This window comes from Oryx dammah, unplaced genomic scaffold (assembly GCF_014754425.2).
Source record: "Oryx dammah isolate SB20612 unplaced genomic scaffold, SCBI_Odam_1.1 HiC_scaffold_8, whole genome shotgun sequence".
Classification (NCBI taxonomy): domain Eukaryota; kingdom Metazoa; phylum Chordata; class Mammalia; order Artiodactyla; family Bovidae; genus Oryx; species Oryx dammah.
Window position 1 is genome coordinate 13,967,587 of NW_024070192.1, and position 109,356 is coordinate 14,076,942.

Here is a 109,356-nt window from a genome sequence, read left to right on the forward strand (position 1 = left end):
CCTCTCTTCTCTTCACAGCTATTTGTAAGGCCTCCCCAGACAGCCATTTTACTTTTTTGCATTCCTTTTCCATGGGGATGGTCTTAATCCCTGTCTCCTGTACAATGTCACGAACCTCATTCCATAGTTCATCAGGCACTCTATCTATCAGATCTAGAGCCTTAAATCTATTTCTCACTTCCACTGTATAATCATAAGGGATTTGATTTAGGTCATACCTGAATGGTCTAGCGGTTTTCCCTACTTTCTTCAATTTAAGTCTGAATCTGGCAATAAGGAGTTCATGATCTGAGCCACAGTCAGCTCCTCGTCTTGTTTTTGTTGACTGTAGAGAGCTTCTCCATCTTTGGCTGCAAAGAATATAATCAATCTGATTTCGGTGTTGACCATCTGGTGATGTCCATGTGTAGAGTCTTCTCTTGTGTTGTTGGAAGAGGGTGTTTGCTATGACCAGTGCATTTTCTTGGCAAAACTCTATTAGTCTTTGCCTTGCTTCATGCCCCATTCCAAGGCCAAATTTGCCTGTTACTCCAGGTGTTTCTTGGCTTCCTACTTTTGCATTCCAGTCCCCTATAATGAAAAGGACATCTTCTTTGGGTGTTAGTTCTAAAAGGTCTTGTAGGTCTTCATAAAACCGTTCAGCTTCAGTTTCTTCAGCATTACTGGTTGGGGCATAGACTTGGATTACTGTGATATTGAATGGTTTGTCTTGGAGATGAACAGAGATCATTCTGTCGTTTTTGAGAGTGCATCCAAGTACTGCATTTCGGACTCTTTTGTTGACCATGATGGCTACTCCATTTCTTCTGAGGGATTCCTGCCCACAGTAGTAGATGTAATGGTCATCTGAGTAAATTCACCCATTCCAGTCCATTTTAGTTCGCTGATTCCTAGAACGTCGACGTTCACCCTTGCCATCTCTGGTTTGACCACTTCCAATTTTCCTTGATTCATGGACCTGACATTCCAAGTTCCTATGCAATATTGCTCTTTACAGCATTGGATCTAGCTTCTATCACCAGTCACATCCACAACTGGGTATTGTTTTTGCTTTGGCTCCATCCCTTCATTCTTTCTGGAGTTATTTCTCCTCTGATCTCCAGTAGCATATTGGGCACCTAATGACCTGGGATGTTCCTCTTTTGGTATCCTATCATTTTGCCTTTTCCTACTGTTCATGGGGTTCTTGAGGCAAGAATACTGAAGTGGCTTGCCATTCCCTTCTCCAGTGGACCACATTCTGTCTCCACTATGACCCGCCCATCTTGGGTTGCCCGTAGGCATAGCTTAGTTTCATTGAGTTAGACAAGGCTGTGGTCCTAGTGTGATAAGATTGACTAGTTTTCTGTGAGTATGGTTTCAGTGTGTCTGCCCTCTGATGCCCTCTTGCAACACCTACCATCTTACTTGGGTTTCTCTTACCTTGGCGTGGGATATCGCTTCACGGCTGCTCCAGCAAAGCACAGTTGCTGCTCCTTACCTTGGAGGAGGGGTATCTCCTTACCGCCATTCCTGACCTTCAACGTGGGATGGCTCCTCTAGGCCCTCCTGTGCCTGCGCAGCCACCACTCCTCGGGTTGCTCCTCCCGGCTGCCGGCCCTGGCCTCGGGCGTGAGTGGCTCCTCCCAGCTGCCGCCCCTGGCCTCGGGCTCGGGGTGGCTCCTCAGTGTCACCGCCCCTGGCCTCGGACGCAGGGTAGCTCCTCTCGGCCGCTGCCCCTGACCTCGGACGCAGGGTAGCTCCTCTCGGCCGCCGCCTCTGACCTCGGACGCGGGGTAGCTCCTTGCAGCCGTTCCTGCGCCGTCGCAGCCTGGCACTCTGGGCCGCTGTCCCTGACCTTGGACGTGGGGTAGCTCCTCTCGGCCGTGCTTACTCGCAGCCGCCTGCACTTAGTGAGCCGGCTCGCAGCCGCCTGCGCTTGGTGAGTCTGGCCCTAGAAGAGCATTTTCTTACTACCACTCTGTGCTGACTCACATGGTGTTGGGGTAAATTCTGTAGGAGCCCAGAAAGTGAGGTGTCTGAACCATCGGGAAACCTTCCCAGGCATCTTGCATGAGGGGTTAGCTGACCAGAGAGGGAGGGAACAGCATTCCAAGCAGAGGGAATGGCATATGCGAAGGTAAGAGGCAACAGAATAAACAAGGCTCAAAGGAGAGTAACCAGCAAGGCTCGGGACAAGCATTTCAGAGCGTTTCCAAAAAACTGGAATTTTCCTTGGGAAATGTAGTCTAACTTAAGCAAGGGAAAGAGTCTCAGGTGAGAGCCCTGAAGACTTTCAGGAGCAACTTGCAGCAAGTGTCTTAACTTGGTGAGTTGTCTCTGGCCCATCTCCCTCCCTCTCCAGGCCTGTTCTGTTGCAAAAGGCCAGTACTACCCGTATGTGTGCGGCTCACATAATAGAACCCAGGAACATGAGGGGCTTAACGTAAGATAGGGGCTTGTGCTAAGTTGTGTCCGACTCTTTGTGACCCATGGACTGTAGCCCACCAGGCTTCTCTGTCTGTGGGATTTCCTAGGCAAGAATACTGGAGTGGGTTGCCATTTCCTTCTCCAGGGGATATTCCCGACCCAGGGATCAAACCTGCATCTCCTGCTCTGGCAGGCAGATCCTTTACCACTCAAGCCACCTGGGAAACCTGTGAACTAGAATAATGTGGGTGGCATACATGGGGGAGCTTAACAGTTGGCACGTGGCCACTCAGGTGTAGTCTTGCTGGGCCCGATGTTCACCTTTAAGAGGAGCCCAAGCCCCTTCCTTTCAGCTCTCAGCAGCGGAGGGTTTTCCATGTAGATTTTCATCTAGCTGTGACCCCTCCCTCTTCCTCTACCTGTGGTTCTGGAGTCTCAGCCTGGAGAGGCGCCAGGCTGCTGCCAGACTCTGGAGCTGGAATGGTGTTTGCAGGGGAACCAGAGGAAAGGAAAAATCCTGTTGCCGACTCTCCCCCTCCGGCTTCCTAGTGATTTATCACTATGGACACTGAGCTCTTTTCCTCTTTGCTGGCTGGGAGGGCTGGGGGAGGGCACACATTGTTGGTGCCCTGGCTACGCAGATCAACAGTTCCTTCCTCTTTCCTGTTGCAGAAACGTCACAGTCACCACCGTTGTCCAGGAACAGCAGCTCACACCTGAAGAGCTTGGTCTTGGGGAAAAACAATCCCATTTGATTCCCCAGGGGTTGTGGGGGGAAACAACGCTGGTGTGAGAACAATGCAACCTCCAGGGCTGAACTGGGGCCCTGTCTTTCCCCTTCCTTCAGCTTTCCTCGCCGCACTTTAAAAATGGATTTACAGGCAGATGCAGGTAGTCTGCATTGTGTTAGGTGGCAGTAAACGCAAAGCGCCTTTGTGGAGGCTGAGCCTTCTTTGAGGGCACACGGAAGGCAGATGTGGATACAGGGAGATGCAGATGCAGGCCAGAGGGTACTCAGAGGAGACTTCCACCTGGGTCACCATCTATCACGTCCACTTTCCCATGAGTTTCAGGCGCTGTCCGCTGGAGGCCTGGTGAGAGGCCTGGTGGAGCTGGCTTTGCTGGGGTCGGTCCAGGACTCAGGACATTCCTTAAAAGCTTGTGCCTGGGGGATTTCCCTGGTAGTCCAGTAGTTAAGATTCTGCTCTTCCACTGCAGGAAGCAAAGGTTTGACCCCTGGTTGGGGAAAATCCCACATGCCACATAGTGTGGCGGCCAAAAAAAAAAAAAGTTGGTACCCTGAGTCTTTCATCACACATACTGGGCTAGGTCCTGGTATAAGGACACAGGGCATGTGGTGGACGGGGACCCCAGAGACCATGAAGGAAGCTCCCTAGCCAGGAAGTCCTGAGACAGTGCCTGGTCCACTTGGGCTGCCTGGGCAGGTTGTGGCCAGCTCAGGGACCTTGTTTGTAAGTTCCCCTAAGGGATGTCTCTCTTGGCCTCAACCTATGGGGGGAAGAGAAGTCTAAGGACACCTCACATTTATCCATTTCACTGTTCAAGAGGTCCATCAGGAATAACCATCTACATGAAACTGGTCTTGAAATTATCCAGGAAGGAAACACTTCCTTTAGGAGAAGCTCATGCATTTCAGCTAGGACAATTTTCAAAACCCCTTTGCCTCCAGGAACATCCACATCTTTCCTAGGTCTCAAAATATTCCTGTTCTCTTTCCACCTAGAAGGTTCTTTTATTGGGGAGAGGATTTCCAAGGTTCTTCCAGATTCTAAGTAGCAACCTGAACATTCATGTTTTGTTTTTGTCAGGGGAGCTGCCTGAACCCCCAGACCCCAGGGGAGCCCAGCCTTTAGGAGAAAGCAGATGGTGACAGGGGTAGCCCTGCCAAATACCTTCAGAGCCACTCAGCTCACCTCTTTCTCTTGGTGTAAGAGAACGAGCGTCTGTAAGGAGGACATTCTACTTGTCTCTGATTCTCCCTGTACGTTTGTGGACTGGGAGAAACTGAGGACCCTCGTGCAATGCTCAGCTACCTCCTCACTGCCCTGGAAGGGTCTCACTCCCCGCAAGACCTCAGAAGAACTGGAGGGGCCACCCCATGCAGTAAACTCCCCAACAACACCTTCGTCAGGGGGCATACAACCAGCACTGGAATCCTTCCAGGACAGGGAACCAGTCCATTTTTAAAAAATAGCGATTAAAATATATATTTATTAATTAATTTATTTTTGGCTGCACTGGGTCCTTCTTGCTGCATGTGGGCTTTCTCTAGCTGCAGCTAGCAGGAGCTACTCTCTAGCTGCAGTGTGTGGGCTTCTCACTGCAGTGGCTTCCCTTACTGTGGGGCCTGGGCTCTAGGCATGTGGGCTCAGTAGTTGTGGTGCAAGGGCTTAGTTGCCCTGCAGCATGTGGGATCTTCTCAAATCAGGGACCAAACCCCCGTGTTCCCCACACTGGCAGGCAGACTTTTTTTTTTAATTTTTATGTTGTTTTGGGCTGTGCTGGGTCTTCATTGCTGCACAGGTTATTCTCTAGTTGCAGTGCACGGCTTCTCATCGCCGTGGCGTCTCTTGTTGTGGAGCGTGGTCTCTAGAGCACGTGGGGTTCAGTAGTTGTGGCTTGAGGTCTCAGTAGTTGCCATTCACGGGCTCTGGAGCACATGCTCAATAGTTGTGAGGCATGGGCTTATTTGCTTTGCCGCATGTGGAACCTTCCTGGACCAGGAATTGAACCTGTGTCTCCTGCCCTGGCAGGCAGATTCTTTACCACTGAGCCATCAGAGAAGCCTGGCAGGCAGGTTCTTAAGCACTGGGCGACCAGGGAAGTCCTTTAATAGTGATCTTTATTGAGCTAACATTAGATTCTTGTGCATTTATAATACATAATACAGAGAGCCCTGAAATATATTTTAAGCAGGTTTCCGCAGTGGTACCATCTTCATGTTGCAGTATAATGTTACAGGACCCTGACATTGATACAACCCACCTATAGCATTTAATCTTCGAGTTTTACTGTTCCTCATTGTGTTTCAGTGTGTGTAAAGTTCTTAACAGCTTTATTACCATGTAGGTTCAGGTATCCATCGATGTAGGCAGTACACAGTTCCCAAGCCACAAGCATCCTCCTGTTGCCCTTCTTTAGGTACACCCATTCCCTCCCCTGTCCCCACTCCAACCTCTGGAAACTGCCCATTTGGCCTCCATCGCTAAACTTCTGTTATTTCAAAAATGTTACGCAAATAGGATCATATTTAGGGGACTGGCTCTTTTTCACTCAGCCTATTTATTGTCCTGGAGATTCATCCAAATTGTTGCCTGTATCAATAATTTGTTCCTTTTCATTGCTGAGGAATATTCCATGGTGTGCATGTAACCAACATTTATTCACTGAAGGATATCTGGATGGACCCCAGTTTTTCCAGAAAGCTGAAATGACAAATAGAGCTGCTGTGAACATTCACACAAAAAGTGTGTGTGTGTGTGATCCTACATTTAAATTTTTTCTGGGCAGCTTTTCCATTTTTAAAAATATACAGCTCTAATTAAAGAAGATCCTTGAGGTCTGTGAGGGATCTATTTGAGACCAATGTGTGTTCTCACATTCTCAGAGTTGGAAATGTTTATACAGGCTGCTGGCTTGGTCTTAAATCACATGAGCCTCATGTCTGTCTGGGAGCACAGTTTCCTGTGCATAGTCTCATCCTCCAACTTGGCTGCCTTTTTTATTGGGATGTATCTGTTTTAATTTTGTTTAATCAGGTAATGAAGCTGTAAAGAAACAGGAAACATTAAGACAGTTGTATAAAACACATTGAAGGATGGCATCCTAAAATAACCTGGGTGAATAAATATCTCATATTCCGTGCATTTCAACTTTTGTAGGCTTTGACCCCTTCGGTCTTTGTTCTAAGCCAAAGATTTCCCTATGGTGGTGCATTTCAAGAAGCCCTGAAATGTTTTTCTTCCAGAGGCATCAGGTGTAGAGTTCAGGGCTTAGGTCTGGAGTCAGGCAGCCGGCGTTCCAATGGACTTAAACCACCCATGGGATTGTGAGCAAGTGTACTAACCTCTTTAAGACTCTCCTTTCTCTCCTGTGCAGTGAGGATTAAATGAGACAGTCCATGAGGAGTACTGAGTGCTCAGTACATTTTAGTAGAATGCCCCTCTCCCAATATCTTGAGAACAATGCTTCAAAAGCCTTCACTGAAGGTTGTCTGAAGGGGGCTGTGAGGGAAAATTACGTCTCACTGCCCAGAGAAAAACTTCCCGCCAGTCTCCTGTACCTAGATTCTCCCTCAAAGCCAAGCCGCCAACGCCCCCACCGAGTCAGCCAGTTGGCCTCCCTCTGTCGCCCTCGCCCCCAGATGGGCCCTTTCTTCCTCAGGTAGCTGTTGAGATTTCTCTGCGTTTCTTCGGTGACTGTGGTCATTCTGCCACCCCGGCGGGCACCGCAGCCCCCTGAGATGACGACTGAGCGCTTGGGCTGCTTTCTGCTTTCCTTCTTGTCTTTCCTGTCTCTTCCTGTCCCGTCTGCTGTTCGGTTGGTCAGACGGATCCGCTTGGGTTTCCACAGCAGGGACACAGATGACTTCTCACAGCATCTGGCAGGTGGTGCCTGAGCTCCGTGAACAACTTCATGGGTCTTCTCAGCATCCAACCGGAGTGGTGATCCCGGCCCCACTTATGAGCAATGGAGGCCACTTAGTGACCTTCGGGATGAGGACAACTGTCTTCTTTCCTTTGTCTTCAACCCTGGCAGTCAGCAGGAACACTGCTCTGACTCTGCTCTGACGCATGGCGTTGGCTTTGACAAATATTTGGCTCTGAAGATGAAATGAAGAAATGCGCAGTAGCCGGTTTTCCCCGAACAGAATAGGTCTGCTCACGTGGCTGCTGGAGTTGGATGCAGAGGAGACTCCGCAGCCCTCTGGAAATGTCTCCCCCTTTCTCAGCTAACTTTCCCTCACCTGCTGTGTCACAAACATCTAACTAAAATAGATCTCCCTATAATTTCTACTGTAAGGTTAAAAAATAAAAGGCCCATTCCTCTTTCGCATACAACCAATGCAATTGAGAAATGCAAATCAAAACTACAATGAGATATCACCCCACACCTGTCAGAATGGCCATCAGCAAAAAAATCCACAAATAATAAATCCTGGAGAAGGTGTGGAGAAAGGGGAACCCTCCTACACTGTTGGTGGGAATGTAAATTGGCTCAGCCACTTTGGAGAACAGTATGGAGGTGCCTTAAAAAACTAAAAAGAGTTACTTTATGATCGAGCAATCCCACTCTGAAGCATATATCAAAGAAAAACATGGGTCAGAAGAATACATTCATCCCAACGTTCATTGCAGCATTGTTTACAATGGCCAAGACATGGAAGCCACCTAAGTGTCCATCAGCAGAGGAATGGATAAAGAAGATGTGATCACACACACACACACACACACGTATATACAATAGAATATTACTTGGCCATTAAAAAGAATGAAATAATGCTATTTGCAGCAACTTGGATGGACTTGGAGATTATCATACTAAGTAAAGTTAGCCAGACAGAGAAGGACAAAGATCATATGATGGTACTTCTATGTGAATTCTAAAAAAATGATACAAATGAACTTACTTACAAAATAAAAACAGACTCACAGACTTAAGAGAATTGAACTTATGGTTATGGCAGGGGAAGAGTGAGGGGAAGGATAGATTAGGAGTTTGGTTTTGACATGTGAACACTGGTATATTTAAAATAGATAATCAACAAGGACCTACTATAAAAAAATAAATAAAAATTTAAAATGAATAAATAAGTAATTCAATATTTAAAGATAATCATCAGATCTTCCCAAATCTTCCTTCTTGGTCTTAACATTTCCACTTCCTTCAAATGCTCCTCTTATGATGTGGTTTTTGAAGGTCCCTTGCCTGTGGCATTTTTATCACCCCTCCATATGCTTTGGGGTGTCATCCCCTGAACTGGGCGTGTGTGACAAAATACAGTGGGGCAGTCTTCTCCCCTCTTCTGAACTCTTTACTTTCATTAATGCCATCAACCAGGATGGCAGCCACGCTCCTTTCAAACTCATCAGTCTTTCCACTACATGTCCTGCTGTTAAGCAACATGTCCTGCTGTTAAGCAACATGTCTCGTCATCATCCTGTATTTGCAAGGTCAGCTTTGAGGAACTTTAGCTTTTTATTGTGCATCATCACTTGGCCCATTGCACCCTCCTAGTGACAACTTTTTACTACTAATCCTGTCATTTGGCCTCTTATGTATCTATCTCTCTCAGTGCTGTGTCATTCAGGGATCCAGTCAGCATGTTCTTAGAGCCGTGTGACACTCCACTATGGTATGTCTTTTTTTTTCTTTTTAATGTTGTCTCGGATCAGTGATGCACCACTTCTGTGAACCTTTACTTGGTTAGTTACTTATTTATTTTTATTTTTTGGCCATGCCATTGTGGCATGTGGGGATCCTAGTTCCCTGACCAGGGATGGAACCCTGTACCCTCTGCATTGGAAGCACAGAGTCTTAACCGCTGGACCGCCAAGGAGGTTCCTACAGATATCATTCGAATTGACCTTGATCAAAGCTCTTTGGATCTAATTGCCCCACACATGATAGCTGCCACACTCTTCTCCATGAGGACCCCAGGACACACCTGGTCAGACATCTTGCTGAAATCCACAAGCGCTATACCTGCAGGATTTACTCATTCAACAATCTGGTAACTCTAGATTGTTAGTAACTCTAACAACAGAAGAAACCAGATTAATGTGTCCTGACCTACTTTTAGAAGATATTTGCTGATTTTTGGTCATTTCTACTTCCTCCCTGGTAACTGAAACTGCTCTCTGCCAGCCTGTAAGAGTTCTGCTCTGATCTGTACTATCTATTGGGTGCTCGAACCCCATTTCAGTCGCTTTACTGAGCACCTCTCCTCCTGTCCCCTTTTCCTTCATGACTCTGGCCTCATCTCGCCCTTAATACATGACCTAACTCCTCCTGGGCGTGACCCTCACCAGCCAAGCTGTTGGGTCTGGCCTAGACTCCCTGTTCTCCACCCTTCCCTAAATTTATTTCAGCCACAGAGGTCTGGGCCCCCTCTGTATATGTATGTGTGTTTGTGTGTTTCTTTGATGAAGGCTTTATTGATGTTCTGCACACAGTAAGAGCCATAACTCATTAGGAAAGATTTTAGGAAATGCTTAGATACAACATAAAGTTTTTACATCCCGAATAAGTAACCTGCTGGACTGACTTGTTTATGACTGCACTGGGTCTTCATCGCTGCGTGCGGGCTTTTCTCTAGTTGTGGTCTGTGGGCTTCTCACTGTGATGGCTTCTCTTGTTTCTGAGCATGGGCTATAGATTTCAGGCTTCAGTAGTTGTGGTACATGGGCTCAGTTGCCCCATGGCATGTGGCATCTTCCCGGACCAGGAATCAAATCCGTGTCCCCTGCACTAAGCGGCAGATTCTTAACCACTGGACCACCAGGGAAGTCCCTGCTGGAGTTTTGCACAGGCCCCTGTGATCTGTGGGTTTAGGATTCCTTACCTCCACCCCACCTCCTTTATTAAAACTCAGTACATTTTCTGGGTTTTAGGCTAAATATGAGAGGGGGACAAGTTTGTCCCCCCCCCCCCGCCCTGCCCACACACCTCCATCAGTTGGAGGTCCAGCCCAGGAATAGCACCAACCTGCTTGGCCCAAAAGGCTGGGGAGGTGAAGCCTCTTAGGCAAGAACCATTGTTTCCTTTCAAAGCAGGGGATGGAGGGGTCTGCTGAGAACCAAGATGAGAGGGCCCTCACAACTCCTGATCTCTGCTTCCTCTGCGGCTGCCCTAGACAGATTTCCTGTTAAAATCGAGCTGACACATAGATGATTACGATAAGAAATGGAAAGGCGCTTCTGCTGACCCCATGAAAGCCGATTGGGCTGGCTACCCACACACAGGCTAGACTGAGAACCACTCCAGTAGGCAGTGTTTTAAGTGCTTTAAAGTGTTTTTCTTTCTTAAACTCCTAGAGTCTATGTGCAGAGGTGAGCAAGTCATAGAGAGATGATATGAACAGCAGCCATCAGCCAACATTCCTGTCTCCTGCCTTCTGTTTCTGCTACTTCTCCTCAATTCCTAATATTAATATTAAAATTTTAGGAGAAGGGTGGGGACTTTCCTCGTGGTCCAGTGGTTAAGAATTCGCCTTCCATTGCTGGGGATGAGGGTTCCACTCCTGGTTGGGGAACTAAGAACCCACAAAGCGTGGACCCATGCACCACAACTAGAGAGCCCGTGTGATGCAAGAAAAAAGCCTGCGTACTGCAACCAAAGACCCAGCACAGCCAAAAAAATAAATAAGATAAATAAAATGTTAGGAGAAGGATGGATTTCTAAAGCCCAGAGCTTTAAGAGAACAGGTTGGAAAAATGATGGCCGCTTTGCTCTTGACCAGGGCTTTCCTGGTCTCAGATGGTAAAGAATCTGCCTGCCATGCAGGAGACCCGGGTTTGATCCAGGGTCAGAAAGAGCCCCTGGCAACCCACTCCAGTGTTCTTGACTGGAGGACTGCATGAACAGAGGAGCCTGGGGGCTACTGTCCATGAGATCACAAAGTCAGACACAACTGAACTGAAGCGACTTAGTATGCACACAACTATCCAGTCTAAGGAAGTCACTCCCCATCCACCACCCCTCTGACTTTCCTCTATCACTGTGCCAGTTTCTGTTTCTTTATAACAATCAACACAGTTTGTGGCTATGAATTCACTTTCTTGGGTATTTGAGTTTCATGCCTCTCCAATTAGACTATAAACTCCACCAAGGCAGGAACTAAAGTATATCCAGGGATAGGGCAGCCTCCTCTCCAAACCCCTGGCATGCAGAGCCAGGCCTTTGTCTTTCCTGGAGCTTGGCCTGGTGTCTGCTTGGACTGAGAGACGCCACCTTTTCTTCTAGGGCATCATCGATACTTCATCCTGATGGGGCCTGGCCTCGAGCAGAGCGTTCCTGACCCTCCCTCTGGTCTGCAGCTGGCTTAGTGCCTTATTTCCCGCTCTGTGTCCCTCTGTGCTCGTGATCATTTGTGTCTGACCCTTTGAAATCCTTTGGACTGTAGTCCACCCGGCTCCTCTGTCCATGGGATTTCCCAGGCAAGAATACTGCAGTGGGTTGCCATTTCCTTCTCCAAGGGATCTTTCCTGCCCAGGGATCAAACCTTTGTCTCCTGCATTGCAGGCAGATTCCTTACCCATTGAGCCATCGAGGAAGCCTGTGTTTCCCCCTGATGTCCATTCAAATACCCGAAAAAGCAAAAATTGAGAATGGATGGGGTTAGCCCCTGGAAGTTCTGGCTTTTCTACTCATGACTCCAGGTTAGCAGAAGCATTCCTGACATGGACTGCTACCCAGAAGAGGTCCTGAGTGAGGGCTGTCAGTTAACATACAGGATGCCTAGTTTCATATGAGTTTCTAATCAACAACGAATAATCATTGGGAATGTCCCATGCAAAATGTGAGACACACCAAAAAATGACTTGTTGCTTCTGTGAAATTAAAATGTAACTGGAGTGACTTCCTTGCTGGTCCAGTGGCTAAGACTCCTCACTCCCAATGCAAGAGGTCTGGGTTCAATCCCTGGTCAGGGAACTAGATCCCACATCCGACAACTGAGAGTCAGTTTAGTTCAGTGCTCAGTTGTCTGACTCTTTGTAACCTCATGGACTGTAACACGCCAGGCTTCCCTATCCATCACCAACTCCCGAAGCATGCTCAAACTCACGTCCATCGAGTCGCTGATGCCATCCAACCATCTCATCCTCTGTGGTCCCCTTCTCCTCCTGCCTTCAATCTTTCCCAGCATCAGGGTCTTTTCCAATGAGTCAGTTCTTTGCATCAGGTGGCTAAAGTATTTGAGTTTCAGCTTCAATATCAGTCCTTCCAATGAATATTCAGGACTGATTTCCTTTAGGATAGACTGATTTCCTTTAGGATGGATTGATTTCCTTTAGGATCTAAAATTTCCTTTAGATCCTTTTGGATCTCCTTGCAGTCCAAGGGACTCTCAAGAGTCTTCTCCAGCACCACAGTTCAAAAGCATCAATTCTTTGCTGCTTAGCTTTCCTTATAGTCCAACTCTCACATCCAGACATGACTACTGGAAAAACCATAGCTTTGACTAAATGGACCTTTGTTGGCAAATTAATGTCTCTGCTTTTGAATATGCTATCTAGGTTGGTCATAACTTTTTTTCCAAGGAGCAAGCGTCTTTTGATATCTTTGCTGCCGTCATCATCTGCAGTAATTTTGGAGCCCCCCAAAATAAAGTCAGCCACTGTTTCCACTGTTTCCCCATCTATTTCCCATGAAGTGATGGGACCAGATGCCATGATCTTCGTTTTCTGAATGTTGAGCTTTAAGCCAGCTTTTTCACTCTTCTCTTTCACTTTTATCAAGAGGCTCTTTAGTTCTTCTTCACTTTCTGCCATAAGGGTGGTGTCATCTGCATATCTGAGGTTATTGGTATTTTTCCTGGCAATCTTGATTCCAGCTTGTGCTTCATCCAGCCCAGCGTTTCTCATGATGTACTCTGCATATAAGTTAAATAAGCAGGGTGACAATATACAGCCTTGATGTACTCCTTTTCCAATTTGGAACCAGTCTGTTGTTCCATGTCCAGTTCTAACTGTTGCTTCCTGACCTGCATACAGATTTCTCAAGAGGCAGGTCAGGTGGTCTGGTATTGCCATCTCTTTCAGAATTTTCCACAGTTTGTTGTGATCCACACATCCAAAGGCTTTGGCATAGTCAATAAAGCAGAAATAGATGTTTTTCTGGAACTTTCTTGCTTTTTCGATGATCCAACAGATGTTGGCAGTTTGATCTCTGGTTCCTCTGCCTTTTCTAAAACCAGCTTGAACATCTGGAAGTTCATGGTTCTTGTACTGTTGGAGCCTGGCTTGGAGAATTTTGAGCATTACATTAGTAGCCTGTGAGAGGAGTGCAATTGTGCGGTAGTTTGAACACTCTTTGGCATTGCCTTTCTTTGGGATTGGAATGAAAACTGCCCTTTTCCAGTCCTGTGGCCACTGCTGAGTTTTCCAAATTTGCTGGCATATTGAGTGCAGCACTTTCACAGCATCATCTTTTAGGATTTGAAATAGTTCAACTGGAATTCCATCACCTCCACTAGCTTTGTTTGTAATAATGTTTCCTAAGGCCCACTTGACTTCACATTCCAGGATGTCTGGCTCTAGGTGAGTGATCACACGATCATGGTTATGTGGGTCATGAAGATCTTTTTTGTATAGTTCTGTGTATTCTTGCCACCCCTTCTTAATATCTTCTGCTTCTGTTAGGTCCATACCATTTCTGTCCTTTATCAAGCCCATCTTTGCATCAAATGTTCCCTTGGTATCTCTAATAGAGATCTCTTGAAGAGATCTCTAGTCTTTCCTATTTTATTGTTTTCCTCTATTTCTTTGCATTGATCATTGAGGAAGGCTTTCTTATCTCTTCTTGCTATTCTTTGGAACTCTGCATTCAAATGAGTATATCTTTCCTTTTCTCCTTTCACTTCTCTTCTATTCACAGCTATTTGTAAGGCCTCCTCAGACAGCCATTCTGCTTTTTTACATTTCTTTTTCTTGGGGATGTTCTTGACCTCCATCTCCTGTCCAGTGTCATGAACCTCCATCTCCTGTACAATGTCTGTAGTTCTTCAGGCACTGTGTCTATCAGATCTAATCCCTTGAATTTATTTCTCACTTCTGCTGTATAATCGTAAGGGATTTGATTTAGGTCATACATGAATGGTCTAGTGGTTTTCCCTACTTTCTTCAATTGAAGTCTAAATTTGGCAATAAGGAGTTCATGATCTGAGACACAGTCAGCTCCTGGTCTTGTTTTTGCTGACTGTATAAAGCTTCTCCATTTCAATCTGATTTTTGGTATTGACCATCTGGTGATATCCACATGTAGAGTCGTCTCTTGTCTTGTTGGAAGAGGGTGTTTGCTATGATGAGTGTGTTTTCTTGGCAAAACTCTGCTAGCCTTTTGCCCTGCTTCATTCTGTACTCCAAGGCCAATTTTGCCTGTTACTCCAGGTGTTTCTTGGCTTCCTACTTTTGCATTCCAGTCCCCTATAATGAAAAGGACATCTTTTTTGGGTGTTAGTTCTAAAAGGTCTTGTAGGTCTTCATAGAACCGTTCAACTTCAGCTTCTTCAGCATTACTGGTTGGGGCATAGACTTGGATTACTGTGATATTGAATGGTTTGCCTTGGAAACGAACAGAGATCATTCTGTCGCTTTTGAGATTGCATCCAAGTACTGCATTTCGGACTCTTTTGTTGTCTGTGTGTCTCCAGTGTGAGTGGGCATACTATTTCCATTTTATAGGAGCAGAAAGTGAACCTCAAAACCCTAACCCTACTGAGCTGCAGAGAAAGGACTGGAAACCCAGGCTTCTGATCTGTGTATTAGTACATGTCCGTGAGGTGACTTTCAAATCTGGCCAACGCGGGATTAGGCCCACTCGTTAACTGGCCAAGGTTAATTAATCAGACCTCCGGTCACAGGCCAGTCACAGGTCACGGCTGGGGGAAATGACTGATATCTTGTTTCCTATCACTGTAGTCATGAAACAGATGGGGGGTTGGTTCTGCTGGGTGGCCCTCTGACATCCTTGTTGCCTGTCTCTTCCTCCCACACCCACCTCAGCTTCTCAGAAAAACCACTTCCTGAATTTATCCCGCCAAGCAGCTTTTTCAGGTGGCTAGTAAATTGCAGTGATTTGGATTTGTGACATCCCTGGTGTTTGAAGGCAGAAGCACAGCATGTAGACAGCACCCTGTCCTCCTGAGAAGAGGGAGAAGGGAGCAGTGCTGTGGGAGCAACAGGTTCCTGGGTGAGCTCTTCCTGCTTGGTGGGCACTCCTGGGGTCTCCATCCTTGGCAATGTGGGAGTCAGTTTGTTGATTATTTACCAAGGAGTTAAGATAGTTATATGAAAATTATTATTATTTTTTTATGATTAAGGAATCCACTAAGAGCCAGAGGAAGGAATGGGAAGATATATGGGGGCCACACACATATAGAAAGTCAGCTGATTGCCTATTTTTAAAAAGATGAAGTAGAGAAAAATTCCTTTACACCTTCTGGTTAATTAATTAGACTGCACTGGGTTTTAGTTGCTGCAGTCAGGATCTTCGTTTTGGTGCACGGATTCTCTAGTTGTGGTGCACCAGCTTCAGGAGCTGTGGCACTCAGGCTTAGCTGCTCTGTAGCATGTCGTATTTTATTTCCCTGACCAGGGATGGAACCCTTGTCCTCTGAATTGCAAGGCGGATTCTTGAGCTCTGGACCGCCAGGGACGTCCCTCCTTTTATACATGTTTAACTTTGATTAAGACATTCAAATTTTACAAATGAAAACTAAGGGGGCATGATTATCTTTTCAAGGAAAAAAATAAATGATGGAGAATATATGCTTCAGTTCTTATCTCACAGCCAAGGCACAAGAGAAAAGGAAGAGATTTCCATGGAAACTAGAAGGAGTGGTTCCCCTGGAAAGAGAGTGAGAGGGAGACAGACAGACAAACCCATGGAGAAGGGCGAGGGAGGCTCTCGCAAGAGGACCCGCAAGTCCTGTGAAGAACCAGCCCCATGTCGTCTTGACTCTGGGCCTTAGCCCAGGTCACCCTGCTGTGCTGCCTGGGTTGGGGTAGAGGATGGGTACAGGAGTTGTTTTATTTTGTTATTATCTTTTTAAAAATATTTATTTACATGCAGAATCTTTAGTTGTGGGCAAACAGGCTGTTAATTGCATCATGTGGGATCTAGTTCCCTGACCAGGGAACAAACCTGGGCCCCCTGCAATGGAAGCATGAAATCTTAGCCACTGGACTTCTAGGAAAGTCCCTACAACAGCCATTTCAAATGATTTCCAACACCCTGATACATTCGCATGATTTAAAAACTAAAAGGGGCACAGTTTATAATGAAAAATATACTGAAAACTATAAAACTGCTAAGAGAAAGTAAAGAAGACAAATAAATGGAGAGATATGCCATGTTCATGGGTCAGATACTCAGTATTGTTAGGTCATCAGTTCTTCCCAAATTGATTTCCATGAATTTCAATGAAATTCCAATAAAATTTTTGGAAGGCTTCTTTTTGGGGTTGAAATTGAGAAGTTGATTTTAAAGCTATATGGAAGGATGAAGGGTTTAGAATAGTCCAAATAACCTTGAAAAGGAAGAGAAATGTTTGAGGAGTAACACTACCTGACTTCAGGATGTATTTTAAAGCTACAGAAATCAAAACTGGATGGTACTGCATAAAGGTAAACACATAGATCAGTGGAATAGAATACAGACTCCAGAATATATGTGCTCACATATGGACAACTAATTTTCAGCAGAAGTTCAAGGAGAATTAACTGGACAAAAGAGAGTCTTTTCAACAAACAATGCCAGAACAATTGGACATCTATATGCAAAAAAAAAAAAAGAGAAAACTTTGATCCACATCTTGTATCATGTACAAAAGTTAACTCAAAATAGATAATAAATTGAAATTTAAAAACATAGGGGAAAGATTGTGAGACTTTGGTAGGGAAAGATATTTTAGACATCACACCAAAAGGAAATCTGATCCATTTAGATGTCGTACATTAGATGTGATCCACAAAAGGAAAAATGGATAAATTTGGCTTCAGTCTTAAAAATTTAAAGCTTCTGCTTATCAAAAGATACCATTAAGAAGATAAAAGACAGGATGAGATGGTTGAATGGCATCACCGACTCAACGGACACGAGTTTGAGCAAGCTCCGGGAGTTGGTGATGGACAGGGAAGCCTGGCATGCTGCAGTCCGTGGGATCAGACACAACTGAGGGACTGAATTGAAGAAGATAAAAAAAAAAACATGCCACAAGCTAGGAGAAAATATTTGCAAATCACATAACTGATAAAAGACTTGTATCCAGAATATATAAAGAATTCTAAAAGCACAACACTAAGAAAACAAACAACCTAAGTAATAATAGAGCAAAGATTTTAATAGACCCATTAAATAATAAATAAGCACATACAAATATGTTCAATATCATTAGTCATTAGGAAAATGCAAGTTAAAACCATAATAAGAAAGCGCGATGCTCCCCAGGTGGGTCAGTGGTAAAGAATCCGCCTGCCAGTGCAGGAGACTTGGGTTTAATCCCTGGGTCAGGAAGATCCCCTGGAAGAGGAAATGTCAACCCACTCCAGTATTCTTCCCTGGAATATTCCATGGACAGAGGAGCCTGGCGGGCGATAGTCCATGGGTTCACAAAGAGTTGGACATGACTGAGCATGCGTGTACACATGCTCCCTATTAGAATGGCTAAATTTGGAAAGATTGACCTGCCACTGTTAGTGAGGATATGAAGCAAGCAGGACTCTCCTACGCTCCTGATGGGAATGTAAAATGGTGTCATCAGCGTGGTAAACAGTTTGGCAGTGTCTACCATAAGGCCCAGGCATTCCACTTCTAGGTATTTACTCAAGTGAAATGAAAGGATGTGTCCAGACAAAGGCTTGTTTATAGCAGCTCTATCTGTATTAGGTCAAAATTGGAAACAACCCACATGTCCATAAGTGGGTGAATAAACAAACTGGTATTTTCATGCAATGAAATGTTACTCAGCAATAATAAAAAGAAAAGGTGAAGTATTGATTATGCTGATTGAAAAAAGATAGACTCTCCTCCCCCAAAAAACAATAAAAAAGTACATATTATATGAGTCCATTTATATACATATTAGAGTTAGCTCTTTGTCTATGATGGGAGTTGCAAATATTTTTTCCAGTTTGTAGTTTTTCTCTTGATTGAACCTCTTTTGAGGGGATGGTGGGCAAAGCAGAACTTTAATTCATGGAGTATAATTTGCCAACGTTTTTTTGGATTTTAAATCATAGTTAAACCAGTCTTTGCCCAAGGCATGAGGAATTCTTTTATGTTTTCTTCTAGAATTTTTAAGTTTCATTTGTACCTTCAGATTGGTCTATTTGGAATTTATTCTGGTGCATTGTGTACATTGTAGGATATAGTTTTTCTACTTTTTTAAAAAACTAACACATTTTTGAAATAAAGCTTTATTTTCTCTTGGTGTGTTCTAAAAGTACTAGCATTGTATATCAAACAATGACTAATTTTTGAACGTTTACTTTGGAACTTAGGGCCATGGGGTGGGACGTTTACCACTCTTGCTTGAATGTCACTTTGAGAAGCAGAAGTTGCTTACTCTGCAGTAGGTAAAAGTCACCTTTGACACCAACATTTATTTTATTACTCATGACGTTTCCTTTCTTTTCCAGCCAAATTAAAGTTTGGCAGATGGGTGGGGGTAATTTCCAATAGGTTGCCAAAGAAGACGGTTTATAGCGGGGAGTGGAAAATACAAAACAACAACAACCAAGAAAAAAAAAGAAAAAAAAAATCCTTTCTGCACGCATTGTCCTCTGACAGCTCTTATCAAAACTTCCAGATTTACATGTGACAGTATTCAAGAGCACCTTTTCAGAAAGTAGCACTGTGATCCCCAAGGCAATGATACTCTCTTTCCGACCATAGAGTTAACTTGTCCTCTTTCAGTCAATCATCCATTTCACTAGTGTTTTTTGATCATTTACTAGGCTCCAGGCACTGTGCCTGCCACCCTGGAGCCAGCAGTCTGCTTGGGGAGGAGGGGTACACGGTAGAACGTGTCTGAGAAAGGAAGGTGAGGGGGGCCCAGAGGAAGGGCAGCCCAGTGTGGGGAAGACAGGGGGGATGCTGAAGGATTGATGCCTCGACTGAGTTATGATGAATGGGTAGGAATTCGTCAGAAAAGGAGAGGGGAAAGGGTGCCAGAGCACTGGCAAAGTCACAGACATGTGATGTGTTCTGGGAACTATAAATTTCAGCAACCAGAGGTCAGGGCAAGGAAGGAAGAAGTGAGAGACCAGGCTGGAGAGGTAGGCAAGGGCTGGGCCGTGAAGGATGGGAAACGGACTTTCTCTGGAGGGCAGTGGGGGGAGGGCGTTACAGGGTCTTCCTGACAAACCTGCAATTCTCTAAAAAAAAGAGTCAGTCCTCTTCCACTCCATGCCCGTGTCAGGAAAGGCAGGAGGTCCAGACATGGGCTGTGTGAGAAGAGACCCCTTGGAGGGGCCAGAGGAAAAGCAGAGAGATATGCTGAGTGTGCGGGGAGAGAAGCCCTTTGTGGGAAGGCTGGAGAAATGGAGGGAGGAACCTCTCAGGCTGCCATGAGAAGGGGGCCCCCAGACCCAGTGGAGACACAAAGAGGGTCAGGAGCGCTGAGGCAAATGTCACTCATGCCTCCCCCAACCCCAAACAAACCAAACAAAGCAGCTGCGCTCAGTGGCCCCTCAGGAAGGCCAGTCATTTCCTGAGGAGATATGAGGCCGCCCAGGCATTGTTCCTGGTTTCCAGCATGGCCGCCATTACCTGACCAGCGCCTCGGCCAGTGTGTCCGCAGCGCCTGGAGAGGCTCCCAGTCGTGGTCTCTGCTTTTCACAGGGCGGGTCTCTCAACTGCGACTCCAGAGACGTGTCTTCTGCGCCCCCGGGGCATGGCCCCAACGCAGAACTAACCGCCAAAGTCTCCGCTCCTGTCAGGATGCAGCTGAGGTGGACCCCGTGGGGCACTATGTGGCCCGGAGCCCTGCTGACACTTCTGCTCTGTGAGTTCCCACTCTTGCTCAACATCACGTAAGCTTCTTGAGAAGGGAAGCTCATGCAATCAACGTATTTCTCCTGTCTTTTCCAGGTTCAAGCCTCAAAGGTCAAGAAAACTGTAAGTCGTGAGATTCCCATCTTGCTTCATTACCTCTTTCTGTGACTCTTTCTGCTTGTCAGGATTGGTGGGTGAAGAGAGGGGTGATTAGAAAGTGAGTGATTCCACAATTTTTGTTGTTGTTGTTGTTCTACCATAAATTTCTTTCTCTTTTTATTTTTAAGATTTGTTTATTTATTTTCGGTTTCGGCTGTGGTGGGTCTTATCGCTGCACTTGGGGTTTTTTCAGCTGCGGCGAGCAGAGATTACTCTCTAGCTGTGGTGCGTGGCGGGCTTCTCATTGTGGTGGCCTCTCTTGTTGTAGCCCACAGGCTGTTATTCCTCAGCACGTGGGATCTTCCCCGATCAGGAATCGCACTGCTGTCCCTCGCATTGCAAGGTGGATTCTTAACCACTGGACCACCAGGGAAGCCCTCTACCATAGCATATCTATTTTTCATATCCCCAATTGTTTTTATTAAAAAATGCTGCTGCTGCTGCTAAGTCGCTTCAGTCGTGTCCGACTCTGTGCCACCTCACAGACGGCAGCCCACCAGGCTCCCCCATCCCTGGGATTCTCTAGGCAAGAATACTGGAGTGGGTTGCCATTTCCTTCTCCAATGCCATTGCCTTCTCCAATTAAAAAATGAGCTACAATCAACTTGTTAGATTCATGAAGTCAGAACAGAGTTTAAATTGTCATTATGACTTCTCTCTTAAATGATCTAAAACAGATTAGATATCATCTCCCATCTATCCATGAGGCTATGATATCTAACATACCTGCAAATTATCTGCAAAATACCTGTAATATTTTGTTCTGGGGCACGGCAAGCGGGTTTTTGCCTGACTTTGAAATCTGGCCCGTCATCCACTTTAGAGCTGATTTTGAATCATTAAGATAAGCAGGTTTTGTTGTGCTTCATCTGGGACCGAGTGAAGTAAGGGACTGGGCGGGGTCCGGGGACTGAATAGAGGGAGAGCTCACAGAATGAGATGCCCTGGTCAGAGGTCACTTCAGTCGGCAGAAGCAGGGTGACTGGGTTGCTGCTTGGAGATGCCTTAAGTGCGTGGTGCTGGTTGTTGAGCCCCAGCTTGGAGCAGTCACTCGCGTGGGGAGGGCTCATGAGGCCGATCTGGCAGGTCTCCTGTGATAGCCCAAGTGCTTCGAAGGATGTTTGATCTCCACGGCAACCCACAGAATCAGGATGTCCATTAGCTTCATAATCAGACTAATTGACCGACGAAATCTCTGTCCCTCAGAGGAACTTGTCCAAAAAGAGCTGGTTAGAACATCGGCAATAGAACCTCCCCTTCTCAAAACCCGATTGTCTGGAGTCTGGAGCCACAGGCTTGACTCAAATCTTTAAAGCTGCTGTTGCTCTATCTCTTGGAGCCTTTTTTTTTTTTTTTTGAGGCACCTCTGTACAGTTATTTGTTTGTTTTAAAATTTTGCTTATTTTTGGCTGTGCTGAGTCTTCGTTGCTGTTTGGGGCTTTGTCTAGTTGCAGTGAGCAGGGGTTACTCTCCAGTTGCCGTGCCTGGACTTCTCATTGTGGTGGCTTCTTTGTTGCAAGAGCACAGTCTTTAGGAATTGTGGGTTCTGGAGTGAGCAGGCTCCGGTAGTTGTGGTTATGGGCGTAGTTGCCACAGTCCTCCCAGACCAGGGATCAAACCCATGTCCCCTGCATTGATAGGTGGACTCTCAACCACTGGACCTCTTTGAGCCTTTTTCTCAGTCTGTAGAATGAATGTGATGAGTCAGTATGAGATGAGATTAAAGAGGTGACTCACCTGCCCAACATGTAGTGGTTAGTCAAATAATGGTTTATCATGGTTCTAGCTCAGGGTTTCCCCAGTGGCTCATCAGCAAAGAATCCGCCTGCAAGGCAGGAGATTCGGGTTCGACCCATGGGTCTGGAAGATCCCCTGGAGAAGGAAATGGCAACCCACTCAAGTATTCTTGCCTGGAAAATCCCATGGACCGAGGAGCCTGGTGGACTACAGTTCTTGGGGTCTCAATGACTCAGTAACAACAATGATCCTAGTTCACCATCACCCTCATAGCTCCTCCTGTCTCTACCCACTGCAGCCTTGTGCCTCTGCTTTGGTCCAGACCACACCCTACCTCTGTGACTTCTTCAGCTCTCCGTTCTTCATCCCTGGGGAGCCCTGTGTCTTCTGCCCCCTGGGGCATGTACCAAGGTCACAGGATAAAAATCTCTGGGATGACCAAGCCCCATACCAAAATGTCATGTGCATTTTGGAAAAGAATTTCCAGACACGAGGCAGAATGAGATGAGAAGAAAGTTTTTTAGAGTGGGAGACGCTGTTAGAACAGCAGGCTGTCTCAAGGGAGAGACATTTCTGACAACCATTTCTCAGGCTAGTAGCCTGTTTTTATAGCCCCAGGACAGACAATTCCTACTGGAATGGTGGCATTGAGGTGATTGGTTAGGGTGCTATGTGTGTGTGTTAGTAGCTCAGTCGAGTCTGATTCTTTGAGATCCTATGGACTGCAGCACGCCAGGCCTCCCTGTCCACCACCAACTCCTGGAGTTTACCCAAACTCATGTCCATTGAGTCAGTCATGCCATCCAACCATCTCATCCTCTGTGGTCCCCTTCTCCTCCTGCCTTCAATCTTTCCCAGCATCAGGGTCTTTTCAAATGAGTCAGCTCTGCATCAGATAGGGTGGGTATTTTACCCAGTATTGGGTCAGGGAACTGGCCGGTTTAGATCTAGAGGCTCAAGGCAACAATTGCAGTGGGGCTTGGTCAGTCCCAGAGACTTTTATCCTGTGACCTTGGTACAGGGCTCCCACAGTCCCCGCCTCAGGGGGAAGTCAGTCACTCTTTGCCCACGTTTCCTGGAGAAAGGTCTTTGTAACTTTGGGGAAGACCTCAGGCTCTCCGACTGCCTCCTCAGGCCTCCATCCTATTTTACATAAGGTGCCTGTGCAGGGTCACCGCTGGGTGATGGCAGAGCCAGGTGGGGGGCCTGGGACTCAGGTCTACCATTCCTTAGACCACCCAGGACCATGTGCGTGACCTGCCACCCTGCTCCAGGATTGAGGTGCTTGGTCAGCCCTGGCCCTTCCTCTCCTTTCACCTCAGGCCCCCACCCAACCCTAGCTGGCCAGTCTCAGGAGATGACCTCAGCTCCCTCTTCACCTAGAACACAAGGCTGTCTGGAGGGCACTCCCTCCACTTCCCGCCCTGCCCCGGCTTCAGGCTTATCTGCCTCCCCACCCGTCCTCCCAGCTTCCCTCCTGGCTTCAGAGGCCATGTCTACCCTGCAGCTGGGTAGGGCCAGCTGGTCCACCTGGGCTCTGAGCCCATCCCTGGCATCACCCCCTCCCCCAGAATCTCACGCTGTCACCGACTGATCCCCCTACCCCACTTTTAGTAGCTACCCCCGGCTTTGTGGCTCTTTCAGTCTACAAGTGTGATTAGTAACACTTTATTTTAGGAAAAAGAAAAATCACAAACAAACCCCCCCGTTTATCTTCTGTCCCCCTATCTATCTACTTCCTTCCTCAGTCAAACCTCTGAAGCCTTGTTTCTTTAATTTAATTATTTATTTCTTTATTTTGGGGCTGCTTGGTATTCGGAATCTTAGTTCCCTGACCGGGCAATTGAACCCATGCCCTCTGCAGTGGAAGCATGGAGTGTTAACCACTGAACCATCAGGGAAATCCTCTGAAGCCAGGATTCTAATCACTTCTCTGCTTCCTCACCTCTCAGTCGACCCTACCAGGCAGGTCTGGCTTTGGCCCCTACACCTCCTGAATCCTCACTAAGAGGAGATGCCAAATATCATGAACACGTCCAGATCTTAGCCTTCAGGACCCCAGTGTTTGCACAAAGCATCTCTCTTTGGCCTTGTAAATCCTCTTCCCTGGTGTTCTCCTACCTTTCTGGTGCAGAGACTTGGACTTTTTCCCCAGGGAGACTTGGACTTTCCCAGAGTCTGATCCTCGCTGAAGCTCATCTCCTCCTCCCTCCCCCAACACACACCTCCACATGCCCACCCTCCAGTTCCATTCCAGCTCTGGCTGCTCCACTGATGGTCAGGCTTCCTCCGGGGCCACGGCTGACATTTCCTCCTAGTCATCCCCCAGGGCCCTCAAACCAGCTGCAGCACCAGGACTTTGTCCCGCCCTTATCTTTGTCTGGCTTTGTCTCCTTTAGTCGGCTGTACCTCTATCCTCCCCCCCAGGGACCTAATCCAGGAACCTTACCTTCCACCCTTTACTTCAATCCCCATGGCCAATCAAACAGGTCAAATACATATAACAAATATTATTATTATTTTATACTTTTTTGGCTGCACCGCATGGCATGTAGGATCTTAGTTCCTTCACCAGGGATGGAACCCATGCCCTTGCAGTACGTTCATGATGTTGTACAAATATCACCACTGTCTAGCTCCAGAACATTTTCTTCACCCTCAAAAAAGCAAAGTCCTTCTGCATCCAGTAAACATTTCTCAAGCCTATCCCTGCCCCTCAGCCCACTGTGTCTGCCCGAGCTGAGGCCACATCAGCTTTCACCTGAACCTTCATGCACGTAGTTATAGCCTCCCCTTCCAGCCCACAGTGATCTTTCTAAAGTTCCTGTCATCCTCTTACCCTCCACCCCTCCCAAGACCCTGGGGACAGCGCCCAACGGGTCAGCATGGTGGACAAAGCCCTCTGTTCTGGCCCCTCCTACCTGTCCCCACACTCTGGTTCCTATAACCACCTGTGCCTGGAATTCATTGATTTCTCCTGCCCCTGTGCTCTGGTACATGCTGTTCTCCTGCCCCGACTCCCCCACCCATCCCTTCTGTCCTGGTCCAAGGCTCAGTTCCGGGGTCACTTCCTTCAGACTTGCCTTGGCCTCTCCTGGGCACCCCTTCCTCCTGGCCTTACACCACTTAGTCCAGCTGTCTGGGTCCCCAGCAGCCTGCACGTCTAGGACAACAGGGCTGCTTTCTCGTTCACCTTGTGATCCCAGCACCTGGCACCAGGTGCTCAGGAAATGTTTTCCTGAAAGAAACTTGAACTGAACTTGGAGGTGCCTGAGATTCAGGGGAGCTGGGTCAGCACACTCCAGGCTGAGCTTCATGGGTCACCAGGTCCTTCGTGTTTCGTGGCTCCCTGTATTTTCCTGATAGTGGTGGATGGTCCCTCCTTCTCTACCACCCACCCCCAGCCACCCACTTCTTTCTGAGTCATTTCCAGGTGGAGGGCTGAGGAGCTGACTGTCGTGATGCCTCATCTTCCCCAGAGCATCAGTATCCGCTGACTACTGGCCTGAGGTGGCGGGAAGCAGGGCCCTTTGTTTTAGGCTGTGGGGCCTTGGCGCTGTGGTCCCCCGGTGTCTCATCTGAGCTGTGGTGATTCTCTTGATTTGGATCTTCTCCATCTGCCTTCATCTCTCCAGGTTAAAAAAAAATCTGTCCTCTTTGAGCTTCCCTGGTGGGTCAGATGGTAAAGAATCTGCCTGCAATGCCGGAAACCCTGGTCAATCCTGGGGTCGGGAAGATTCCCCTGGAGAAGGAAGTGGCAACCTCTTCAAGTATTCTTGCCTGGGAAATCCCATGGACAGAGCAGCCTGGAGGGCTACAGTCCACGGGGTTGCAAAGAGTTGGACACGACTGAGCAACTAGCAATTCACTTCTCAACCGTGTCCTTTTCATTACAGTTCTGAACCTTTGGTGTCCTCTCTCCAGAAAGACACACACTTGCATATAATTGGAGGTGGTTCATGGGTCCCCTAACACCTCTCTGTGAACCTCAGGGAGGCCTGGGTTGTAGCAATCACTCTGTTTTATAAATAATGAGCCCTACACACAGTAATCTAGTTTGGCTGCTCCTGGAAAGTTTATTCACAAAGAGGATATTATTTTCCATATTATCTTAATGATCGCGTCCCTGGAGGCTCAGCTGTAAAGAATCCGCCTGCCAATGCAGAAGATACAGGAGATTCAGGTTCGATCCCTGGGTCAAGAAGGTCCCCTGGAGAGGGAAATGGCAACCCACTCCAGTATTCTTGCCTAGGAAATCCCATGGACAGGGGAGACTGGTGGGCTGCCGTCCAAAGAGTTGCAAAGACTTGGACACGACTGAGAGACTGCGCACACGTGTCTTAAGAATCAGGTTTTTCTGAGATTTTTGAAGGTTGTGTGGTGTATTTGTTATCTATCACTCCTTAACAAATCATCCCCAAACTCAGTGGTTTAAGATAATGTATCATCTCACGCAGTTTCTGAGGGGCAGGAGTCTGGGAATGGCTTAGTTGGGTGGTGCTGACTCAGGGTTTGTCTGGAAGTTGCAGGTAAAATATTGGTCAGGGTTATGGTTTACCCGAGGGCTTGTTGGATGCTGTGGATTCTACCTTTAAGCCCACTCATGAGGCCATTCCTCACCATGTGGGTCTCTGCAGAGGGAGGCTCATGACGTGGCAGCTGGCTTTGCGCAGAGTGGGTGATCCCAGAAGAGGAGGGGGTACCCAAGAGGAAAAATGCAATTACAAACTAATCTCAAAAGTGACCTACTAGCACTTCTGCAATATCGTTGTTCCTGAGACCAACCCTGGTCTGATGTGGGAGGAGACCACTGGCTGGTGTTTTCGACAGTAGAAGGCAGGGCTCGCTGGGGGGCCCTCTTGAAGACTGGAAACTGGAAGGGTGTTGGTGAAGGTGGTGGTCATGGTGATAAAACCGAGGCTGCTGGTCTGTTGCATCAAGTCAAGGAGCTGGGAGAGCTGGGATTCGTATCTTGATACATTTTATAAATGCTTCCCCTTCTTCTGTCCTGCCTTCCCTTCTTCTTCCTTGTCTGCTCCCACTGGCTGGCTGTGGAAGTGTGAGATCCCTACCAGCGAATCAGCTGAGTTAATTTATTAAGCAGATGTGTGTTAGATTTGCTTAGAAAAAAACAAGGTGGCGGAAGCGCCTTATGTTAGTGAACATCCTCCTCTCGAAAAACCAGTTATCCGATGCTTTAGCTGAGTTTGCTGTTAACTGGTTAGACAGTGGTAGAGTGCCCTAGGGCTGGTCAGTAGGAGACTCTGGCAGGGCTGGCGCTGAGGCTGGAAGACCTGGAGTGGGTAAGAGTGTTGAAGTGTAGACTGCGAGCCCCAGGTGGGCAGAAACTGCCAGTCCCACCCTTCTCTGAGCCCCCAGCATTGGGTCCAGTGCCTGGCACAGAGACGGCTCCTCCAGGATCTGCTGAATGCGTGATGCTAAGGAAGTGGGAAGGAGATGTCAATCAGGGGCCAGGCACTGGGCAAAGTGGACCTGCCCCTTCAGTGCTCTCAGCCACATTGGTTTGGTCATTATTGTTTGAGATTAAAATACCAGGGAAGGCAAGTATTAGTGTTCCTTCTTTATAGGAGGAGAGGAGGTATCCTGGAAGGGTTAGATAACTCCCAGTGACACCCAGCTAATGGCTGTGGGACCAGGGGTTTGGACCAGGTGTGTCTGACTCTGCTTTCTTCCTGGTTCCAGTTCTGTGTCCCAGTGTATCAGGCATGGGTGTGCATTTCATTCAGATGATGACAGTAAAGTAGCCCAAACCAGAGGGGTAACTAACACCAGGAGTCTGGAGAAGTTGTTGTAAGTCACCTTAGAAATTAAAAAATATATTTTAAAAAATTATTTATTTGGCTATGCTGGGTCTTCATTGCTGTGAGGGGTTTTCTCTAGTTGTGGTGAATGGGGGCTACTCTTCAGTTGCAGTGGCTTCTCTCGTTGAAACGCACGGGCTCTAGGGCACACAGGCTCGGTAGTTGTAGCTCCTGGGCTCTAAAGCTGAGGCTTGGTAGTTGTGGCCCATGAGTTTAGTTGCTTCATCAAATGTGGGATCTTCCAGGATCCAGATCAGGTATTGAACCTATGTTTCCTGCTTTGTTAGGGGGACTCTTTACCTCTGAGCCACGAGGGAAACCCTGTTTTGTTTTGTTTTGTTTTTCCCCTGAAAAAAATTTGCTACAAATATGACTTCAAGAAAGAGCTTTAGAGAGTGCAAGACTCAACAGCTGGCTTTATACCTGTAACTGACAGAATCTAGCTGACATTTCGAAAGCGCTTTGTGCCAGGAACTGTGCTCCAAGGACTTAAACTGTTTCTCTTTTACACTTACTATTATTATGCCCATTGTGACTTCCCTGGTGGCTCAGTGGTAAAGAATCCGCCTGCCAAGTAGGAGACTCAGGCTCAATCCCCGGGTCAGAAAGAGCCCCTGGAGAAGGAAACAGCAACCCACTCCAGTATTCTTGTCTGGGAAACCCTATGGACAGAAGAGCCTGTCAGGCTACAGTCCATGGGATTGCAAGAGTTGGATATGACTTTAGCCACTAAACAAAAATGTCCATTGTATGGATAAGCAAACTGAGGCTCAGAGAAGCTCAGTAACTTATCTAAAGACACACAGATTGTGCGCAGAGATGGGATTTGGTCCAGGAAGTCTGACTCTGCACTCATCCCCTGCTCTCTACTATCTCCTGATAGAATCACTGTACTAAACATCATCACTTAAAATGAAGGAGAAGGTACTGAAGGAGTAGGGAGACTTATCTGTCCTTACCTGGGAAGGGAATGTATTAATTGATGGGAAAATAACATGGTTAAAAGAAACTTCTGTTCTGAGAGCTCACCCAATAAGCTCCTCAGACCAGGACCTGCAAGACAAAAAAGGGAGTTCTGAAGATTAATGGTGTAAGAAATGCATCTAAACAATCACTTTGTTTCATCTCGTGACTAATCAGATACAAGATGCTCAGAAATAAAGGCACAAGGACGGACTGTTCTATTCAGTTAAAACCTGGGACATGTTGAAGTTAAATTTTAAGTTGTTCAAAAAAGATTTGATGTTATGAAAAGAGAGAGAAAGAAAGACAATTTTTTTGTTTTTTTGCCAGTATCTCTGGCTAGCTACCTGGCTATACCTTTTGCTGTCTGTAAAATGATTTGGGACCACTTATAAAAATTATGTATATTACTGTTCAATAGGATAAAATAAGAAAAGCAGAGTGAGAAGAAAATTTAGGCAGTCAAATAAAACCATGACTCTTTTAGCACAGAAAAATGCATCCCAAAGGTTGTTAGAGGTAAAATTGGGGGCTTGTACTTCTTAGCAGTCAAAGTGAAAGAGGGAAGCAAGATCCGTGAGAAAATGTGGTTTCAAGTTCTCACTCATCTGGTGAGGCTTCTGACTTCATCAGTTAGAAAACATGAGCTGAGACTGTGCTGATTTGGTGAGGCTAGGGTTGGGGGATGGAGGGGACGGCGGTGTTGGGGGGATGGGGGGGAGGGGTTGGGGCGGAGGGTGGGGGAAGGTGGCGGAGGGTGGCGGAGCATTTCCTGGACGTCGCCACGTGATTTCAGAACAGTGGTAGCCATCACTTATCCCACAATTACTGTGTGCCAGGCACTGCACTGGGTGCTTTCTACTCTTCTGTCTTACAACAACCTACTATGTACGTATTAACCTCATTTTAGAGATGAGGAAGTTGAATTCAGAGAGGTTAATCACCCAAGGTCACATAGTAAGTGTGACCCGAGCCGTGAGCGTTCCTCTGCCCCAGTCCTAGGCTCTCTCCAGGGCCACGATGCGGCGGCTCACTGGCTGCACACATCTCCTGGACATGCTTCAGTTGTCACACTCTGAAGCCTGCCACCTTGTCACGGTGGGAATATGAGCCACTTAGTACCAGCTGCCCTCTGCTTGACCCACCGCGCATAGTCATCACCCGCTTGGGACCCCTGGACACTCTATTGTGCAGGAGGTGATGATACCCATCTGATGATGATGGTGATGTTGTTCCTGAGATAACAGATGGGTGGTTCTGCTCTCCTTCCCCTCGGCCCTTAGCCTTCACCATCAACAGCATCCACATGCAGATCCTGCCGCAAAACATGGTGCAAAACGGGGAGAACCTGACCCTGCAGTGCCTCGTGGATGTCAGCACCACCTCGCCGGTCCAGCCTCTGCACCAGGTGCTGTTCTACAAGGATGATGTGCTGCTTCACAACGTCTCCTCCAGGACAAACAGAGAGAGTTATTTGGTTCCCCACGTCCGGGTCTGCGACTCAGGGAGATACAAATGCACCGTGAAACTGAACAACAAGGAGAAAGCGACGCCAGAGTATGAGGTGTGGGTGAAAGGTGAGAGCCTGCAAAAGAACACGGTTTGGGAGGGTGAATCATGAACACGTGCTAAAGAAGAGGGACTGAATGAGTCACGACACGCTGGACCTCCCTGCCGATCCACCACCCTTCTCACTGGTGTGCTTGACGTTTTCCCAACCTCGACATGCGGGCAGTAGACACACTCCTGATACACCAGGCTTTTCCTAACCTCCTTGCCTTTGCACGGGCTTCCCCTGTGGCTCAGCTGGTAAAGAATCCACCTGCAATGCAGGAGACCGGGGTTCAATCCCTGGGTTGGGAAGATCCGCTGGAGAAGGGAATGGCTACCCACTCCAGTATTCTGGCCTAGAGAATTCCATGGGCTGTATAGTCCATGGGGTCACAAAGAGTGAGCAACTTCCACTTCACTTCACTTGCCTTTGCACATGCTATCTGCTCTCCCTAGAACTCCCTCTTCATCTCCACTTATGAATTCTCTCTCCTTGAACACTCAACTCAGTGATCGCTTCTCTGACATTTTTCCCAAACAAAATTGATCTCCCCCAGGGTGCTGGTCCTTATAGCTCTTGTCCCTCTCTGCATTCAGTGGTATTTGTATAAAGGTCAGGACTCTTGGTGTTGACACTGGATTCTTCAGTTGCTCCGCTTAGTTTCGGTCTGGACAAGTCCCTTACCTTCTCTACACTTTAAAATTCTCATCAGTGAAATGAAGATAATAATACTACCTCAGGAAGTTACTGAGAGGATTAAAAGATTCTGTGTTGGTAAAGATAGTGCAATTTCCAGCACATAATGAGTCTCAAATAAGCTACAATTACTATTTCACTCAATAATGCAACCTTCTCACACATCTGGTTGCTCTCCAGACTGTGAGATCCTGAGGAAAGAGGTGATGTTTAGTCTTTTTTTTTTTTAATATCTCAAAAAAATCTAGCTCATAATAGGCACTCAATAAATGATTGTGGAATAAACCCAGTTGAAAAGAGCAAGTAGAAATAGAGATGGAGAAACAAGAAAAATGTATCATTGGGGGAAATTTGGGTCACACAGTTCCATCCATCCATTTTTTCATTGGTTTGCTCTCTCAAGAAGCATGTCTCAAGGTTGCAGATCAGGAAGGAAAAAAAAAAGGTGCTAGACATGAAAATGCATCAGGCATATCCTAGCTCTGGATGCAATTATAGTCCTGGAAGGAAGAGATATATTTAACAAATCACTGCAGTCCAACAGTCATTTGATCTGACTGCCTTGGGAGCACAGCAGTGAGAAGAAACAATTCGGCCTAGAGGAGTTAGGGACGGCCTCCCAGAAAATGGACACCGGGTTCAGATACAAAAGATCACGTAGGAATTATCTTGATGGCCAAATGGTGCCAAGGACAGAGAAAAGGGATATAGCATAAGAGTGAAAGTGCAGAGGCTGAGAAAGAAGTTGCTCTCCCAGCAGAGTGCCCCTGGATCTGTAGGCAAGTTTTCATTTCCTGTCTCTAAAGTCAAGATCACTGGGTATCTCTGCATACCCTTGAATGTTGTTTGTTTTGAGGATTAAATGGGGAGCAGAGGAAGTGATCCAGTGCTGGATGAATGAATGGCCCACCATGTACTAGGTGCTTGGCCAGACCATCCTTAGAAAGAAATAATCCTTTCAGCAAGCAGGAAACAGGAAGAACCAGTGGGCAAGTGTTTGGGGGGCATCTTCCTCTCAGAAGTATACGACCTCTGACCACCTTCCCGTCAGGGTTTGAGGCTTACACGGGAGGACATGACTGTGTCACCCTCCAGGCCGGTTCATCCTCTGGGCATCCTGGGCATCCCGTGGACCATCGCGGCATGGCTGGCCGGACATCCCTCTGTATCACCAGGGGCCACAGCCACAGGGAAGCAGAGCAGCACTTCAGCGTCTCCACTGGGGACAGGGGAGGAGCCAACGGGTCCCCAGGTTCACAGTAGTGATGAGGAAAGAGTGGCAGGCCAAGACTTTGGGAAACAGATGTTGAAAAGAAATGTGCCAGAAACTTGGGATTTTTTAACGGACACAGTTTGTGAATTCAGCCCCGTTCTTCCTGGACAGCTGCTGCCATAACTGTCATTTCTGCATCATTGAGCTCACTTCTGTGATCAGAACAGTCATTCATACCATTGTTACTTCCAGTAATAAGAACTTATTCAGGCCCTCACAAGACAAGATAAACGGTTCTGAGCATGTCACATGCATTTCATTTTATTCCTGCAACGGCACCGAGAGATCAGCCTGGTTCTTCCTGTGTACCAGTGTCGATGTTGGAGCTCAGAGAGGTTGGTTGGTCTGGTCATATCAAACACAGAGCCAGAGTCAGAACCTAGATCTATCTGACTCTGCGGTTGGCCTCTCTAACTCTTTTTTAGGATAGGAGGTCTTTGAGGCAGAGAAAAGACAATCCATTCATTCATTAACTGTTTATCAAGTGCCCATTCTGATGAAGACCCAACCATGAGTACAACATGGTCCCATCCCTTGATCCCTTCTCCTGGGGAATCTTGTGTAGGGGCAGGGGAGCACCTTCACCAGAAGTGACAGCAGAGGTGGAGCACATGCAAATCTCCTCCCCAAGAGGACAGCTCTCCATTTCTCCCTTATTTTTAAAAAAAAAATTTATTTTTATTAATTTTTTTTTAAACACCAAAAGCATTTTGTATTTGTGGTATAGCCGATTAACAAGGTTGTGATAGTTTTAGGTGAACAGCGAAGGGATTCAGACATACATATACACGTATCCATTGTTTATCTCTGACCTGGGCGGGTCAAGGAAAAAGATTCATGAGTGATGCGGGCAGGTGGCACATTCAGGAAGAGGCAGATTTAGGATACGAGCACGTCTGTCTGACCCCAAGATGGAGTCCATAGCCCTTGGACCCAGGGGCCTGGACAGGACAGCTCATCTCAGCCAGACTCTCCCAGCTCCCTCTAATCTGACCCCAGCTCACCACCTGCTGTATTTTCCCCTCCAGCCCTTCCTCTGCTCTAGACAGCCCTCCTGAAAAGCCACTCATATCCCTTAGCACAAGCAGATCCCAAGGCCCTGAAATGCCTGTCCTTGGCCCCCATCTCACTTCATCTGTCCAAGTAACCTCCTTCCTCCAAGAATCCTCTCAGGTGCTTTTCCTTTCTAGGATCTTCTTGACTCCTCAGGCAAAGAGGGACTCCTCCTTTCCCGACTGCTCCCTCGGTTACTGTCTCTGTGAGGCACTCTAATTCCTAGTTATTATCAGCTTTGCTTTTTAAACTGAGGCCACACCTGCTTCCTCTCCCTGCACCACCCCCTGCCTCTGGCTGTAAAGTCACACAGACCTGGGGGTGAGTCTCAGTTGCTCTGGGGCTTGAAGGCTGTGAGCTTCTGGGTGAGCCTTGAACCTCTCGGAGTGTCACCTTCTTCATCTGTAAAATGGACATAATTTTCTCTTTCCTGCCCTCCCCAGAGATTTACTATGAGAATTACAAAATGGAGTCATGGATAGAAAGTTAATCCTAGCTTGTTGTTGGTGTTCAATATATTGTAACAACCACCACAGTAATACTGATGAATACTGGAGCCTTTGTTTTGTTCTTAACTATGTTGGTTGAGATGACTTGACTTCCCAGTGGATTATAAACTTTGAAAGCATCAACCACATCTTAGACATCAGTTCAGTTCAGTCGCTCAGTCGTGTCCGACTCTTTGCGACCCCGTGAATCACAGCACGCCAGGCCTCCCTGTCCATCACCAACTCCCGGAGTTCACTCAGACTCACGTCCATCAAGTCAGTGACGCCATCCAGTCATCTCATCCTCTGTCGTCCCCTTCTCCTCCTGGCCCCAATCCCTCCTAGCATCAGAGTCTTTTCCAATGAGTCAACTCTTCGCATGAGGTTGCCAAAGTACTGGAACTTCACCTTTAGCATCAGTCCTTCCAAAGAAATCCCAGGGCTGATCTCCTTCAGAATGGACTGATTGGATCTCCTTGCAGTCCAAGGGATGCTCAAGAGTCTTTTCCAGCACTACAGTCCAAAAGCATCAATTCTTCGGCGCTCAGCCTTCTTCACAGTCCAACTCTCACATCCATACATGACCACTGGAAAAACCATAGCCTTGACTAGACGGACCTTTGTTGGCAAAGTAATGTCTCTGCTTTTGAATATGCTATCTAGGTTGGTCATAACTTTTCTTCCAAGGAGTAAGCGTCTTTTAATTTCATGGCTGCAGTCCGCCATCTGCAGTGATTTTGGAGTCCCTCGAAAATAAAATCTGACGCTGTTTCCACTGTTTCCCCATCTATTTCCCATGAAATGATGGGACCAGATGCCATGGTCTTCATTTTCTGAATGTTGAGCTTTAAGCCAACTTTTTCACTCTCCTCTTTCACTTTCATCAAGAGGCTTTTTAGTTCCTCTTCACTTTCTGCCATAAGGGTGGTGTCATCTGCATACCTGAGGTTATTGATATTTCTCCCGGCAATCTTGATTCCAGCTTGTGCTTCTTCCAGCCCAGCATTTCTCATGATGTACTCTCCATATAAGTTAAATAAGCAGGGTGACAATATACAGCCTTGATGTACTCCTTTTCTGATTTGGAATCAGTCTGTTGTTCCATGTCCAGTTCTAACCGTTGCTTCCTGACCTGCATATAAGGTTTCTCAAGAGGCAGGTCAGGTGGTCTGGTATTCCCATCTCTTTCAGAATTTTCCACAGTTTATTGTGATCCACATAGTCAAAGGCTTTGGCATAGTCAATAAAGCAGAAATAGATGTTTTTCTGGAACTCTCTTGCTTTTTCCATGATCCAGCAGATGTTGGCAATTTGGTCTCTGGTTCCTCTGCCTTTTCTAAGACCAGCTTGAAAATCTGGTAGTTCACAGTTCACATATTGCTGAAGACTGGCTTGGAGAATTTTGAGCATTACTTTACTGGTGTGTGAGATGAGTGCAATTGTGTGGTAGTTTGAGCATTCTTTGGCATTGCCTTTCTTTGGGATTGGAATGAACACTGACCTTTTCCAGTCCTGTGGCCACTGCTGAGTTTTCCAAATTTGCTAGCATATTGAGTGCAGCACTTTCACAGCATCATCTTTCAGGATTTGAAATAGCTCCACTGGAATTCCATGACCTCCACTAGCTTTGTTCGTAATGATGCTTTCCAAGGCCCACTTGACTACACATTCCAGGATGTCTGGGTCTAGATGAGTGATCACATCATCATGATTATCTGGGTCGTGAAGACCTTTTTTGTGCAGTTCTTCTGTGTATTCTTGCTACTTCTTCTTAATATCTTCTGCTTCTGTTAGGTCCATACCATTTCTGTCCTTTATCGGGCCCATCTTTGCATGAAATGTTCGCTTGGTACCTCTAATTTTCTTGAAGAGAAAGTCTTTCCCATTCTGTTGTTTTCCTCTATTTCTTTGCATCAATCTCTGAAGAAGGCTTTCTTATCTCTTCTTGCTATTCTTTGGAACTCTGCATTCAGATGCTTATATCTTTCCTTTTCTCCTTTGCTTTTTGCCTCTCTTCTTTTCACAGCTATTTGTAAGGCCTCCCCACTCAGCCATTTTACTTTTTTGCATTCCTTTTCCATGGGGATGGTCTTAATCCCTGTCTCCTGTACAATGTCACGAACCTCATTCCGTAGTTCATCAGGCACTCCATCTATCAGATCTAGTCCCTTAAATCTATTTCTCACTTCCACTGTATAATCATAAGGGATTTGATTTAGGTTATACCTGAATGGTCTAGTGGTTTTCCCTACTTTCTTCAATTTAAGTCTGAATCTGGCAATAAGGAGTGCATGATCTGAGCCACAGTCAGCTCCTGGTCTTGTTTTTGTTGACTGTGTAGAGCTTCTCCATATTTGGCTGCAAAGAATATAATCAATCTGATTTCGGTGTTGACCATCTGGTGATGTCCATGTGTAGAGTCTTCTCTTGTGTTGTTGGAAGAGGGTGTTTGCTATGACCAGTGCATTTTCTTGGCAAAGCTCTATTAGTCTTTGCCCTGCTTCAGTCCGTATTCCAAGGCCAAATTTGCCTGTTACTCCAGGTGTTTCTTGACTTCCTACTTTTGCATTCCAGTCCCCTATAATGAAAAGGACATCTTTTTTGAGTGTTAGTTCTAAAAGGTCTTGTAGGTCTTCATAGAACCGTTCAACTTGAGCTTTTTCAGCGTTACTGGTTGAGGCATAGACTTGGATCACTGTGATATTGAATGGTTTGCCTTGGAGACAAACAGATCATTCTGTCGTTTTTGAGATTGCATCCAAGTACTGCATTTTGGACTCTTTTGTTGACCATGATGGCTACTCCATTTCTTCTAAGGGATTCCTGCCTGCAGTAGTAGATATAATGGTCATCTGAGTTAAATTCACCCATTCCAGTCCATTTTAGTTTGCTGATTTCTAGAATGTCGACATTCACCCTTGCCATCTCTTGTTTGACCACTTCCAATTTGCCTTGTTTCATGGACCTGACATTCCAGGTTCCTATGCAATATTGCTCTTTACAGCATCGGACCTTGCTTCTATCACCAGTCACATCCACAGCTGGGTATTGTTTTTGCTTTGGCTCCATCTCTTCATTCTTTCTGGAGTTATTTCTCCTCTGATCTCCAGTAGCATATTGGGCACCTACTGACCTGGGGAGTTCCTCTTTCAGTATCCCATCATTTTGCCTTTTCATACTGTTCATGGGGTTCTCAAGGCAAGAATACTGAAGTGGCTTGCCATTCCCTTCTCCAGTGGACCACATTCTGTCATGCCTCTCCACCATGACCCACCCTTCTTGGGTGGCCCCATGGGCATGGCTTAGTTTCATTGAGTTAGACAAGGCTATGGTCCTAGTGTGATTAGATTGACTAGTTTTCTGTGATTATGGTTTTAGTGTGTCTGCCCTCTGATGCCCTCTTGCAACACCTACCGTCTTACTTGGGTTTCTCTTACCTTGGACGTGGGGTAGCTCTTCACGGCTGCTCCAGCAAAGCACAGCCGCTGCTCCTTACCTTGGACAAGGGGTATCTCCTCACTGCCGCCCCTCCTGACCTTGAACATGGAATAGCTCCTCTAGGCCCTCCTGCACCAGCACAGCCACCGCTCCTTAGACTATCTTAGACATAGTCTACATATTTTTCCAAAGTACCTGGTATGGTGCTCAGCACATACATACTCAATAATAACCTGGTAGGTAACACTGAGGTTCTGGGAACAAAAGAACCATCAGATGGGTCAACCCCAGTGACTGGGCTGACGGGTGGCTTGGCTGCTGGAGCAAACATACTAATGAACTTTCTCTTCCCCCAAAGGAGTGTCTGATCCCAGGGTGATGCTGGACAAGAAGGAGGTGATAGAAGGTGGAGTCGTGGTAGTCAACTGTTCTGTCCCAGAGGAAAAGGCTCCTGTACATTTCACAATAGAAAAATTCGAACTAAATATAAGGAGCGCCAAGAAAAAAAGAGAAAAAACCTCTCAGAACCAGAATTTTGTGACGCTGGAATTCACAGTTGAGGAGCAAGACCGTGCCATATTTTTCCAATGTCAAGCGAAGATCTTTTCCGGGTCCAACGTGGAGTCCTCCAGACCCATGAGGAGTGAACTGGTCACTGTGCGGGGTCAGAGTCCTACTCTCCTTTCTATCATTCTTCCTGGTTTGCTGATTTGGTCTGGGGAGAAAGCCCAGAATTGGAAAGGGGCTCAGGCCTTTGCTGCTCAGGACTGTTCTTTGTTTATTATTATTATTTTGTATTGCAGTATAGGTGATTAACAAGTGTTGCGATAGTTTCAGGTGAACAGCGAAGGGACTCAGCCATACATATACATGTATCCATTCTCCCCCAAACTCCCTTCTGGTCCACAAAACACTGAGCAGAGTTCCATGTGCTATATGGTAGGTCCTTGTTGGTTATCCATTTTAAATATAGCAGTGTGTACATATCCATCCCCAACTCCCTAACGATCCCTTCCCCTCATCCTTCCCTACCCCTCCTGCAACATTCTCTAAGTCTGTGAGTCTGTTCCTGTTTTGTAAGTAAGTTCATTTGTGTTTCTTTTTAGAATCCACATACAGGAGTCATCATACCATGTTTCTCCTTCTCTGTCAAGACTGTTCTTAATCACTTTATATTTTTCAAACTTTTTGTCTGTGACACAATTTAACTATATACACTTATATATTTCCAAACAATTCTTAACCTTCATACATGATGTAGTTTGTTATTTTTCTTTCTATTCTATTTCCATTTCTTAAAGCACTGGCTGAGACTCACTGAAACGATATCTTGTGTGACCTGCAGCTTGGGAACTGTGACTTTAAACCATGAGGATCAGACATCAGGAAGTGGGGTCTGGAGGGGATCCAGAGGAAAGGAGGGGCAGGTCCTCAACTTTTGCCTCCTGCATTTGACAAGGGATTTCCCCCTTCTACCCATCCTTCCATCACTGAGACGGTGGACAAATAGGAAACAGATGAGATGGTCTGAGAAGTGCTCTCAGGAGAGAAAGGCTACAGCAGAGGGGAGCCAGGGTCTGAGTGTCCAGGACAGAGAGCTCAGAGCTCCAGGTCAGGCACCCAGCAGCTCCCAGTGACCTGAGAGGGGAGCATGGGTGAAGCAGGAAGAAGGCAGGGGAAGGAACAGTTTACCGCAGAAAGCCTCAAGTATATTCAGGATTGGAGCCCTACAGCTTGTTAAGTGACCCTCAGGAGACTTCCCTGGTGGTCCAGTGTTGGGAATCTGCTCGTCCAATGCAGGGGACATGGGTTCGATCCCTGGTCAGGGAACTAAGATCCTGCATGCCATGTGGTGTGGCCAAAAAAATAATAGAACAACAATTAAGAAAAAAAAATGAACCTCAGCTTTTGGCATCTTCACTTTTGCCCATTGTGTGTACATAATGCTATATTGTATGTGTATATATTTCCTGTATAGTATTATGTGTGTATATGTATATATATATAGTATTATGTATATACAAAAATTTTTTTATTGTAGTTCATGGTGTGGGTTAAATTTTCAGAAAATGCGGTACTATATAAAGTGACAATTCTTCACAGTAAGTATCAACACTTAGAGAAAGTCCCTTATATGGTCTTCTAGACTTATTCTGCTCATTCATCATGTGCACACACAGTTTTGACTTGTTTATCTCTGTTTTTAACCAAAAAAAAGAGAGAGAGACTTGTCAAACATTCTATTTTATAACTTTTTCTTAACAAATACAGTATAGATGTTCTTTTGTCCATATCAGGAAATACAGATCTTTATCATTTTAGTGACAACTCAGAATCCTGTTGTAAGGATATGCTCATTTCATTTTAGTTTTTTTTAATTAATTTATTTTCTGAAAGTGAAAGAAGGTTTTATTCAGGGAGGGAACACACTCCATAGACAGAGTGTGGGCCATCTCAGAAGGTGACAGTCACCTGCCTCATTTTATGTTGATGGACATTTAGGCATTTTTTTCCCCACTTGTTTGCTCTTAAGACAATCTTGCAGCAAACACTCTTGTAACTTCCATAGTTTCGTGAGTATCTTATCATTTTTATGTGTCAACTTCTTTTTTTATTGAATTATTTATTTATTTATGTTTGGCTGTGCTGGGTCTTTGTTTCTCCAGTTTCAGGGTGTAGGGACTGCTCTAGTTCTGATGTGCAGGCTTCTCATTGTGGTGGCTTCTCTTGGTGAAGAGCATGCGCTCTAGGGCACAGGCTTTGGTAATTGTGGCACACGGCTTCATTACTCTGTGGCCTGTGGAATCTTCCTGGACCAGGGATTGAACCCTTGTCCCCTGCTTTGGCAAGCAGATCCTTAACCACTGGACCACCAGGGAAGTCCCTGTGTCAAATTCTTGATTCAAATGTTTTGTGTATTTTCGGTGTTGAAAAATGTGCTCCTCCAAAAGGATAAACATTTCCATTAAAAGTGTTCATTTCCCCACATCCTGGCTTCCCTGGTGGCTCAGAGGTTAAAGCATCTGCCTCTAATGCGGGAGACCTGGGTTCAATCCCTAGATCAGGAAGATCCTCTGGAGAAGGAAATGGCAACCCACTCCAGTATTCTTGCCTGGAGAATCCCATGGATGGAGGAGCCTGGTGGGCTACAGTCCACGGGGTCGCAAAGAGTCAAACATGACTGAGCAACTTAACTTTCAACTAACTCTCATCAACACAGTATATTATTGATGTTTTCTCTATTGATGTTTTATCTGTTACTGACTGCCTTGTGAGCAGCTTGCAGGATCTCAGTCCTCAGTCAGGGATTGAACCTGGGCCACAGTAGTGAAAGCACTGAATGTAACCACTAGACTGCCAGGGAGCTCCCAATATTTTTGTTATTTTTGACAGTCTATTATAATTGAAGCACAATGGCATATCACTACTGTGATTTGTATTTCTTTGGTCTTTAGTGAGGTTGAGTATGCTTTTTACATTTGTAAATGTATGCTTTTACATCCCTTCATCCTGTCTATTCACATACACTTTGCCCATACTTGCCTACTGCTTCCGATTGGTTTGTTTGAGCCCTTTATAGATTAAAGGAATGAGCTCTTTGTCAGGTGCTATGCAAAAATTTACCCAGTTTGTCACTTGTCTTTATTTTTTACTTCCATGAAAAAGCTTTCAATCTTTAGTTAAAATCAAAGTTATGCATCTTTTTTCCTTATAGTATCAATTTATGCATTTTTTTAATGGTCTCCAGTTTTGTGATTCATACCTAAAGTTCCTCCATGCTCCAAGATTATTAAAGCAAAAAATGCATCTCTATTTTCTTTTACTGTTTCTGTGGTTTAATTTTTTTTCCTCTTGTGCATTTAGATCTCTGATACATTGAGTTTGGGTGTCAGGAAATAACGTTTAGTTATTATCAAGCTACCCCAGAGGGTATTATTGAATGTCCTAAAAGATACCATCTCTTTTTTTGATTCTTACTCAGGAAAACAAATTCCTTTTTTTTGTGTGTGTGTGATAGTTTTTTTATTGTGAATTTAAATGACTTTACAGTAAAAAAAAAAAAAAAAAGCTAACGAATATTAAAGTAGTAGGTCACTTTACATTTACTTTTGGCGTTTTTTTAATGTCCTTATCTTTATTTTATGTGGCTGTAATTGGTGTATATACCCCCTTACGCTCTGCTGGGGTGTTTTGGTGGAAGCAAAGGCCTGGCTCTACTTCCCTCACCATGTCCGAACCCTAATGTCTGACCCATATTTTATTAAAACAGTGTTTTCCAAACTGCTTGAGTCATGAGATCAATTTAGTTAGTCACAACCAGCATTTTTAAAAAAGAAATATAAAAGACTAGAAAACACTTTGCAGGGGGATATGTCATTATTTAAAAATTCATTTCCATGAAGCTGAACTTTGGAAAGCAAGGGAATATCTAAGCTGAAATGCCAGAGGTCCATGAAATGGTATGAGAGTTACCTAGAAAATCCTTGGTGGGCAGGAGAGGGGTCTGATTCTCACTGCTGTGATTATTTCTGAAGTCATTTGAAAAATGTTTTTCAGATGAGATGTAGGTTTGACCTTTGGGAAGCTCAAAGTTAGAGAAATGAAATTAAGAAGAAAGCTGAAGATGCAAGAGTGAGTGAGAGGGAGGGAGCACCAGAGCAGCCTAGGTGAAGGTTTTTGAGAGGAAAGGTTGAATTTTTTTTTTTAATTAATAAGGAAAAACTGGTTGGCATCCAAAAGCACAGAAAAGGGGAAGGAAATGCCTTTTCTCCTCACCCAGATTTGAACCTGAGTCCAACCAGCCTGTCCTCTTCTCGTAGAATCGTTCTCTAATCCCAAATTCCACATCATCCCGGAGGGAAAGATCACAGAAGGAGATGACCTCCAGGTCAAGTGCACTGTTCAGGTGACGCACCAGGCCCAGTCATTCCCGGAAATCATCATCCAGAAGGACAGGGAGATTGTCGCACACAACAGCCTCAGCAGTGAGGCTGTGTACTCCGTGATGGCCACGACAGAGCACAACGGCAACTACACGTGCAAAGTGGAAGCCAGTCGCATATCCAAAGTCAGCAGCGTCGTGGTCAACATCACAGGTAGGGTTGCTGGAGGGTGTCGGCACGTGGCGGGCTCAGGAGGTGTCTGTGCTGGAATCCGGACTGAGCAGTGAGAGCTGGTTCTGCTCCCGCCGGTGTGAATGGATGTGCTCAGGCAGGGCCGAGGTGCTCATGGGGAGAAAGTCAGTGCAGAGCGCGTCAGCAGTCTGCTGTGGTACTTGAGGGTACAGGTTGGGCCATCAGATCCCAGCTGGGCCACTCAGTACATCTGTGACCTTGAGTGAGTGATTGACCGTCTCCTTGCCACAGTTCTGACAGTGGAGTGATGATAGTACTGCAGGACTGTTATAAGGACTAAATGCCATTGCCTTTCCTACAGAGCCGCGTATAGAGTAAGCACTCAGCAAATGTTAGCTGATGTTTCTGTTATTATGTCACATTTTTCTTCCCTTTGTGCCAAGTACTATGCTAGATCTCTACATCCCTGTGGAGGTCCTAAGACAGGGTCAGGAGCAAGAAAGTATTCAGTATTCAGTTCAGTCACTCAGTTGTGTCCGATTCTTTGCAACCCCATGAATTGCAGCACGCCAGGCCTCCCTGTCCATCACCATCTCCCGGAGTTCACTCAGACTCACGTCCATCGAGTCAGTGATGCCATCCAGCCATCTCATCCTTTGTCGTCCCCTTCTCCTCCTGCCCCCAATCCCTCCCAGCATCAGAGTCTTTTCCAATGAGTCAACTCTTCGCATGAGGTGGCCAAAGTACTGGAGTTTCAGCTTCAGCATCATTCCTTCTAAAGTACACCCAGGGGTAGACTCAAAAATAATAGTCGCAGTTCCTCTTTGTTGAATACTCTTTGCCTGGTTTACATACATTTTCATTTCAAGCTCATAATTATGCCATAAAGTAGGTATTATGATGCTGGCTTTATGGATGTAGAAACTGGAGCTGAGAAGTCAGGTCACTCACCTAATGATTACAGGATTGCTAAGTGGCAGAGCAAGAGTTACCCACTGGCCTGTTAGATTTCCAAACCCATGTACTTAGTAAGTTCCCCTGGATGCCTTTCTTCTTTACCTGGCTTCACTTTTCATTTATTTATTTAGTTTAATTTGGGGGCTGTACTAAGTCTTCATCGGAGAAGGAAACGGCAACCCACTCCAGTATTCTGGCCTGGAGAATCGCGTGGACAGAGGAGCCTGGTGGGCTACAGTCCATGGGGTTGCAAGGAGTGGACACAGCAGAGCACGTACAGACAGTCTTCACCGCTGGCTTCTCTAGCTGCAGTGCGTGGGCTTAGTTGCCCTGCTGCGGCTGAGATCCCTGACCAGGGATCGAACCCACGCCCCCTGCAGCAGAAAGCGTAGGGTCTTTTTTTTTTTAATTGGAGGCTAATTACTTTACAATATTGTGGTGGTTTTTGCCATACATTGGCATGAACCAGCCATTGGTGTACATCATGTGTTCCCCATCCTGAACCCTCCTCCCGCCTCCCTCCCCATCCCATTCCTCAGGGTCATCCCAGTGCCAGCCCTGAGCACCCTGTCTCATGCATCGAACCTGGGCTGGCGATCTGTTTCACATATGATAATATATAGGTTTCAATGCTATTCTCTCAGATCATCCCACCCTCGCCTTCTCCCACAGAGTCCAGAAGACTGTTCTATACATCTGTGTCCTTTTTGCATATAGGTTCATCATTACTATCTTTCTAAATTCCATATATATGTGTTAGTATACTGTATTGGTGTTTTTCTTTCTGACTTACTTCACTCTGTATAATAGGCTCCAGTTTCATCCACCTCATTAGAACTGATTCAAATGTATTCTTTTTAATGGCTGAGTGATATTCCATTGTGTAAATGTACCACAGTTTTCTTATCCATTCATCTGCTGATAGACATCTAGGTTGCTTCCATGTCCTGGCTATTATAAACAGTACTGCAAAAAGTGCAGGGTCTTAACTGCTGGATGGCCAGGGAAGTCCCTACCTGACTTTACTTTTCAAAAGAGCTTTTACCAGAAAAAAAAAAAAATGTACTCTACTTCTCTCTGTGTATTGAATATCTTTAGGCACTAGAATGTTAAGGTGGTGAGGGTATTATCTATTTTATCTGGTGCTATATCGCTAACAGCTGAACAGTACCTGCCACACAGTAGGCTTTCAATACATATTTGTTCGATGAACAGATGAGCATTGGGTGACAGTGTTCCAGAGGCAGAGAGACTCAGGACTTTTTGGTTCCCAAGTGAAAGTGTGCATTCATTCATCATTCATTTGCTCATTTACTGAAAGCCTCCTCTGTGTCAATAGAGACTATACAGTCACAGCAACAGTCCCCAGTATCATAGGTAGGCTGCCAACTACCCAGCTAGGTGACTGGCAGGTGTTGGATCCTGCTGGTCTATACCAGGTTGGCTCCTGCTAGCTATTTAGTTTATTATCGATAATGGCAAATATTTTGATGGCATATATTTTAGTAGATAAAATATAATTATCTTATTAGAGAACATTGCTCAGTTCAACATATGTTGAGCACCTTCTGTGTGCTGGGCAACTTTGGGGACCTAGGGAGCTGCCCTATGCAGCTTTGAAGAATTTCACAGACATAAATAGATGATGAAAATGTGATGCAATGATCAACTCCATTAAAGAGATGGTTGTACGGTCATGGGAGCAGCAGGGACCACGTGGCAAACACAAGGGCAATTCCAGGGCTTAGAGCAGCACTCCAACCCCTCGGACCAGGCTACTTTAGGGAAACATGAGGCATCTTTGGACCACAAGATCCTATTGTTGTAGCTGATCCTGCATCAGAAGTTTGAGTTACGCTGAGTCAATCAGAAGGCAAGGCTCCCTGGCCCACGAAAGCACAGGGTTAGGCTTGGCCGGCCCTTCCCATCCCTCAGTCTGATGCTCTGTGCTCCTGTTGCACGTAGAGTTGCCGGAGCCGTGCCAGGGTTGGCAGGCAACTCCCCCACCTTCAAGGGCTGCAAGCCCTTGGACCTGGCTCCAGGCCCACCTCTGCAGCCTATTCTCCACTCCCCTGTTGCTATCAAGCCTCTCTGTGAGTGGTTGTATAAAGTGATGTGGGAGGCTCACAAAAACTTTGTGGACATCAAGATCTTTGAATTAGTAATTTGTCTTTGGCTTGAAAGTGGGTTTCCATCACCTCTCACTGCTCACATTTTCAGACCCAGGTGCTGCCAGGACTCCTGACTCTGTCCTGTCATCTCATCTCTACAATCACACCCTCATTCTGACTCCTCAGAGCAGGATGTTATAGGGGTTCCCCAAGCATCTCTGCTCCAATTCACCCTTCGACAAACCTGTGGGAGAAGCACATATTTGACTTCATTATTCCTGGGCTTTATGAGCTTCCTCGGTGGCTCAGTTGGTCAAAAACAAAAACAAAAAACCCCGCCTGCCAGTGCAGGAGATGAAAGAGACCTGGGTTTCATCCCTGGGTCAGGAGGAACCCCCGGAGAAGGGCATGGCAACCCACTCCAGTATTCTTGCCTAGAAAACTCCATGGACAGAGGAGCCTGGCAGGCTACAGTCCATGGGCTTGCAAAGAGTTGGACATGACTGAGCATGCACGCATGCACACACACACACACATATGCTTGCACAAACACACATACACATGCTTGCACACACACACACATACACACCTTCACCTTGACTCCAGCCCCTTCCAAACATCTCACCTGACTCTGCCTGGAATATACTTTTTGCTTGGTCACTGGAAGACCTCTATTGTCCTTAAAGACCAAGCCCCAAATCTCCCTCTAGGAACCTCCCAGGAAGAGTCCCATGGTCACACCTCAGTTCCCATCACACTCTTCTCCTGTCTACAGGTCAACAGTCACTGTAAAGACTTAGCATCTGTCTCCATCATCCTGGGTGAGCTCTGGAAGGTCTGTGGCTCAATGCATCTGACAACATTGATACTTAGCACAAAGCCTGGCATGTTATAGGAACTCAGTAAATATTTGCTCAGTGAGTGAACAAAAGACATCCTTATTAACCTGAGCGATGGTCCAGCAGTTATGTTTACGTCACTCCTTTACAAACAGATTATTCCCTAACAACATCTCATTCTTAACTCTAAACCATTGTCCACCTACCCCAGCAAGAGGTTTTGTATTTTTTGCATTTTTGTTTACTTATTTTTTAGTGTGGAATCATTTCTGTGGGATTCTTCCTGAGGGTTTGTTTTTTTTTTTAACTTTTTTGGTATTTGTCCAATGAGATTGTAAGGCCCTTAAGGAGGTCAATTTCTTTCTTTTTTTCCCTACTCCTAACCTAGAGCTTTGTTTTATTTCACTTTATTTCATTTGGCTGTGCCTGGTCTTAGTTGTGGCATGCTGGATTTTAGTTGCCCCTCTTCGTTGCGGCATGTGGGATCTAGTTCCCTGACCAGGGATTGAACCCAGGCCCCATGTATTGGGAGCATAGAGTCTTAGCCACTGGATCACCGGAGAAGTCCCCTAACCTCAAGCTTTTGATGGTGATCAGAAAAGAGGTAAGTCGATGTTCATTATGTGGAAGGAAGGAGGGGTGGAATGTGCCTCAATGAATTAATTATTAGGAGATCACCTGACTTACAGTGTTATTTTATTCTCTATCAAGGAAACTAAGAAGACACCACGTACTGATTATAATTATGATGGAAATTACTTCCATTTCCATCCATGGAATATCAGTGATGACCACGACAGTGTTGGTTTTTACTTCCAAACCTGTATGGCAGATCAAATCCTAAATTTAGAGTGAAAGGTAGAATTTGACCCGAGTCCTGATTGCATTCTCAAACCCCTAAGGAGGTTTTCTAAGGGAAATTTCACATCTCCGTCTCTTTCTCAATACGAAGATAGGCTCAAGTGCCACCGGCTCCTTTTTCCTTCTGCTTCAAGGGTCATAACCATGGAGTCAGTGCACATTTGCTTACATGAAGGAGCCAAGTCCGCAAAGGTTAAGTAGCTAATTAGTAATTCCTCTGTGGCTGAAAACAAACATTTACCATTATTATAAAATACTGATATTGTTCAGGGAATATTTGTATTAGGAGATCGATGAAATTTCTTGAAAGTCAACCACAGTCTTTAGTACTCTTGACATCCAACCTACATTATGATGCTAATAACTTCTTCCAGTAGCATAGAATGTGGAAACTTACCAAGTACTTGGCCTTGGGAGGCTTCAGGTGGCATCTTCATGCCCCTCCACTGGAAGTGCTGGAGGAATGGTGGGCAAGCTGACGCTTCTCCCCAACTCTACAGCATCACTCTGCTTCAAGCCCAGACTACATTCCCTCCTGCTTCCAGTCTGGGCCCCTCCAACTCCATCCATTCTCCTTCCAGAGATCTCCCTACAAAATACATCTGAAGCTATCCCTGTGACCCAGACCGTCCATGGCTCCCGTTGTCCTGAGGGTATAATCCACACTTTTTAAAATGTGATTCTCAAGTTCCTTGAAGATCTGCAAGCCTTCTTTTTCTTCTCCCACAGCATCCCAGGCTGCCTGAACTTTCAAGTGCTTGAACCTCTTGTCAGACCTTCCATATGTTATTTTCTCTTCCTGTGATACTTTCCATCTTTGCCTGGATAACTTACCCCAGGAGTTTTCTCCTGATTCTTCAAGCCTAGGTTCCATGTCCCCTCTACAGGCTCTACTGCAGACACTTTATAGAGTCAAGGACTGTTTCTTTTTTACTGCTGCCTCTCCTCTGCCAAGCACAGAGATGGCCTGAGATAAATACTAGTGGGATGAAATGAATGAGTGGGTGAATAAACGAGTGAATGCCTGAGTCATTACTTGCCACATTACAAATTGCCAAAGTTCTCTTATCCGTGTCTGTAAGATAAATTGGGTTAATGAGGGAGGCAAACCTGCCATTGGAATCCCAGGAGAAGAATGAACCCCGGCTTGTGAATTGTGTGATCATCAGGTTCATGAGAAGCAAAGGGAAACTTAGGGCAGGAAGTGGGGAACCGGTTCTCCCAGAAGCACCTGGGCCACAGTCCTCTCCGTACAGGGGACTGGGGAGCTGGTACCCACAAACATCTCACCCCATTCCCGCTCACTGTTCTTTTCAGAGCTGTTTTCCAAGCCTAAGCTGGAGTCTTCAGCCACACATCTGGACCAGGGCGAAAATCTGAACCTGTGGTGCTCCATCCCAGGAGCACCTCTGGCCAACTTCACCATCCAGAAGGGAGGCGTGACTGTGTCGCAGACTCAAAATTTCAGCAAGAGAGTGGCAGAGTGGGACAGCGGGTTATACACCTGTGTCGCGGGCGTCGGCAGGGTGGTCAAGAGAAGCAACACAGTCCAGATAACTGTGTGTGGTGAGTGTGTCCTCGCTGGCCCTGAGAGCCTCTGGACTGAGTGGGAGAAAGGGGATTTATCTCCAGCCACCACCTTCTCTAGTCTGAAGATGGTTCAGACTGAGGCAGGATAAAAACCCAGGGGATGGGGGAACGGGGATTTGGGGAGAGAGGAGTGAAAACAAGAGGCTGAATAGCAGCAAGTGGGTATTTCTGCTCAGGGTACAGGTGAGATGCATCAAGATCAATGTCGTTGACAAAAGTCACATTTGTGGCTTTGTTGTGGCTGCATGCTGATGAAGTGGCCTCCGAATCCACAGGATTCTGCTGCTTGAACAGGCACTCATCCGAAGGGTCAGGGAGGAAACACTGCTTAGTCAACGCTAAGCTTTAAGATTTTAGGGTTTTTTTCACCATACCGCCTGGTAAACGGGATCTTAGTTCCCTAACCAGGGATTGAGCCTTCACCCTCTGCAGTGGAAGCTTGGAGTCTTAACCACTGGACTGGCAGGGAGGTCCCTAAGTTCCAGTTTTTGATTCTTCTCTTGGCTTACCCAAAGGGCTGGGACCCCCTACTGGGTAGAAGTAGATATCTGGACCACTTAGACCCTGGCTTCTCAGACTTGAATGTGCACAAAACACCTGGTTACAGCGCAGGTTAGATTGGGGTCAGGTTTTGTGTCTTTAACCAGCGTCTTGGAGATGCTGGTGCTACTGGGCCCCGGACCACACTTTGAGAAGCGGGATGTCAAGCTGTCACTGTCACTGTTCTTATTCAATAGTCATGGTCCTTCAGTGTAAATCCAGCCAAGGTTTTAGTCTCAGCCGAAGCAGGATTTTAGCAGTCATCTACCGGATAAGGCAATAATATACAAGACAAATGTGGGTCATTCCATTGTAGTTCTTTGTGTTGTAGTTCTTGTGAGGAGGTCATTTCATCGTATTAGCTTTATAAATAAGCTAATTGCTAAATAATGGCCTAGTATAATTCTTGTTTCTGAGGCATGAAACTTACTATCAGGAGAGGCTGAGGCACTGAGAATTTGTTTTAAAATATATTGTTGGATACTTGTTATATATATATTTTAAACATTTTTATTCTATCTTTCTCAATACAAAGAAAGAGATATGAATGTGTGTGTATGTGTGCATAAGATATGTGAAAATATAAGCATATATTTAGGGGGTTATAATGTTTTTCCTGAATTTGTGTCATCCTTTTTTGTTTATATTATTCTCTTTCCCTCTCTCTCCTCAAGAATCTTAAAGGAGTCCCCTAAAGATAGATATGGCAGCAGGCATTTTATTTTATTATTTTTTAAGTTAATTTTTATCAGAATATAGCTGATTTGCAATGTTGCATTAGTTTCAGCTATATAGCAAAGTGAATCAGTAATACATAATAGATATCCACTCTTTTTTATATTCTATTCCCATATAGGCCATTGCAGAGTACTGAGTAGAGTTCCTTGTACTATACCATAGGTCCTTATTAGTTACCTCTTTTATATATGGTAGTGTGTATATATCAATCCAAGTCTCCCAATTTATCACTCCCACTCCCTGCTCCCTTCCCCCTGTGGTAACCATAAGTTTGTTTTCTACATCTGTGAATCTTTTTCTGTTTTTTAAATAGGTTCATAGGTACAATTTTTTAAGATCCCATATATAAGCAATATTATATGATATTTGTCTTTCTCTACCTGACGTACTTCACTAAGTGTGGCAATCTCTGGGTCCAGGCAGGCATTTTAAATTAGAGCAATGATAGAGAAAGCCAAGCCCAGAGTTTGCAGAAGGAATACCTTGGGCTGGATGTTTTGTCTCAGATTGTTTTTTTTTCTCTCTCCCTCTGTCATTCTAGAAATGCTTTCCAAGCCCAGTATTTTTCATGACTCCAGGTCTGAGGTGATAAAAGGACAGACCATTGAAGTCAGTTGTCAGTCCATAAACGGAACGGCGCCCATTTTTTATCAGCTTTCAAACACAAGTAAGCCTGTGGCGAATCAGAGCGTGGGCTCAAATGAGCCTGCAATATTCCGAGATAAACCCACGAAAGATGTAGAATACTGGTGCAGTGCGGATAACTGCCATTCCCACAGCAAGATGTTCAGTGAAGTTCTGCGAGTCAAGGTGATAGGTAAGTCTCTGTGCTGTGAGAAGAATCCATGGGGGACTGTGGTTTTAGTTCACATTTTCAAAGGTTTGGGAGTGGACAAGAGAAGTGGATGGTACTTGTGCAAACTCCATAAACATGACAAGTGCCAAGCAGGACCAAAGCCCAAGTAACTGGGGCTGGAAAATATCTGGTGGTTATCAGCATGGCTGGCATCATCTATTTTCAGAAACTTTCAAATGAACTGTTGAAATATAAGTACAGTGTCCCAACTTGAGGAAGCACAAAAGTTGTGCTTTGGGGTTCCCTTAGCATTTGCTCCTTTTCATTTACTTATTTGGCTGTGCTGGGTCTTACGTGCAGCATGTAGACTCTTTAGTTGTGGCATATGGGATCTAGTTCCCCAACCAGGGATCCAACCCAGGCCGCCTGCATTGGGAGCACAGAGTCTTAGCCACTGGATCATCAGGGAAGTTCCATCGGCTCCTTTTTATAGTGTTCTTTATGTATTTTTGGTCGTGCTGGGTCTTCACTGCTGTGCGTCTCTTCTCTAGTTGTGGTGCGTGGGAGCTACCCTTTGTGGCAGTCTGTGGGCTTCTCATTGCGGTGGCTCTTCTTGTTTCAGAGCACGGGCTCTAGGCACTTGGGCTGCGTTAGTTGCAGCTCCCGGGCTCTAGGGCACAGGCTCAATTGTTGTGGCACACGGGCTTAGTTGCTCTGCAGCATGTGAGATCTTCCCGGACCAGGGATCGAACCTGCATATCCTGCACTGGCAGGTGGATTCTTTACCACTGAGCCAGCAGGGAAGTCCCCATTTGTCCCTTTTTAGATCAACTGACAGTCCTCTCTGGGAAACGTAGACCAGAGTTCTTCTCTACCATGGACGCTGGACCCCTGGCAGGGCAAATTCTGTCATGTGTGGAAATCTCAATGGTCAGAGCTGCAGGCTAACAGTCACTGGGACTCTCATACTCAAGAGAAATATACCATTGTCCTGGGGTGAATAATTTTCCTTGAGCCTTGGTCTTGTACCTTTCAGAAGGTCTTAGGAGTGCCATTACTTGCATCTCTGAGATGTTCTGCATCTTGTTGTAAAAAGCTTAATAAGGCTTTCTCTTCCTCCTTGTTGTTTAAGGACTGCTTATCTACACGTGCCATGTGGACATCTTGAGTTGGGTAGTGAGACCTCCTATAATTTTTTTTTGAGGGGGCATACTAGTCGGCTGGCAGGATCTCAGTTCCCTGGCCAGGGATTTAACCCATGTCCCCTGCAGTGAAAACCCAGAATCCTAATTTCTAAGCCATCAGGGGACTCCCTGATTCCTCCTACTATTAATGTATAGCCTAAGAGTAACAATGTGGGAGGCCTAGGTTTGATCCCTGGGTTGGGAAGATCCCCTGGAGAAGGGAAAGGCTACCCACCCCAGTATTCAGGCCTAGAGAATTCCAGGGACTGTATGGTCCATGGAGTCACCAAGAGTCAGACACAACTGAGTGCCTTTCACTTCACTTCATTGAGTAACTATACTTCTCAAATTAGCATTGGTAGCTAATAAGCACCTCACGTCATAGGTCATAACAACAACAAAAAAAGAAGATACATTCTTTGTATCTCCTGATTAAATAGTGAAGAAACATTTTAACGTATTTGAATAATAATGCAAATAAATATTTTAAAAATGTTACCAGGCAACACATTATTAACTCTCCTGAAAACTCTCCTTACAGTGATGATAATAGGAATTAAGGGCATGAAAATATCATCTAGCTTGAGTAGGAAGAGCTGGGCAGGGAACTAAGGCTTGGTGATGGGTAGGCAGAGAGAGCTCAAGATGGTCTCTAGCCTAGTCAAATAGGTGTTCAAAAGGCTCCATGGGGCAGCTCAAAAGGCTGGGGATGGATGACTGGAAAGTAAGTTTGGGAATGGAGAGTCATTGGATATAAACTTATAGAGTAACTGAGCCTAACCGTTAGGGCATCAGTTGCCAATCAGAGGAGCTGGGGCTTTGTCCTGTGTGCAGTAAAGAGCTAGAAGAAGGAAGGAGGGCATGCTGAGAATTGGCTCTTTGGAAGATTCACCTGCTGGTCCCATCAGTTAGAAGGGGTGGGGGCTTTAAACCTTACAGTGCTTTAAGAAGCTAACCTAGAAGCCCATGTGAAACTCTTGGTTTTCAGCAGGTCAGTATTGGACTTCCCTTGTGGTCTAGTGGTTAAAAATCCACCTGCCAGTGCAGGTTGAATCCCTGGTCTGGGAAGATTCCACGTGCCACAGGGCAACTTAGGCCGTGGGCCACAGCTACTGAAGCCCACATGTTCTAGAGTCTACACTCCAAAACAAGAGAAGCCACCTCAATGAGAAGCCCTTGCACCACAACTAGAGAAAGTCTGCATGCAGCAGCAAAAACCCAGTGCTACCAAAAATCAATGAATTTAAAAAATAAACTGGGTCAATATTAGTGGCTAATGTTTGTGAGCACCAATAATATGTCCAACCCTGTGTGAACTATGTTAGTAAATTAGTCCCATTCACACTTACAATAGCCACGTAAGCACCATATTCATATCATCCTTATTTTACAACGAGGCAACTAGGGCTTAAGATAAATAGCTGGTAGCCAGTAATGCTGGGAATTTTGGCCAGGCATTCTGGCTCCTAAGCCTGGCTTGTCACCATTTCCTTGTGCTTCCCAAGAAGAGAGGCTGTCAGGTCAGGCTGCACCATTCAGGAGCCTTCCTTGTGATTGATTCCTGCCATCCCACACCAGGCCAGGTGCTCCCTTTTGTTGGATCAGCAGCTCCATGGTCTGGCCACCCCCTGCACTCATAAGAGGGTGGTTCATAAATCAGATCTTGGTCTGCTGATCAGTTCATTCTCCCTCTAATAGTAATGTACTTGGGAAGACAGTTTAGGCTCAGAATTTTGGTGGCTAAACATGGGATAAAAGGGGCTATAGGAGGAAGGTGAGTTCTGCTCAGATCTGCTGGGAGTGAGAAGCTGGCAAGGCTTCTTGGTGGAAATGCGCAGGTTAAAGTCAAGACACGGAATTCAGGAGAGTAACCTGGACTAGAACTATGTATCTAAGCTTTAGATGCTGTGTGTTTATGCATTAAATGTGCAAATAGAAGCTATCATGTAGGTGAAATCACCAAAGATGAGAAGGGAGATGGCAAACTGAGGACTGAATTTTGCAGAAAGTCCTAATTTAGGGAGCAAAAATTGATGAATAAAGAGAAAGTGCCAGGTGAGGAGGTAAGAGAATCAGAGTGAGGCTTCACAGGAGCCCAGGGGAAGCTGAATTCCAAAGGAAGGGCTGGGTGACAAGTGAGAGCTGTAGGGAGGCCAAGGATGGACAGACAGGAAGAACGTCCAACATGGATTTGACCTGCAGGAAACTCGGGGATGAGTTCGTTGGGAATCAGGTGACCTTGGAGTTTCTTCAAAACCAAAAATGCAGTGCAGTTTCGGAAGCAGAGGGACAGAATTCAGGTTCCCAAGTTCACAAGGAAGTGGGAAATAAGGACATGAAAGCAATTGGTTTAGATCATTCAGAGGAGGAGAAAGATAGGACAAGAGCCAGAGAAGGCAGTGTGTCAAGGGTATTTGCTCGTAAGGTCTGGAAATGCCCTGCATCTGAGTTAAGCAGAGGGAGAGAAATCACACACACACACACACACACACTCACATATACAAACTCACCCAGAGTAGACCCCAAAGGACACATAAGCTAATTGTATAGTTGAGCTGAGTGGTCAGTAATACTGGATTGGCCAAAAGGTTTGTTCGAGTTTTCCTATAACATCTAAGTCCAACCCAATACTTGAGGTGGTAAATGAAGGGGTGGGGGTGGTATCCCTAGCCTCTTGTGTCTAATCAGCATGTGAGGGCAGGTGTCCATTGCTGCCCTTCTGGGCTCATTGGAGGAGGAACTATCAAGAATGTGGGGTTAATGTATGGCAAAACTAACACAAGAGACTCGAGTAAAGGGCAAAGTCCCAGTCCGAGTCATGACTGCAGAAGGCTGGCGGTGACCAGCGGCCGTATCATGTTCCCCCCCTTGCCCACTTCCCTGCTCAGCACTAATCCTTTTCCTGCCTTCCAGCCCCAGTGGATAAAGCCCAGCTCTCTATCCTCTTGACGGAGGAGGTGGAGTCTGGGAAGCCCATTGTGCTTCGCTGCTCTGTGAGTGAAGGATCCAGTCCTATCACGTACAAGTTTTACAAAGGAAAGGAGAGCAAACCCTTCTACCAAGAAACCTCAAATGCCACCCAGGCCATTTGGCACGAGGACACGGCCAGCAAGAAGCACGAGGGACAGTATTACTGCACGGCCTCCAACAGAGCCAACCTTTCCAAACACGTGATCCAAAGCAACACACTGACCGTCAGAGGTAAGAGGTCTCAGCAGCAGAATGCAGTGTAAGTTGCAAGCTCAAGGCCAGAAAGCACATCTAAGAGGACATAGCTGGGAACTTAGAACATCTTGCTGTGGGCCCAGGGACCAACATCCACCAGGCTCTTTGGTGGCAGGTAACAAAAGTCCCAGGGCTGATCTCCTTCAGAATGGACTGGTTGGGTATCCTTGCAGTCCAAGGGACTCTCAAGAGTCTTCTCCAACACCACAGTACTTTGGCCACCTCATGCGAAGAGTTGACTCATTGGAAAAGACTCTGATGCTGGGAGGGACTGGGGGCAGGAGGAGAAGGTGCTGGGAGGGATTGGGGGCAGGAGGAGAAGGGGACGACAGAGGATGAGATGGCTGGATGGCGTCACTGACTCGATGGACGTGAGTCTGAGTGAACTCCGGGAGTTGGTGATGGACAGGGAGGCCTGGCGTGCTGCGATTCATGGGGTCACAAAGAGTCAGACACAACTGAGAGACTGAACTGAACAAAAGTCCACTCAAATTAAGTAAGAAAGAGGAAGTGATTATTATAAGGAATTAGAAGGATGAGATTAAAGCGTCTGCCTGGAATGCGGAAGACCCGGGTTCGATTCCTGAGTCGGGAAGATCCCCTGGAGAAGGAAATGGCAAACCCACTCCAGTACTCTTGCCTGGAGAACCCCATGGAGGGAAGAGCCTGGTAGGCTATAGTCCACGGGGTCGCAAAGAGTCGGACACGACTGAGCGACACGACTTCACTTCACTTCAGAAGGATTTCACACAGTCCTCATTACAAACTTCTTGGTGCAGAGACACCAACTTGGATCAAGTGTCCACCCATGGACCGCCTATGGTTGAGGGGAGTGAGTCATGCAGAACAGACACAGTTAGAGGGGCCCACCTGTGCGGGTAGAGGATGATGTATAGAGAGGGAAGAGGGGTGAACAGACAGCTTAAAAAGCATCTTCTTCAGTCCTACGGTCCCTTCAGGTCATCACTGACTCTATAGCAGAAACAAACATTTCTGCGCCTATTACAGAATCCCTCAGAGGTAGATGCTCAGTGAAAGACACAAGTGACAAGGATATAGAAATCACTCATTTGTTGCTTAAGTGAAGTGAAGTGAAAGTAGCTCGGTTGTGTCCGACTCTTTGCAATCCTATGGAATGTATAGTCCATGGAATTCTCCAGGCCAGAATACTGGAGTGGTTAGCCGTTCCCTTCTCCAGGGGATCTTCCCGACCTAGGGATCAAACCCAGGTCTACCACATTGCACATGGATTCTTTACCATCTGAGCCACCAGGGAGGCCCATTTGTTGCTTAAGGCTGTACTATTTCATGCTGGCAGAGGGATAAACATATATATTTAAAAATGTTTTTCTTTTTTTTTTTTCATTTCCAGTCTATCTTGCCCCCTGGAAGAAAGGACTCATCGCAGTGGTGGTCATCGGAGTGATCATTGCCACCTTGGTATTTGGAGCCAGATGCTATTTTCTGAAGAAAGCCAAGGGTGAGCATAGTCCTTTCATTCCATCCTGCCAGGTGGCCCTGCCAGGGAACCTGCCATGGAGGTGACGGGTTTCAGCCTCATGGGAAGCTTGTGCCCTGGTCCAGTGGGAGCCAAGGGCATGTGGCTGATGACACTGGTTTTCTTCCTGGGGTGTCACCTTCCTAACCAAAGATGCTGCCTTTGGTGGGTATGAGCTTTTACTCCCCTTTGGAGTTAGCCAGGCATGAGTGAAAGCCTTTGCTTTCTGAATTGGGCTCCCAAGAAAAGGCGAATTTGGGGGGAATGTTGCATCTACGTGTGATCAGAAGTAGCTCTTCGTGTGGGGCTTTGGCCACACCTAGGCTGCCATCTATGGGGTCGCACAGAGTCGGACATGACTGAAACGACTTAGCAGCAGCAGCAGTCCTACAGTTGGTAGAGTTGGGCATGAGTGGAGACACCCTCCCCACCTCACCCCCACACACTGAATTCCTCCTGGTCAATCTTTTGGTTGTGCTATGATTTCTACCCTGTACTTGGGGTTATCCATATATAGAAGGGAAGCCAGGATTATCCACTGACACTGAGGAATCAGTCAACTAAGCAAGACTCAAGCAAAAGGGCACAGCATCAGTAAAGTCTGCACAGAAAAAAATAATTTTTTTTCAGTTTTGTTTATTTTTGGCTGTGCTGGGTCTTCATTGCTGCACAGGCTTTCTCTAGATGCAGGGAGAGGGGGCTACTCTCTGTTGCAGTGCACGGGCTTCTCACTACGGTGGTTTCTCCTGTTGCGGAGCAGGGGTTCTAGAGTGAGCGGTGGAAGTAGTTAGCGGCTCATGGGCTCTAGAGCACAGGCTCAGTAGTTGTGGCGCACAGGCTTTGTTGCCCCTGAGACATGTGAAATCTTCTAGGACCAAGGATCGAACCCATGTCCCCTGCATTGGCAGGTGGATTCTTTACTACTGGACCCCCCGGGAAGCCCTGCAACATTTTTTTTTTTTTTTTTTTTTTAGGTAAGGCAGATTCTGTTGGAGACCCCTGGGGCTGCTGCCGGGGACAGGAGGGACCAGATGAGATGAGGCGGGGTTTTTTTCAAAGCAGGAAGGGGGCAGCCCCTCTGGGAAAATGGTCTTCAGGACAAACCGCTTCCTCAGGGTCAGTCTGGCCTTTGTCTCAGGCCAGTTTGGGATTCAAAGCACGGGGACTGATGTAACCTTTACTTTGGAGAAGGTCTTGGAGCAAAGAGATAGTCGCTCATTTATCTGGCTCATCTGTTTCCTGTGCTATGATCTTCCTCTCTGCCACATTCCACGAAGGGAAGTTGCTCCTGGTTGAAATAGTCGAAATGTCCAGTTTCATGGGAAATGATGTGAACTGTCTTGGTGTAAGACCAAGAGAAGACCTGCTTTGTTTATTTGTTTGTTTTCCTTCTTAAAAAACTGTGACTATATTTGGCTTTCTGTTCTCTCTTTTTATGGATGTTTAGTCTTCAAAAAAAAAAAAAAAAAGTCCAATATGGTTGAAATGAGTGTTCCCATCTGATGTGGATGTGGGTTCTTTATTCTGACTTTGGTTCTTCTCTTTGTCTTTTAAAGCCAAGCAGATGCCAGTGGAGATGTCCAGGTCAGTGTCTTTTGGAAGAGGGGAGGCTGGTCTGTGGGTATGGATAGACTCGTCTGGCAAGGATTTCTGTCATTAGGAAATCTTCAGTGATTCTTGGCAAACTCAAAAAATTTAGGACCTTGAGTATGAGCTATGGAGGGATGTGTGTGTGTGTGTGGGGGGGGTATGTGTGGGTGTGTAAGACTGCCAAATGTCCTTCAGGAGAAGTAATGGCTTTATTCTGAGATCATGTCCTTTCTACACTTTTCCTTATGAAATTATCATGGTAGTAGATGGGATTAAACATTTTTAAACTTAATTGGCAAAATAGAATTTCCTTAAACAATGGTTGTACTATTTTTACTATTCTTGAGATCTAAACTCCCCAAATATGGAAACTATCTCTCTGTTCTTGAGAGAAAACATTAACACAGGATAAGGAATCCCCTCCCGACATGGGATTCACCCAATAAAGGATTCCTCGTGTTTATGCATCCTTTGGTCCGGATACTGATTTCAGTGACAAAAAGGTTTTTGTCCAATAATCATAGAACTGAAGAAAGCATGAGTTCCCAATATGAGAGTAAAATTTTCCTCATTGCAGAAAACTCCTTCTGGTTTTTCTCATGCTCTTTCTTTGACTATGTTGTTAGTTTGGAGTTAGAGCCAAGAAAAATGTTATTTCTTTTTCCTTTTTTAAATTTCAATTTAAGGCCAGCCGTACCGCTTCTGAACTCCAACAATGAGAAGACATTGTCAGATGCCAGTACTGAAGCCGACAGACATTATGGTACTGTCATGGTTTCGTGTGGTTGTTAAGAATTTTTTTGTAAAGTAATTAACCTCCAGTTAAAATTTAAAAATTTACATATTTTTTTTAAAAATAATTTTTCCCAGCTTGCTCCCCATCTCTTATCCTTCTGAGAAGCAGAATCTGTGGGCGGTAGGGTGAGGTTGAACGGGAAACTCTGGCTTCAGGCAGAGGTGCCTAATCTAATCAGTCATTGGGTGGTGGGCTAGGAAGCAAAACAAACACGTCAGAAGAAAGGCAGAACATAATGTTCTAATTTCACCACCTTTTAAATATCCCAAGGAACGAAAGGTGGGGAGTAATTATAATCTGTGGACAACCACATGAGTTCTTTTCAAACACGGGACACTGCCCACGTGTAATCATTTTCCATTTGTAAGATAGAAACCAACTATGAAATGAAGGCACTGGTAAAACATCTCAGATGAAATTATTTCTTGCAAGCACAAGGCAATTTCAAACTTGCCACAATGGGAAGCGCATTTAAAGATCTCACTGTTAGTAGATGTACTTAAAATAAAGAAGTGGTACAATCAAAGAGTACTTAGTTGTGAGGTTTATTGAAAGCTTGAGAGTCAGCTCAACCGGGAGCCAGTCCTGGGAGTTCTTTTCTTTTCTTTTTTTTTTAAATTGTTACTGGCTGCACTGGGTCTTTATTACTGTATGCAAGCTTTCTTTTATTATGGAGAGTGGGGGCTACTGTCTAGTTGTGATGTGCAGGCTTTTCATTGTGGTAGTGTCTCTTGTTGTGGAGCGTGGCTATAGAGCGTGCGGGCTTCAGTAGCTGCTCAACATGGGCTCAGTAGTTGCGGTGCGTGGGCTTAGCTGCCCCACAGCACGTGGGAGTGTATCCCAGACCAGAGATGGAACTGGTGTCCCCTGCATTGCAAGGTGGATTCTTAACCACCTGACCACCAGGGAAGCCCCAGGGAGTTCTTAATCCCATTAGATCTTGGAGAAAATTATTCAAGCCCTTAGCAGGGATGCTGGCTCTTTCCCAGAAGAGGGCATGATTACATCACACGAAGAGTTCTGTCTCAGATAGGTTTGGGAGTTGAACACTGATGTTCTTTTTTAATTTTGTAACAGTGTCCCACAAAATAAGAAATTTTTAGAATACCCTCTTTACAGGGAAGTCTTGAGAAATCTTTTGAGAAAGGAACAATTCCTATTGTACAGAACCACAAACTTTTTAAAAAGTAAAATAAAATATTTGTCATAATAAAAGTAATGTGCCAATAAAGAGAAGAGAGCAAATATGTCATTTGAGAAACTCCGTTTAGAAAAATTTGATGGATATTTAGCAAAAAGTAATCCAATACTATAGAGAAAACACCTCTTTCTGGTATAAAGTGGGTTCTGTTGGTAATATGTATTATGTATACATAAGTATGGGCTTCCCTGGTGGCTCAGAGGGTAAAGAATCTACCTGCAGTGCAGGTTTGATCCCTAGGTTGGGAAGATCCCCTGGAGAAGGTAATGGCTACCTACTCCAGTATTCTTGCCCAGAGAATTCCATGGACAGAGGAGCCTGGCGGGCTACAGTCTGTGGGGTGGCAAAGAGGTGGACATGACTGAGCGATTAACATACATAAGTACAAATATATGATACTTTAAATACTGATACTTATATTAAAATAGAATTTCCTCTCAAATTTCCAAAATGCAGGAAATACTACAGTTCTTATTACCTTTTTCTCTGCACGGATTATTTTAGCTTATAAATATATGTTAGTAATCACAACATGTGTACGTGCTCAATCACTCAGTTGTGTCCCACTCTTTGCAACCCTATGGGATTTAGCCCACCAGGTTCCTCTGTCCATGGAAATTTCCAGGTAGGAGTACTGGAGTAGGTTGCCATGTCCAACTCCAGGGGTTCTTCCTGACCAAGGGATCGAACCCACATCTCTTGCGTCTCCTGCATTGGCAGGCGGATTCTTCACCACTGCATCACCTGGGAAGCCCAGTAATCATGGTAGTAATTAGTAAATACATAATGACATGGAGCGGAAAACCATGTGCTCTTCAGGGATAGTATTTATAGCATTCATAAGAATCCTTTCTAATAAAGAACAACTTGGTTAAAAAAAAAAAAAATTCAAAGAATTTTCCCCATGTCCAGGTGGCAGCCTGAGGTATTGCAGTATCTTTAAACCATGTTCTCATGGACCCAGTTCTCTAGATAGAAAGGGTTAGTTCACCAGTATCCTTCATGCTTCTTGTCACTGGCTCATCCCTTCTAGAATTAAGCTTAATTTCCTTTGAAACTGCTTCTAGTGAACAATTCTGAATTTTGAACCATTCTTAAATCGATGTTGACATCACACCAGTTTTAGAAAGACACCACATGGTGGGTTGGATGGGGCCCAGGGGCACTGGGAGGGTATTCAGAACCCAGATACACTGTGGTTGCCAACTACACTAAAGAATTTGGCCTGGACTTCTCTTATTAGTGGCAATGAGTCATTTACAATTTATGTAGAAAACTAGGAACTCCATGGTCTCTCACAATGATTGCTGTTTTTCAACTAGGTTTCAATGAAGATGTTGGAAACCATGCAATGAAGCCATTAAATGAAAATAAAGGTAATTATCCAATTTTTCAAAAATTAGAAATCTTTGCTTTTATGTCAAAGATACCTAGGAAAAGAACTAAACCTGTTAAGACCCCATGGCTGTTTCCTCACCTCTCTTAAATAGAGATGGTTCTTGGTTTTTCCAAAGACACTATCTAGTGTCTGTTGTTACTTCTCTTAAAAGTAAGCAGCAGTGCTATTTTATTTTTTATTTGTATTTTTCATTTTTATTAGACATTTAGTAGATACAAAATAATGTTTATAACATGTATAAAATTTAAACAATAGCAATTCAATAAATACCTACCCATCATCCTTAAAGAAAAAAAAGAACATTTCTACTATGTTTATTCCTCCCCACCCCAGCCTCTTAGCACTTTTATTTTATTTTTTTTTTGCCAGCTTTACTGAGATACACTTGTCATATAACATTGTATAAATTAAAGTGTACAGTGTGATGATTTGCAGTAACTCTATATTGGAAAAAACACCCTAAGCCTCTGCTATTCAAGAGAAGGGAGAGCTTCCTGACTTGTTTAGTAGTCCATTCTGAAATCAGGAAGTTCCATTTTGGGTGTAACTGTATTTTCTATGCGTATGCCTCACACTCATCAAGCACTTTGAGGCTGGGGGTCCCGTTCCTCATTTCCTGAGATCCTTACTGTCTTGGAGAAAGCGTTCTGTGCCTGTGGTCAAGGAGAAGGCTTCTAGAGGTAACTGCTGTGACCCATGCTGGCTGGATTCTGTATCTACTTTGCAAGTCCGCTCACTGTGGTAACAATGGGACCTGACCCGGAGGGTCCTTCCACATCCTGGGAGTGCAGGCTTCCTCACTGCCTCACTCAGCCTGAGTTTTTTCACCCACTTCAGTTCAGTTCAGTTCAGTCGCTCAGTCGTGTCTAACTCTTTGCAACCCCATGAATCGCAACACGCCAGGCCTCCCTGTTCATCACTATCTCCCGGAGTTCACTCAAACTCACGTCCATCAAGTCGGTGATGCCATCCAGCCATCTCATCCTCTGTTGTCCCCTTCTCCTCTTGCCCCCAATCCCTCCCAGCATCAGGGTCTTTTCCAATGAATCAGCTCTTTGCATCAGATGGCCAAAGTATTGGAGTTTCAGCCTCAGCATCAGTCCTTCCAATGAACACCCAGGACTGATCTCCTTTAGGATGGACTGGTTGGATCTCCTTGCAGTCCAAGGGACTCTCAAGAGTGTTCTCACCCACTTAGAGTGGCGTTAACCCTGTGTCTGGTTTCCCTGTTAAAAAATACCAATTAATTTGATCATTTGAGCAGAAAACTCTAATGTGGCCTGAGTCCCTGCCCCACTGCCCCCAACCCAAGGAGACCCTGTCTGACCACAGGCTGCTGTGATTCTTTTGAGCAGAGCCTCTGACCTTGGACGTGGAGTACACAGAAGTGGAAGTGACCTCCTCTGAGCCTCACCGAGGTACTGCCAGCCCATGAGGGACCCCCACATCATCCTCTCTGGTTGTAGATGCCGGACTGGACTGTGCTGCAGCCCCGGGACAAGAGTCCAGTCACCCTCGTCACTCAGGAGGGAGGTGGCCAGCAGACAGGCGGGCTGAACATGCCTGAGGCGGGAGCAGTGACCCCCGTCCAGGCTTGGAGATGTACAATTGCATTATCATTTGAGTTCAGTTCAGTTCAGTCGCTCAGTCGTGTCCGACTCTTTGCGACCCCATGAATCGCAGCACACCAGGCCTCCCTGTCCATCACCAACTCCTGGAGTTCACTCAGACTCACGTTCATCACGTCGGTGATGCCATCCAGCCATCTCATCCTCTGTTGTCCCCTTCTCCTCCTGCCCCCAATCCCTCCCAGCATCAAGGTCTTTTCCAATGAGTCAACTCTTCGCATGAGGTGGCCAAACTACTGGAGTTTCAGCTTTAGCATTATTATTTACCATACTACTAAGGATGGGTGTGTTTTATTGAGCAGTTACTAGGTGCTAAGACATGGGTGTGTCGAGAGACTGTAGGCTGCCTCACCCCTGGGCGTTTGGGTGTTCTTCCAGAGGGAGCCCCTTTGCCCCAGTCCAGCACCTTCCTTAAAAAAAAATTGCTTACGGACTGAGCTTGTGTAAATGAAATGTGTCTTTGAAGGAGTAAGCAAGGGCTTGGCTATTTAAGAGACAAAGGCCTTTGAAAGCAGAGACTCTCCATGGAAACAATGGCGCCAGCTTTGCGTGCATGTGTGTGTGTGTGTGTGCATGTGTGTGCGCGTGTGTGCGCGTGTGCGCGCGTGTGCATATGCATGTGCATGTGCAAGTGTGCACGCGTGCGTGCGTGTATGTGCGTGTGCGTGCGTGCATGTGCGTGTGTGTGCGCGTGTGTGCGCGTGTGCGCGCGTGTGCATATGCATGTGCATGTGCAAGTGTGCACGTGTGCGTGCGTGTATGTGCGTGTGTGTGCGTGCGTGTGTGTGCGCGTGTGTGCATGTGTGTGCGTGTGTGCATGTGTGTGTGCCTGCTCAGTCGCGTCCGACTCTTTGCAGCCTTATGGACTGTAGCCCGCCAGGCTGCTCTGCCTACCGGGTTCTCGAGGCAAGAATACTAGAGTGGGTTGCCATTTCCTCCTCGAGTGGATCTTCCCAACCCAAGGATTAAACCCGCCATGGCCTGGGTCCCCTGCACTGGCAGGTGGATTCTTTTACCGATGAACCACCTGGACTTTGGGTTTTGTTTTTCTGTGTGTGGTTCTCCTGGGCAGGCTGGTTTGGGGCACCAGCTCCTGGCTCTGGTCCTGCACTGGGAAGACTGACTCAGGGTGAGTTGAGTCCGCAGCAAGTGCTAGAACATCAATCTCAGTTGCTTCTGGCACCACAAAAAGACATGCATATCCACCTAAGCCTCCTCAGCTCCCCCAGAGGCTGCCACACCAAGGAAGCAGCCATCCAGCCTTCCTGCCCTGCTGGGAAGCTCATTAGGACTGTTGCCAAGCACCCTGCTTCCGCTGAGGCTGAGGCCAAACTGTGTTCACTTAGCCTGGCACACCCAGGGCTGCCTTGCAGACCACACCTCTACACCTCAGCCAGAGCCACACGGTCAGGGCATTCTCTGGCTCCATCATCTGGAAGGAGTTTGGGGGTCCTTCCTTCCTCCTCTGCTTAGCTCAGTTCCAGGTACCACGTCTGCAGACGTGGGTGTGGAACCTTCCAGGCAGGGCCATCCTCTGGGGCCGGGTGCTGCCCCACAGAGCCATGGTGCCCGTAAGTCTCAGTCACCCTGGCCCCTGGAGTTGATACTGCCCATCAGCTGGCCTACACAGGGTGTCCCAGTTCTATATCTAGGTTGGATGGGGACAGAGGTGGGGGCTACAGCCGGCCTGAAGTTCTCTTCCTCTTATTGTTTCATGGTAAAGTGATTTGCTTGTTGGGTTAACAAATTAAAGGCCTGTGATGGAGCAGCCCCAGCACAAGCGGTGAGGTTGACACATGTGGTCCCCCCTCTCATGGAGGTGTAGCCTCTGAGGGAGTCAGGGAAACAAGGAACCGATGAGCAGATGGTATTGGGTTAGAGTCAGAGCTTGCAGGAAGAGTGGGGAGAGAGAAGAAGGCCTTCAAGGTGGTGCCTCTTCTGCCTGGTCCCAGAAGGCCGGTCAGAGGGGTGGCCTTTGAGCTGAGGTCTGAAGGGCACAGGGAAGGTGGCCCCGCCAAGAGGAAGGAGGGCTAGGAGGACTAGGAGATGTGCAGGGCAGTGGGAGGTGGCCTTGAGCTTGGCTCATTTAAAGATCCGAAAGAAGACCTTACAGGATCCTTAAGCGACACTTTTGGATCCTTAAATGTCTGCAGAGCGAGCGAGACGGAGCCAAGGCAGATGCAGCTGGAAAGACCGGGCGGAGCCACCAAAGTGCTCTTTCTATTCTAGTCCACCGAGAGCAGACTGGGGGCCTTTGGAAGCATTTAAGCAGCCAACTTCCTCCTTTAAAAGTGATCCTGTGATCCTTAGGGCTGGTATGGAGGGCAGATTAAAAGGAACAAAAACTGAAGCCAGGCGAGAGGAGATGGGGATGGAGCCAACGGATAGATTCTGGATATATGTTAGCCCTGGACGAGACATTCATGGCAAGGATGAGGGAGACAGAATTTCTACAAGTTTCCTGACTGAACAACCACGTGGATGTTCATGATGCCTGCATTTGGGAGCACAGGCTCAGGGGGAGCCTGGTTCAATCGGGTTAAAAGTGAGAGCCTGAGAGGGTATGGTGCAGGGCTCTGCAGCTCAGAACCGAGTCTGGGTGGGTTGTGGCCAGTGGGACTTTAGGGAGGCTCCTTGCCAGCCTTCCCGGGTCTGGCCTGAGGTCCTCCATCCCTGTGCCTCATGGGCTCCATCCCATGAGTCACAGCTCACTTCCTCCTAAGGGGGCTTCGGGCTTGGAAGGAAAAGGGAACCACAACAAGAGGTCAGGGCTGCATGTGCATGGGAAAAAGCCCCCTGTCCTCCATGCATGCCTCACCAAGCACTCAAGCAGACAGTGATTGCCCTGGGCACTGGCCTTGAAGATCTCTCTCTCTCTTTTTAAAAAATATTTATTTATTTATCTGTCTGCGCGCGGTCTTAGTTGCAGACTGCAGGAGCATGCAGGATCTCTAGTTGTGGCATGTGAACTCTTAGTTGCGGCATGTGGAATCTAGTTCCCTGACCAGGGATCGAACCTGGGCCCCCTGCACTGGGAGCTCAGAGTCTTAGCCGCTGGACCACCAGGGAAGTCCCTGGCCCCTCGAGGTTCTCATACTGGTCGCAGAGGACCAGGCCCCACCCTTACCCTGTGCTGGCTGGGCCAAAGCGAGGTGGAGTGGTGAGGCCTCTATACGAGGCCTCGAAGGCTCTGGGTTGCAGGAAACTGAAGCAGGAAGAAGGAAACAGGGCTTTGTCCTCGGAAAAGCATCTGTTTTCCATTCCTTGGGGAGGCTTTCTACATTGGCAGCATCTGGTTTTCTTGCTTGCAGGTAGGGAGGAAGGGGTTGAAGGGACAAGAGAATCCCCGGGACCGGATGAAGCAAGGGTGTTTTCGTGCCCAGTCATGCGGCTGCGGGGTCAGAACCCCCGGGGGGACTTTCCCCAGTTTGCACAAAGGTGCTGAATAGGCTGCGGGGGGCCTCGGCAGTCCGGGGTGAAAATGGGAAGTCTCTAAAAGACTCCAGTTGTTTTCTGGACCCAGCCTCCTTGACAACAGTGGGGTATCTGGCCCAGGATAGTGTTTGCCTGCTGTCTCCCGCGGGTGGGGAGTGGGGCGTTACCAGGCAAGGAGAAGACCGTGGGTTCAAGGCCACTGGTAGACTTGACCTGGTCTTGGCCAATCCAGTTCCCTATTGTCCAGGCCTCCCTCCTCTACAGACGGGATGGAGGAAGGAAAGGGGACCAGTCCAGCTCCAACCGTGGCTGGCGGCTGCCCAAGTGGTCACTCGCAGGTGGAGGAGGGGTGGGAAGGAACTCGTTAAATCCCGGTTTGCTGCCTGTTTGCTCTGAGACCAATTGCTGGGAAAACCCCGTGACGTTGAAGCCATCTCTTTCTCTGTTGAACAGAGAAAAACAGAAGCCCAAACAAAGCCCCTCCGGAAACATCCCTGACAGCAGAGACAAACAGCCTGTTGGCCTGGTTTAGTCATTAGCGGGCAGCTGCTGCCACGGAGCAGCGGGAGGAGGCGGGGAGCCCTCAGTGAGCTGCAGGCTTCGTCCACATGCCCGGGGAGCCGGGAGGGTGGGGGTAGGGAGGTTCCACTGGGACATCTGCAACTCTGACAGTTCAACCAAGAAGTGAAACCCCCCTGTGCCCTGGCTGATGCACAGAGTGATGGGATGAAAGGGAGCCAAGTGCAGCTCCTTGGATCCAGAGGGCGTCAGAGCGTCCCCAAGGTGACCAGAGGTTCCTTGGGAGCCCCTTATGTGCCTGGGGATGGTGGAGTCCCCCAGAGTGTGCAGGCCCCAGGCTTGGCTGCGCAGCCCCTTCCCTCCCTCTGCTGGCCCCGTTGTGGAGGGGCACATCATGCAGTGTGCAGTGTTCCAGAGCCTCTATCCCAGCACTCTTTGCACCCATCGGCCCCGGAGCCTAGAGTTCCGAAAGCTGGAGCCAGGTCCCCATTCCCTTTTCTTCTTCCACGGTGCCTGGCACATAGGAGGTATTAGGACCGTGTTGAATGAGTGACGTGTCCAGGCCTGACATTGAGTGGAGAGTCCCTCAGGGATGGGGTAGACACCACCCCCCCACGCCCTGGCAGACATGGGGATCACTGCAGCTCCCCTCTACACCCCCAGATCTGGTGCCATGAAGAGAGAGTGGTGTGGGCATCTCTGCTCTCCTCTTGGAGAAAGATAGGTGTCCCGGTGCGGGGGGTGCCTTGTAGCTCAGCCACTCTGCTGTTGGTGCCCTGGGGGAGTCACTATGATGCCTTCTGCAAGGTCCTGACACCCTGAGTGCCCCAAGTTCAGCAGCCAAACTGAACTGCCTCCCAAGCTTTCTCCTGGCATTCAGGTCATGACCTAGGAACCGCCACCATTTGGTGTATAGTGAATGATGGTGATTTTCATCCTAAGACCTAAATCTTCAACGATCAGGCTGATCATGTAAAACCTTCCAGAAGGTCTGAGACAGAGGTCCCTGCAGGGAGACTGACTGTTGTCTTCACTATCCCATCAAACCTTATAGATGCCTCCAGGTAGACGTGCAGGGTCTGGAATCTGGAGGAGCAGAAGACCCAAGACGCTGCCCTAGAGGAGCGGGGGGTCCCCCAGGGAGACAGCTGTGGAGGCAAGCCATGTCAGTACCACGGGCGAGTGTCCCCGAAGTGCTGCGGGAGCCCATGAGGCTGCCCCGGGCCCGGGGAAGAGGGGCGCGTGTAAGGGAGGATGTGGGTGTGCGAGGGTGTGTGCGCCCAAGGGTAGGAGCAAAGCCTGTCCTGGGGCTTGGAGGGCGAGGGGAAACGGGCCAAAACAGAAGGTCCTTGCAGTCAGCGCAGGAGTGCAGGGCCAGGCCACGGGAGAGGGGAGTCTGGTGAGCTGAGGATATCTTGGTGTACTTAGAATCAGTGTATGTGCCCTGGCCATCTGCCACCGAGGAGGGAGACGTCCAGGTGGCACTGCCCATGGTGGTAGGAAGCGTCACCCAGTCTGGGTCTCTGTTTCCTGATCTGTAGAGGGGGAATCCTGGCCACAGAGCACCAGGCGTTTTTCTACAATAAGGCTTCCTGGTCCTTTGCGCAAATGAGAGGGAAGTGGCAGGTTCCATCCTGAGGCTGTGAGTGTGTGTACAATGTGTGTAGATACACTGTGAGTGTGTGCAATGTGTATATACACAACCTGTGCATGTACATCAATTCAAACAGATGGCCGTACTGGGCATTCTTTGTCTCCCAAACCTTTGAGTCTCCTCTGGGTGTAATCTACACCTCAAGTTGGTTATCTTGTCTGCTGTTCAGGAAAAGTCCAGACCAGAGGATCTCAACCCTGTCTGCATATTAGAACCCCCTAGGAAGCTCTTCCCTGGAGGAGGGCATGGCAACCCACTCCAGTATTCTTGTCTGGAGAATCCAATGGACAGAGGAGCCTGGTAGGCTACAGTCCATGGGGTTGCAAAGAGTCAGACATGACTGAAGCAACTGAGCATGCACAGGAAGCTCTTAAAAGACCAATGCCAGGGCCCACCCTGGACCATCTCAGTCAGAATCTGCATTGAGGCCAAGATTTTCGCCATTTGAAATCAACCAGCCCAGCTGTCTAGTGTTGTGAGCGGGTCTCTGCTGATCCTTAGAGTCTCAGTGATGCCCAGGCTCTAACCCAGACTTTCCCAAGGGTGACTGGAAGACCCTATCCCAGCCTCCTGGGAAAGGACTGGCAGAGCAACTGGACACAGGGTCACAATGGCAGAGAAGAAGGGAGGGGGCCGCAGAGCTGAAGACTCCAGGTCTGCATGGGGGCGCACCTCTACCCACACCTCCAGGGTCCAGGGTCCCACAGTGCCCTGTTGGTCTCGTACTTCCAGGCTGAGAGACCAGGATCTTCCAGGAAGTGGGCCGGGCTCAGTGGTGACAAGGACGCCAGGGGCCCCTGCAGACACTACTCATGGGGCGGGCCAGGGGGTGGACCGTGGGGCACTGCCTTTCTTGGGGCACCCCAACATTCTCCTGCTTCAGCAGTGGCTGACCTGGCTGCTGACCTGTGCTTGGCCCCTTTCCAGGTCTGGGCACAAAGGGCACGGAGACGGTATACAGTGAAATCCGGAAAGCTGATCCTGGTGAGTGAGAGTCCCCTATACTCCCAGCCCGAGTCGGGGGAGAGGGCACTTTCTATAATTTCATCCATGGGATCTCGGGTGTGGACCGGGGAAAGAAGGTACAAAGATGGCCAAAGAGAGTGCAGAGTTGGACTGGAGCTATCGACGGTCTCTCCCCACCACCCTGAAAAAGTGGCCATGTTTACTATTTATGTAGTCGACGCACACTTACTGAGGGCGGGCTGCATGCCAGGCAGACAGAGGCTCACTCGTTCACACCCAGCTAAGGGCCAGGTGGACTGGAGCGTGTCCTGGAACCACTGTGTGCTCACGAGGTGCCCAACAGCGTTCTGGGCACTCCTGACCCGGACAGAAGCAGCGCGGTCCTGCCTGCCTCTTCTCACTGCTCCTCACACAGGCCCTGGTGCACCAGGCTCCTGAAGGCCTCAGGCAAAGTCAGACCTTTGCTTGAAGCATATTCAGTAGCTACATCCTTTCAGTGAGCACGCTGACTCTGGGCGAGGGAGACGGATGGGATTCACTTCCTCTTCCTGTGATTTCTGCCCAGACCCCACCTCATTCCTTGCCTTCACTTCTTCCTCTCAGAGAGCCTTCCCCAGGGCTGGGCAGACAAGGAACTTCGGCCAGGGCCTAACAATCTCATTTTTGGGTAATGATTCTAGTTCATTCTCATGAAATGAAATCCACAAAGAACCACTTTTATTTATTTAATTAAAAAATTTTTATTGGAGTAGAGTTGATATACAATGTTGTGTTAGCTTCAGGAGTACAGCAAAGTGAATCAGTGATACATACATACATCCACTCATTTTAGATGCTTTTCCTATATAGGCTATTACAGAGTCTAGAATAGAGTTCTCTGTGCTATACAGTAGGTTCTTATTGTTACTCAGTTGCTCAGTTTTGTCCAGCTCTTTGCAACCCCATGGACTGTGGCACACCAGGCTTCCCTGTCCTTCATTATCTCCCAGAGTTTGCTCAAACTCACGTCCATTGAGTTGGTGATGCCATCCAACCATCTCATCCTCTATCACCCCCTTCTCCTTCTGTTTCTTATTAGTTATCTATTTTTAAAAATTTTTATTCAAGTATGGTCGACTTATAATGTGTTAGTTTCAGGTGTACAGCAAACTAGAATCACTCCCAACAATCATTTTTTTGGTGTAATTATTCTATTTCATTCTCATGAAATGAAATCTACCAAGAACCACTTTTATTTATTTTTATTTCTTCATTGAAATCTAGCTGATGGACAGTATTACGTTACATTCAGATTTACTATATAAAGGTTTGGCGTTTTATTATTAAATGATCACCAGCTAGTAACCATCCGCTCCCATACAGAGTTATTACAATACTATCGGCCACCTTCCTTATGTGATATATTACATGGAAAATAAGTCACAACCCCAAAAGCACAAACATTCCCAGAGAAAACAGTCACTATGCAGATATCTTTCTCTGTACAATAGATCTCTATTTAAGTGGATTCTTTGAAAAGGAATTATTCAAATAGGCTAGGAAACTTCAGTAAAACCTGGCTACCCCAAGGGCGGTCCACAGACAGGTAGCAGGTGGTCTCAGGCCCAACCCAGACCCACAGAATCAGAATCTTTTCTCCCAACAAGATCCCACGTATTTCTGATGCTGCCAACATTTGAAAAGCACTGTCTTACCTCAAGAGTCTACTTGTTATCGCAACTAGGAATCACCCCTTAATCTTTTAAGAGGTAGTATTTTCATGAATAGATCAGAAACTCAGCCCCATGGGGAACTTGACATTGACTGAATAATTTTTGAAAACCATTTCCTGGGGGATTTTTAGCTTCAGTATCTCACTTTGCATTCTTAGTATTATTCCGAGCTAGCAAAACACAAATTCAGAAACAGGCTTCCTCTGTTCTTCCAGTGTAACAGAAAGCTGAAATTCAGAGAGGGTTCAAGGTACTTGGTCTTCTCAGGTACTTGTATAAAAATACCCTTTGCTTTCCTCATGGTCCCTGAGATGGTTTGCTTTCAGTTGCTTTGGTTATGCAAAAACTCAACATTTATTAAGCGCTTACTGTTGGTGCTAAGTGATCTATATGACATTACCTCTTTCAATCCTCCACAATAAATCCCATTTTTCAGATGAGGATACGAGACTTAGGGAGCTTAAAACAGTTCCCCGAGATTAGTGCTAGTTCCCCGATAGCTCAGTTGGTAAAGAATCTGCCTGCAATGCAGGGGACTCCGATTCGATTCCTGGGTCGGGAAGATCCCCTGGAGAAGGGAAAGGCTACTCCAGTATTCTGGCCTGGAGAATTCCATGGACTATACAGTCCATGAGGTCACAGTTGGACACGACTGAGCGACTTTTACTTTCACTGAGAACCGGCCCACCCCAGAGCTGGATTCCATACTCCTGATCACTAAAAGAGTTCCTTTTGTTTTGAGGAAGGGCAGCTGGTGAAGGGTAGAGACTGCAGGAAACCCAGGCTACAGGAGGCCTGGGCTCTCAGGTCACCTGAGGCCACCTGGGGAGGCTCCAGGCTGCTGGTGAAAGTCACACCCTGTGTGGATTCCCAAGGGCTAGTATCTAGGGACCCTGCAGATTAGCCTGACAAAAGACAGATAATTAACAAGAAAAAGAGGAGGGAAGCTCCTGGAAGGCTTGCCTCTGTTGATTCTTATTTGCCTCCAGCTCAAAATGACCCTTATGCCAAAGCGGCTTATTTTAGGGTGACACATTCTGATTTTCTACTCTGCTTTAGGGCAACTGTTCTAGTGTGTTTTTTCAGGGTCCCCAGGCTGGTTCTAGATGCCTGAGTTTCAGTCCCCAGCTGTTGGAACCCGACTGCTCCCCCCTAGCCGGAACAGACCATAAGCTAGACCATAGCACCCAACCCAGTAGGGATTTGAGGTGATGCAGGGCCCTGTTTTGCTGGCAGACATTTGAGCCCCTGCCCTGGTACTGCCACATCACCAGCTGTGCAACTCTGACCAAGATGCCTCACCTCTCTGAGACTCAGTTTCTTCAACTAGTAAACAGAGAAGAGATTAAATAAGAGAAGGGGATGAGACAGCAGTGCAACTCTTTGCGACCCCATGGCCTGTAGCCTGCCAGGCTCTTCTGTCCATGGAATTCTCTAGGCAAGAATACTGGAGTGGATAGCTATTCCCTTCTCCAGGGAATCTTCCCAATCCAGGGGTCAAACCAGGGTCTCCCACATTAAAGACAGACTCTTTACCATCTGAGCCACAAAGGGAAACCCATTCTTACCACGGTGAGCAGTCAATCCATTTTAGCTAAAAAACCCATAAGGAAAACTCGAGCCATAGAGTTCAGTGCCCGGCCCAGTGCAAGACGAGAGCTAGCTCTGGACTCCCAGGCCAGGGCACTCCCGCGGCACCCTCTGGGCCATCAGGGGTCAACGGGGGCTTGGGTCTCTCTACAGTCTGGTCTCTAACGTGGCAGCCAGCTCCTGTCAGATGGGTAGAGGGAGCCCTGGGCCTTGGAGCCAAAACCACATTGTTGCTGCAAGAGCCAGCATCTTGGAAGCCAAGGGAGTTCCTCTTTTTGAGCATTTCCCACTTGTCTGCGGCCCAAAGGAGGAGGCTGCGAGCCTTAGTTAATTCCTCTTTCCTTTTCTTTCTTTCTTTTCCTTCATCAGCTGCTCAAACCCATCACAGGGTTGATGGAGGCTCTGTTATTATTCCTGCTCTACAGATGGGGAGACGGGCCCAGAGGTGACAAAGCTTATTCTGGTCCGTGGCAGAGCAGGGATGGGGCGTAGGGAGCCTGGCTGCAGCGCGATGTCCTTCACAAGCTTCATGTTTCTTCTCTGTGTTGCCAAACCAATTGGTTTCCACTGTCATCAGCCTGATTAGAGCATTCAGCTCTGTTGCTCTTTACAAGTTAAGAGTAGCAGCCTGGTGTGGTCTGGGTGACGCCAGGTGAGTCAGGGAGCCTCTCAGGACCTCGGTCACCTTGTCTGCAGAATGAGGGCCATGTGGTTGAATCTCGATGAGGGCTTCTGCAGGTGGGTTAAAATCTAGGTAGTTTGGCACTACCCTTAATTCAGTAGGTTGGGAGTGGGCTGAGAACTTGCATTTCTAACAAATTCCCACATGCTGCTGCTGTCAGGCTGGGATACGCTTTTAGAACCATTTTCTAGATGTTCTGAGTTCTGCTCTGGTTCTCATTCAAGGGGGTAGAGTTTTTCTTACTCCCCAGCAATCCTGGAGTGATTGTTCTGGACTGGCTGGTAGAGATAACCCAGAAATTGTGTGTGTGTGTACTTTAAGGGGAGGGTGTGACCCACAATAAAAATAAAAGGCCCCAGTGGAAGTAGGTCTCAGTGAGCAAGCTGAGTACAGGGCGGGGTCTTGTCTGACCTTTCCTTCTTAGTGTTTCTTTCTTCCCCACCTTAGCTTCTCAGTTTCCCATCCTTTTTCGACATGCATCACTTCAGGGCTGGCTATTTTGGGAAATGGCTCACAGGACATAGTTCTGGCACTTAGACTCCCTTTTTCCCTTGAGTGATACAAAGGAAAACTGCTTGTCTAGATAAGCCAAAGGGCATCGGGCAGGCCTGGCCCCAAGGAGCAGCTCTAGGGTGGGGCTCTGGGTAGGACCAGGGCCCTGGAGAGGGTGTTGGAGACTGTAGGCTGAGGAGTGTCTGGGGAGCTGATGGACTATGGTAGGCACCAGGTCTTTGTGATCTTGGCTTTAGGCTCTAAGCTCAGTTTTCTGTGTATTTTGTAAAAATACATAGCACTTGCCATTGTAACCATTTTTAAGTGTGCATTTCAGTAACACTGAGTACAATCACATTGTTATACAACCATCACCATGACCCATCTCTAGGACTTGTTCATCTTTCCTAACTGATACTCCTTACCCGCTAAACGATAACTTCCCAGACCCTGCCCCCCCAACCCCTGGCAATGACCATTCTACTTTCTGTCTCTGTGAATTTGACCATGTTCAATTGTTTTAATCTGTCAAATCAGGGGATTGAATGAATGATCTTAAGTGGCCTTACCATCATACCATTCAGCGTCTCAGTGTCCTGTGTTTGGAAGCAACGGTCATTTGTCTATGCCTTGGTCACTACCGACCTATGCCCTGGAACTTGTTGATGAGGTGGGGACTCAGTCACTTCTAAGAGTCACTCACTCCCGGGTCCCTTGGAGTCCACCCTAATCCTTTACCCATCCTTGACTCCAAGTTTGCCCTTCAAATCTGAATTAAGTCCTGGGTCTCAGGAGCCATTGTACTGTGTTGCTGCTGCTTTTGTGTTGGTCCGAGGCCAGCCTGGATGCTTCTCTGTACTGCGGCCTAATGGAAAACATGCTCAGTAGGAGCTCTGGGGTTTGATCTCAGCTCCACCTTCATCAGGTTATAGAACTTTGCTCCACCCCTGCTTCTTGTCACCAATTAGTTTCCTTGTTGTTGTTGAATTGCTAAGTCCTGTTCAACTCTTTGCAGCCCTGTGGACTGTAGCCCACCAGGCTCATCTGTCCATGGGATTTCCTAGGCAAGAATACTGGAGTGGGTTGCCATTTCCTTTTCTAGGGGATCTTCCCAACCCAGGGATCGAACCTGAGTCTCCTGTGTTGGCAGGCAGATTCTTTACCACTGAGCCGCCAGGAAGCCCAGTTTCCTCGTTAATTCTCAATAAAATGCCCTTGGCCTCAGTGGAGTTGCTGCAAGGTGAACACCTCAGTGTGTCTTAGGAATGCACATGGCCGTTGAGTGGAAAAGGGCTGTGGTGGGCAGGTGAGTTCTATAAAATGAGGAGGAAGGAGGCAACTCTTCCAACTCGTTACCTCCCTCTGAGTCTTGACCACAGTCTTGCACATCTGCTGTTCTGCTGTTTTTCTGATAGTTGAAAATGTATTGAAAAATTCAAATTAATTATTAATATGTTGTTAACAGTGACTCCAGCACAAATGGCTTTGTGTTTCTTCTTTACTCTTAACTATTCCAACACCTGAAATATTCATTTTTAGGAGATGGTGAAGGACAGGGAAGCCTGGCATGCTGCAGTCCGTGGGGTTGCAAAGAGTCAGACACCAACCACTTGGCAAACTGAACAAAGTACTAATTAGAGTAGAATAACCAGAAAATTTTGATATTAAGGCTTATTTTCCCATTGGAGTTACTTTGGTTTTTATTTTTTTTATACATATACATGTATCTATTCTTTTTCAAATTCGTTTCCCACTTAGGTTGTTACATAATGTTGAGCAGAGTTCCCTGTGCTCCTCTATTGGGTTGGCCAAAAAGTTTGGGTTTGCTATACCAACATCTAGTCTAACCCGAACGAACATTTTAGCCAACTTGCTGACACACAGCTGAGCTAACGTCTTCCTGTCCCAGCAATTAACTCTTCGTCCTAGGCAAGGAAATCTCTCTACCGTTGAGCTGCTTCACTTTCCAGCCATTAGACCATTCTCTGCTACATGTTCACTGCCTATTAGGGAGGGAAGGAGAGGGTTTCTCAGAACTAAGAAGACTATCAGAAAGAGACCAAGTTGAAGTCAGCCTCAGGAGAAAGAGAGAACCAGCCCCGAGGACACAGCCAGAATTATGGGTGGAGAAGGAGATCTTGCCTCTCAGTAAACTTCAGCTTTCTCGGGAGTGGAGAAAATGCTGATAATTGCCTCATAATTTAGATCTGCAAGCTTGGCACTTTAGGTCTTTCAAGTTCTTATTTCCTTTCCACTTATTTTGCCTGAGATTAGGATTTGTCAGCAATGCATGCTAAGTCCCTTCAGCTGCGTGACCCCATAGCCCACAGCCCACCAGGCTTCTCTGTCCATGGGATTCTCCAGACAAGAATATTGGAGTGCGTTGCCGTGGCTTACTCATCAGCTCCACTCAGCCTGGTTGAGCCTTGTGTGAACTGGAATTCCTGGCTAGCCCAGGAAGTTTGTACCTTCACTCTGATTCAGCACTTGATGGTTTCAAAGGGCTCCAGCTTATCCTGAAAGTACTTTATAAAATAGTTTGCAGTTCATCCAAAGCATAACTTATTAACATATATTTACCCCAGTTTTAAAGACCGGAGCATAATGTGGTTTCTCATAATTAATTAACAATGCAGTCAGTTCTTCCCTAGGAGAGAACTCAGGCCTAGGATAGGATTTGCAGTTTAGAGCAGTGGTTCTCAACGCAATAGACCTTTGGCAGTGTCTGGAGACATTTTTTGTTGTCATAATTTGGCAAGGGGTGGGGAAAGGGGTTGCTCCTGCATCTAATGGGCGGGGGCCAGGGATACTGGTAAACATCTTATAACACACAAGACAAGCCCCATGACAAAGAATTATCCAGCCCAGGATATCAGTCAGTAGTGCCAGCATTAAGAAATTCTGGTTTAAAGAAATTAATTTCCTGTGACTCCCCCAAGATAGGAGCTGGTTTTCCTCCCTAGAAGTCATGTGTCCCCCCTTGGAGGTGTCCTGGGCACCTCCCACCTGACGACTTGTGGTTCTAGGGAGAGATGCCAAGTCCTGCTCCAGACACTAACCTCTGTCTTCTTGGCCTGGCAAGGCCCACCTCCTTCACTCAGCCTCCCGCTTCTACTTTCTCTTTGCCTGGAATTCAGACTTCCAGGCTTCTTCTTAAGGGAGCAGAACTCCAGTAGACCAGGGAGGGGCTGATCATAGACAGTCATGATCAGAGGAGGGCCCTGTGCCATGCCCTCTCTGGGAGGGAGGAAAGAGCACTTGAGGGCCTGTGCCCCCTCCCCACACCCATCTTGAGAGGCCCAGAGCAAACTAGGCCCATGGGCACTGCTAGCCCACCCCCAGGGTGGCCTCTGCTACTTCAAGGAGATAAAACTTACTCCATTAAAAAAAAAAAAAAAAAAGGACACTACCCACCAGATTCTAGTACCAACAACAAGTGGGTGTAGCTTGGTGCTCCATCAGTATTATCAGTATAATCAGTGTTATTATAAGTAAGTCAGTAAGTGAAGTCACTCAGTCGTGTCCAACTCTTTGCGACCCCATGGACTACAGCCTATCAGGCTTCTCTGTCCATGGGATTCTCCAGGCAAGAATCCTGGAGTAGGTTGCCATTTCCTTCTCCAGGGGATCTTCCCAACCCAGGCTTCGAACCTGGGTCTCCCGTATTGCAGGCAGACACTTTAACCTCTGAGCCACGAGGGGGGATGATATTATAATAATACAATATCAATGTGTTATTATAATACATTATCAAATATATTAGATTCGAATGTTGGTATTCCGAGTCTGTATTGCATTAGGAAATGAGGCTCTCGCCCTCGTGGGTCTGATTCCAGAAGCCTTGGGGCTCTGAAGGAGCGGGAAGCATGGGGTCCTTTGGGTCCTCCAGGTCAGGTTTGGTCTGGGGGTGGGGTGCTGCCCACGGCCTCACTCAATGTGTGGAAGTTTACACAATGGCTTGACTTGTTGGTTGGGCTGATTCATCCATTTGGCCCTTGACGCCTGCCTCTGGCCTAGCCAGGACAGAAGGGGGCCCCTTAGGAACTCCTGGCCCTGTTCCCTCTAGAAGAGACGCACAATGGAGCTGTGATAAGACAGGGTTTGAGGGGGGAAGTGGACTGGTGGAAACAGGATATTTTTAAATTCAAGAAAGAAACAGAAGGTTGTGACTCCTGTTGTGACAGTTGGGCCCCAGGACAGCCAAGATTCAGAAGGGGCTTGAACTTGGGGGGTGGCGGAGGGGACTGGGTAGACACCGAGGTCCCCAGGATCACCTCTCAAGGAAGAACGAGGATTTGGGGGTGAGGAGGAGGGTATGGCCCTCCACCACCTTCAAGAATAGCAACCACCCCCAAAACTCTCATTTCCTCTTGGACCTTCCCTAGGATTCCATGTCTTCAGAGCTAGGGCCATAGTGGGCTACTTGGGGTATCAGCCACAGCCGGTAGGCCACCCCCCCCCCGCCAATTCAGAAACTCTGCTGTTCGTGGAGTCTGGTCCTGTTCAAGGGCTAATCACAGCGCTCTCTCGCCTCTTGTAGTAAAACCATCTCTAAGTAATGCAGGTGGTCACTCACCTTCGGTGCAACGTCTCCTGTTCCCTTGGGCCTTTCTCACCCTCTTTCTCATCTTCTGGACAAGTCTCGGCATGCCCAGCAAGAAGACCGTGTGATCTCCACTTGGTTGGGAGGATGCTCCCTTCCAGGGCAAGGGGCTGTGGCGCCCTGCCCTTCAGACAGCACTTGAACTCTATATGCCAAGGGCGTTGGCCTTGTTTATGCTTTCTGCTCCATGGATCCCACTCCTGGGAATAGACAAACTAGTATGAACCATGGAAATAGCTTTATTCCCAAAGAAGATACTGGTGGCATCATATAAAATAGCAAAAACTTGGAAAGAACCTAAATTTTTAAAAGTAAGGAACTGGTTTAGTAAACAACTGCATACTTGTGGAATAATGACTAAATAGCTGCTAACAATTATGTTTCTAAAATCACACCATGCGTAAAAGAGAGGTTCTAAAATGGCATAGACTAGATAATTATAACTTCTCCCACCCCACCCCACCCCACCCCCCAAAAAAAAACACAAAAAACTTTACTCTTATTGGAAAATGACTGGAAGACATTTCAGTCAACCATGGAGCCAGAGAGAATTTTCACCTGCTTTCTACCTTTCTGTAAGTGTCAGGTTTCTTTTTTCCCCTCTAAAATAGCATGCGCTATTAAGTTAAAAAAAAAAAAAAACTGTTTAAAATGTTAAATGGGCTGCCAGGGACTTTATATGCTTGTCACATGGAGCCACAGGGTCCTGGGGAAGCTACCTGTAGGCAAAGGAGCCACAAACTTGGGTACCCAGGAGGTGTGAGGGCTGGGGTCTCCTGCACGGCCACCCTGCCCCTCCCCGCTGTCTCTTTCCTTTGGCTGCTCAGCCTCTGAGATGCTGGCGTGGGAAGCCTAACTGCTCTTCGTGCTCTTCATACTGCTCACCTCTGCCTTATCCTTTGTTTTGCAGATTTCGTGGAAAACAGATATTCTGTAAGTACACATTTCATATGCATTATTTTTTAAAAAAATAGTCCATTCAACAGTGAAATATTTCCAGGCTCACTCAGCTTTCTGCAGCCCCAGCAAAGACAGCCCTGGACTAGCCTTGACTGTTTTACACCAGAACCCTGGGCTCTTCTGACCAGCCTGGTGCTCAGGCTATCAGGTTTTCTAGACTTGCTGTGGTTTTGAAATTCTCTCCCACAATTCCCATCATTCCTTCGCAGCCCGCTTAGGACATGAAAGCCCAGAAATTGCCCGCAGGGTTGGAAATCTAGGATGCTCGGTTATAGATGAGCAGATTCCATATTCCCTCTGAGTCCGGGTCCTTTGGTGGGGGTGGTGGCGGGGGGGATGGACAGTGCAGATTCGGGGGGTGTAGTTACCCTCACATACCAGACCCTCTGCTGTGGGGGACACAGAAGGTCTTTGACCCAGTGAGGAAATGAGGGGGATTATCTCAGCTGAGAAAGCAAAGCAATTTGCTGCTCCAGAGACCACAAAAACAGAAGCGAGGCGCTTCATGCTGCCTGGTTAGCAGACTCTTCCCCAAGGAAAGGGTCATGCGGATAGGCCATGAGGAATGAGCGCATTACAGCAGCGTCTAGGTAGAAAGATTTTCAGGGGCTGAAGTCTGAGGGCTGGGGAGATGGCGGAAGCTCTGGCAGCAGAATGGGAGCAGACGAGGGTGCCCATGAGGAGTGATGGGGGGAAGGGTAAGGTAGCGTTTGCTTAGAAAAGACTCCAGTACCTCATCATGAGGTTTCATTCTGTAGCTAGTAGAAAATTTAGGAAGCTGCCACTTGGCAGATAGGAATGCTTAAAAGAAGTACAGAAGGGGACTTCCCTAGTGGTCCAGTAGTTGGGACTCCACACTCCCAGTGCTGGGGGCATGGGTTCAATCCTTGGTTGGAAACCTAAGATTCTGCATTGTGTAGTTAAAAAAAAAAAAAAAAGGCACAGAGGTCCAAGTTCAAGTTTTGCAAAGACCCATGTCCCCCTATCTTCCTACTCTCCACCTCTTTATGAGCTGCTCAGCAGCATAGAAGTTAACTGGGCAGCTAGCATCTTAAGGAATAAGGTGTTTGCCTCTCAAATTGCTTCTTTAAGGTCTGGGAAGAACTTTCAGCAAGATTGCTGGTAGCCCCTTCCAATGGGCCCCCAGCTTCCTTTGTTTTGCCTGAGTCTGAATTCTTGTAAAACAGAGAACTCATTTTGCCTTTGACAGACAGGAAGCTGTTGACATTCTTCTGATGGAGGAAGACTGTCAATTTAAGGAAAAGAGGAATGCAATGAATGTCTTTTTCTAGTCTAAGCCCACTCAGATTTCTGAAATCAGAGACGATTGCATTGGAAGGACATTGGGGGTGTGGGGGGAGAACAATTTAGAGCAGAATAGCTTGCCCAGGGTGACCCAGCTTGTTAACTGCAGAGCCAGGGCTAGAAAACCTAGGTCTCCAAGCTCCCCAGCCAGTCCACACCACAAGACTCCCTCCAAGAGTGATGTCACTGTCCCAGCCATCACAGCTCTGAGAGCATGGAGAGTGAGAATTTTGCTCCATGGACCTTGTGGGACCCAAATAAAGAGATGTTCTCCTGATGCACTAATCATGGTGTGTCCATCCAAGGCAGGTCTGCTGGACCTCGAGACCGACTTATTTACTTTGTCTTCAATCCAAATGATCTCTCTGGACAGAGGCTCTGAGCTTTAGGACAGACAGAACTTTCCCTTGCCCAGAAGCTGGCCTGCAGGCCCAAGAGTCTGCTCCTGAGAGCTCACCCATGGCTGGTCCTGCCCCCCCAAATAATTAAGTCTTCTGGCGGGAGCACAGGGATTCCCAGCCATTGGGAAAGGCATTTGGAATCTTGACGCGAAAGCATCTTGTTTATAAACGACACAGGTATAGTTTCCCTAATAATCAGCTGGCAAGGGTCAGGAGAAAATTAATTGAAATGCCCAGAAGGAAATGGGAGGGGATTTCCTTCCTGAAATCAAACCTGGCGATCATTCCCAGTTGTTTAATAGCCATTGCTTCTGAAAACATATTGGAGGAAATATCTTAACAATGAGATAGCCGCTTAGCCAAATACTAATTTAGTATTGTTTGACTTGCTTCAATGGCACATTCTGACTTCATTTTTCCTCTGCCATTTTTGCCTTGTTTATAAATCGTGTTTGTGGCCCAGGCAGACAGATAACGTGAAAGAGAACAGCCTGTACTGAAAGGGATGAATCTGAACCTGTGTGGCTCTCAGGATTTTGGAAATAACTTGCCATCTTACTGAAAAAAAAAAAGGCAATTCCTAGTTACAACTCACCTCCTTCCTTCCCAGGAGCCAGCAGACAGCTGGAATACAATGGGAATGGCCCAGGATTTGGGATCAAAAGACTGGGGTCTGGGTTCCAGCTCCCTAGTCAAGCCTAAGCTTCCCCATCTATAAAATGGAGACGGTGATGACAGTAGCAAAAACAGTAACATCTATCTATTACAGAATTTCTTAGGGCTGCCCCCATGGCTCAGTGGTAAAGAATCTGCCTGCCAGTGCAGGAGACAGGGGTTCGATCCCTGGGCTGGGTAGATACCCTGGAGAAGGAAACGCAACCCACTCTAGTATTCTTGCTGGGGAAATCCTATGGACAGAGGAGCCTAGCAGGCTATACAGTCCATTGAGTCGAAAAAGAATCAGACATGGCTTAGTGACTGAAACAACAAAAACAGCAAGAAGCTTCTTAAGAATGAGAAACACTTCTTAAATGAGAACTACTTGTGCAAAGTACTTGCAGATTGAAAACTATCATAGAAAACCTAGATATCTATTTTAAAGTTCTTTTCATCAGATACTCTGGCAGCATAGGGTATAGATAGGGAATTTACTTTGCTTGGCCCTAAAAGGCCCCTGTCACATGAGGAGAATGTAGCAGTTGCTTACCCAAGACCCAGGATACAACTCAAGCCAACCTGTGACTTAGGAAGCAGAGCCCCACATTAAAACTTGACCCTTCCCTGATAATTCCTTATTAGACATGTCACTTTGGGCAGATATCCTAACCTCTTGGGACCTTAGTTGCCTCAACTGGAGGAAATAGAACCCTCTCACTTGGTTGTTGCAAGGATTAAGCAGGCACCCAGCACAGATCTGGTTCATTGGAAGTGCACAGAAGGGGCACATTCAAGAAGCAGGAAGTAGAAATCCCAGGAGTGTTAAAAGCAAAATGACCCTTGAGACTGTCCACACCATGTTCTGGCCAAAAGTGGGCTGATTTCTTGGCTGTTCTCAGGTGCCTGACAGCTGGGCTCTGATTTAAAAGCAGGCAAGCACAGCCTTGGATGGGAGTGTGTCAGCCTTTAGTTCAAAACCCCCAAGGTCTGGACAACTGTGGCCCTGCCCTTCCCATCTCTAGAGCTGTTCCTGCAGCAGCTCCCTGAGCTCACTTCCCCTGGAGAGGGCAGCGGAGGTGTCTGGTGGAGGACTTGGTCCAGGGCCTGCAGAAAGGCTGGACACCAGGGTCACTCCTCTGGGCCAAGTGGAGGAAATGGAGGAAGGGTAGCTGCCAGGGCTGGCGGCCCTCCAGCCCCCGGGGGCCAACACAGCTCTCTTGGCCTGCTTGCGTGGGTCTCTCTTGGCAAAGGAGGAGACAGAGCCTTGGCCTTCCAGCTGGAGCCCCACAGACCTGCATCCTTCCGAGAGGTTCCTCAGACCTGGCAGGACCAGAACAAAACAGGGACTCCATCTCAGCCAGCCCTCAGGGAGACAGACAGAACCCCATCCTGGTGTTCCCAAGCCCCAGGCCAATCCCCACAACTTCTCCTGCCTCCCTGGATTCCACCTCCTGCAGGGTACCCTGTGCTCACAGAGGGCCCAGTGTCACGCCCTCAGGTGCTGCCTGCTTTTCCAGGCTCACTGTTGCCCAGGGCCCCTCTACTCGGGAATTTCCCGACATGCTCCCCTCTTGCCCGTTTGCTCTATCCATTCATCAAAATCCACCCCTCTCATAGCCTTTCAACTCCTTCTGCAAGTCGTTAGGACCTCTTCCACTTTCAACTTCATGGTAGTGATGTTTGTCAGTAATTGATAGGACATACAATTCTTGGGGGCAGTTTCTTGAGTTCTCAGCAGGGAAAACAGTGCCTGGGTCAGACGGAGGTCCACTCATGGAGCGGGGTGTAGGTAACACAAATGCCATGTGGAACGATCAGAGAACACTGTAAGGTAGCATATGGAATTAAAAAAAAATTTTTTTTTCACTTTTATTGTGGCAAAATACACACAACATGAAGTTTACCATCTTTCAGTGTACAGTTAATTCAGGGGCATTAAGTACAACTTCATTGTTGTGTGACCATTGCCAAATCCACAGAACTTTTCATCATCCCAAACCCAAAGTCTGCACCTGTTGAGCCCTAATTTCCTGTTCCTCCTGCCTCCCAGAATGGCAGCCACCATCCTACTTCATGTCTCTAGGAATTTGGCTCTTCTGGATACCCCCATTTAAGTGGAATCATACAGTATTTGTTCCTTTCATGTCTAACTTATTTCACTTAGCATATTGTTTTCAGGGTCTATCCATGTTGAAATGAATCAGAATTTCATTCTTTTTAAAGGCAGAATCATATAATTTAAAACTCTTTTAAAAGTTTAATCATTTGAGTTTGGTCTTTCATTTTTTAAAATTTAAAAACAGACCTCTGGGCTTCTCTGGCAGTCCAGTGGTTAAGACTCAGGGCTTTCACTGCAGGGGGCACAGGTTCAATCCCTGGTCAGGGAACTAAGATCCTGCAAGCCAAGAGGCATGACCAAAAACAAACACACAGGCAAACAACAAAAAAAAAACCAAAACAGACCCAGAGAAGGTTAACTTAGAGGCAGAGTTGGAGTAAGACACCAGGTGTTTCTTAGTCTTCCTGCGTGGGTGCTTGATGAAATTGTTTGCGAGTCTGCTGTGCGGCGTGTATGTGGGGAACAGAGGCTGCAGACCCCACACAGCAGACATGGAGAGAAAGAAGGATGAATCTGGGCAGGAGCTGCCCCTACAGGGTGCGGGGTGCCCACGGATGACGGTTAGATTCTACAGTCTTGGAGAAGCGCTGGGTGCAGTTTTGTGTATCTTTCCACCAGGCCAGTCTTCAATCTTGAAGGGTGTGACCATAGTGTGTCCTGTCTCTTGTCACTGCAGAGAACGGAAGGCTCCCTTGACGGATCTTAGGACTCCGTGAGCACACGCGCCTCCCTGGGAGGATGCCCACATTCCGAGAAGAACAGATGATTCCTGTATCGCAAGAGTTTTGTGCACTTATTTATGGACCTGCCCTGCTCCCACCGAATGTAGCAATTCGTCAGGCCAAGCCACCAGTTATTAAATCCATCTTAACTACTTTTATGTTGGGTATAAAGAGCTAACAGACCGGCTGGTTAGTTTCCCGCATGGCCCGCGTCCCAGCAAGTTGAAGCATCCTCAGGAGTGGAGAGTGGCAGCCAGAGATTCAGGGTAAACTGGCCATTGGGATATTTTGAAACTTGAATATTTTGTCTTGCGCAGAAATCGAGAACTTGTCCAAGTACCCTCATGCACAGATGCCGGTTTCTGTTTTATAGTCAGTTCCCCCTAGAAAGTGGCCTAGCTTAGGGGCTAGTTTTTCTCTTTGCCTTTGGTCCTTTGAGTGTCTGTGGTTCTAGGCAGTCCTTGTTCCTTGGAAGTGCACAGCGTGGACTGGACCGTTGCACCCTGCCCTCTCCACGGCCTCTCCTGACACAACTGGGAGAACAAAGCTGCTTGGGAGAGGCTCTTTTGAGATGCCAACTTGATGCCAACTTCATTTCTGGGCAATGCACCAAATAGAAAATGAAGTCGGACAAAGCACAGATGTTCTTACGCTGGTTTTCTATCCCCTTTCTTTCTTTTCCTCTACCATGCTGAAGGCCAAAAAACAGGAAGATGGCTGCCTCCGGCAAAAAAAAAAATTTTTAATAGAAAAATGAAATGCATATTTTTCTTACTAATTTTGTTATTTATTCCTTGCTAAAAGGAATGGTCTCCCGAGGTCCTCAGGTGTTTCTGATGGTGTCCAGAGTGTGGATGAGGGACTGTGGCCCTTCCGTGGTGGGATTGCACTAGTAAGCATGCCCCACCGAAGCCACCTTCCTCGCCCTCCTCAGCTACACAGTTCAGGGGCCCTGTGGTGTTGTATTAAATAAATCTGATCTTCACTCTTCACAGACCCGTGAGATGTCATCTTCTGAGAGGCTGTACACATACAGAATATCTGTCATGCCCGAGGACTCCTCCATCAAAGCCTAGGAGGCCACAGAGAGAACCACGCAGGTTCTGTCAGCAGGCCAGGGCCTCCGTGGCCTTCACTGAAGCCAGAGGTAGTCTGAGTCAGGCACATTGAGTCATTAATATCCATCAGGGGCTACTTCAGTGTTGGCTTCGCAGCTGAAGCTTGCTTGCTAGGCTGTTATCAGATTGAGCAAAAACAGTAACAGCCCCCACCCCCACCCCTACCCCCACACCCCGCCGCCACCCAAAACCATGATGCCCGGTTGCATTTGAATTCCAGATAAACAAAGGATAATTTTTGAGTATAAGTATGTCCCATGTAGGGTTTCCCTTGTAGCTCAGCTGGTAAAGAATATGCCTGCAATGCAGGAGACCAGCATTCGATTCCAGGGTTGGGAAGATCCCCTGGAGAAGGAAAGGCAACTCACTCCAGTATTCTTGCCTGGAGAATCCCATAGACAGAGGAATCTGGAAGGCTACAGTCCATGGGGTTGCAAGAGTTGGACACGACTTAGCGACTAAACCACCAACCACTACATGTCCCATGTAACGTTTGGAACATACTGACACTATACAAAAATATTCATTTATCTGAAATTCAGATTTAACTAGGCATCTTACATATTATCTGGTAACCCTACTGGCAAAGCGCCCTCCCACCCCTCAAAACCTCCAGACCCACCCTCCCCTGTGGCCTCAGGCCAGACCTCCCCACCCACAGGCCAGGGCCCCATCACAGCTGCACCACCACCGCGCCCACCCCCACTTCCCTACCACCCCCCCACCCCCTCCTCTGGGCCTGAAGGTGGAGGAGGTCTGAGAACGTGTCCTGACTCTGTCAGCCTGCAGCTGCAGAAACTTGAAGGAGCCTCTTAGATTCTTCATCTCTAAGATAAGATGGTTAGACTAACATTTGGAGGGTCTTTTCAAAATATGATGGAAGCTATGGACACACACATACACATACAATGTTGTATCACAAAGATGCTATGCAGCTTCCCAGTGTGCAGGGCCATGGACTGAGGATTAGACCAGGGGTCCCCAACCTCTGGGCCGTGGACCGTTACCTCCTGTCCGATCAGCGGTGGCGTTGGATCAGAAAGAAAGTGCACAATGAATGTAATGCGTTTGGATCATCCGGAAACCAACCCCCCCACCCCCGGTCTGTGGAAGAATTGTCTTCCATGAAATTGGTCCCTGGTGCCAAGAAGATTGGGGCCCACTGGATTAGATGGTCTCTAACAGCCTTCAAGCCTGATAGTCAATGTGTCGGTGATTTGGGAAGTGCTGCAAGCCCCCTTGTCAACCCCTTGATCCCTTGTTGCCACCAGAGCACTGCCACTGCTATGGAAACTGGGGAAACCCTGTTCATACTGCTTATGATTTATTTATGGAGCATAATTGGGTCTTTATTTTTCCCCTCAGTCTACATGTCTGAGGAGGAGAACACATACACACTCAGGGATCTTTCCGCATATTTAATGGCTAAAATCTCTCTAAACCCAGCTTCCCGGTTCCACTGTCCTAACCTGATACCAAGCATCTAAGCCTGAGCTCGTCACTTAAAGGGAGAGCCCAGTCATCATTACCAGGAAAGAAAGGACATTTTTCTCGGCTCGCGAAGTCATTAATTAGAGCTCCCTCTTGTGTCCTCATGTTGTCATAGATCATTAGAGAAGAAACCACTTAGAAAAGACAGAATTTTTTCCCTCTTCTGAGAACCCACAGGAGGTCAGATACCCAAATCATAAGCACTACTGAGCGCTCCACCAGCAGGAACTGACTGACCAAACTCTCGCACCCCAACGTAGACTCAAGATGGGCGAAGTGACCCCAAGGTCAGCATACATTCATTCATGCACTCAGTGGTTTTCTACGAGGGTGATTTTATCTCCCGGGGTCACTGGGCAGTCTCTGGACACATTTTTAGTTGTCACAGTTGGGTGGGGGTGCGACTGGCATGTTGGCGGGTAGAAGCCAAGGATGCCATTAAATATCCTGGAATGCACAGGACAACCCCTGTGATAGAGGAAGATCAAGTCCAGATGCCAAAAGTGCCAGGGTTGAGTGGCCCTGCAGTTAGTCGTGTATTCACTCAGCAAGCTTGTATCCATCCATCTGTTTTCCTGACACTGATGGGAATAGGAAGATTATAAGAAGCAAATGGCACCTGGTCTTCTGTACAATCTAGTAGAGAGAGAGGTGAATAGAGAGCCAGTTACAACAGTGAGACAAAGGTGATGATAGAGAAATTCAAAGAAAACGGGGACACGGGGCGGGGAGGTCCTAACAAAGATTTTGGGGGAATCAGAGAAAGTGTCCAAGATGAAGTGTCTAACTGAGGGTAGGCAGAGGGTAGCAGGTGGAAAAGGTGGCGTGAGGAGCAAGGAGCAGGACCAAAAAACGGGGGGACACGTGCTGAGGCCTCAAGACAAGGGAGAAGATGGTGTTCCCAAGGAATACCAGGGAAACAGCCTGTCAGCCCTGTGGCCCAATCAGTCCTCTTCAAAAACACACCATGTCCCCTGAGAATTTCTGCCAGGCATCCCATCGGCCTGACCCAGTCTTTGAGAGTCTTAAGGAGAAGGTCCCCAAAAGTTGCTCAGCTAGAACTCAGTTTCTGAGCACAGTTGTTTTTCAAAGTTGTCATCAGTGGCTCAGACGGTAAAGAACCTGCCTGCAACGCAGAAGACGTCGGTTTGATCCCTGGGTTGGGAAGATCCCCCAGAGAAGGGAGTGACAACTCACTCCAGTATTCCTGCCTGGTGAATTCCATGGACAGAGGAGCCTGGTGGGCTACAGTCCATGGGGTTGCATAGAGTCAGACACAACTGAGCAAGTAGCACACACACACACACACACACACACACGCACACCAGTGTCGTTAGCATGTTGGAGAGAAAACCTCTGCCATAGGTCAGATTTGACCCTTGTTCACTTACCACCATGAGCCTCAAGTTGAGAAGGTGAACTGGAGGGAGGTGGCTGCCCAACAGGACAGTTTCCATAGCTGTGTCCACAGGGCAATGAGGGTAGGGCATGTTGTCTGTGAGCCCCCAGGAGTGGGTGAAAAGAGTTGTAAGAGTATATAGTACTCTGGCACAGGGAGTACACAGCTTTTATCAGTTTCTCAGAGATATAATACAAAAAAGGGTTAACTATGAAACAATTTAAAAACTCATGCATTCTCCATATGATTTAATCTCAGTTGAAAACCCAGAAAGTGGGACTTCTCTGGCTGTCCAGTGGTTAAGGCTTTGACATCCAATGCAGGGGGTCCAGGTTCCTTCCCTGTTCTGGGAGTTAAGATCTCATGTGCCTCAGGGCCAAAAAACCAAAACATGAAACAGAGGCAATGTTTAACAAATTCAATGAAGAATATTTAAAAACGGCTCACATCAAAAGTCAGGGCTTCCCCCATAGCTCAGTTGGTAAAGAATCTGCCTGCCATGCAGGAGACCTCAGTTCGATTTCTGGGTTGGGAAGATCCCCTGGAGAATGAAAAGGCTACCCACTCCAGTATTCTGGCCTGGAGAATTCCATGGACTGTATAGTCCATGGGTTCTCAAAGAGTCAGACATGACTGAGTGACTTTCACTTCACATCAAAAAATATTTTAAAAAGAAAACCCAGAAAGCGGTCAATCCATTTCTTATCAAAGGGTCTGCTTCATGGACAATTTTAAGTCCAATGTCTTAAGAGGGTCTTGGCTTGCCTTGAAAACACAGCTCAGAATAAATAAATAAATAGTGATTTCAATGTTCAAAAGAGACCGCCTCATCTCTCAAAAGTAATAACCTATTAGACTGCACTGGAATACCAAAGGAATAGGCAGTAAATAATCTGAAAAGCTTCTGAGTCCGAGATGTTTCTAAAGCCTGAATTATCCCTTCATACATGTCCTAATTCAACGGGAAAAGAATATTTCAATGTGAATTTTAACAGTGAAGAGAGAAATTATTCCCACGTTCCGAGAGGCTGAAAGATGCTGGAAATAAATAAAATTCTTCAAGAAGAGTAAAAGGCAAGTTGGAGTGGGAGATTGGCTACCAGTTGACTCCACAGCCTTGGCGATGTCACACATCCTACAATTCTTCTGCAAAAGAAGGCGTATTAGGGATTCCCTGTTGGTCCAGCAGCTAAGACTGCATGCTCTTAAGGCAAGGGGCCCAGGTTTGATCCCTGATCAGGGAACTAGATCTCACGTGCTGCACCTTAGACTTCACATGCTCCAATTAAATACCCTGCATACTGCAACAAAGATCAAAGATCCCACGCCACTAAGACCTAAGTGGAAAGAAGAGAGGAGAAGAAAGGGCGGGAGAAGAGAAAAGAGAAGAGGGCATGCCCATCTAGCCCTCGGAACCTGGTCCCACAGAAATGTCCTGCCATATCTGAGTCTCTACCACTCCCTGTCCAGCAGCTATACCTTCTGGGTGGGAGCGCCACTAAGGCCCAGTGCAGCCAAAAGGAAAAGGAAGAAAGAATACGGTGTATTGGACTTTCCTGGTAGCTCAGTAGTAAAGAATCCGCCTGCCAGTGCAGGAAACGTGAGTTCAGTCCCTGGTCCAGGAAGATCCCAAATGCCTCGGAGCGACTAAGCCCATGTACTACAACTGGTGAGCCCCTGTGCCCTGGAACCTGTGCTCTGCGCCAGGAGAAGTCCCTGCAATGAGAAGCCCGCTTGCTGCAACTAGAGAGTAACCCCGAGTCACCGCAACTGGAGAAAGCCTTCATGCAGCGGCAAAGACCCAGTGCAGTCAAAAATAAATAAATGAATAAATAAATTTTTAAAAGTTTTTTTTAAAGAAGAAAATGGTGTATTACTTTCTTACGGCTGTCATAGCAGATCTCCACAAACTGCCACTCAAAACAACAGAAATTTGCCCTCCCAAGATTCTGTAGGTGAGAAGTCCAAAATCAAAGTGTCAGCCGTTCCAGGAGCCCCCCAGAATCTCCAGGGAAGCCTGCTTCCTGGCTTCCTCTAGCTTCTGGTGGTAGCTGGCGATCCTTGGGGCCCCGTGGCTGCTGCTCCACCCTAACCCCCGCCTCTGTCATCCCGTGGCCTCCTTCCATATGCCTAGTGTCTGTGTCTTCATGTGACAGTCTCCTGAACACACCAGTCCTTGGGTTTAGGGCCCACCCTAGTCCACTGTAACCTCATCTTAACTGATGACATCTGCACAGATCCTGTTTCTAAAGGAGCTCACAATCTGAGGGTCCAGGTAGACATGAATTTTGGTGGAAGAGGGGGACACCAACACAACCCAGAAGGAATTGGACAAGATGACCTTGCGTCCTCATAGCTCTGACTCTCCATGTGTTTCAAATGCTCACGTAAAAAGAAAAGCATGACAACAAGGATTTACCTTCAGATGACTTTTTTTCCTAAATATTTTTTTGATGTGGACAATTTTTTTAAAATTGGAGTACAGCTGCTTTACAGCGTTGTGCTAATTTCTGCTAAACAACAACCTGACTCAGCTCTGAGTGTACACACACCCCATCCCTCTGAGCCTCCCTCTCCCACACATCTCATCCCTCTAGGTCATCACAGAGCCCCGAGCTGAGCTCCCTGTGCTATACAGCCGCTTGATGGGACCATTTTTATTGAATTTGCTACAATACTTCTGTTTTTTGTGATTTGGGGGGGGGGGGGCCTTTTTTTTTTTTTTCCTGGCGACTAGGCATGTGGGATCTTGGCTCCCTGACCAGGGATGGAGCCCACACTCTCTACATTGGGAGGTTGAAGTCTTAACCACTGGACCACCAGAATAGTCCCCCAAATAAGATGTTTTAAATTAAGGTAAACATTGGTGTATAACATGTTTCATGTGTACAAACATTATATTTTGACTTCTGTATACATTACAGCATGCTCACCACCAAAAATTCAGTTTCCATCCATCGCCATGCAGTTGACTTCCTTTATTCATTTCACTCTGCCCCACACCTCTTCCCCTCTGGTAGCTCTACTCTGTTCTTTGTAACATAATCTTCTGTGCTTTCTCCATCTGGTGTTCTTTCACCATGCCCTGTTCTCTTGTGCTTCATGCCTCTGCCTCTGGAAATATTACTTAGTTTCTTTCTCTAATCTTCCTCCAAGTTCTTCCTCTCACCTCTTATCCTTTCTCTGATTCCAGAACCAAAGTTTATATATTTCTTACATAAATAGATGAGTTTCATATTCCTAGTTATTTATTTTGAGCCAATGCATGGGATTTTTTCTCTCTCTTTAGGGGAGAAAGAAAAATGCCTCCTAAAGCCTGCAATGTTGTTTTCTATCTATATCTGACCTTTAGTGGATTATTTTTCCAAGGAATTTATTGGATTCATTAGGAAAAACTCCCCACTCACTGCCTTGCTTCCTCCCAGTCCTGGGATGTGCTGGTTTTCCTGGAACCTCTTGGCACAAGAGGGTCTGGTTTCATGCCAGAAACTATTCCACTAGTTTTCTGGTACAACCAACACACCCCTCCTCGAGCGAGGAAACCTCCCGCTGTTGGCACTTTGAAGGAGCCCGGGACAGGGTCCTAGAAAAAGGAAAAAGAATGGATTTTGGTGCCTCCAAAGTGAAGGCGAACCCCAAGCCAGGATTGACACCATCTGGAGAAGCTCTGTCACACCACTAGCCACTCAGTGAAAGATGTGTCCCTGAGCTAGGACGGGTTCAGATTCTCAGGTTACTTCTCTGGCAAGTCAGTTTCAGAAAAGAAGGCAGAAGAAGCTCTTTGGGGTTTGACTTATTTAGAAACAAACTGGGGCTTCCCTGGTGGCCCAGTGGTTGAGAATCTGCCTGCCAGTGTAGGGGACATGGGTTTGATCCCTGATCCGGGAAGATCCCACATACTGAGGAGCATCTAAACTCTTGTACCACAACCACGGAGCCCAGGAGCCACAACTACTGAGCCCACGTGCTTCAGCCACTGAGGCCCGAGTGCCCTAGAGCCTGTGCTCTGCAACGAGAGAACTCACTGCAGTGAGAAACCCACACACCGCAACAAAGAGTAGCTCCTGCTCGCTGCGAATAGAGAGCCCTCATGTAGCAAAGAAGACCCAGCACAGCCAAAAATTAATTAATTAAAAAAGAAAGAAAGAATTAGCCCAGAAGGGTTAGACACAAGGCAGGCATGTGGTCCTTCTGATGGGCCCCTGTGGCAGGGCCAGTCACCGAGGTGCAATTTGTCTTTAGTTCCCTCTGGGATCCTTCGGCCCCTGCCACCAGGCACAGCTCTTGGAGGTCCAGCTGAGTCCATGTGTGTGCCCCTCACTTCAAGGAAGGTGGTAGTTGGGAGGAACAGAGCGGGAGCAGCAGGCAAAGGAGAGTCCCCCAAACTAGGGAGGGTGCTCTATCCCTGTGAAGGAGTCTGGTCCCTCAGGGAAGTGTCTGATGGCACAGGGTGTCCAGGGAGGCTGGACGCTAGGCCTGGGGGCTTGCAGCCTTGGCCAAAATCCCCTTACACCTCGTGTAACAGGGAGCCTGGGGAGTCACCAGTCTTCTCAGGACCCTGGGAGCCCAAATCACAAGGAGCTTGAGCCGGGACCGTAGCCAGAATCCCTTCCCTTCCCATTTTCCGGGAACTACGTGATCCTTCCATATTCTTGTGTAAATCCAGGCAGAGAAGGGATTTGCCGATTGAGGCCAATGTTAAATTTCCCAATAGGCTGGCAGAATGGAGGCCCAGGAACAGACTTTATTTCATTTCACGATAATAAAGTAATGTGATGTTTGTTGCAGAGCCAAGTTTGAGGATGATAAGTCAGGCCTTCCACACAGAACTTTTAAAAAACATATTTATTTATATATTTGGCTATACTAGGTCTTAGTTTTGGCACTCTGGATCTTCGATTTTTATCATGGCTTGTGGGCTCTAGTTCCCTGACTGGGGATCGAACCCAGGCCCCCTGCCTTGGGAGCATGGACTGTTAGTCACTAGAGCACCAGGGAAGTCCCTTACGTAGAACTTGGAATCATGCTCTTTGAGGCTGGTGTGCAGGACCATAGACCATAGCTGGTGAGTGAGCCTAACCAGCCATTCCATCCTCACCTTTCTGGATGTTTTAGCAAGAAGTATTTTCTCAGTATCTGTTAAGGTGCAGATCCTGTGTGAGGTTAGAGGATGCATCAGAGAACCGATATACGTGGCCTCTGGGCCTTGTGGTACTTTGCTCATGCTTTTGGTCATGTTTGTTTAGGGGGAAAGTTGCTAGAATGTTAGAGGTTCACAGGAGGTATTCCTTTCTGGTATTAAAGGTCTATTTGGGAAGTGAACCCCCAGATCTGGAGAGATTGGGAATCTTTGCAAAAGGTTTTCAAATGCATAGGGACTTTTTTTTTTAATCAATTTGCAAATGCAGAAAAGACAAGTTCATACGAGAGTCTGCAATTTGTTTATGTTAGTTAAAGAAGGATCCTTAAACTTGAACAGGTTGAGACCTGTTGATCTAACTGTATTCAACTCTGAATTTGACCGAGTTCCACTTGCTGCCTTTCAGGGACACAGCTGTCCAACCCTTGGTCCATGAGCAAACATAAGTAGACAGGGACATCCCTGGTGGTCCAGTGGCTAAGACTCCACGTTCCCAAGGCAGGGGGCCCAGGTTTGATACCTGGACAGGTAACTAGATCCCGCATGCCACAACTGAAAGATCCCCATGCTGCAACTTAGACTCAGTGCAGATGAAAAAAAACCTACATAAGTCGGCATTTGTGAACACCCACAGGAGCCTGGGGCCACACATAGACACACACACACATGCACAGAGCAATAGAGAACAAAGATGGCCCCTCCCTGCCCTTGAACGGATCGTGTGCCAAGACCAACACAGGTGCTTCTCTCTGTTTTGTGGGAGGTGTTGGCATATGGGGATGTGATATTGAAAGCAAAAAGTGGAAATCTAGGCAATGTGACTCCAAACAGTCCAGTATATCACCTTTGCTCATCAGGGCTTATTCAACAAGCAATGAGCACCTGGTTTGCGTAAGGCTTTGCACGTTCCACAGCTGTGCAGAAGATGCCAAGATAAGCAGACACCTTGAAGCAGGAGCCCACAAATAACCAACACAGACTACAAGCCAGTCACAAGCCGACCCAGCCCTCAAAGATGGCGCCTTCCCCTCCACTCCCCACCCCCACCCCTACCACCCCCGCCTTCCTGCCATTTGCACACAGCTGGCTGTTTGCCAGACTCAAGCTGGTCTCTTCTTTCAAGAGGGATGCAGCTAATCCGTGTAGTGGAAGCAGAGGATTCCAGGCCATTCAGGCAAAAGCCCAGAATTGGTTTGGAGTAGAATCCAGCCCTAGGTGGGCCCACCACTTGATATATCGCAGCCCAGGGTTGTATGGCAGAACCAATGCCAGGAGGAGAAAGAACATTCCATGTGTGAGTGACACAGCTGTGATGGGCAGAAGCAGAGATGGTAGGGCTCAGTTGGAGATGATTTCTTTTTCCTTTTTTTAATTGAATTAATGAAAAAGACTTTAATTGAATTAATTAACATGTTGCTCGGACTTTCTCTAATTGCAGAGAGTGGGGGCTACTCTCTTGTTGCACAGCATGGACTCTAGGGGTTGTGGGGCACCACCTCTGTTGCCCCGTGGCAAATGGAAGCTTCCTGGACCAGGAATCAAACCTGCTTCCTCTGCATTGGCAGGTGGATTCTTAACCACTGGGCCATGGGAAGTCCCATGATTTCTATTTAAAAGTTTACCAGATGCTTCCCTGGTAATCCAGTGGCTAAGACTCTGTACTCCCAATGCAGGGGGCCTGGGTTTGATCCCTGATCAAGGAACTAGATCCCACACGCCGCAACTAAGAGTTTGCATGCTGCTACTAAAGATCCCATGTGCTGCAACTAAGACCTAGCCCAGCTCTTTATTTGATAAATAGATAAATATTTTTTTAAAAATAAAAAAGACTGATCCCAGTGGAACAACCCATAATATAATGATGTACAAATGTAAAAAGAGGAAGTACGTTGTTGTTAAAGGAAATGGTCCAGCCACTCTTACCCATGTACTGATGAGTATGGCGCTCATCACATTTCTTGTAGTTATTTGTTAAGGTGTGCTTATTCCTGTCATTAGACTGTGAATTACCTTAAAGGGGAAATCTTTAAATAATTTTTGAGACAAGGAATCTATAAGAAAAAAACGTATTATCATTTATTAAAATACAGAATATTCAGCAGCTTTGTAAAAGAACTGGGTTTTGAAAAAGCATCAACAGAACACAGAGAGCAATTATTTTTACTTGATGGTGGAGGACAGCTTCCCAGTGGCTCAAGAGGTGAATTTGCTGGATACTTCTTTTGGATACAAAATACACCCTAGCAAATACTTTCTGCAACTTAAATAAACAGAAGTGACTTTCCCTCTTGTCCTCTCTGTCCTTGAGCTAGCTGGGTCTCGGGGGGTGGGGGGTGGGGGATGGGTACCCTCTGAGAAAAAAAGAAAGAGGATTCTATTTATAGTGCTTGGTATATTCTCATGCTTCTGTCTCATTTGCTCAGTTGTGTCTGAGACTTTGTGACCCCATGGACTGTGGCCTGCCAGACTCCTCTGTCCATGGAATTTTCCAGGCAAGAATACTGGAGTGGGTTGCCATTTCCCACTCCAGGGGATCTTCCCAACCCAGGGATCAAACCTTCGTCTCCTGCATTGATTCTTTAACACTGTGCCATCCAGTAGAAAATAAATATCTTCCTGCCACTGAACATATGAAAACTCGGTCCATGAATTGCCTCTGGTTCAATGTTTGTCAAAGATCTGAGACAGCAAAGATTTGTAAAAGGTATTCCTAGACATACATGTTTACTGGGGCTTCCCCAGGTGGCTCAGCAGTGAAGAATCTGCCAGCAACGCAGGAGCCACAGGAGGAATGAGTTTGATCCCGGGGTTGGGAAGATCCCCTGGAGGAGGACGTGGAAACCCACTCCAGTATCCTTGCCTGGAGAATCCCATGGACAGAGGAACCTGGGGGGGCTCCAGTCCATAGAGCCGAAGAGTGTCAGACACGACTGAAGAGACTGAGCACACAGACATGGTTATCTGCTTTTTCCTCTAGATTCTTTGGTTTTCATCTTTATTTTCAGGTAGAGCATCGGAAAAGAACTCACAGGAACTGTGAACGTTATCGTCATGCGGTTTAACGTCACGCTCTCAGTGTTCCCGGATAAAAGGATCACATTCTTCAATGAGGATTTTGGGGGTTTTCGTAAACGGGAGCCCACTTGGGGCCACTGGATGTCACACAGAGTTCTCTGGGCTTGTACTGAATTCCTCCTGGAAGTGCGTCCCTGCTGAGTGCTCGGACATTCTTAGCACAGACAAGGAATACTCCGCAGCCCCACGTGCTTCCTGTTTGACTCGGCTGCCAAAGAATTCAGAGCCAAATTCTATACCCCATTAGGGCAATTAACTACCATCAAGGGCTTGTTAAAGTCAACTCCCTCTTCCTTTAGATGCTATCGCTTCCAACTTGATTCCTAACTGTTCTGTTTTATATGACATTTCATCTCTTCGGCAGCTTCAGATCCTTTTGGGAAAAGGCCGAACACAAATAATAACAATTAAGATGGCAGCTTAAAATTTAACTGATAGGAAAAAAAACCGACAACAAACGGAAAAAGAAAAAAGGAAAAATTGACTTATACAAACAAGACCTGCTTTTAAATTATATTCATTTAGACAAACTGGACAATCTCCCTACAGGGCCTGTGACCCTTGCGGACGTCTTTATCATGCTCAAAGATCTGGAGCTCATTTCTTCAGCAACTGAATGAGGGGATTGGGAGCTGCCACCTTGAAGCTCTCGTTACGGAGCACAAATATTTTCTTGTGAACCTACTATGTGCCAGACACTGTTCTAGGTACCAGGGGTGTATCAGTGAAGAAAATAGAGAGATCTGCCCTCATGGAACTTAGTACAGAGAGAGAAATAAGCAATTAATATAATTGGCATATTACATGATACATGAAAAGATGGCAAGGGCTATAGGAAAATAACTGAGCAGACTGAAGGAGAGAGGAAATCCCTTGGGGGTAGGGGGCATCATTCAACAGGGTAGTCTGGGCAAACCTCGATAAGAAGTGAGATTTGGCTAAAATATGGCACAACTGAACCTACTTATGAAAGAGAAACAGACTCAGAGACATAGAAAATAGACTTGTGGTTGCCAAGGGGGAGAGGCGAGGGGAAGGGAAGGACTGGCAGTGTGAGATTAGCAGATGTCAACTATTATATATAGAATGAAAGAACAACAGGGTCCTGCTGTATAGCTCAGAGAACTATATTCAATATCCTATGATAAACCATAATGGAAAATAACATGAAAAAAAAGAATATCTATATGTGTATAACTGAATCACTTTGCTGTACAGCAGAGATTGGCGCAACATTGTAAATCAACTATGTGTGTGTGTTAGTCACTCAGTCGTGTCTGAATCTTTGTGACCCTGTAGACTATAGCCCGCAAGGCTCCTCTGTCCATGGAATTCTCAAGGCAAGATTGCAGAGTGGGTTGCCATTCCCTTCTCCAAGGGATCTTCCTGGCCCAGGGATAAACCCCAGGTCTCTTGAATTGCAGACAGATTTTTTTTTAACCATCTGAGCCACCAGGGAAGACTTCATTAAATTATATATATATATATATATATATATATATATATATAAAAAACAAAGAAGAAGAAGAAGTGAGATTTGGAGAAAGACTTGAGGAAGCTGATGGAGTTGGCCAGACAGAAGCATACCTGGGGGAAGAGTGTGCAGGCAGAGAGGACAGCTATGGCCGAGAAGCACCAAGGTCAAAGGGCCGGGGGGTGGGGGAGGAGGGAGGAAAGGAGGGAGAGAAAAAGCAGGAGATAGGACCAGGTTCATTGCTGGCTCTGACAGAAAAATAAAAGTTGCCTCACTGATGGCTCAGATGGTAAAGAATCCGCCTGTAATACAGGGGATGCAGGAGACACAGGTTTAATCCCCTGTGGTTGGGAAGATCCCCTGGAGGAGGGCACGGCTACCCACTCCAGTATTCTTGTCTGGAGAATCCCGTGGACAGAGGAGCCCGGGGGGCCCCAGTCCATGGGGTCACAAAGAGTCATGGACAGGACTGAGTGACTAACACTTTCACTTTCACATTTCAAGTGTAAATAGATATGATTCTTCATATGCTTGTCCTAACCCTGCTCCTCCAGGTGTGTTCCCCAATCACAGTCACCCTGAAATTTGTTAGAAAGGCATAATCTTAGGACCTACACCAGCCCCACTGAATCAGCATCCTGATGAACAATATCCAGGTGTTGCTGGGAGGACATTCTTGAAAGGATGTTGTTCAGTCGATAAATCACATCCAACTCTTTGCAACCCCATGGACTGTAGCATGGCAGGCTTCCCTGTCCTCCACTATCTCCTGGAGTTTGCTCAGGTTCATGTCCATTGAGTCGGTGATGCCACCAACCATCTCATCCTCTGTTGCTCCCTTCTCCTGCCTTCAATCTTTTCCAATGAGTTGGCTCTTTGAATCTTGTGGCCAAAATATGGGAGCTTCAGCTTCAGCATCAGTCCTTCCAGTGAATAGGCAGGGGTGAATTCCTTTAGGACTGACTGGTTTGATCTCCTTGCAGTCCAAGGGACAAGAATCTTCTCCAGCACCACAATCCAAAGGCATCAAGGTATCTTGAAAAGACACCACATTTATAAATATACAGGCATTTTATTTTCTTTTAATTTTTATTAAAATACAGTTGATTGTGACTTCCCTGGTAGTCAAGTGATTAAGACTTCGCCTTCCAGTACGATGTGGGTTTGATCCCTGGTTGGGCACCTAAGATCCCACATGCCTTGTGGCCCCAAAACAAAAACATTAAACAGAAGCAGTATTGTAAAAAGTTCAATAAAGACTTTAAAAAATAGTCCACATTTTTAAAAAAATCTTTAAAAAAAAAAGAAATACAGTTGAGGTACAATGTGTGCTTCAGGTATATGGCAAAATGATTCAGTTTTATATGTGTGCTTTTTGTTTTGTTTTCAGAATCTTTTCCATTATAGGTTATTGCAAGATATTGAGTATATTTCCCTGTGCTATACAGTAGGTCTTTGTTGATTATCTTTTACATATACAGTAGTGTGTATCTTTTAACACCAAACTCCTAAATTATCCCTCCTCCCAATATACAGGCATCATAAACATGCTTTACCTAGTAAGCGCCTTATTTGGTTGAGACAATCAATCCTTAAAATAAGGATCCTTTCATAAGGGCTGTTGAAGGGCAAGAGCTGCTGAGAGCGTCACCTAGTGGTAGCATACGAAAATTCACATATCTTGTAGAATTCAGTATTGCATTTAAAGTGGCGGTAGTTTTAACACAATTGGCTTGGACTTCTAAGTACCTCCATATCAGAAAAGACCAAAATGGGCTGAGGAACTTCTCGAGATTAAAGGGTACTTAAAAAAGACCAGACAACTAAATGCAACCCATGATCTTGGATTGGATCTCAAATCTTTTTTTTTTTTTAAGGAGTTACTCAAGGACAATACAGGGCCAATTGGGAATATTTGAATATGAAAAGTATGCAAGATAATAGCAAAGTGTTAATGTTCAGTTTCCCATGTGTGATAATACACCATGGTTATGCAAGATATTTTCTTAGTATTAGGAATAAAAAGTCATGAAGTCTATACCTAAATTTCAAACAATTCAGCAAAGATTACAATTAATACATAAAAAGAGAATGAAATAAAGCAAACGTGCAAAATGTTAACAACTAGTGAATCCAGGTGAAGAATATACAAGTTTTCATTGTATTACTTCTTGTGACTCTTCTGAAGGCTGGAAAGTTTCCAAAATTAAAAATAAAAGGAATCACTATCATACATGGACACATTTAAGTCACAAGGAACTCCTCCAGGAGACCTGGAACCAGTGGACCAGCTGGGGTAAACTTGAAACCTACCCCACCCTACAACGTTTATCTCTGTTTCTCTGGCTGATTTCTCTGGAGAGATTGAAGACCAAACCTTTGGATGGATGGAGAGCAAAGTGATGGAGTCCCAAGGAGCAGAGGTGAGAAATTAGCTCAGGCCTGGGTCCCCCAACCTGGCTGTATCATGGGCTCTGTTTCCCCGCTATTTCATGTATTTGTTTTATATTATTTTAAATTACAAACATGGTGCATATTTATTATGGAAAAAATCCAACAATATAGAAGGATAGAGAGTAAAATATGAAAACTCTTCTTAAAACCGTTTCCCTGCTCCTGTGCAGTCTGCCTCGAAATAACCAGGGTGAACAGGTCCTTCCAGGGTCCTTTCTGTTTAGTGATAAACCCTGGTTCTGCACATCCATGTAGGCAAGTTTTGTGTGGATTTACCTATTTATTCACAGTGTCTGGCATATGAGTGAGTGAGTGTTAATCGCTCAGTCATGTCTGAGCCTTTGCGACCCCATGGACTGACTGTAGCCTGCCAGGCTCCTCTGTCCATAGGATTTTCCAGGCAAGAACACTGGAGTGGGCTGCCATTCCCTTCTCTGGGGGAATCTTCCCAACCCAGGGATTGAACCCTGGTCTCCTGCATTGCAGGCAGATTCTTTACCCTCTGAGCCACAATAGGTCCTTATTAAATGCTGTTTGAATAAATGATTTCTGTTCACAGAAATGAGATCATTCCGAACATGTTTTTTTTCTCCTGCTGTTTTCATTTAACAGTCAATATCCTCCCACCATCTATATAGGTTTAGTCTTTTTTGCTTCATTATTTTTTTTTAAGATCTCTTTATTTATTTTATTTTTGGACTGTGGTGTGTCTTATCTGCTGCGCTCGGGCTTTCTCTAGTCACAGCGAGCGGGGGCTGCTCTTCATTGCGATGTTCGGGCTTCTCCTTCCAGTGGTTTCTCTGGTTGCAGAGCATGGGTTCTAGGGCACACAGGCCTCAGAAGTTGCCGACTGAGGGCTCTAGAGAGCTGGCTCAATAGTTGTGGCCCACGGGCTTAGCTGCTTTGGGGCATGTGAGATCTTCCTGGACCTGGGATCGAACTCACGTCCCCTGCATTGTCAGGCGGATTCTTATACACTGCACCACCAGGGAATGGTGCTTAACGCCACCATTCTAGGTGGTGGGTGGTCAGGAGCCCCCTGCCTACCAGGTGGGTGCAAGCATCTAGGGTAAGGGAACCTGCCCATTACCTGAGACTCTGGAAAAGAAGAAACTAAACCGAATGTCTACATACCTCAGCGAAAGAAAGAGAGACAGAGACACAAAGACAGGGAGAGAGAGTGCGCAAGAGATTGAAGCTCTTCTAGGAAAACAGACAAGTGGCATAAGCCCTGGAAAGCAGATGAAGTGACGGGTGCTCACAGCGTTCGTTGGCAAAATTACTAAGCATGCACAAAAAGGAACTAATGACTGTGCGTTCCCAGGCTTGATTAAACAGTAATTATACTTCAAAAGCTTGCTAAATGTCCCTCTTTAAAAAAACACCCAGCTAGGCAATTTTTCTTTCACATTTAATAGCAACTATTCCTATATTCTTTCTTGTCCAAAATGGCCATAATAATGGGGGCGTGGTAGGACAAGCATCTTCACAAGCTGCCGGCGGGAGAGGGGAGCAGCGCCATCTTCCCAGAGAATAACTCCTCCGAGAGCCTGAGAAACCTTCCTGCTTTGGCGCCATCATTCCATTTCCAGGAATCTTTCCTAAGGCAATCAGTAGACCCACAGACGAAGATTTACATACAAAATTGTTCATCACTGTCTTGTTCGTAGTTCAAAAACATGGGAAATCACCTAAGCAGTGATGCTTGATGAGAGATTCATTTTTTTCTTTTTTTTTGACTGCACCATGTGGCTTTTGAGATCCACCAGGGATTGAACCCTGGCCCTGGCCATGAAAAGTGCAGAATCCTAATCAGTGGATTTGCCAGGGAATTCCCAGTGCATTTTATTTTCTTTATTTTTTAATTTGGCTTCACCACATGGTGGGGGCTTCCCTCGTGGCTCAGACAGTAAGGAATCTGCCTGCAGTGCAGGAGACCCTGGTTCAATCCCTTGGGTCAGGAAGATCCCCTGGAGAAGGGACTGGCAGCCCATTCCAGTATTCTTGGCTGGAAAATCCCTTCAACAGAGGAGCAGTCCATGGGGTCGTAAAGAGTCGGACACCCATGCACATGCCATGTGGGATCTTAGTTCCCTGACAACTCAGCCCCTCCACTGGAAGTGTGGCGTCTTAACCACTGGATCGCCAGGAAATTCCCAAGGGATGTCTTTTAGAATCAACTGGAAGTTTATTAAATACATGTGTGTGCACACAAACACACACTGGGACAGAAGCTGGATGGTCCAGCTGCAGTTTAAGCATTTCTGTTTTTAACAAGCTCATACAGGTCCTTCTTATGTTTTGATGTAAGTTTGAGAATCATTTACCCTGATCCCTCTAGGATTATGGGTTAGTTCAATCAGTTCAGTCACTCAATTGTGTCTGACTCTTTGTGACCCCATGGACTGCAGCACGTCAGGCTTCCCTGTCCATCACCAACTCCCAGAGTTTACTCAAACTCACGTCCATTGAGTCGGTGATGCCATCCAACCGTCTCATTCTGTCATCCCCTTCTCCTCCCGCCCTCAATCTTTCCCAGCATCAGGGGTTTTCCAATGAGTCAGCTCTTTGCATCAGGTGGCCAAAGTATCGTAGTTTCAGCTTCAACATCAGTCCTTCCAATGAACATTCAGGACTGATTTCCTTTAGGATGGACTGGTTGGATCTTCTTGCAGTCCAAGGGACTCTCAAGAGTCTTCTCCAGCACCACAGTTCAAAAGCATCAATTTTTTGCTGCTTAGCTTTCCTTATAGTCCAACTCTCACATCCATACATGACTACTGGAAAAACCATAGCTTTGACTAGACGGACCTTTGTTGGGAAAGTAATGTCTCTGCTTCTTAATATGCTGTCTAGGTTGGTCATAACTTTTCCTCCAAGCAGCAAGCATCTTTTAATTTCATGGCTGCAATCACCATCTGCAGTGATTTTGGAGCCCCCCAAAATAAAGTCTGACACTGTTTCCACTGTTTCTCCATCGATTTGCCATCAAGTGATGGGATCGGATGCATGATCTTAGTTTTCTGAATGTTGAGTTTTAAGCCAACTTTTTCACTCTCCTCTTTCACTTTCATCAAGAGGCTTTTCAGTTCTTCTTCGCTTTCTGCCGTAAGGGTGGTGTCATCTGCATATCTGAGGTTATTGATATTTCTCCCGGCAATCTTGATTCCAGCTTGTGCTTCATCCAGCCCAGCGTTTCTCATGATGTATTCTGCATATATGTTAAATAAGCAGGGTGACAATATACAGCCTTGACGTAATTCTTTTCCGATTTAGAACCAGTCTGTTGTTCCATGTCCAGTTCTAACTGTTGCTTCCTGACCTGCATACAGATTCCTCAGGAGGCAGGTCAGGTGGTCTAGTATTCCCATCTCTTTCAGAATTTTCCATAGTTTGTGGTGATCCACACATCCAAAGGCTTTGGCATAGTCAATAAAGCAGAAGTAGATGTTTTTCTGGAACTCTCTTGCTTTTTCCATGATCCAGCGGATGTTGGCAATTTGATCTCTGTTTCCTCTGCCTTTTCTAAATCCAGCTTGAACATCTGGAATTTCATAGTTCATGTAATGTTGAAGCCTGGCTTGGAGAATTTTGAGCATTACTTTGCAAGCATGTGAGATGAGTGCAATTGTGCAGTAGTTTGAGCATTCTTTGGCATTGCCTTTCTTTGGGATTGGAATGAAAACTGACCTTTTCCAGTCCTGTGACCACTGCTGAGGTTTCCAAATTTGCTGACATATTGAGTACAGCACTTTAATTGCATCATCTTTTAGGATTTGAAATAGCTCAACTGGAATTCTATCACCTCCACTAGCTTTGTTTGTAGTGGTGCTTCTTAAGGCCCACTTCACTTTGTATTCCAGGATGTCTGGCTCTAGGTGAGTGATCATACCATCATGATTATCTGGGTCGTGAAGATCTTTTTTGTACAGTTCTTCCATGTATTCTTGCTACCTATTCTTAATATCTTCTGCTTCTGTTAGGTCTATACCATTTCTGTCCTTCATCAAGCCCATCTTTGCATGAAATGTTCCCTTGGCAGCTCTAATTTTCTTGAAGAGATCTCTAGTCTTTCCTATTCTATTGTTTTCCTCTATTTCTTTGCATTGATCGCTGAGGAAGGCTTTCTTATCTCTCCTTGCTATTCTTTGGAACTCTGCATTCAAATGGGTATATCTTTCCTTTTCTCCTTTGCCTTTCACTTCTCTTCTATTCACAGCTATTTGTAAGCCCTCCTCAGACAACCATTTTGCCTTTTTGCATTTCTTTTTCTTGGAGATGGTCTTGATCCCTGCCTCCTGTACAATGTCACGAACCTCCATCCATAGTTCTTTAGGCACTCTATCAGATCTAATCCTTTGACTCTATTTCTCACTTCCACTGTATAATCATAAAGGATTTGATACCCACCCATCAACAAAAAATTGGATTAAAGATTTACTGAGCATGGCCCCGCCCATTAGAGCAAGACCCAATTCCCCCTCAGTCAGTCTCTCCCATCAGGATTATGGGTATTTCTTCTTTAAATATATATCATCATATACATGTGTATTTTTTCAGATCTCACAGTGGGCTTGAGTGACCTGTATAATCAGAAAGCTGTATTAAGAAAACAGACTAGAAGGCAGCTAAGGAGGTTCGGCTGGCAAGCAACTGATGTGTACCAGGCCTTGTGTGCGGTGTTGATTCTGAAATAAAGCAAGCACGGTCTGCTCTTCTAGAAGCTCACAGGCCACCACAGGAAACAGCTTTGGGGAGACAAATGTGTTTTGGAGAAATGTGTTGTACTAGAGGTAAGTTCGAGGTACAAGGAGTGATTAGCTCTGGTTAGAAGGCCAGGAAATCACTTCCGGAATAGGAGACATTTCAGCCAGACCGCCTCGAGGAGGGGAGGAGGAAAGGGCATTGCAGACTCAGGGTGGGAACAGGCAGGAACGCCCTGGCATGTTAGAGGAAACCTGAGCATTGAGGAGGGGCTGGAGCAAAAGGCATAAGAGGAGGTGAAACTGGAGAGGCAGCCGAGCCCAGCCCCAGGGCTTGTGGGGCCTGAGCTGGAAGGCAGGTGTTTCCCAGACTGTGTGCCAAGGAACATCTGTCCTCCTTCAGGCTGTGATGGATGCTCAGAGCAAAGGGGTTCCATGGCAAAATAACTTTGGAAAACTCTAGGTTAAAGTGGGTTTTTTTTTTTTTTTTAAAAATAATTGTAGGACACACAAAAGCCTTTAATATATGCCAGGGATTCTCTGAGACTGGGCAGCCTAGGGAGCGTGCCTCAAGTTTCTTTAAGGCAGACTGGTCCCTTCTCCCCTCCACGTACATTTTACTGGTGGTGTTGTTTTAAAGAAAATTTGTTCTGTCTTATACAGTGATGTCCCCAGGGCGTGGTTTGGGAAACTTGGCTGCGGTCAGTAGGAAGCCCAGGAGAGAAAGCAGTGACGTGGGAAGAACTCAGTGACAGACTCAGGAGTCATGAGACCTGGGCTCAAGTCCCAGTGTCACTGTTTACCGGGTCAGTGATCTTGGGCAAGTTGCAGAAGCAAACTGCTTCATTAGTGAAGCAGGACTAATAATGGGGCTCCCCACGTAGCTCAGTCGGTAAAGAATCTGCCTGCAGTGCACGAGACCCGGGTTTGATCCCTGGGTCGGGAAGATCCCCTGGAGTAGGAAATGGCAAACTACTCCAGTGTGCTAGCCTGGAGAATTCCACAGACAGAGGAGCCTGGCAGGTTACAGCCCATGAGGCTGAAAGAGTCGGACACGACTTAGCGACTAAAGAGAGAGAGAAAGAGAGGCTTTGGGAGGTTAGTGAAAGAATACCAGCTATGTGGTGGATGCCCGTATGTTCTCAGTAGTTGACAGTCATCCTGATAATCTTCTCATCTGTGTTTCAGGAAGATCCCTTGGCGGCTGGCTTGGAGGGTTGCCAGCCAAGTTCAAGCCTGGAGGCAGGGGACTAATGAAAATGCCCTGTGGCTGCAAGAGGCAGAAAATCAAGGGACTGGGTGGCTAGATGGAGTTAAAAGGGGAATATTGACAGCATCCTGGGGTTTGGGAACAGTGGGTCTGAGGGTTCGTGGGGCTTTGAGCAGGGATGGAAAGTCCAGGAGGAGCAGCATTTTAGAGAGGAAAATAATGAATTTTTTTTCTAACTCTGACTCTTCTGCATGATTTAAAACTGTCTCTAAAAGCTACTCCTTGATTTATTTATTTTTTTAGAATTGTAGACACAATGATTACTCCCGGTTTCAAATTGCATTTCACCATTGTTTTTCTTTGCCAGACTCAGAGGGTTTTTATTATGTCTCTTCCCCAGCCTGTAATAACAAAAGAAGAAAGAATAAATTTTAGGTGGGAAAATTAGTTGCTCAGCTCTGGCCTGAAAATTACCACGTATGAGTGTGTCTAGGTGCTGTCATGGAAGAAAGATTCTGTGGTTCCACAGGCGTGGGGCGGGAGTGGAAATGCTGCCTTTTGAATGGATGCCAATGGCACATAGATGTTTCCACACTGGGAGACAGCAGTGTACCCCCTATGAACCTGTGTGCTCACCACGAAGCCGCCACTGATTATAGAGAACAAATGGTAATAAGAGGACCACGCCAGACAGTTTGCTTAGGGTAGAGCTGATCCTTGTGACCTCCCAGGAAGACAGGTCAAAAAAACACCATTTTGAGAACTTCCCTGGTGGTCCAGTGGTTAAGACTCTGCGCTTCCCATGGAGGGGGCACGGGTTCAACCCCTGGTCAGGGAACTAAAATCCCACATGCCATAAGGCATGGTCAAATTATTAAAAAAAAAAAAAAAAAAGGAAGAAAGAAAGCACTATTTGTCTGTGAGGATACTGAGGCTTAGGAGGTGCAGTTGCCTGCCTGAGGTCACATAACTAAATAGGGCACAGCTGAGATTCCAGTTTAGGTCTTTCTGCTTCCAAAGTGCAAAAACAATAATAATAAGAACACCAAGGTGCAAACTCCACTATCCCATTTCTACGTGTCTCTGGAGGATGCAAATAAGATGCTTGTCTGGCACATAGTAGGCATGTAGTCAAGATGCTCCTATTATAATTGTTATTCGTAAAATTCAAAGCAGGGTGGCTACTGGTGGCAGAATCTGAGGGCTACCATGAGGCCACCCCACCCGCAGCCCCAGAGGTAACAGTAGCGTATGTTTATACATGGTGTTCTCACCAGCATTTCCCTTAAACCTAATAGCATTTGCAGCAGGAGGGAACCTTTCTCTTCTGTGTCACTGTGGGAGTTTTACAGGCAAAGAAACCAAAGATTAGGATTGCCTCGAATCCCCCAGTAAGGAGAGTGAGACTTGAGCTCGGATCTCCTGACTCCCAAGCCCTCCCTCGCTTGTAGAGCGCTCACTCCAGGGATGGTGTCTTCACGTCTCTCTCTATACTGTCTTCCTGACACCTTCTCTGCAGGTCAAATCTCCCTCTGCTTCTATCATATAAAGACACTTTTGACGCATTGAGAGTCCACTCAGATAAATGAGGATAGCCTCTCCATCTCAAGAACCTTAACTTCTTCACATCTGCAAGGATATTTTTTTGCATAGAAGGAGCATCCACAGGTCCAGGGATTCAAATGTGTATGTATTCTGGGGCATCATTTCTGAGCATACCCCAATGACTGAATAAATTCATGTATCTGTTAACTATCCTCCAAGGACCTGGGGACTGAGAGTTGGGAGGGGAGTGTCCTGGCAGAGAAAGAAAAAGGTGAAGAAAGAGGAGGATGGGGTTGAGGTCTTGAGGAGGCTCAGGCAGCCCCTCTGAGTTTTAGGGGTGATGAATGAGCAGTCAGGACACTCACTGGATGCCCTGGGGGAGGGGTCAGCAAAGCATTGAGCACCCATGTCAGCTGACCCATCATGGATAGAATCAAAATAATGATGTGGTCCATGGATCTTAATGACCAATTTAGGTCCCTGGACCACTGGAAACTTCTTGAGTGTCTGTAGCGGGGCCCACTTTGGAAACCGTGTTCTGTATCACCACATACTGGCCACAGTCTTTAAGAT

At 46.6% G+C, this 109,356-nt stretch overlaps 1 protein-coding gene across 5 annotated transcripts; it reads left to right on the top strand.

The window, feature by feature from the left end:
* The first annotated feature begins 19,894 nt into the window (after positions 1-19,894).
* On the top strand, positions 19,895-86,168 carry PECAM1 (platelet and endothelial cell adhesion molecule 1). Of its 5 annotated transcripts, XM_040244975.1 has the most exons (16): positions 19,896-20,158; positions 20,245-20,271; positions 30,113-30,406; positions 37,688-37,993; positions 42,150-42,425; positions 48,490-48,738; positions 50,582-50,857; positions 54,934-55,221; positions 56,618-56,725; positions 58,300-58,327; positions 59,020-59,096; positions 61,653-61,706; positions 63,085-63,147; positions 69,893-69,949; positions 79,921-79,943; positions 85,129-86,168. In XM_040244975.1, exons 1-16 carry the CDS (start codon positions 20,095-20,097, stop codon positions 85,156-85,158), a joined length of 2,220 nt encoding a protein of 739 aa, XP_040100909.1. In that variant the 5' UTR covers positions 19,896-20,094; the 3' UTR covers positions 85,159-86,168. The 5 variants fall into 5 exon arrangements, with proteins under 5 accessions (XP_040100910.1, XP_040100911.1, XP_040100912.1 ...); XM_040244976.1 differs by lacking the exon at positions 79,921-79,943 and having other exon boundaries at positions 19,895-20,158; XM_040244977.1 differs by lacking the exon at positions 69,893-69,949 and having other exon boundaries at positions 19,895-20,158.
* Positions 86,169-109,356: the final 23,188 nt, after the last annotated feature.

Excerpts from the sequence above, each read along its gene's own strand:
- PECAM1 (XM_040244975.1), top strand. The coding sequence starts at position 20,095 with ATGCAGCTGAGGTGGACCCCGTGGGGCACTATGTGGCCCGGAGCCCTG. Across the intron at positions 59,097-61,652 it reads TGAAGCCGACAGACATTATG|GTTTCAATGAAGATGTTGGA; the intron begins GTACTGTCATGG and ends TTTTTCAACTAG. Across the intron at positions 79,944-85,128 it reads TCGTGGAAAACAGATATTCT|AGAACGGAAGGCTCCCTTGA; the intron begins GTAAGTACACAT and ends TTGTCACTGCAG.